The 144,179-nt window shown below is 30.9% G+C and overlaps 11 protein-coding genes across 18 annotated transcripts; 8 read left to right on the forward strand and 3 right to left on the reverse strand.

Annotated features, from left to right (window-relative positions):
* The first annotated feature begins 12,406 nt into the window (after positions 1 to 12,406).
* Positions 12,407 to 19,298, forward strand: LOC129914666 (farnesol dehydrogenase). Its single transcript, XM_055993995.1, has 6 exons — positions 12,407 to 12,720; positions 12,790 to 12,955; positions 16,323 to 16,449; positions 18,571 to 18,706; positions 18,955 to 19,092; positions 19,176 to 19,298. Exons 1-6 carry the CDS (start codon positions 12,583 to 12,585, stop codon positions 19,227 to 19,229), a joined length of 759 nt encoding a protein of 252 aa, XP_055849970.1. The 5' UTR covers positions 12,407 to 12,582; the 3' UTR covers positions 19,230 to 19,298.
* A 12,357-nt stretch (positions 19,299 to 31,655) lies between these two features.
* Positions 31,656 to 39,107, forward strand: LOC129915443 (GTP-binding protein SAR1). 2 transcript variants are annotated; one of them, XM_055994984.1, is made up of 6 exons: positions 31,656 to 31,890; positions 32,447 to 32,525; positions 32,884 to 33,003; positions 33,071 to 33,136; positions 37,880 to 38,115; positions 38,179 to 39,107. In XM_055994984.1, the coding sequence occupies exons 2-6, from the start codon at positions 32,483 to 32,485 to the stop codon at positions 38,293 to 38,295; spliced, it is 582 nt and encodes a 193-aa protein (XP_055850959.1). In that variant the 5' UTR covers positions 31,656 to 31,890; positions 32,447 to 32,482; the 3' UTR covers positions 38,296 to 39,107. The 2 variants fall into 2 exon arrangements, with proteins under 2 accessions (XP_055850959.1, XP_055850960.1); XM_055994985.1 differs by lacking the exon at positions 31,656 to 31,890 and adding an exon at positions 32,216 to 32,304.
* Positions 39,108 to 41,552: 2,445 nt separating this feature from the next.
* LOC129915878 (conserved oligomeric Golgi complex subunit 2) lies at positions 41,553 to 43,969 on the forward strand. Its single transcript, XM_055995574.1, has 3 exons — positions 41,553 to 41,757; positions 41,819 to 43,536; positions 43,597 to 43,969. The coding sequence occupies exons 1-3, from the start codon at positions 41,677 to 41,679 to the stop codon at positions 43,874 to 43,876; spliced, it is 2,079 nt and encodes a 692-aa protein (XP_055851549.1). The 5' UTR covers positions 41,553 to 41,676; the 3' UTR covers positions 43,877 to 43,969.
* A 3,003-nt stretch (positions 43,970 to 46,972) lies between these two features.
* LOC129914175 (segmentation protein cap'n'collar-like) lies at positions 46,973 to 55,521 on the forward strand. Of its 6 annotated transcripts, none has more exons than XM_055993289.1 (2): positions 46,973 to 47,102; positions 53,143 to 55,521. In XM_055993289.1, exon 2 carries the CDS (start codon positions 53,192 to 53,194, stop codon positions 55,391 to 55,393), a length of 2,202 nt encoding a protein of 733 aa, XP_055849264.1. In that variant the 5' UTR covers positions 46,973 to 47,102; positions 53,143 to 53,191; the 3' UTR covers positions 55,394 to 55,521. The 6 variants fall into 6 exon arrangements, with proteins under 6 accessions (XP_055849264.1, XP_055849259.1, XP_055849263.1 ...); XM_055993284.1 differs by having other exon boundaries at positions 46,975 to 47,102; positions 52,259 to 55,521; XM_055993288.1 differs by having other exon boundaries at positions 47,023 to 47,102; positions 53,062 to 55,521.
* A 2,404-nt stretch (positions 55,522 to 57,925) lies between these two features.
* LOC129914383 (translin-associated protein X) lies at positions 57,926 to 59,028 on the reverse strand. Its single transcript, XM_055993597.1, has 3 exons — positions 58,795 to 59,028; positions 58,276 to 58,737; positions 57,926 to 58,219 (listed from the first exon to the last, which is right to left on the reverse strand). The coding sequence occupies exons 1-3, from the start codon at positions 59,019 to 59,021 to the stop codon at positions 58,036 to 58,038; spliced, it is 873 nt and encodes a 290-aa protein (XP_055849572.1). The 5' UTR covers positions 59,022 to 59,028; the 3' UTR covers positions 57,926 to 58,035.
* Positions 59,029 to 60,340: 1,312 nt separating this feature from the next.
* Positions 60,341 to 62,803, forward strand: LOC129916102 (3-hydroxyisobutyryl-CoA hydrolase, mitochondrial-like). 2 transcript variants are annotated; one of them, XM_055995886.1, is made up of 4 exons: positions 60,341 to 60,510; positions 60,656 to 61,507; positions 62,187 to 62,455; positions 62,751 to 62,803. In XM_055995886.1, exons 1-4 carry the CDS (start codon positions 60,508 to 60,510, stop codon positions 62,800 to 62,802), a joined length of 1,176 nt encoding a protein of 391 aa, XP_055851861.1. In that variant the 5' UTR covers positions 60,341 to 60,507; the 3' UTR covers position 62,803. The 2 variants fall into 2 exon arrangements, with proteins under 2 accessions (XP_055851861.1, XP_055851863.1); XM_055995888.1 differs by having other exon boundaries at positions 62,187 to 62,803.
* Positions 62,804 to 65,537: 2,734 nt separating this feature from the next.
* Positions 65,538 to 67,029, forward strand: LOC129914968 (3-hydroxyisobutyryl-CoA hydrolase, mitochondrial-like). The gene is made up of 3 exons (XM_055994421.1): positions 65,538 to 65,754; positions 65,830 to 66,685; positions 66,757 to 67,029. The coding sequence occupies exons 2-3, from the start codon at positions 65,837 to 65,839 to the stop codon at positions 67,027 to 67,029; spliced, it is 1,122 nt and encodes a 373-aa protein (XP_055850396.1). The 5' UTR covers positions 65,538 to 65,754; positions 65,830 to 65,836.
* A 2,653-nt stretch (positions 67,030 to 69,682) lies between these two features.
* Positions 69,683 to 77,043, forward strand: LOC129914969 (3-hydroxyisobutyryl-CoA hydrolase, mitochondrial-like). The gene is made up of 4 exons (XM_055994422.1): positions 69,683 to 69,751; positions 69,809 to 70,682; positions 70,745 to 70,832; positions 76,799 to 77,043. The coding sequence occupies exons 2-4, from the start codon at positions 69,834 to 69,836 to the stop codon at positions 77,041 to 77,043; spliced, it is 1,182 nt and encodes a 393-aa protein (XP_055850397.1). The 5' UTR covers positions 69,683 to 69,751; positions 69,809 to 69,833.
* A 5,071-nt stretch (positions 77,044 to 82,114) lies between these two features.
* Positions 82,115 to 83,635, reverse strand: LOC129914970 (aprataxin and PNK-like factor). Its single transcript, XM_055994423.1, has 3 exons — positions 82,788 to 83,635; positions 82,562 to 82,725; positions 82,115 to 82,323 (listed from the first exon to the last, which is right to left on the reverse strand). Exons 1-3 carry the CDS (start codon positions 83,633 to 83,635, stop codon positions 82,136 to 82,138), a joined length of 1,200 nt encoding a protein of 399 aa, XP_055850398.1. The 3' UTR covers positions 82,115 to 82,135.
* A 22,309-nt stretch (positions 83,636 to 105,944) lies between these two features.
* Positions 105,945 to 107,984, forward strand: LOC129914794 (uncharacterized). Its single transcript, XM_055994188.1, has 2 exons — positions 105,945 to 106,498; positions 106,565 to 107,984. Exons 1-2 carry the CDS (start codon positions 106,313 to 106,315, stop codon positions 106,694 to 106,696), a joined length of 318 nt encoding a protein of 105 aa, XP_055850163.1. The 5' UTR covers positions 105,945 to 106,312; the 3' UTR covers positions 106,697 to 107,984.
* A 7,993-nt stretch (positions 107,985 to 115,977) lies between these two features.
* On the reverse strand, positions 115,978 to 117,252 carry LOC129914971 (uncharacterized). The gene has a single exon (XM_055994424.1). It carries the CDS (start codon positions 116,821 to 116,823, stop codon positions 115,978 to 115,980), a length of 846 nt encoding a protein of 281 aa, XP_055850399.1. The 5' UTR covers positions 116,824 to 117,252.
* Positions 117,253 to 144,179: the final 26,927 nt, after the last annotated feature.

The raw sequence follows: 144,179 nt of genomic DNA on the forward strand, positions 1-144,179 counted from the left end.
AACTTTTGTAAAACACCATAGCTTAAGATGTTTGGTTCTAGTTATTAATGGAATTATTTTTATAGAATTATAATTATATTATTTTTATTACTAGTTGAAAATTTGGTAAAATGTTTATGACGCGTTTGGTCCATGAATGGGTTTGAAGTTATTGTTATCACAGTTCAATGAAAAAGATATACAATGTATAGGTAATTATGTCGTGCAATATGGATAGGATGGGATATGAAAGGGTATGCATTTATTTTTTATTTTATTACTGTCACGCGTTTATTTTTGAATGAGTTTTGTGGTTTCTCAATCAGGTAGTTCGATAGATTATTTTTTATTAGGGGTTGAAATATTAAAATATTATTTTATTTATTAGGTATATCATAAACAAATATATTTTGTGGTTTCTGAAAACAGGTAGTTTTAAGTGTGTGGTGGACCTAATACCGAAAATATATTAGTTTTAATATCCAGAAGTTTTTTCGCGCCCCCAACTTCCAACGCCTATATCTCGGAATTTTGGAAAAAATGAAAAAAAAAAAAATTTGATGCCAAGGTAGCGGGGACTCTAACCTATATTTGGGTACAATTCCCATCACTGTAGGTCCACGCGTTCTCAAACCAGGAGAACTTAAAGGTAAAAAAAAAGTTAAGCCCGATTCTGAACAAAAAGACATGATGTGGCGGTTTAACACGGAAGCAGATTTTTTAAAAATCTGACAATGTGCAAAGCGTAGGCCCATGACACAAGCTATCGTTTGGCATCACTCCCAAAAATGTCTCTCAAGCCGTTTAGCTTCCAGGAGCGTTCAAAGATTCGGGGATTTTTCGAAAAAAAATTTTACCCCAACTTTCAAACGCGATTTTCTCGGAATTTTGAAAAAAATCCAAAAACCGGATTATACCACTATCGGGTAGCTGAGAATATAAACTTTCATATGACACAACTCCCATGTCTCTAGGTCAAAGCGTTCAGCTCCCAGAAGCTTTTTCGCGACCCCAACTTCCAACGCCTATATCTCGGAATTTTTTTTATGATAAAAAAAGAAATATTTTACTAAAAAAATAGAAATAGTTTTACTATTAAAAAAAAAAACAAGAAAAAGATCACGAAAAATTATCTGTTTTATTTATAAAAATATCCATGTGTTAAAATAATTCCATTAATAACTAGAACCAAACATCTTAAGCAATGGTGTTTTATAAAAGTTTAAAATATATTCATATTTCATTATACTTTCCAAATAAAAATCAATGTAACCTCTCACCCATCAGAGCTCAGCTCACTTTATCTTAGCTCACCCAACAGCTCAGCTCACTTTCAGCTCACTTTTAGCTCACTTTCAGCTCACTTTTAACTCACTTTCAGCTCACTTTCCTGTGCTTTTAATTTAAAGAGAATTTGGTGTGCAAAGTTATATTTCCAAAATAAATAGTAAAATATTTTGTTTTATTATTTTACAATTGAAATTTTTGTCGTAAAAAAAAATAATAACAAACAAAATTTTGTAGTAGGTACCATCTAATAAGCTAGATGACAGTTAATCCTTGTGAAAGTTCTTAACAGAGGAGTAAATTTTCATCCGTCGCCGCTAAATAAGTGTAAAGGCTTGGCCACACCGAAGGATGCGGTAGCGGTATGGGTAATTGTATGAAAAAAATTCCAAACATCACCGTTCAGATGTGGAATTTTTTTCAAACAATTACCCGTACCGGTACCGAAAGTACCCTTCGGTGTGGCGGTACGGGTAGAGGTAACGGTACTTGTATGAAAAAAATTCCAAACTGACATATCAACGTTCAGATGTGGAATTTTTTTCATACAAATATCGTTACCGCTACCCGTACCTACACCGCATACCCTCCGGTGTGGCCAAGCCTTAAAGGCTTGACCACATCGGAAGGTATTTGGTAGCGGTACGGGTAGCGGTAAAGATATTTTTGTATTTAACAAATTCTACATCTGAACGTTGATGTGTCAGTTTGGATTGGAATTTTTTTCATACAAGTATCCGTACCGTCATGCCGACTTTTCACGAGTCGATTTTAGCTGCACGATATGTCGGTCGAATAGGATTTTTCTATGAGGAATGTCACTTTATTCGTCTGCGACTTACGTTCACACGAGTCGGAAAGCTTCGTCGCACGGCAAAAGTCAACTCGTGAAAAGTCCCCATTACCCGTACCGCTACCGCGTACCTTCTGGTGTGACCAAGCCTTAATTTCAAAAAGATTATTTGAATCACCCTATGTTACTACCTTGCCGACAATTTTTTGTTTTGATTTCATGTGATTAGAAGCACCGTTAATCCCTTTGACATTTCTTGTCAAAAAAGAAATTTTTACTCCAACGCCGCAAAAGAAGTTATAACTTCAAAAAAGAGTGTGTGTACACATGTACACTCGACTGAAGTTATACTTCTCATTCAGTATACATATATAAATGAATTTCATTTGATATTTTTAATTTCTATTATTAAATTAATTAATCCACACTTCGTTTTTTACATTTTTATCAAGTGAACAATAAATTAATTCTTTCATCCTCCTTGCGTCCATGTAGTTTTCAATTTATTCTGTGAAATTTACTCATGTTGTGCGGTTCAGAACGTACGGTTTATGGTTAACGAAAGTAAATGAATTGCGCATAAAATGTGCGATATGGTAATTTTATGAGAATTGTGTGTGCTTCAGCACAAGTAGTAACAATATGGAACTTGCAGGGTTGCTACAAAGCTCAAAAGTTAGCTGAGCTCAGCTCACAGCTCAGCTCAAATTTTGAGCTAGCTCACTTTTGAGCTATGTACCATAGCTCAGCTCATTTGAGCTGAGCTGAAAGTGAGCTGAGCTGATGGTTGAGCTGAGCTGTTGGGTGAGCTAAGGTAAAGTGAGCTGAGCTGAGCTGTGATGGGTGAGAGGATACATTGATTTTTATTTGGAAAGTATAATGAAATATGAAGATATTTTAAACTTTTATATAACACCATAGCTTAAGATGTTTGGTTCTAGTTATTAATGGAATTATTTTAACACATAGATATTTTTATAAATAAGACAGATAATTTTTCGTGATCTTTTCTCTTGGTGTTTTTGATAGTAAATATATTTCTATTTTTTTTAGTAAAATATTTCTTTTTTTATCATAAAAAAAAAATTCCGGTACAATCCGGTTTTTCGACTTTTTTCAAAATTCCGAGAAAATCGCGTTTGAAAGTTGGGGTAAATTTTTTTTTCGAAAAATCCCCGACTCTTTAAACGCTCCTGGAAGCTAAACCACTTTAGAGCAATTTTTGGGAGTGATGCTAAATGATAGCTTGTGTCATGGGCCTACGCTTTGCACATTATCAGATTTTTAAAAAATCGCCTTCCATGTTAAACCACCACATCATGCCTTTTTTTTCAGAATCGCGCCTATTTTTTTTTACTTTTAAGTTCTCCCGGTTTGAGAACGCGTGGACCTACAGGAATGGGAGTTGTACCCAAATGTAGGTTAGAGTCCCCGCTATCTTTTGGCATCAAAAATTTTATTTATTCATTTTCTTCAAAATTCCGCGATATAGGCGTTGGAACGCTTTGATCTAGAGACAGGGGAGTGGTGCCATATGAAAGCTTATATTCTCAGCTAGCCGATAGTGGTATAATCCGGTTTTTCGTTTTTTTTTCAAAATTCCGAGAAAATCGCGTTTGAAAGTTGGGGTAAAATTTTTTTTTCGAAAAATCCCCGAATCTTTGAACGCTCCTGGAAGCTAAACCGCTTGAGATCGCCTTCCATGTTAAACCGCCACATCATGCCTATTTTTTCAGAATCGTGCCTATTTTTTTTTTTTACTATTAAGTTCTCCCGGTTTGAGAGCGCGTGGACCTACAGGGATGGGAATTGCACCCAAATGTAGGTTAAAGTCCCCGCTACCTTTTGGCATCAAAAAATTTTATTTTCATTTTCTTCAAAATTCCGCGATATAGGCGTTGGAACGCTTTGATCTAGAGACAGGGGAGTGGTGCCATATGAAAGCTTATATTCTTAGCTAGCTGATAGTGGTATAATCCGGTTTTTCGATTTTTTTCAAAATTCCGAGAAAATCGCGTTTGAAAGTTGGGGTAAAATTTTTTTTCGAAAAATCCCCGAATCTTTGAATGCTCCTGGAAGCTAAACCGCTTGAGAGCAATTTTTGGGAGTGATACCCAATGATAGCTTGTGTCATGGGCCTACGCTTTGCACATTCTCAGATTTTTAAAAAATCATCTTCCATGTTAAACCGCCACATCATACCTATTTGTTCAGAATCGGGCTTAACTTTTTTTTTACCTTTAAGTTCACCCGGTTTGAGAACGCGTGTACCTACAGGGATGGGAGTTGTACCCAAATGTAGGTTAGAGTCCTCGCTACCTTTTGGCATCAAAAATTTTTTTTTCATTTTTTTCAAAATTCCGAGATATAGGCGTTGGAAGTTGGGGCGCTCACTTTCAGCTCAGCTCACTTTCAGCTCAGCTCAAATGAGCTAAGCTATGGTACCTAGCTAAAATTTGAGCTGAGCTGTGAGCTGAGCTGAAATGTGAGCTTTTTGCAACCCTGGCAACTTGCCACATGGAAATTACCACATGCAACTTGCCACACGCAACTTGCCACATGCAACTTGCCACACGCAACTTGCCACATACAACTTGCCACATGCAACTTGCCACATACGACTTGCCACATGCAACTTGCCACATGAAACATGTAACTTGCAACGTGTTGTGTGTTTTATGTTTGCCGTACTGCGGCGTACTGCATTTTTAAATACTAAAGTACTGCCTACTCTAAAGGTGAAACGACAGCCCTGCTACCCAGGGTGATCGCGTCATAATCCCTTTGACATTCTTGTCAAAAAGTAAATTTTCATACCCACCCTCCCATAAGAAGTATAACTTCAAAAAAATTATGCAATTTAAAAGCCAAGTATTTCTTATTAAGAATAAAACCATATTTAAATTTTATTTTTATTTAATATAAAAATAATTTATTGGAAACAATCATTTTCATCAAAAAAAGCAAAAAAAACATGAATTTTTATCTTCTCTTAGCTCAAAATATATATATATCAATCAGGTCTATGAGACATCTACAAAAAAAGGTAGAATTTTTTGAACTCGATCAAATTTCATTAAAAAAGCAAAAAACATTTATTTTTATGTTCCCACGCTATGGAATCAATTTTTTTTTTTTTTAAATCTATACAAAAATTTACCATGTGAAAGCTTAATATTTCACCTTTCAAATGACGTATCAATCTTATTTCAAAGATGCCTACAAGAGAAGTTAGAATTTTTTAAAGTCAACCATGTCAAATTTCCAGACTGAGATTACGGTACTTCCCACAGTGGTTCAACAGATCTCCACTGGTGTTTTGAGGTTTTTCGCAAGTTTCTTGATCTAACATTGTGTAGCTTGTTGTTAGTCTACCGTTATGTTTGATATACCAAATGAAAGGATGCTCTGTCTGCTCTTGGTCAAAAGTTATGACCTGTTAAATTCTAAAATTGTATTTTACCGTTATTTAGGAAAACGATTAAAACTTTGCACACATATAGTCGTAGTCATGGTCTATCATTACTCCATATAATTTATTCCTGTATCTATTAAAGAAAAAAAGATAAAGATAAAAAACGATGAAAATCGGTTAAAAACGGTCAAAAAACGTGTTTGTTTTAAAACTTGTTTCTTCCGTTTTTCAGTCAAAACTCACTAAACGATTCCAAGTTGCACATGTATGCATAAGATTAAAACCTGCATGTCCCAAAAGTTTGAGATTTTTTTAACGCTCCAAAAAAATTACCCAAAAATACCCCTAAAAAACAAGGTGTTTTTCAAAAATACATATTTCGAAACGCAGAGTGTTGGAAAAAAATCCGTATCAGACACCTAATTTTTTTCCCTCATCTTTCACCTGGCATCTTTAGAATTGTCAAAAAAAATTCCTTTACCCAAAATCATCATTTTTTCATAGCCCCAACAAGTGTACAGCGTTCAAACAAAACGTTATAGCTTAGTTTCAAATTTTTTTCTTAAATGCAGTTATTCTTAAATTAATTTTATCTATCTATAGCAAAAAAAATCAATTCTCTACGACTTCGCGTTTAGATTTTAGCCCAAATTTCATCTTTCCGTTTTACCCCTGTTTACCCTATTAAATGACAGAATTTAAGCTTAAGGTTATTATCTTTCAAATAAGCTATAGAAGATTTTTGTATCTCTAATAGTTTATTTTTAATTCTGAATTTAAATTTTTTGCCGCACTGCGAAAGTGCGAGAGTGTAACGTTAGAAAATGGCGTCACTTTTTTGTGGTGGCTGCCATGGTTCATCGATTTATAAGACGTTATCACGTCAAAAACTATGCAATAAAAGTATTTTTCAAAGTAGGTCAATTTGAAAGTCAAATTTTATTTGCATTTTGGATTATTGGTCATGTCGATATCTCTAAATGAAATTATTCCATTTCATATTGGTGTTGATTTTCTATTCCAGTCGAAATAATTTTTCATGAAATGTTCTCAAAAATTAGTCAAAATCTCTTGGAATCAATCGTCAATTACTAAAAATCAGTTTAATATTTTTAATTCACAAAATCTTCTCCAAAATTTCTTTTCTGCTCATCACCAAAACCTTAAACGCATCGGGTTTATTACATTTATTAATTTTATAGATAAAGCTACTCCACTTATGTATGTCTTGTGAAAGAAGATATAAGTCTTAAAAGTCTCTGGTTGATGACCGCGTCATCGTTTTCAGCTCATATTATCATGCCGTCATCGGTGTAGTCGTTTTCATCGTCGTCATTCACAGCATCACCACCATGCTTGCCCTCTTTGGATAATATTATATCTGCTAGCTAGCTTGAGGGGATTGGAATTTCTTAATTGAAATTTCCACATGAAGAATTTTGATTTTGTTTTTGAATCTTCATTGTTTTATAGGAAGGTACTTAGCTTTTAGTAAAGGACATTATATACTAGGTGCTGAAGCTTTATTATACGAAAATGAGATAGGACAGAGCATGATGTTTCGGAAGTATCTTTTATTCAAGATGATTTAAAAAATAAAAAAAAAAAGAAGAGAGCATACATACTCATATATGTAAGTGGTAAAGACCTATACCAACACGATTTGTGATGTTTGTGATAAGACCTTTAGGGTATCTTCTTAAGAAAGGTTCTTTGCCTTGAACAATTTACATAATATGTTGTATAGGTATAAAATCAAAGATGCACAAATATATGTATAGATCGAAGCTTTGAGATATTTGATCTGTATAATGAAGGTAACTCATAGATGAAAAGAAAAGTCTACCACACACTTAATAAATAAGAATCCCTAATCTCAACAAAATTTATATCATGTGAATTGGTGATTCTCATTAATCTGACTTTTTTCCATGTTGTTATATTTGTCAGAATTTATTTTTTTACGAACGACTAATATATTTACTATACGATTAGTGAATGGTCAACAAAACATTGCAGCTTATGAAAATCATTCACCAATTTTACACCTTAAATCTTAATGTACACTGTGGCGTATGAGTAATATTTTTTTCTATTTAAAAACTTAATTGGTTAGCTATTTAAAAACTTAATTAGTTAGCCAAAAAATTCTTATCGTAAGTCAAACAATGAACTCAGCTGTGTAGTTGCATATGAAAGATGATTTTTAGGACTTTCATAGGCCTTTTTATCAACAACATAAAACAAATAGATATACAATGATAAAACTTAATTTCAAAGCAGTAACTAGCATTACTCTGATGTTAAATTTTAAACATTGTAACTTTAGCTTGATAGTGATCGTGATGTTGGATGATTGCAATATCGATTGACTCATTAATAAGTAAACGGCACATTTGAACATTTTTAATATAATTAGTTGCCAGTAACAATAAACAAAAACTATAGCAACGAGATAAAGTAGATTTCATAACTATTTACAGTTTTAAAATCAACATAATGTTAAAGTTTGATGATCCTTATCGATCTACATAAATGTTCTGGAATCAAGTTCAAGTCTCACTTTTATTTATTTTGGTTATTTTCCATTGAAAATATGGTTCAGATTAAATGTTTTTGATTACACTTTTTACACTATTTTTCTTCTATTTCAATACAATGAGACATACGTCATCCTTGATATAAATATTTGCTCGACATATAATTTATATTAATTCTTATCGAACCAAACATAAAGGCCTCTACATTAGGTAAATGAATGTTTGTAATTTTTTGTTACACTCTAATCTTTTTAATGCTTCTTCGGGAATGCCCCATAATGCCGTTATCATGTAAACATAAAAACATGCCTACTTTTTAGATCGTGATTTTAAAGTAGCTGGGTTAATGTTGCCAGAGCAGGCTTCTTGAACATTTCACTCGCTCCTTAAAATGTTGATTTCCGATTAATCGGAATTTGGCTCTTTAAATTTTGAACTTGGTGAACAAAATAAAAAGCAAAAAATTGTACTTGAAGTCTGATATGCAAAAGTTATCTGAAAATTTAAAAAAAATCAAAAAATCTCATGCAAAAAAAAATTGTATTCTTATGTTGAATCTGATTTTTTGGCCACTTCCTCCAAAAAACTTCCTTCCAAGAAATGATCCTGAACTTTGCAGACAATTAGTCTGCTGAGGTTTGGACAGCCGCCGAAGTCGCAAAACTCGTCAGATTTTAACAAATTAAACCCCAATCGCTTCGTTAAATGTTAATCAAGGGGCGATATTTTTTAGTTTTTTTATTTGTCTTTTCAAAAAAGTTATGGCCAAAAAACGCAAAAAAACATCAAAAAAATTATTTTTCAAAATTTTGGAATTTCGTCACCACTGTAATAATGGACTGATTTTCAGAGAATGAATAAGTGTAAAGAAAAATGAATAAATAACGCTTTACACGTACACACACACACACGAAAGCGCACAAAGAAATTAAAATAGAAAATTAAAAAGGCGTCCTCCCATTTAGAAAATATTTAATCTTTTAATCATATATTTCTTGTTATGTTAAAGATTAATTAAATTAAAAAGGAGTCCTCCCATTTAGAAAATATTTAATCTTTTAATCATATATTTCTTGTTATGTTCAATAAAAATTTAAAAAAAATGTGTAGTAGAGATTTTTCTACGACCAATCGATTACCGTATTTTTTTCAGAAATCGGTCTATAAATAGGCTTTTTAAGTTTTTTGGCAATAACTTTTTTGTTAAGACAATTAAAAAAAAAACTAAAAAATATCACCCCTAGATTTTGATTAATCGAAGCAATTGCCATTTATTTTATGAAAATCAGTCCATTATTACAGTGGTGACGAAAGTCCAAAATTTTAAAAAATAATTTTTCTGAGGTTTTTTGCGTTTTTTGGCCATAACATTTTTGTTAAGACAAATAAAAAAAAAACTAAAAAATATCGCTTCTAGATTTTTATAAAACAAAGCGATTGCCATTTATTTTATGAAACTCAGTCCATTATTACAGTGGTGACGAAAGTCCAAAATTTTAAAAAATAATTTTTCTGAGGTTTTTTGCGTTTTTTGGCCATAACTTTTTTGTTAAGACAGATAAAAAAAACTAAAAATTATCGCAACTAGATTTTTATAAAACAAAGCGATTGCCATTTTTTTTTATGAAAATCAGTCCATTATTACAGTGGTGACGAAAGTCCAAAATTTTTAAAAATATTTTTTTTGATGTTTTTTGCGTTTTTTGGCTATAACTTTTTTGTTAAGACAAATAAAAAAAAAAACTAAAAAATATCGCCCCTAGATTTTGATTTAACGAAGCGATTGGCGTTTAATTTGTTAAAATCAGACTAGTTTTGCGACTTTGGTTGCTGTCCAAATCTCAGCAGACAAATTGTCTGCAAAGTTCAGGATCATTCCAAAAAAGCCCGATTCAACATAAACTTTACTACATTGAGGGAAAAAACAACTTAAAATCAACGAAAACCACGTTGATTCAACTATTTTTCGGAATGTTGCGTTGAAGACGAAAATTTTAAAATCAAAGTAGAACATCGTTAGTTTAAATTGGTTTGCCGTTATAAAACATCTTTAAATCAAAGTTGTTTCAACTTTGAAAAAAAACATCAATTTGTTAAAAAAAAAAAAACAGCAAAAATTGGCCGCCGCTGGGAATTAAACCTACAACTCTTGGGTCTCTAGACGAGTGCTTTACCAACGTGCAATCTCACTGTTGAAAATAAGTGTGATAAAATGCAACAAAAGCAGAAGTCCGACAAAAATAAAAAAAATTCTTATGTTGTTTCAATTTTAATTTAAAGATGTTTCATGTTAGTTTTTTCAACATTAAATCAGCGTTGAACATATTAAATTTTACGTTGCGTTTTTTCCCTCAGTGTAGTTCAAATAATTGGTCAAAATATCATTAATTCAAAAATTGTATGCGTTTTTTTTTTGTCTATTTTTTAAATCGGCTCCAAGATATTTCCTCTAAAATATTCTGGCAACATTGGCTGGGTTTTAGTTTTGGACTTTTGGTTTTATATACTCTTATGATATAATATTTGTTGAGCAGTCGTAAAACGGCAATAGAAACTATGTAGTTTTTGACTCTTGCCTGTAGAGGACTCCTAACTCAGTTTATGTGACGTCATATAGCGCATAACTAGCAAACAAGAAAGAGGGTTTGGACGATAGTTCGAAATGGTAACGGAGTTACGAATAACAGAGTTACGCGCGACAGAGTTACGAAAAACTAGAGTTACGAATTCTAAAGTTATGTTAAGCTATGACATGTGATTTTTGGGTTGGCAACAATTGCAACAACAGTTCACCACACCAAAATAACGTCTGTAAAAAAAGGGGTGATTTGGTTATTATTTTAATATAAATAATAACAAAGTGGGTGTTACAAAATACGCTTTGAATAATTATATTAATTAATAGAAAAAAAATACGTATTTGCAATATTAGTTGGACAAATAAGAAGTTAAATTCAATTATGTCCCCCAAACTTACATAAGTATACTCGTGTTTTTTTTTTTTCTATTTCAACGTTTTTGCGATCTTCTCACAAAAACAAAATCATATATGTATATCTATACCTATCCAATCAAAATTTTACCCATTTTCGCTTTACTCATTTAGTTCTGACCAACGAGAAAAATGTTAATCTCTTGTTTGTACTTCCATAATTCCATGTCGTTCCTCGCAATTGTTGCCAACCCAAAAATCACATGTCATAGCTTAACATAACTTTAGAATTCGTAACTCTAGTTTTTCGTAACTTAGGTTTCGCGTAACTTTGACGCTCGTAACTCTGTCGCCCGTAACTCTGGTATTCGTAACTTCGTCGGTTTCCCATATACAACGATCAAGCACAAAGCACTCCTTTTAACTGTAGTCAAAAAAATTTAACATTTTCACCTAAGTGTAATAAAAACTTGTAACCAGTTTCTTTAATTGTACTTTGCTTCATTCTACCTTTCGGCTTTGTTGCAATAATTTAATAAAATAATTGAATGAAATCAAATAACTTTGTTTTCTTATCATGTTCCCATTAAGAATGATGCACATCAATTTAAATGCACTCCAAGTACAATAGCCTCAAATTGTAGTTTTTTTTTTTTTTTTGCAAGCAATTGGTTGCATCGTCGGTCGTCAGTCTAATCTGCATAAATAAATTGATTTAAATTCAAATAATTCTTCTCTTGCATAATTATTACTTCAATTGTGGTTGATTTCAGATCAACGAAGCTTAGCAGATCGTGACAAATAAATAATAAATCGAATCGATCGCACTGCCCTATATACTTTGGTACGTATCTTCCTTCATAGATAAGTTCAGAACTGAATCATTTTATCAGTACTGTTGTGTATAAAGAAATGAAGGGTGACCATCAATGTTTTTTTTTTGTTTGTTTTTATTTAAATTAAAATAAACTTTTTATAGTTGATGAAAATTTCAAACTGCTCAAAAAGCCAATTTCTAACAAACGATTTCAAATCAGTTTCAAACAAGTTGCAGGCAATTATAATTTAATTCTACTGTGATCAGTTCATAGTTTTTTTAAATTTTGTTTCCTATTTGGGAAAAAACTATAAGGGCCAGTTTGTTCCATAGAAAACTCCTTGATTAAAAGATAATCGACTGTGAACAAACCAGCCCTAAATCTAATTTAAATAGTACCTAAGTTTTTTATTCATTCAAAAATGATGGATTTAATGTGGCACATTTTCGACAAGTGAGAAAAATCAGATTGAAAATATGGTCACCCTAATTAAAGTCGATGTGGTTTCGGTTGTTATGTGGTTTATTTCCATCTCAAATTTTCTAAAGGAAATTTAATCGGGGTACAAACTCATCAGCTAACTACATAGTTTGTATATAAAATTTCAATATAGTCAACTGGGGCATTCTTATTCGGTTTATGAAGAGAGGCAAACAAATATTGTTCTTATTATAACGTGCAATCAGAGTGACAACGAAATACTCTAAGCGAAAGTATAAAAAGAAGATTATAATTAAGAATCTAATTTTAGTTGTATTTTAGACGTTTTAGTGACTAATTGTATTATAAAAATTTATTAAATAATCTCAATCCTAATTATGGCTGCTGAATTTTGGCGAAATCGTGTTGCCGTAGTTACTGGTGCTAGTACCGGAATTGGTGCTGAAGTTTGTGTTACTTTAGCTAATAATTACATGGTTGTTGTTGGTTTAGCCAGACGTACACAATTAATTGAAGTGAGAAAAATTAAATTTAAGATAAAAATGGTGTTCAAAGTGTGATTGTGAAAATTTATTGTGTTTTAGGATCTAAACACAAGAGTTACTGGGCTTGGAAAAATCTTTGCCATAGAATGTGATCTAACGGATACATCGAGCATAGTAAATGCATTCGAACAAATAAAAGCTAAATTTCATACTGTTCATTTGTTGGTTAATGGAGCTGGACGTACTGTGGCTAACTTTTTATTGGGTGAGTTTTTGTGCCATGATGGTTTTCTTTAGTTAAATTTTATGTTGAAGGGAAATGTTAGTATATAGCAAAAATGTATTCTTCAGTTCAAAACAAAACTTCGCCTTTTTTTGTTCATGTAGGTAAGTCATATGACGAAATATTAAATACAAAATTTAATTTTTGTATGTTCCTTCATAACAATGTATAAAAGTACATTTAAGATATTTTTTTTTTTTTTCGAATAATCAATTCTTCAAAAATAGGTATGCTTAATAATTTTAATCTCGTTTTGAGATGTTGATTAATAATTGCCAAAAAAATGCAGTACAACCTTTTATAACTTGTTTACTATAATAATACCTACCTATAAAAATTAATTTGTACTTGCGTTTAAATTTAGGATTCGTAAGCAAATCAAAATCGAGTAACAAAGGATTCATAAAAATCAAAATCGACTATAGCAATACATCACAATACAATAACATAGAATGCAAAAAAGTCGGTTCGCAAATCTGTCTGTCAGTCCGTCTGTCCTTCTGTCTGTTAGTGCATATCTATTTTGCTGCAGTTCAGCCTGAATAACAGAAACGATTATCTTCAAACGAGTTACAGTTATGAGTTTTGTGAGATTCTCGGGAGCGGGTCATAATTCTGCTTGTCAAAATTCTGTACGACAAAATTCTGTGGGGTCAAAATACTGTAAGACCATAATTCTGTACGTCATTATACTGTAAATACAAAATTCTGTACGTCAAAATACTGTATGAACAAAATACTGACTTGCAAAATTCTGTTTTGTAAAATTCTGTACGGCAAAATACTGTATTTTCAATACAGTATATTTAAAGAAATTTCCTTTGATAAAAAAAAAACACTAAATACTAGCTTTTATAATTATTGACAGTAAAGTTGTAATTTTATACAAACATAATTATTAAAGTAAAAAAGTAAATCAATTCTAGGAACACAAATCAAAGTTTTCTTAAACATAAAAAATAAATTTTACAAAAAAAAATGTCAAAATCAATATAAATTTAATTATTTTTTCAATCCGTTTAAGGTATGCAACGTGGTTTAATTCAGATTGTTTTTTTAAATAAGTGTAGTTTTGTTTTCTCTCTCTTTTTTTCTGTAGCTCCTAATAAAGTACCTAGATTAATCAGCATTAAAAGCTTGCCTCTTTATTAAGTTGATCTCTTAGAAATTCATAGTAAACCCTCTTTTAAATACATCTGTATTTCAAAATTCTGTAAAAATGCTGTAAAAAATATCGTTTGTGCTCGCGCACTTTTTTACATTATCAAAACTATATTTTTTACAGCATTTTTACAGAATTTTGATATACAGAATTTTGATGTGCAGAACTTTGAAATACAGTATTTTGACCAACCAGAATTTTGCTATACAGAATTTTGACTTTCAGAATTTTGTTCGTACAGCATTTTGCACATACAGAATTTTGACATACAGTATTTTGGCATACAGTATTTTGAATACAGAATTTTGCAACATACAGAATTTCGACCACAACCCGAGATTCTCTCAAAGTGAAATTGAAAATTGATTTTTAGGATTAAAATTACTGGTATCTAACTGCTAATAACCAAAATGAAAATTCTTTGTTTTCTTAAAAAAATAGCTTTATCGCTTTTGATAAAAAATTTTGTGTAAACTGTGACAGTTAACGTAGTAGCATTAGCATAGCTTTTGAACTAAAAAGGAAGTATTTTTTAACCTTTCAATGGTATTTGCCATAAAGCCGAATTCTTTGTTTTCTGACTTTCTAGTAAATAACGAAACCGATATCATAGAACATTTTTTGTGAATGCAAACGTTTAAACGGCCTTAATGTTAAAGCTAAAAAATATTTTTTGAAATAAATAAATTCAATAAGATTTTTTTGAAAAATCAATATTTTTCAACAAATCAATTTTTGACGACACTTTAATTCATCGTGGCCTCAACAAACTTTCTAGGCCGTAGCATTGTTGTAAATGTTTGTTTTAAAAGGTTTTTAATGGCATACCAATTTTTTTTTATTTGTAAAAAACTATTTAATAAAAGTGTTCATTTAATTCTTTTCTTTAAAAAATTAAAAATTTCTTTATTATGTGAAAAATTAAATGGCACACTAAGTTTAGAGGTGAAACCATTTAAAAAGATGTTTTTGTTATTTTAAAATCAAATTTTATAGTTTTGTTTGTTTTTATCAAATTTCGAATAAAAATAAATTCAAAATTTTCTTTCATTAATTCTTGCATAAAAAGATGCAATATTCAAAGTAACTTTTACCATAAGAGCAAGTACGTGCGACTCCGTTATGCTTATATTTTTTGTATTGCGGTTATGAATTTCTTTTTCTAAAAATCCATCTAAATAGAAATCGAGCCCGAACTTATTAGGCAGTTAGCTTACTACCTACTGAACGAATAGCAAATACCTACGCACAGATGTTTTGACTATAACGAAACCCTCTTTTTGGTATGCGTAGATATGCTCCGCATTGGTATGCTGGCTTTGATTAAAATCACGAAACCAATACTTCCTATATAAGGTGTAGAACAATAAATTAAAACCTTGGAAGGGCTATTTTCGAAGAAATATATTGAATAATTTTTGTCAAGATGTTTTGAAAGTGTTATTATAGTACATGGCAGCAAAATTCGTGAAAATAAAATGCAAGATTCGGTCAAACGAACTTGCACTTTGAGTGCTTTAAAACTTTTCATAAATGTTTTACTAAATAGAAACTTTAAAAATAAATAAAAAAAAAACATTAGGAAAAAATAACTAATCAAATGAATTTGAGCTTCAAAAAAAGTAAATAACTCGATTTGTTTTAAAATGCATTTAAAGAAAAAAAATTTCAAAATTTTTAGAAATGTTGTGTTTTAGATACATTCTTATAAATAATATTTTAAAATGTAATATGAAAGGTGGTATGCAAAAAAATTAAATAGTAGGTATCTCGTTTTTCAAAAGTTCTTTTTACAAAAAAAAAAATGTTCCAATTTTTTGAAATATTAAAACTTAGGTTTCAAAAATTTCCTTAAAATTAGATTTGTCATTTGGGAGAAAGTCAGAAATTAAAAAAAAAAAAAAAAAAACGATTCAACGGTTTTGCAAAAAAAATGATTTACGAAAAAAATTTCATCAAAAGATAGGTTGCCTATTTCAAGACCAACAATCTTACAAATCAAATCATAAACTTGTCCTGCAGACAATATTACTTAATTTCTTGCAATTGAGAAACTGTCAATGTTATGCAAAATATTTTAATCGTTTTAAATTCCTCTCAGATGTTTTTAATTTCGCCATTTCTAGAAATGAATTATTTAAATTTTTGACGATAAATTAAATAATTTTTATTTTCTTTTTCTTATAGAAAGTTCAGCGGGAGAGGTCAGAGATGTGTTTGACTTGAATGTGGTAGCAGCATGTACATGTATAATGCAATCAGTGGAACTTATGAAAATCCATGGACTACGATCACATATAATTATCATCAATAGGTACATAGATAACATTAATAAAAAACAAGATTCTTTTTTCTTCCTCATTTTAGTATTATCTTGAATTTGAACTGTGAAATTTCTTATCATTTAAAAGATTAAAAGTGTCTGGCTGGGTATATTTTATGTTGTTAAATACATATCACTGCTTGTTTAATTTTATGACGCATATGGCAAGTTTAGGATTAGTAGAAATAAAATAAAATGCGATATTTGCTCTTATGATAAAAGTTGAAGCTTTTTACGCAAAAAAGATAAAAGAATATTACTACTTGCAAGAATTTTTCTCAAAAACAACCCTCAATACCTCATATTTCTCCAATTATATCACTGGTTAACAAAATTAAACTTTTTTTTTGTTGCCGGATCAAAAAAATACTTTTCTGAAGGTTTTCAGTGTGCTGAACTCGAATCCGTAGTCAGAAAAAATTAATCAGCTCCCGTTTTTGAAATATTACCGTTAAAAAATGCAGTACTTCGGGCCTTATTCTTTTATAGAAGGTAAATTGTTTGAGCATATTTAGTAACGGTTTTTATGAGAACTATTTTCCACCTTTTTAAATCTGTTTAAATCTAGATTTAAGATTTAAAAAGTTCATGAAAGAAGGAAAATAGTTTTTATAGAAACCGTTACTAAATATCTTCTAACAATTTTCCTTAAATTAAAAAATAAGGTCCGAAGTAGTCAAAAAAAACGTTTTTTTGCATTTTCTAACGGTAATATTTCAAAAACGGGAGCTAATCAATTTTTTCTGACTTCGGATTCAGCAAACCGAAAACCTTCAGAAAAGTATATTTTTGTTTTGGCAACAGAACCCTTGTTAACCAGTGTATTTAATTCGATCCTCCGTGCCACAAAGCCCATTTTAAATACAATCTCAAATATCCATCTCCATTCAGGAATTTAAAATTAAATGTAACCTGTAATTATTCTTAAATCTATATTCGAATTACATCTCACAGATGCGGCGATTCCAATGTCGAATTACGAGTAAATTTCATTCACATTGTCCTGCCAAAAAAAAAAAAAAAAACGATTATTTATCTTTCGCATTCCGAAATAATTGCAAGTGTTTAATTTTTAATGCTGCGCACTGTGAAAAAAAAAATATATAAATTTATATTATGTCCTGGCAATTAATAATTATAATTAAATTGCCCACACAAAACAAATGTACCTATACAAAATACACATATACAAATTATACGAATGTATATAAGAGAATATAAAAGTGCATCGATAAATAAACGTGCGCGCATACACATTATGCAAATGCAACACACTTTAAGGGTTGGGGATGAGATGTCCCACAATAACAACTTAGCACACTGATGTGAGCTATAAAACAAAAATTAATAAACCATGAAATACGCAGTCTACGCATATATTTATAAAAACATACACAAACAAATACAAATATAAAAAAAAAAACGAATCCTTGCACTTTCATCATTGCATTGCATTACAATCACAGATCCTTTAGACCGGCTATTGTAAATTTTGCTTTATTTTTGTTGTTATTTGTATGTTGTATTTTTTTTTTATTTTTATTTGTAGCTGCCTCCGCATTTAACAAGTTTTTAATTGCATATCTGACCGTAATGAACTTGCATCCTTAAATATTTGCAACAAATTGCATACAAACTCGCCCCAAAACCAGAAAAAAAAAACATACAACTCTGTCGAAAGTTTGTTTGCAATACCTACCTACTCTTTTTTTTGTTGAAAAATTACTCTGAAGTAGAAGAGTAACCTTATTAAACGCACTTTTTCGATATATATATCAGTACTTACATATAAAAAGATTTATACCGAAATTAAATAAACATGAATGAAGCCACAATTTAAAATGCTATCTATATATTGAGTTGAAAGAATTGAAATTAAAACTTAATTAATTAAAACCAAAAAAAAAAATATATAAAACCGAACCTAGAACTCACATGTTTGTTGGTTAATCAGACTGAAAATACTTACGTTTTTTTTTTTTAAATATTTATGGCTTTTTATTCAATTCAAATTATTCGTATTTAATTTTAAGTATATTATTGTTTTATTAAAGAGTTCAAACTCAATTAATTTTATCTGTGTTTTTATTTATTTTTAATTTGTTTATTTAGCATTCTTGGTCATAAAGTTATGGAACTACCAAAACCAGCATATAATGTATATCCAGCTACGAAACATGCACTTACAGCACTTTGTCAAACTGTGAGGCAAGAAATTCGTTACAATAAGTTAAATGTCAAACTTACGGTAAGTAATTTAAAGATTTGTTTTATTATAACTAATTTCGAAATCTTATTTAACACTTGTATTGTAAGAAAAGCACATATTTTGAATTCTTGAAAAAAAAAAATGAAATAAGCCGACTTGTACTTGTTCATACAATTTTAAATCTTTTGGGAGCTCTGGAACTCTTCTTAATTTTTGTACTTTGAAAATCGCTTCCTAATTTCGACTTTATTTAAGTTTTAATTTATTTTTTCACCTCTTATTTTCAGAGCATCAGTCCTGGAATGGTTGAAACTGACTTCCTTAAAGTATACAATCCAGCATCGTATGCTCCATATCCGAAATTGCAACCAAAAGATGTTGCCGATGCAGTTGTTTATGCTTTGCACACACCGCCCAATGTACAGGTAATGTTCTTTTTTATATACCTACATTTATATTTTCCACGTAAAAAAATATATTTAATATTTTATTAATTTTTTTTTTACAGATTGAGGAAATTATACTTCAAGCAATACCTGAATACAAAAAGGAAGAAAAATAATTTTTGAGAGTTGGTGAACTCATGATTACATACGATTTAATTAAAAAAAAAAAAATGATATTCAAAGAAGCTTTAATAAAATGTACCTATTATAAAAGTTGTATTTCGTTTTTTCTTAATTATACACTCGAATTGTGTATGAAAGCACTGAGACAGTTTAGTGATTTTCCAGCTAATGAATTTCTGCATCCATTTTTACTCCGTGAAGACGATTTTCAATTAAATTAGCAAAATATGTACCTACTTTGAACCTGTTATTTACTTCACCCAACTTATTTATACATCGTTTTATAAGGGAAGTTCTCTCTGCCCCACTGTTTGCTACATGCTTCATATACCTTATTATTGATTTAAAATAGAAAATTTAGTAATTGCCACCATTTTGAAAAAAAAAAAAACAATCTTTTTGAAGTCAGCACACTTGAGTGTGCAACATTTCATTTTATCGTCAGGGTTGCAAATAAAAATCTTAAAAGAAAAAAAAAATATTTTGCATTTAAAAAAATCTAATTGCATTATAAAAGATTTTGCATATTAAAGATTTTCTGCGTTAGGAAGAAAAAATGCGAAATGTGTGCATTAAATATTTTTTTAATAATATTTAATTTCTTACAATTTTGACTATTTGATCATAGATAAGCTATTTCAACTATGAAGCTAGTATAAGGCCTAAAGGTCAAAATTATAAGAAATTCGAAATTAAAAAAAAAAGAACATTTAATTTATAACAAAATTTTTGACGTGATAACGTCTGATAAATCGATGAACCATGGCAGCCACCACGAAAAAGTGACGCCATTTTCTCCCGTTCCACTTGAAATTTTTCGCAGTGCGGCAAAAATTTCAATTCAAAATTAAAAATAAACTATTAGAGATACAATAATGTTCTATAGCTTATTTGAAAGATATCAACCTAAAGTTGAATACAAATGAAGGAATTTTTCAAATTCCGTCATTAAATAGGGTAAATAGGGGAAAACAAAATTGCAAAAAAGTGACTTTTTTTTCTAAACGCAACGTTGTAGAAAGTTGAATATTTTTTAATCGATAGATAAATTAATTGTAAAGCTGACAAAAGTATTGAAAAAATTCTGAAAAAAATTCAAAACCAAGTTATAAATGGTTTCTTAAAACTAATACATGAGGTAGAGCTATGACAAAATAGTGATTATAGGTAGGGAAATTTTTTTGACAATTTGAAAAAAGACATTTGAAAGATAATAAAATAAATGTTAATTGCACTGGTCGGCAACGAAAATGGAGCTTGAACCAAACCATACTTTTCTATAGGACTTTTGTGTGCTGATTCCGAATCTGAAGTCAAATTTTCACTGGCACGTCAAGTTTTCGAAATATTTAAATATTAACCCTTTCGAACCCAAGCTATGAAAATCAATATTAAAAATTGTTTTTTCGGTATTAACGGGTCAAAAACATCACAACTAAGAAATATGAATAGCAAAAAGTTATTTTCCAAAATAATAAATAGCAAAACTAATGCGATTTTCTCATGTTACATGTAAGTAACATGCACTGCCTATGACCACCAAAAAAAGTCGGAGAACTGAGAAAATAACTTTTTATGAAACTATAATGTATGCTACTTCTTCTAAGCAAAAAAACAAAACACTTTCTGCATTAACATTTTTTATATCTTTTTTTCAAAATTATGACCATAAATAAAAAAAATTTTTTTTGCAAAAAAAAAAAATGTGAATTTCAGTCCCTTTCTTGATAAAAAAAAATTAAATATATGATATTTGATTAACTTTTTGTAATAATCCAGTAACTAGGCATTATTATCTTTCAATTAAGCAATCGTAACCTAAAAAATTGTTAAATTTAATATTTTTTACGAATTTTTAAAAAAATGTTACATGAGAGTAACGCTGGGTCCGAAAGGGTTAACAGGTCAAAAACGCGTTTTTGTGGTAATTTTGGCGTTGAATTTCAACACCGTTAAATTTTTTTTCGCAAAACCACATATGCAATATTCAAAAGCCATATTTTATCGTCTTAAATACCTTTATTTTTATTTTCAAAATTATTTTTTTCTAAAAGATATTTGGTATAGAAAGGTATGATATCTCAATATCTTGGTGGTTAAGTTAACTCATGGTTTTTGAAGCAGATTTCAAGTAAATTTCAGTTTTCGACTCCTGATTCGGTTGAACAAATAGCAAAATATTACGGAAAAATAATATTTTTGGATCAAATGTCAAAAAAACATTTCATTTAAAATTAGTTTTTGGGACTTTATAGCTTAAATTGTGATGAGCAGAGCTCAAAAACTAGACGTGATGGAAAAAATCTGTAAACTGTTTTGAATTCAGCACACTCAAGGTTATTAAAATCACCTTACAGAGTTCTTGCTCCCGACTTTTTTTGTTTTTTTTTTGCCGACCAGTGTTGTCTAATACAGATATATTTTTAAGTCTCTGCGTTTCGAAATATTAATTTTTGAAAAACATCTACTTTTTTTTTGGTGAGTTTTTATTTTTTTTTAATTTTTCGTAGGTATTTTAAAATGATTTTTGACCGAATAACGGGAAAAACAAGTTTTTTAGTCCGTTTTTAACCGTTTTTTTTATCTTTTTTACTTCAACAGATAAATAAATGAAATTTATAACGTAGATATATAATAAGCAGGACTATATTTGTGCAAAATTTCAATTAATTTTGTAGTCACAATTTTGAGATAACGGTAAAATAAAGTCTCATTTTTCACCACCTTTTTTTCTTTTTTTTTTCTAGAACAGATACAACTTTATTGAGCATGCTGATAATATTACCTTTCATTTGATATATCACACATAACGGGTACATTTACTACAAGCTACACAATGTTAAATTAAAAAACTTCAGAAATACCTCAAAACACCTGTGAAGATCTGTTGCCCATGACCAGCCACCAGTGTGGGAAGTACCGTATTCTCAGTTTGAAATTTCGAAATGGTTGGCTTTAAAAACTCTAACTTTTTGTAGGCATAAAGGTAGCTTTTTTTGATGAAAACTGATTGGGTTCAAAAAATTCTAGCTCTTTTTGTAGACGTCGCACAGACATGGGCGAAATAAATATTTTGAACTGAAATAAAAGGATTTCAGATGGTATAAAATTTTGTATCGGTTGTTATATAAAAAAAAACGGATTTTTGGATGATGGAAGTGATTTTTTCACTTTTTTCATAAGAAATGATTGTTTTAAATAAATAATTCTAATACTTTTTGGGCATTGTAAAAACATAAAAATGGTTTTATTCTTTAGAAGAAATATTTAGCTTTTTAATAGTATAATTTTTTTTGTAGGTTTTTCAAATAAAAAATTAATATAATGAGGAAAAAAGGTATTTTTTTAGCTTTTTCTTTTAAATTATAATATATAGTAACTTTTAATTTTTTTTTTTGCAAGAAAGTTGACAAATAAATAATTTTTAAATCATGTTTTTTTTTTAAACAAAAGCACACAACCTGTTTTCTTATGACGTTATCACTTCCAATGTAAAATATTTTCATTCAATATAAATTATTGGAATAATTTTTTTTATGCAAATATTTTCATTTACAGTTGTATTTTTTTAATGCGTTTTTTTCATTTGATTATTCAGCTGACTACCCACTATGAAAAATGGGAAATCCAATGCTCGCCTTCAGCAGCAATCTTCAAAACGGTCCCAATAAATACGCAAAATTCTACTTCTAAATGTTATAGTTACAGAAGCCGAAATAATTATTACACATACGCCACAGTGACCCGTAAGAGTAGTTAAAAGTTATTTAAACAACATTTTTTTACAACATATAAATTATTAACATAATATAGATAGCTTGATACTATTTAAATTTTTATAAAAGAGTTGCGAATCTTTTTAACGAATTTATATGGAATAAGATTATTCCTAAGGCAGAATTTCCAAAGAACTTTTACCACAAAATCTTCACAAATGGAATGTTCTTTATTATAAAGTCAAAACCATTCGAATTTTTTCTTTAAATATTAAATGTTTTTATTAAAACTTTGAACTTAAAAAAATACCAAAAGTAATGAATTTATATGCGTTTCAAAGTTCCTCAAAAAAAAATCTCTTTATGAAAGCTTTTTCACAACTCTTAAAAAACTTTCTCCAAGAAAAAAAATATAAAATGCAAAAATGCAATCCTCTTTACTTATGCAAACGTCGAAGAATAACTTTTCGTCATGCATTGTGATGAATTTGAAATAATAAATCTGCAATTTAAAAATATTATATTCACTATATACTTTCTTTAGGTGCCTTTGGGAACTACCATCACCACATTGCTATTGCTTATGCTACTGGCCAACCGCGACGACAACTACTTTCAAGACGTTTGGGGACGTCAAAGAAAATAGCTTTTGGTTATAAAAAACTAATTAAGAATAACAGCAAAGTAACTTGGCCTTAGCCAAGTTAAAGTATAACCAACCGAATATTCTTGGGAAAAACTTTATCCGAGTAGACAAAAATTTGTTTGAAAAAAACGGTTAAAGGTTCCAAAAGGAGTCGAATGGATTCGTTTGAATTTTTCTGACAATTTATGTGCAACCATTGTTTAAAGTCGAACTCGACTTATATAAAAAGTTGTATCTGTTTAAAAAACGGCTTTAGTTCATGTTAACAAGATTTGTTGAACCTGCTCTGGTTCTTTTTGAGTAACTTTAGATAAAAGGCAATTTTTTAAACCATTTTTATTCTTAAAACCCTTACAGCCCATTTATTCAGGACTTATAAGACCACAATGTCACATAGGAATCAAAAATGCTATTTGCAGAATTGCTGATGGTCACCATCAAAACCCTGTTGACTGCTACTCTTCCATTTAAAAACTTCAATCCTAAGCTGCATTCTAATGATTTTGAATTTTTATTCAACTAAAAGCGTTTCTTTTAAGTTTGGAAATAACAATAACTTTTATACACTGCTAAAATAGAAAAATAAACTTATATATCCAAGAAACAATTTCCTCCTCTTCCTGAAAATTAAGAGAGAAAGAAAGAGAAAACGAAAGACACTACTGTCACAAATGCAAAAATAACTTTTTCGTAGGCAAAAATTACTATGCATCAATTAAAAAGTTTTCGAATTCGCGCATTTCTGCTGGAGGGTTTCACCAGATAACACACAGATGGATATAAACTATCACTATGTTGGAAGAAAATTTCTTTTCTCATACACATTTTATCTGAAGCTGGAGCTCTCCGAATTCCATTTATTATTAATTACTTATCCTTTTGGCTCTTTTACTTTCAAAAAAATATATATTATTATTCCACGTCGCGTTTTAAAGGATCTTTGAATGGGAGGGGACTCGAAAAAGAAAATAAATACGAGAACGAAACTTTTCTTATTTAAAGAACCAAAAATGTTAGGATTCTAGTTTTGGTTTTGCATTTTTGAAAAGGTACCTCTTTTATACAAATTGACTTAAATATAGTACTTCGCTATAGGAGCAGTATTATAGCAGAGCAGCGGGATGGATGTCTGCGGTATCGTATCTTTGCATTGGCACCACGAATGTTGTATTGATAGTTGTATAAGTTCATTTACAGGGGTTGAATTCAAATTCATTGAAAGTTTGTTGAGTGCATTCAGCAAAAACTAAAGGATTCGAGTGTTATAAAGTATGTATTTTGTGGATTTTTGCTGAAGGGGTTCAATTTCATAATGTTCATTCAAATCTTACTATACAAAATACTCATAGGAAGGGAACAGATGGAATCATATAGATAAGTGAACTTGTACTTTTTTTAATTAGATAGACCCTCTTTTAGTTTGAATTTAAATTCTGCATACTTTTTCTCTAAGAAGCTTTGAAAGGGAGACATTTAGAGATCAATAACTTTAATCACTCAAATGCTTCAGTATGCATTCCAGCACTTCCGTATATCCGTGTGAAAGGAGTGCAATTTGATGACACCAGCAGGCATCAACTTATACAATAGAAACCCTATATAATCTTGAGGAAAATGCTTTGTTCTAAAAACTTCTTTTGAAAATCATAAACAACTGCATTGACAACTGAAAACAAAATCGGAAAAATCGTGGCAATCCCGAAGAAAGCCGCTAATTTATAAATGCAACGCAAAAGCCCACATCCACATGTACAGAAATTTAAATAGAAAAAAATGTTCCATATACGCCACAGTGACCGCCTTAGATAATAATAGTTTTTAAAAATTATTTTAGCGATTTAAATTCTGGAGCACAAAGTTATTTCAGCTGTTATCCTTAGTCATGTGTGATTGTTTCTTATGCATATGATTCTCAACAGCTAATCTCCGCCTTGTTTCCCAACAAACAATATCCCTTCTATAAAGCTTTACAGGAGTTACATTACCACCTATAAAGCTTTATAGAAGTAAATTTGTTAGTCGGGTTGTAGTCATCACATTTAGTTCTTTTTACTTGCTCTATAGGACAAGTATTGGTTTCGTGTAGAAAAAAAAAGTCGATGTTTTAATCAAAACCAACATTACGATGATGGAGAAGCTCAAAAAAATGGTTTTCGTCATGCCGTCCGTGGGTCTGTGCGTCTGTGCATCTGTGCGTCTGTGCGTCCATCTGTACATCGAGCTAGGGCCTAAACCGATTAATGGATTTACTTGAAACTTGGTACAGATGATTTTTATAATACCCTAGGTCCGTTTTTTTTTTAGTTTTTCAATATCTATTTTTTAACGCATACCTCCCATATACCGTTTTCGAGGTATTGCAATTTTCTCGAAAACGGGTCTAACCATTTTCATTAAATTTGGTGTACGTTATACTCTTATTGATTCTAACAAAACTGCGTTTTTAGTTTTTCTCAAAAAATTCGGAGAACGGAAATATGGCATTGCCGTTTTTCAAAAATTGAGATATTTAAGATATAGATACTTTGAACTACAACAGCAAGTACGTGTGACCCAGTCGTGCATTTTATTTTAATCAGTTTCCTAAAAAATTGACTTAATTTGGACAAAATTTGTTTGTACACCAACAATAACGTGCTATACCCTTTGGTAATTCTTGTTCTTATATCGAATTTTTTTAATAAAACTGTTTAATGGACTAGTTTTTGAACAATTATTTTAAAAAAAAATTAATACATACATCAATATTCAAAAGTCAAAATAATCACTCAATCATTTTTTTTTGTTTTTTTTTTTATTATTTTTTTAATTTACTTTCAAACAAATAAACGCATTGTTATACTTACTTAAAATATTTTACCAACCATCTATCCCATTAATTTGTTGAATATTACCGTTTTTGAATGTTATTTTATAATAGGTGTGTTTTTTTGTTTATCTATATAGATTTTGTGCAAAAAAACGACATCGAGATTTTTGAAATCAAAACAATTTACGTGTTAAAAACAACAAAAACTTTATCTGTATAGATTTTTGAAAAATCCAGATAATTATCCAGATTTTACTTTCTCTCGATAAAAACAGTAGTGCCAAGGTACTTTATTTGTTGTGTTCATACAAAAATATCTGAAAATATTAACAAAAAAAAAAGCGGAGAAAACGAGGTTTGAAAAAAACTCTCATAGAAAAAAATAATCAAAAATTTGTTTGACATGGTTGCATTGAAATGTTAATATCTCGAGATATACGCAATGCACTTTTCAGATAAAAGTCTTAAATGGATCCTGATAAGATTGTTGAACAGATATGTATATAAAATTACCAAAGTTTTTTCGAAAAATTAGAAATAAAAATAAAAAAGTTTTCACATTTGATTTTTATGCGGTAGCGGTACGGGTAGCGGTGAGGGTACTTGTATGAAAAAAATTCCAAACTGACACATCAACGTTCAGGTGTGGAATTTTTTTAGTACAAATATCGTTACCGCTATACCGTATACCCTCCGGTGTGGCCAAGCCTTAAAAATTCGAAAAAAAATTCAATATGGCTACCTTCAAACGCTTATAACACAAGAACGACGCAACTAATGTTAATGGTCATGGTCTTAAAATGTAGCTAAGAATATACAGATAATTTTTGGTTTTTTGTGAAAAAACAATTTTTTTGAATCCAACATGGATGCCATGGCCATATGAAAATTTTTGTTTGCATCCAACATGGATGTAATGGCCTTCCCACTTCGGAGTTAAAATAAAAAAAAAACAAAAGCAACATTTTTGACAGACAGCTGCCAAAGTATATGTCGATGTCGTTTTTTTGCACAAAATCTATATAGATAAACAAAAAAACACACCTAATATTTCGTTTGAAGGAAAAATAATAATTTATGTCGTTTTCGATTGGCTCTCCGGAAGCGTCCGGAATCATTCAGAAGCCTTCTGAAACTGTTTTATTCGCACGAAAATGACAGAAAAAACTCTGCTCAGAAGAGAAATTCTCTTCTCGATTCAAAATCAGAAATCCAGTCAAGAAGCACTAATACATCAATATTCAAAAGTCAAAATAATCACTCAATCAGTTTATTTTGTTTTGCTTTCTGAAATTGTTTTTTTTAATTTACTTTCAAACAAATAAAAGCATTATTATATTTAATTAAAATATTTTACCACCCATTTATCCTATTAATTTGTTGAATATTACCGTTTTTGAATATTAATTTATATTATTTCGTTTGAAGGAAAAAAAATTATTTAATGTTTGACGTTTGAAAGTTCACAATTTTATTTGATTTATTAACAAATACAGATATAAAATTTCAGAATTGAGTGACAGCGATTCAAACTGTTTTATTGGATTTCAGAATGAGTGAATCCTTGAGTGAAACCAATCGAAAACGACATTAATGTTTGACTTTTGAAAGTTCACAATTTTATTTGATTTATTAACAAATACAGATATAAAATTTCAGAATTGAGTGACAGCGATTCAAACTGTTTTATTGGATTTCAGAATGAGTGAATCCTTGAGTGAAACCAATCGAAAACGACATAAGTATCTACCTAATAAATAAATTTAAAAAAAAAATTAGTTTCAATTTAAAAAAAAATGTTCGACATTTTTATTTTGAAAATTAATAATCCAAAACAAGTCCATGAAACTAGAACAAATTTTTGGCTTTGGAAAATGGTGCATAGGTATACAAATTATTTTTTTTTTAACCAAAAAAAAGCTTTCTGGCAAAAAATTCGATTGAAAATTTTCACTTTTATACTTTTTCTCTTTTTAAGCCAATATGCGTGTTTTTTTTTTTTTGGCACAGCTATCTGTATCTGCAGTGGGAGCTTCCATGTATTACAAATACAACACCCAGCTGCGGATAGAACAAAAACTTAAATCTGGCTGCGGATAAGAAATTAGCATTTTTCGAGTATCGATACTCGATCGGAGAAAATTTCGGATAATCGGAAAACTCAAGGAGTCTCGAAGGCTATGTTCGCAGAGTGCAACGCACTTTAAAACACAAAATTATTTCTACATTTCATTTATATACATATTTACCGTTGATTAAAACTTGACCTACTCTACTCTTTAAATGCTTTTTAGGGCCAATTTTTCAATAGTCAGTTAAACAGTCAGTTAGTACTTATTCCTAAGGATAGAGAAAAAATCAATTTTTCAACAGGCAGATATAGCTTATTCCTAAGAATAATTCTATCTGCTTCTTTCAGAGACGAATAAAATTATTCTAAGGAATAATTTCAATAAAAATATTGTGTCAGTTGTCAAAGCTGTTTTGAAAGAATTTTGAAAAAAATACAGTGGAAAACAAGAAAACAAAAACAATCATGAATAAAAATGACGTTTAATTTTAAATATTTTTGAATTTGACAATTTTTTTTTGTTATTCTGCAAAATAAATTATTCTTGATTGAAAAATTCAATGTTTTTATCTGATTGTTTATGAGCCTAATTACTTTATTCGTCGAACAGTTAACTGACTGTTTATTAGAAGATTGAAAAATTGGCTCTTAGTGAAAAAAAATCAAGGAACGACGAGTCGCACATAGTTGCTATACGGTGTTTAATATTTTTCTTCTGCAATGTCGTTTTCTATTTGCGAGATTTAAGGTATAACTAAAACGGCCACTATTTACAAAAAGTGGGAAATTTACATAAGTACATTTTTTTTTTCTTTCTAGCGCCATTTATATTTGAAAAAAACTACAAAAATTGTTTTTGACATCAAGAAATAAGTTGCGGTGCAAAAACTTTCACAAAATGAGTTTAAAAATGTTCAAATTTGTGAATCTGACAGCTAAAAGAAGTGGTGAAGTGAGTAAAAAGTGGAAAAATTTCAGATTTTATGATCTATTTGAGACTTGAGATTTAAAAATATGGATTCAAGATTCAAAGATCTGAATCTCGATTTTTATCAAGATTCACACATAGGTACAAGCACTCGCACTTTCAAACACACTTCTCTGTTTGACATTTGCTACTTCTTTCTTGATGTCAAAAACAATTTTTGTAGTTTTTTTTTATAAATGGCGTTAGAAAAAACAAAAATTTGTGTACTTTTGTAAATTTCCCACTTTTTGTCAAAAGTGGACGTTGTAGTTAAGTTAAGGTTATTTATACAAATTTTGACCCCTCTATTGTCAAAATTAAAACAAAAGTCTTCCACATTTCACATACGAATTTCAATTTCGATGTTTTGACTCTGCATAAACGGGCTACCTATAAAAACTTCAATTTCATGACGACTGACCAAATTTACGAACAAACCCCAATATGTCAAAAACTTATTCGAAAGCAAAACCAAAATACAATATAAAAGATTTTTTTTCTTTTGGAAATAAGCTCAAAAAATGAAATTAAAAAGATAGTTTTGTGATGCGAGAAAATTTTTTTTGGTGATTTGACAGTTTAAAAATATCTAACATAACATAGTTCCTAAATGATTTGTAAAAAAAAACCCAACAAATCCTTACAATGACACTTCAACAATATTTTTGTCATAACAACCATAATTTCATAATTTACTAGGTACATATATTTAATAAAAGAACGACATCGGGATTTTTGAAATCCATATGCAAACATATGGCACCACTGTACATATACTTTGGCAGCTGTCTGTCAAAAATGTTGCTTTTGTTTTTTTTTTTATTTTAACTCCGAAGTGGGAAGGCCATTACATCCATGTTGGATGCAAACAAAAATTTTCATATGGCCATGTTGGATTCAAAAATTTTTTTTTTTCACAAAAAACCAAAAATTATCTGTATATTCTTAGCTACATTTTAAGACCATGACCATTAACATTAGTTTGGTCGGTCTTGTGTTATAAGCGTTTGAAGGTAGCCATATTGAATTTTTTTTTCGATTTTTTTAAAATCAAATGTGAAAACTTTTTTATTTTTATTTCTAATTTTTCGAAAAAACTTTGGTAATTTAATATATATATTTGTTCAACAATATTATCAGGATCCATTTAAGACTTTTATCTGAAAAGTGCATTGCGTATATCTCGAGATATTAACATTTCAATGCAACCATGTCAAACAAATGTTTGTTTATTTTTTTTTATGAGAGTTTTTTTCAAACCTCGTTTTCTCCGCTATTTTTTTTTTGTTAATATTTTCAGATATTTCTGTATGAACACAACAATTAAAATACCTTGGCACTACTGTTTTTATCGAGAGAAAGTAAAATCTGGATAATTATCTGGATTTTTCAAAAATCTATACAGATAAAGTTTTTGTTGTTTTCAACACGTAAATTGTTTTGATTTCAAAAATCTCTATGTCGTTTTTTTGCACAAAATCTATATAAAGTATGTTCAACGAGGATTTTTCTAGATCAGAACAGGACAGGGCAGCACAGTTTCGTGAGAAACGTCAGAACAAGTTAGAACAGTCATTTAATCATCAGTTGTCAAAATAAAAAAAAAAAAAACAAAATGTAAATTATATGAATTTTTCGTTCATCGTTTATTTTTTCTTTTTTTTTTGTAATTTTACTGCGAAAAATATAATTAAAAATTGTTTTTTAGTTATAAAAAACCACGAGCACCCGAGAAATATTCGCACAATTAAATCAAAACAAAAAAATAAAATGACAGCTTTGATTTTGACACTCACGAATCTGTTCTTACCTGATCTGACTCAAAAGCAAGAACAGAAAATCCTGTTCTAAACTGTTCTAGATTTGTCAATGAACAGCAAACTAGAACAGTTCAGCACAGAAAAAAAGTCAATGAACAGCAAAAAGCTGTACTTTTTTGCCTAGAACAGTCCAGCACAGCGTCAGTGAACAGACTTATAGATAAACAAAAAAACACACCTAATAACGAAAATAAATAAATTTCAAAAATAACGAATTTCTCCCACCGGATACTACTCTCTCATTCACCCATCAAATCACAGATGTCACTACTAAAAACTAACCGAACCAACCGGAAGAATGACGTAGCCCTCTGCCACAACTTAACGACACAAATCTCTCACTCACAACAGATGACGTTTTCTCTGTCATATATCTTTCGTTTTTTCGTCCAAAAATCCAGCGGAGAATCAAAAAGTGCAAAAAAGAACTCCACACCAATAATTTCTCAGTTTTTTTTTAATCATTATTTTTCAAGTGTTAATAAAATATTATAAAATAAAAAAAAACATAATTTATTTATAATATTCCACACACAATATAAATAAATTATTGAAAAAGAATTACAACGTCCAGTTTTGTTTGTTAATTTTTATTAATTTGGTCATCAAAACCAACAAGAAATAGGTAAATATCCACGCTTGTCTCGTAAGAAGAAAAAATGAAAAAGTGAAAATCCAAAAAAATAAAAAGAGACTCATTTCATTGAGGAGATTGAAACAAAAAAATCCCAAAAGCAGAGTGACACAAAACAACCACACGACGAATAAAAGAAAGAAAATTATAAAAAAAGTCGTCCAAAGTGCAATTTTATATTTATTTTATTTGATGGATAACAAAAGATTATAAAAATTGCTTTGTTTTAATTTTTGGAAAATTTTCCCAAATCCTTTGTTTTGTTATGTTTTTTTTTTTTTTTTTCTCTCCAACATTCGACGAATGTCACTACGTTCATTCGTCGTCGTCGTTGTCAGTCCAATTGGCGACGTTAAGGTGCCTCCCTCAGTCCCTCATTTCATAGTCAAGCAAACTAGCTAAAAGGTGACTGGGTTGCTAACTCGGTTCACACAGCAGAGAGCATGACAAGTGGCTGTTAACGCGTTTTCATTTTCTTACTTACTTCCTACTTTAAACTCACACACAAACTATTTCTCTAATTTTTTGATTTTTTGTTTAATTTTAGATAAATATTGAATAAAAAAAAAATAATTAAAAAAACATGTTCATCTGGGATTGGTTCACTGGTGTTCTTGGATACTTGGGTAAGTTAAATAATCAACAAAGAAAAATACAAAAAATATATTTATTAATAACCTCGTTTTGGACCCAGGACAAGTATTTATATGTTATTCTACTTATTAGTTGCACTCTCCACTTTCCCTTCTTCCCTCTCCCCTTTCCTTTCTCTACTTCCTCCAACTATATACAATACAAATTCTGAAACAAAATTTTGATGAACTTGATCGTTTGCCAACAAAGCAAAACGCAAACATTCTCTCGTCGTAGATTTTTTGGGCCGTTTTTTCTTCTCTTTATGTTGTCTTGTCTTGTCTTGGTCGTCTTCAAGTTCATTGTCATTTTAAAATAATAATTAATAAAATATTATTATCCAAAAAATAGGTCTATGGAAAAAGTCAGGAAAACTTTTATTCCTTGGATTGGACAATGCAGGAAAAACAACGCTGTTGCATATGTTGAAAGATGACAAATTAGCACAGCATGTTCCAACATTGCATCCTAGTAAGCAACATTATCATATTTTTCGAGAAATTGTTTAATAATTTTCTTTATTTTTTATAAAAAAAAGCTTCTGAAGAATTGTCCATTGGTAATATGCGATTCACAACATTCGACTTGGGAGGTCACACTCAAGGTAATTTAATTTTTGTTTTTTTTTTTTGTTTTAAATAATTTGAGCATTTTTTTGTTGATTGAATATGGAATTGTGGGTATTTACAAATTGTATGCGTGTGTGTGAGTGTGTGTATGAATATATATGGGTTTTTGGGTCGTGTTTTTTTTTAGTAGAAGGTCATCGTAATGATACTATTACTATCCAAAGCCATGGTCTTCTGTAGACACGGTCTCTTTTTTGTCTTTTTTTTAATTGAATAATCTATCAGATAGAAGTGAATGATATGAGATTCAAATGTTGACAGGTTTAAGTCCAACAATGTTATCTATGAACGTGCAAATAGCAGCTGATAACTTTTTTTAAAGGGTGAACAATTATTAGACAATGACTTAGTATTTTTTTTTTTTAGTTAATAATTGTATTTATTAAAAATGATTAAAATTTGTTTTTTTGCTTGCCCTTTTAGCTTTGTATAATGTAATGTGCGTGTGTGTATTTGTGGGTTGAATTGTTCGCTTAATTGATTATGTTAATAAAATAACACGTGTTGAATAACGTAATAATGAATAATTGCAAAACAATGAAGCTTTGTTGTTATAAACGATTGATAAAGTTTTAAATTTCAATTATGGATTTTATTTTTTATGTTCGCATGAAGACCTAGTAGGTGCATTATTTTCTTTGTTTTGTCTGTTAACTTTGTTTTTTTTTTCTATTCTCAATCAGTTATGCGGGCAATATAGAGATAAACTTGATAATATTCTATCTATACAAAGAAATATCTACGTGATTGCAATTTATATTTTGTAAGTAGAGTGGGCATTGTGATTTGAAAGATTTGAAGTATAAATTAGATAAGATTTCAGTTCCACTGAATTAATTTGATTTATTTTTATATTACGTTTATGAAACTTATTATTGTATGTTTATAGTTTTTTTTTTTTTAAGCATATTTACTTTATGATGAAAATTTAACTACATATTGAGTTGTAGGTTCTTAAAACGTCATTGATTTGCAGGTAGCGGAATTCATTATCGGGGTATTGAATTGAATTGAAATGTAAAATTAATTGCAATAGCCTTAAACTTGGTCATGGTTTACCTAATTCTTGATCAGAGTCTGTTTTTTTTTTTATTTATTAAAATAATACCACGCCATCATAAAAGAACTTCATTTCATGAGACAACAAACTTATCATTCTCAGATTATACATAGGTATCATTAAGGAAATAGGTGTAGGTTATTTATTATACAATTTTATACAGTCACAATTTTAAAATCAAGAGATCCTTTCATCTAGAAACATACAAATCTTGAATAAAATATTTTCAAGGAAAAATTTTCATTTAAAAAATATTTAATTTCAGAAGATTTTATACCTATTAATAGTTTTGTTGACCTCTGTAGCCCGCGAGATCGTACTATCATGTCAATTAATTAAAAAAAGAGTGAATGAATTCATTGGGACAAACATAAATAATGTACGGTGCATGACATCAATTAATTTTTCTGATCGGTTGATTGATTTTATTTATTACTTAGAAGGGGGTGAGTGGACACACTCGACTGACTTAATAGTGAGGGGGATAGCTTATACCAGTGTTTCCCTACATATCGGACCAACTGAGGGCAAATTGAAATCATGCTACATTACACCTCTATTCAAAAAAATCTGTATTTCTTGAGTTTCCACATTGATTCCAAAATTTATTTTTGATTTTCTAATATCCATAAACAATATCAATTTTTTGACCGATTTAGAAATAAATAAATTGATAAGATCTCTCATTCTTTGTATCAACTGTTGCTATTCTGATTCTGTCAATAGTTGTGCCCTTAATTATGAAAGTGGGCTAAGTCACTTCTAAAAATGGCATCAAATCTAGCCTAAAAATAATTATTATTGAAGGGGTAGTTTATTTGAAAGCGAAATTACTGTATAAATAAACTTCTTTATTGCTCCTCTCTTCCTCGGCGAATTTTTGCCTATTAATCTGTCGTCGTCCAAAGAAATCTCCCTCATAGATTGGATGGCTGCCCTTTGTTTAAATCAAATTAATGGAGTTCCAAACAATAACAATAAAATACTGGACCTTGTATACTCTTCCGAGTCCTTAAACACGGACGCTGCTGTTACACATAGTGATGTAAAACTTGTCATCGAAGATCGTCATCATCCTGCTTTATCGATATTTTTGAACTTGAATGTTTGTAACTTCTCGAATGTTAGTATGTGATGTCTTTGATATTAATGTCCTTTTCAACCACATGCTGTTGCTACTAAAAGTCTATATTTAGGCTTTTTACAAAATTAAAAAAGTAGCGAACTCGATCAGTAATAACCAAATTGGCGAATGACCAAATTTCTTCTTGGGTCATTTTGACCCAAGACCCTGTACAAAGTTTGAAACATTTCAGAACAAGATTTTTTATAGTTACTTTTCAGCTAGAACAGAAGGTATGCGGTAGCTGTACGCCGCATTTACTTATATGAAAAAATTCCATACCTGAATATTGATGTTCCAGTTTGGAATTTTCTCATACAACTACCTGAAGGGTACATGCGGTAGCGGTACGGGTAATTGTATGAAAAAAATTCCAAACGAACATCAAAATTCAGCTGTGGAAATTTGTTCATACAATTACCCTTACCGCTACCGCATATATCCTCCGGTTTGGTCTAGCCTTTATGCGTTCAATCATTGACATCAATCAATAAAAGTGTTATAACAGCATCAAATCTAGCCTAAAAATAATTATTATTGAAGGGGTAGTTTATTTGAAAGCGAAATTACTGTATAAATAAACTTCTTTATTGCTCCTCTCTTCCTCGGCGAATTTTTGCCTATTAATCTGTCGTCGTCCAAAGAAATCTCCCTCATAGATTGGATGGCTGCCCTTTGTTTAAATCAAATTAATGGAGTTCCAAACAATAACAATAAAATACTGGACCTTGTATACTCTTCCGAGTCCTTAAACACGGACGCTGCTGTTACACATAGTGATGTAAAACTTGTCATCGAAGATCGTCATCATCCTGCTTTATCGATATTTTTGAACTTGAATGTTTGTAACTTCTCGAATGTTAGTATGTGATGTCTTTGATATTAATGTCCTTTTCAACCACATGCTGTTGCTACTAAAAGTCTATATTTAGGCTTTTTACAAAATTAAAAAAGTAGCGAACTCGATCAGTAATAACCAAATTGGCGAATGACCAAATTTCTTCTTGGGTCATTTTGACCCAAGACCCTGTACAAAGTTTGAAACATTTCAGAACAAGATTTTTTATAGTTACTTTTCAGCTAGAACAGAAGGTATGCGGTAGCTGTACGCCGCATTTACTTATATGAAAAAATTCCATACCTGAATATTGATGTTCCAGTTTGGAATTTTCTCATACAACTACCTGAAGGGTACATGCGGTAGCGGTACGGGTAATTGTATGAAAAAAATTCCAAACGAACATCAAAATTCAGCTGTGGAAATTTGTTCATACAATTACCCTTACCGCTACCGCATATATCCTCCGGTTTGGTCTAGCCTTTATGCGTTCAATCATTGACATCAATCAATAAAAGTGTTATAACATATGCGTCACGTTTATTGTTTTTTTATTGACTGAAATGAAAATTTTTAATTATTTGACATTAATCTGATTAAGGATTCCATTAAATAAAGATAATGGTACCAGCCGTCAAAGATTAATCAATTGTTTTGATTTTCTTTATTAACATTTTGTATTTATTTACATATTGTCTGTGAATAATCATTATTATAAATAAGGTTGGGGAACACTGGCCAATTCTTTGTAGTGTGCGGAATTTAATAAGTTTTCATACAGATTAAACTATAATTCTGCCGAAAATTTTAATACTCTGCAATTCGATAGTGATGTACATAAAAGTCGTGTTTAATTGGTAACTCAGTTCGTTGGTTAGTAATATTTTACACGGTAAACAACAAAAGATTTCTATTGATGAACAAAAGTATTTGTTTGTTGTGGCTTACATGTTTACATTTTTTGTTAAACTTAAAAGTTTTTAGCCCTTTAACAACAAACAATTACTTAAATTAAATTAAAGCAGTCGCTTGCTGTTGTGTTAGGTGTAAAATGTTTACTGAGTTGAGTACACAGTAACCAATACCACTCTGCCAATTGCCTTCGAAGATGTAAGAAGTTTTTCACCCTCTGGTCCAGAAGTTTAGAACTTGTTCAGAACTATATAGTGTGCGAAATAAATATAAAAACAGTCATTCTAGAATTTTCAAAATGACGTGGAGGCTAATCACGAAAACCTAGGTAATTAAATTATATCATAAATGAAAAAAAAAAACACCCCTTCAAGATACAAATTGATTTGTCATATCTTGTAATAAAAACAGTGCAAAAATTTGGGAAATAAGTTACAAATAAGAGACTGATTTTTTTTTAACCTTGCAACAGCAAGGTTTTTGTAATTCACGGTATAGGGAAATATTGAAATGGTATTTATTACAGCTAATGTAACAGATTGGAACCAAAATTGAGTGTTTTAAAAGCTGTGTTTTTGGTGATTGCGTGCTTGAATTTGTAAAAGGAACTTATTTGTTTAATGCTATGTTTCCACCTAACCTAAATACAAGATTTAGCTTAGTAGATTTAGAATCGAAGAACTTTGCTAAATCTTGGATTTAAGGTAGGTAGAAACATAGTATAAATGAGAAAATCTATCAATAAATTGGTTTGAAAACAACAATTTTTTTTAATTTCTTTTTAGCACGTCGCGTGTGGAAAGATTACTTCCCAGCAGTAGATGCTATCGTTTTCTTAATCGATGCCTGGGATCGTACACGTTTCCAAGAAAGTAAAAATGAATTGGATTCCCTGCTAACAGATGAGGCTCTCTCAAACTGCCCCATTTTGATTCTCGGCAACAAAATCGACAAGCCCGGTGCTGCCAGTGAAGATGAATTGAGAAATGATTTTGGTCTCTACAGGCTTACCACAGGAAAGGTAATTTATTTAAACATTTTTTTAATCTATTTTTTCTCATAAATATATTTATTCTTATTTTAGGGTAAGGTAGCTCGATCAGAACTACCCGGTCGTCCATTAGAATTATTTATGTGCTCAGTGTTAAAAAGACAAGGCTATGGCGAAGGATTCCGTTGGTTAGCGCAGTATATCGATTAATCGCCATATAGGAAACAAACAAAAAATTATATATAAAATTGTAAATTTAAAACAAACAAAAAAAAATCTTGTATTAAAACGAAAAGAAGAAGGCAAAGAGCAAAGAAAAGAAAAGCCTCGTTTTTTGCATTGTAAAAATAAGGGGTCTCAATACGTAAAACTAAAACAATCGAGTGATATCGTTTTGACAAATAGATAACCCTATCACAGTTAGGGACAATTATCAGCAAAACTATATCGTTCGATTGTTTTTTTATTTTTATGTAATGAAGCCCAATTTACAATTTACCTTAAGAAGTGATTTGTAATCCAATATAATATTAAAATTTTAGGCGCGTTCTTGAATAGCCCATTTAAAAGTTGCGTTTTGGCAAATCCTTTGAGTGTTCAAGCAATATTTTACTTGCACATTTCAAGACTGTTAAAAACGTAACTCGTAAGTGATATTCAGGAAAAAAACAACAAGAAAAAAATAACAGGAAACTCTTTTTAAAATTTATTATTTATTTTATCCAATTGCTCTATCTCTTACACACAATTTTCAATAAAAACTTAGAATTGATCCGTTAATGTTAAATTTCGGTACATAAAACAGAAAGTCATTTACTGTGATTTATCGAAAATAAATTTTTTTTTATAAATAATCATTATTATGTAATAACATTTTTTGTTTTGCAATAATTATTATGTTATAAAAAAAAAAAATAGATTTGTATTTTAAGTTTAAACTGGAAGTAGATTGCGCATGGTTGCATAAAATTTAAAGACATCAACAATATATTCACACAAAGTAATTAAACAAAAAACAAAACCCATAGGAAAGTGGTGGTTTTTAATAAATGGGCTTGTATTTTATTAAGTATAAGAACATTATAAACAATTTCAAAATAGAAGGTAAAAAAAAGTTAAGAGGTATAAAAATAACTACACATGAAAAAAACAAATTACGAAAACAAAAAAATAAAACTTATTTTTGTTTCTTTTCTAAAAAAAACATGTTTTTTTTCTCAAAAAGTTAAAAATGACTGAATATTCTTTTCATGTATACATGTGGGATAATTTCCCAAACCGAAAGGAAATGACCAAGGAAGGATCTAGTTTCAGTTAAATGGTGAACATAAAATCCATTCGTAAAATAGATTTCCTATCACGTATCACGAACAAAATAATTAAGAACAATTTTACACAAGTTGGCGGAATCCGAGATTGTTTATTTTTTTTTTTTTTTTTTTTCAGAAATCGTAGAAAATCTACGATTCGAATGGATTTCGTGATCAGGGCGAATGTCTGTGGCTTTTATGCTCTTAAGCAGCTGAAGCGAAACGAACAAAAATTAAGTCTCCAAAGTCAACTGCGAACATGTTAACTAAAAAATACAATCGATTTTATGTCAAAGTCAAAAAAATATCAAAAAAAAAGTTTAAAAAAAAAATTAGATTTCGTTGTGCTATTTTTGTATGGAAAATTTCTTTTCGCTTCAACTGCGCACCAGGCTTTATCTAGGAAAGGGTTAAAAAAAAAAACCATAAAGATTTTTTGGATCTTAAGTAAACAAATGCATTTAATATCTTTGCCACCGGGTACAAAGGTGTTAAGTCATATCATAAATGATAGTTTGATAGTATGAAAATCGATGCATTTTTATAGAAAAGAGTTGCTCTAAATTTATGTTTTTGATACCAAATAAAAGAGCTTGTACATATTTCATCAAAACCCGAAAAGTGCAATTTTGTGACTTAACCACTTTGTACCCGGGGGCAAAGATATTTTAAAGGCGTTTGGATGAAGTATAAGGTGTAAATTATCTCGAAGATTTCTTAATGACCAGCAGCATCTTTTGAAAATGAGTGCTTTTGGCGTCAATGAGTCTCTTCTTCGCTAAATTAGAAACTACCTTTTGAACCGTTCACTACAAGTCGTTTTGAATGGATTCAAGTCTGAAACCCACAAAATAAATATTGGATTGTCCCAGAGCTCCGTTCTGTCTTCGAATCTCTTTTAACCATTTTGGTGATGATAGTACCCTCAGCTTTTCATATTCAGCCCTATTTTCACGTTCGGACATCTCCTTGTATTCGACAGCTTTTCTCTCACTCACGAACAAGAAACTCTAGCTTAGTGGAAAATGTAAATTCCCTTCGGGTGAAACTCATGATAGCTTTTTAAATTCCGGACGAACAAAAATATTCCGGGAAGAAAACATTCCACGTGAAACTCACAATAGGGCTTATTATAAAGCCGCTGAGAAATGTTTAAGTTTCCTCAGAAGATCAAGAAATTGATCTGGCAGTATAATTAATAAAGGCATATATTTGTTCAAAGCTCGAGTACCTATCTATAATTGGCACATCTGATGGGCAGGTGCTCTAACAACTTCCTTAAGTTTCTTGGGTAGGATACAAAATTGATCTATAAAAATGATAGCTGATAGGTCTATAACACATTCAAGCATAAAGGAAAAGGAAGATATGCGGTAGCGACGGGTAGTTGTATGAAAAAAAATCTATATCCCTCGTCTCTATTTACGTTACATAGGCGATTTAAAATAAGATAAGGAGATGCGGTGTTTACTGATTTGGTATTTTTGGTTTTTTTCTAAAATTTGGCGGGGTAACTAGGTGACCCTGAGATTAAAACCTTCTCATTCCCAAGTGATACACGAAACATTATGCTGACTTCTCACGAGTCGATTTTTGCCGTGCGGCAAAGCTTTTCGACTGCTCTGAAGGAGGTCACAAAACTATCCAAAGTTTGACTATTGCTAAAAAGAAGTTTTTGGAAAATAAATCCTCACAAAATCGAGTTATGATCACCTTGTGTGTTGTGAGGTTATTGTGACTTTGTGAGCCGACCGCATATTGTGCGGCTAAAATCGACTTTATTGCCGACTTTTCACGATTCGATTTTAGCCGCACGATATGTCGCACTGCTTTGGCTAGACCACACCGGAGGGTATATGCGGTAGCGGTACGGGTACCAGTATGAAAAAATTCCAAACTGACACTTCAACCTTCAGATGTGGAATTTTTTTAATACAAATATCGTTACCGCTACCCGTACCGCTACCGCATACCCTCCGGTGTGGCCAGCCTTAAGTCGACTAGGATATAGGATTTTTCTATTGGGATTGTCACTTTAGTCACCTGATGAGATTTGAGATGTAGCCAAGTAGGGCAATTGTGTTTTTACCTTAAAACCAAACATTTTCTGAACTATCCCTTTAATTTGACAAGACGTCAAATGAAAAAAAAAAATGACAACCTGACATCGACACTGTGGCAAAATTTTTATGTTTTGTTGTGATTTTTAATTTTCTCAAACGAAAATTTTCATATTTTCTTTGCTAATTTTGGATTGAATTGCAAATTAAATTCATCCAATATGCAATCAAACGATGATATGGATTCTTTAGTCGCAGCAGCATCAACAGAATTATGTTTCGATAAAAATGAATTCATGAAAGTAGGTAAAACTTAATTAAAAATAAAAAACATCCCCAATAAACTATTCCCATTTCCTTTAGACAAACTTCTCTGTTGATGAATTCCTCCATCGAAATCGCAATGCACCTAGCCTCGAACTCCTCCGTGACAATCTTGGAGTTTACTTAAAAGTCCTACGATCTTCTATGATTGATTTAATCAACGAAGACTATGCTGACTTTGTTAGCTTATCGGCAAATCTTGTCGGCTTAGATCAATCAATTGGAGCTATTCGCAAGCCTTTAGAAGTCTTTCGTGAAGAAATTCTAAGTATTAAAGACTTGATTAATGAAAACGAAAAAGAAGTAAGTGGTTATTTGAAACAAAAGAATGATTTGCGTATTCTTAAAAGAAATCTTCAAAGTTTGAAGAAAGTCTTTGAAACTATGTCAAAGTTAGAAGAGTTGCTAACGAATAAGTTGAATACTGATAACATCAAACCCGTTGATTTAGAAAGAGCTGCTTTAGAGCTTATTCAATTGAAATTCAACAAAAAGTTCTGTGAAGAATATTTGACCAATGAACAACTTGAAAAGATTGTAACTTTGAATGAGGAAATCTTAAAGAAATTGAGACTTCTTTTCAATTCAACTCTCAAGACATCGACTAGCACATCGAGTGAAAGTCTTGAAAGATGTCTTCGAATTTATATAACTCTCGATGCTTGTTCTGAAGCCGAATTGGTATTTAAAGAAGACATTGTAGGTCCTTATATGAGCAATACAATCTCTGAACAGCATCTGCAGAATTCCCCTCAAGGCTTAGCCGGGATTTACAATAAAGTTCTTAACTTTATCTCGTTGCACATGACTGACTTACTTAGAATAACACAATATTCTGATAAAATGAAAGGTTTTAATTTCTTAGTCAATAGCTTTTGGAGTGATGTTGAACAACGCCTCGAAGCGCATATGTCTTCGATCTTTGCTCCTGGCAATTCGGAAGTTTTCTATGTAAAATATAAATGTACTAGAGATTTCATTCAGAAAATTGAAGAAATTCTCCAAAGCGACGAGTCGATTCAATTGTTTCGACAACATTCGCAAACTAAAAGTTTCCATTCTCGATGGAATTTGCCGGTTTATTTTCAAATTTGTTTCCAAGAAATTGCTGGTCAATTTGAGGCTGTTTTAGATCCAATTCTTGATGATAGTAAGGTCTCAGATGGGGGTGAATTTCATTTGATTCCTTTTAATTCGGCTTTAAAAGCCATTGATAGATGCTGGTCAGATGGTGTATATCTCTATGAGGTATTTCCAAAATTCTTTAAACTTACTATTCAAATTATTTTGAGGTTGTCGCATTGGATTAATGATGCTATAACTGCACTTAAAAGGAAAGATTTGTTTTTGAAGATATCAAAGACAAATATGATGGTATTTTTGTATGCAGATACGACCAAATTCATTGAAAAGCTGCCTTATGTTCTTGGTTTGCTTTCATCGAATATCACAGAGAATAATGATGTTCTTAGTGATTCCATGGATGATGTTAAAGAGACTCTGCAAGTACATTTAGCTGAGATAGAGAAAGCCCTGATTGATATTTTGACTGTTGAGAGTATAGAAAGTATCCAACAAGTCAATGATTTGCCACGTTTGTATAGAAAAACCAACAGAGATGTTCCCACTCGTAATTCTGGGTATGTGGAACAGATGTTGAAGCCGGTGAAGGTTTTTCAAGATGGATTAGGTGATAAACTTGATGAATATATTGTTCAAAGAATTCTGGAGCAAGTTTTTATTCGAATTACCAAAGAGTAAGTAAAATCTTTGATTCTATATATCTTTTCTTAATTTGAATTATTGTTTGTTCTTAGGTACTACCAATCAGTAACAGAAGTACTAACATCAGTTCAAAAGACTGAAGAGTCTTTGAGACGTTTAAAGAATCTTAAAGAAAAAACAGCAAATCAACAACCGTCAGCAGGTGGTGCAATGTCTGATGATGATAAGATACGATTACAATTGCGGGTAGATGTTGGTGCATGGACAAAGGAATTGGCCAATTTGAATTTTATGCCAACACAAATTGATAAATTGTTGGATTTAAATAATATGGTTGAGGAAACGATAAAATTGAGAGATGCTCAGAGTTAGTCCTTAAAAATGTATAAGCAAATAAATATTATTGTGATTGTTTTCATGTTTATCAATTAATTAAATAAAATTCTTAAAAAGTGAAAATGTTAACCTAAGGTATTTTAAATGCTAGAGTTAAGCAGTGTTTGGAAAAGAGATTAAAGATTAATTCTATGTATTTGTGAGGCGATCAGAGTGCCAGCTGAAAACTATTAAATCAAAGTTACACCATAGCTTCACAGAATCAGTAATACAGTATATCAATGATGAACGTATTTATTATTTATATTCGAAAACAGAGAATATTTTATCCACATTCCAACTCAATTACTGTATGAATAACCATATATGAGTTATGATTTCACGAAAACATATAATGTGAAAAAGAAGGTTTCGCCATCTGTTACTTGAAGCAACAGTTTAACTGTTGAATCGATTTCGATGTTATTAAAAAGTTCAAAGAAACAGTTTTTTTCTTATAAAAATTCTAAATATTGCATATCGATTTTTGTTTGCTTCGATTTTTTTAATTTTTATGTAAAGATGACCAATGTTTTTTGTAAGTTTCATGTTCTGGAGAAAATAATTATTAATTTTCCGAGACCTATTCGAATATTCATATATGTATACATGAGGTGATGAGAAACAAAACTCGTTATATCCATAATCATTAATTTTGAGAAAAACGGAAAAAACATTTCTAGTTTTATATGGGGCTAGTAGTAAAGCCCGATATTTAACTTGAATTTTGAAAGGGATTTGAAAAATTTTTCTACAAAACTAGTTTGCAAAACTCTTCAATGATATACATACTCTATGAATGTGCATCAAAATCTCATTTTTGAAAAAAAAAATGGATATAGCGAGTACGATCTTTTGCTTTTAGATTTCAAGATTCTTAAATTTGAAAAACTTTTCATATATCTACAAATTTGGTGAATGCAATTATATGAAAAAAATATAAAATTCGTTCTTCAAATGAGAAAAACACATTAAATGAAATTGAGGTTTGAGCTTCAATAAAGTATGCAATTTGATTTATTTTATTTTATTTGATTACATTTTATTTTAATTCTTAACTAATAAAGAAAAAAGAACTAGGCAATATTTAAGTAAATACTGACCACCACCTAAAACCAAAATTTTAAAATAATTTCAAATTTCAAGTTTTTTTAAAATACTAAAATGTATTTTTTGAAAATTGTCTAGGTTGTATGGCAGTACCGTTAGTAATGATTTTCGAAATAGTTTATTCAAAAACAATTCTTGAATTTTTTTTTAAGAAAAATCGTTCGATCAATTTTTTAGAAAATTATATTTTTCTAAAATTGGTAAGTTTATGTCCAGATACCTAGCTATATTTTTGGTCAATTCCAAAAACCGTATGTACAATCCTAAAAAAAAACTACATCCTACATACAATGTTTGAAGAGAATACTCTCAAAAATATGTCGCTCCTTTTTTTAAATATTCTTTATAATGCCGACTTTTCACGAGTATCGTGCGTCTAAAATCGACTGGTGAGAAGTCGGCAAACTAAAAAGTATCTCGTGAACATGTTAATAAAAGATCATTGACCAAATGTTTTGCGTTGGGGCTCATTCGATTCAATATAGGCATAACTTCAATGGGAACTTTTTGCAAGAAGTGAAAAATTTCAAAATCATTTTGTGACATTTTTTCCGAACACAAAATTTAAAACAATGATTTTTGGGTTTTAAAAACAATTTTTGTAGTTATTTTCTAAAACAAATTGGCACTAAAATGGGAAAAAAATTTTTTACTTCTGTAAATTTCCCAATTTTTGCAAAGTTAAGCCTTAACTACAATAACCGAAAAAGTGGGAAATTTAGAAAAAATTTGTATTTCTTTCTAGCGCTATTTGTTTTTTGGAAAAACTCTCAAAAAATGAGTTTGAAAATTTTCACTTTTTGACTTTTTGCGAAAAAAGGTATAACTACACTTTATGCTTTAAGACATAACTACAACGGCAACTTTTTGCAAAAAGTGGGAAATTTACGAAAGTAAAAATTATGTTTTTCTTCCTAGTGCCATGTGATTTTGAAAAAAAAAACTACAAAAATTGTTTTTGAACCAAATAATAAGCTTTCTGCATTATTAATAATTCCTATCTTCTGCATTATTGCTTTTCATTTGGGGGTCGGAAAAACTATCACAAAATAAAAGTTTGAAAATTTTCTCTTTTGGACTTTTTGCAATAAGTATTGATCGTTGCATAATTTAGCTTTACGGCCATATTATTCACTAGTTTAATAAATACATCTGGATGTAAAGTACCATTGAAATGTCAAAAATAAATCCAAATCCATAATATTCATTATCACACAGAGAAAAAATAGTAATTTTTAACTATTTTTTAACTATTTTCATAGTTAAAATCGGGATAACTATTTTGGATTTGGATTTATTTTTATGTGACAATTTTACATCCAGATCAGGGTTCGAACTTCGGTCACGAAATTTTGGAGCAAATTCGAAAAAAAAGTGGAGCAAATGCAAAATTTCCGAAGTAGATTTGAAACAAAAAAAATCTTTACCTTTTAGGAACTTTTTTTTTAATAAAAAAAGAAATAAGTCTTAAATTAAAGTCAATTCAATTCATAAAAAAGAAATATTTTGTGATAAATTCCCCTTGGACCAATTTATATTGTTTTATAAGCCTCATTAATGCAAGTGGTGGTTCAAAAATGTGTTTGCAATTCTAAATTAAATACAATTTCGATTTAAAACATAACAATCTGGTTAGAAAAGTTAGTTCAGGAAACAATTTTTCTGTGTGGAAAAAGTGGAGTAAATCCTGAAAAATCGGAGCGTTGGAGTAGATTATTTTTTTCCCTCAAAAGTGCAGCAAATTTACTCCGATCGGAGCAAGGTTTTAACCCTGATCCAGATTTTTTTTTAAACTAGTGAATAAAATGGCCGTTACAGAAACATCTACTCTGCAAAACTACAGAAGAAAAATTGTTGGCCTGCGAATATTTCAATTTTCAAACTATCCGGAATTCCACACGTTAAATTCATTAAAAAAAAGCAAACTCATCTGGCAATGCTTAAAAATTATCTGTCTCACACTGGTCTAGACCAATTAAAATTCGACGTTTTGTTTGTAGTGTGTAGTGTCAAAAAAAAACAAAACTACTGTTAAAAAATTCTAATATATCTAATCTTATCTTATCCTTTTTTAAAAGTCTATAAAATATAAATTGTGGTCGCTTTAAATTTGGTATTTAAAACAATTTAAATTTACATAAATTATTATAATATTCTAACATATACACATTCTCTATTTCCAAAAGTTCTTGCCTATAAATAACGATATAAATGCAAAAAGTAGGAAAGAATACATTAACTTAACATTACAACGATTCAGTAGAATATTTAATTCCATGGAATTAGAAAACACATTTTAACAGATAAGATGTGAATCAAATCAAGAATCAACAAGGTATTTCGTTTGCGTTTTTTTGATTATATTATGGCGATGGTTATGGTGAATGACGAATCCACCAATGCGCTGAATTTTGTGTTGGCTGTTTTTTGTATTATTTTTTATTCTGCGCATTACGTCACGTGCATATTCAGAATTTCTTTTTGACATTTGCCTCTAGCCTGCCAAGTCCAGTCAGTAATATATTTTTTCATTGTTTTGAACTTTTTTCCACATCGTATTTTTTAATTAACTTTTTTTTCGATAAATTTTCTTCCATATTTTTTGCTGTTGAAAATGTAAGAATTTTGTTATCTTTTTTTTGGTTGATTTTAAGTTAATAGTTTTGATATGGTTTTTTTGTTGTTGTTGTTTTTCTCTGATTTTGCCGCTTGATTGTAATTAACCCGAGTTTGTTTGTGTGTTGTGAGACACTGCAATAATTAATTTTCCTTTCCTTTATTTCACAATGCAGTTTCGAGATTTCTGCAAGTGTTGTCATTTTTTTAGTTCCAAAATAGTTTCCAACATTAAATAATAGATTAGCAATTTATTTATCTCTTTTATTTTTTATCAAAATCAATTATGATTATATTACCCACCTCTAAAAAAATAAAGAGATTAATATGATTCAGAATCACTAATTTATTGTTATGGTGTGTGTTTACTTGTAAAATTGATTGCTAAGACAATAAGAAGAAGAAACAAAGAAACTTCGAGTTGAAAATATTGAAAATTTTAGAGGCCAATACTTTATATGGCAACAAACTTGTGTTGCATCGACTTGCCTTTAAAAACTAATTTAAATATAAATTATGTTTTAAAGTAGTCGATGTTGAGGGTCATTGACCGAGAACTTAAACATGTTTTTTATGTTCTTTTATTTTCTTCCAAAGAACGCAATATGTTAATGTTAGGTTCAGTTTTGTTTTGTATACCTATTTCAAATTCCCAGATGATTCATCTTTTGGAATATTGGATACTTATACTTGGCAATGATGATCATTGTTCTTATTAACTAATTAAAACTATTCTTATTCTTATGGTTTATCTTTGGACTTTCGAATTTTATTTAGTTCCTTGGTGGACATGGTCATGTGAAACTTATCTTATCATAGAATCTTGGGCCCCATTCTATAATAATTATTAATTATATCTATTTCACGTTCTATACCTATTCACATTCGACAAAAAATTGTCTATTATTTATGTTCACGTGGAAAAAAAAAAATTGCGTTGTTGTGCATACGTTATCTGTTAAATAATTAAGAAACCAACTATATTTTCAAGTCGCATATTTTGATGTGTATACAATTTTCTAAAGAATCGATCCCTTATCTTCTCATTCACGAAGGGGTTCAAAAGGGTTCATTATCAAGCTATACCGCCTTAACTTGTTTACTGGGATAAAGGTATTGCTTCGTGTAAAGAACCGTCATCTTGGCCAAAAGCAGAAGGATAGAGCGAGTTCATAAATGCAAGCATGCTGCAATTCTGTAGCCAAGTACTGTCTGCTGTTATATATATCCAAGACAAATTTTTTAACTGTTTGTCTTTGTTTCTAAGAACAAGTACAAAATTAGTCAAAATTCACTTGTTATTATCAATTCTTTTTTGCAGCACTGCTGCAGTTCTGCATTTTTGAACACGGTTATATTCTCATCCTTTCCTACAAATTAATTACAAAGGAATGATTGAGAGTATACAGTATCTTCCCATATTATTAGACACAAGGGACAAAAATATGTACATCTTTTTGTCTGGCAAGGATCCCATCCTGCATAAATATTGAAGCTTCGAGCCGCGAGCGTATTCCGAATTCGTAGAATCAAAACATTCGCAAGCTCCTTTTTGTATTGGCCTTGCGTTATTGTGTTTACACAATATAAATGGAACCTAATCTTCTCCCTGATATTGCTGAATAGCCCATAAAGATCAGGAGATGTTTGTTCGTCGCAATAACGTACTGTGAACATCTCCGCCCGTCTGTTCTTCTATGAAAGAAAAATTTGCCACAAATCTAAGAAAGTAATATGCTGACCAGACGATCAGAGATTCTATATTTATGCAACATGGGGTTCTTGCCAGAAAGGTAAGAATGTCACGTTATTCCTCGATGAACAAATTTCAAAATTTACCGGTCTGGTAATTTTCCAGGCATGAATTCCAAAGAAAAAGTCTTTTAGACCTTATCCCCTTTCGTACGTTATTTTTCATCAAAATGAATGAATTTTTGTACCTTTTTTATGTTAATCCGTATCTGCATGATAAGTTTAAGTTAATGAGACAACAAAAACATTTAAGATACTTTAACAAAAACTTTAAAAAATGAACAGTATGAACCAAAAAGATATTTTTTTTCCCTTGGGCTTGGGCCTAATAATATGGCAAAGTACTGTAAGTCAAAAGGTTGTTGCTTGTTCTTGAGCTCTTAGCACCAAATAAATATTTATTTAATTTGTTATGTTATATAAAAATCGCTTTGCATCAAAATGTCTAATTCGAACTTCTTGGAATTTGTTTGAAATTTTAAAATTTCATATTCGAGTTCATAAAACTTTCCGGAGTGACAGTGGACATGAATATATACAGTCTTTTAATGGTTCTTCAAAGGGTTAAAAGCCATGTGTTTTTTGGACTTGAAAAATTCCAAGCAATCTAATTTGAATCACATCGACTGTTTTACCAATTTATTTTTTGTAGAATGGTTTAGTGTGGTTATGGCCACGAAAAACTGCGATCACAGATCGTACAATATACAACAGTCGTCCGCGTAACGACCTGCCACGCTAACGTCCACTGTACTTGGTGCATTGAATTTCACTATGCCCTATTACGCATACAAGCTGCTTGAGAGGAAGACGAAATGATTCGTTGATTGTCGTTATGCTAGAGAAAACGCCAGCCTCCTTACCACAAGGAGCCATCTGTAAAAATGGTGGCATCAGTTCGTTTTTCCTTTGGTCTCGGAAATAGAAACATGCTTTGAATTTTTCTTAAAGTGCAGGTGCTTGCTACTTGGTAATCTCTTTTTTCGACAGGGTGAATATGTACTTCAAAAACGTCTGAGCAAATCGTATTGAATGGGTTCTATTTAACCTACCCAAGGACTCCGTATTTTCTCTCCATCTATTTTTCAAATTTTTAATGAACTCCTTTCGGAATCTGTTTGTACACTTAGAAATTCGGGGAACGCGTACTAATTTACGCAAGTTAACAGGCATTGGGAATTTTCACTGAAAAAAAACTGAATTTTCTTAAAACAAAAACCCTTTGAATTTCTTGAAAGCTCTCAATCTCAATAACATTAGGAGAAAAATATGACATATTTCAGGATTGGGTGTAAAGTAAGACAATTCCTCGTTACCTTGCCTGTAGTTAAATCACAACCAAATGAATTTTAAGAAACACTGAGTTGATTAACTTATTTACAATATTAAAACTAAAGAAGATACAATCATTTATTTTTTGGCAGAAAATTGGACATTTAGAAAAATTATTAAAATCTCTCATCACGTCCGCCTTGCTATAAACCCATGAGAGGCTTCCAGTGACATAAACAATTTCCCTTTTTGCTATTATATCGTTATGTAAGAATTTGGAACCATGTATTTTTAAGGAGAATTTATGTATATCAAAAAAACTAATTTTCCTAAACTTATCCTGTAGGGATTCGACTATATAATAGGTGTAGGTTCTTGTTTACTAAATTATTCTATTTCTTACATCTTATGCGAGTGTTATCTTTCTTCAAAAGAACTATTGAACTTAAATTGGTAAAGGATGAATTCTTTACTGAATTGTATATAATATTTGCCATAATGAAAAACACTGGTCTGTAAAATATTTAATTTTTTTCTGCTTCATATTATTTTGCAAAGTTATTTTTATATTTCTCAACAAATACACAAATTTTGAAGAGGAGCCAAAACCTCCTTTTTTCGGTTTTGTTAAAAAAATTAACTGAAAACCAGTTAATTATGATAAGAATATTTCATGAATTTCAACCAGTAAAACTAAGTGGTATTTTTACGTCAAGCATAAATTAGTGAAGTTCAGGAGATTTAATCTGACATTATATTCGAAAACCGAGAAAAGTGATTGCTTTTAATCAAAGCAAATAATTTTATCTTCATTATTGACATTAGTTTTTGGATTTTTTAAAAATACATTTTAGAAAACTCTGTTCTGTTTAGATCAATTCGAACAGTAATTTTTCATTCGAGGCAGTCATTTTTATAATACTTCACTTTTTATTATAAAAGCTACGAATATCCAAAAAATTCGAGTAAAAATAGATTCTCAACAAAATGTCATTTTTTTGTTTTGAAAGTCTATACATTTTACAGGTGTCCCACCCGTGACGATAGAATTCCCATTTGCAAAATTAAAAAAAAAATAATATTAATAATTAAAAAACTGAAAACAATCGGTTATAACTTGCCTATAATGCTATCTGTGTTTTATTATAGTCACTGTTAAAGGCAGATTTAGAAAATTAAAATTACGAAGGGGATTATTCCCGATAGAAAATATGCTTATAGGTGTGGGGTCGGCATTGGGGTTGGCGTTGGTTGGGTCTTGAAGTTTTTTTCTGAGCTATAAAAGTTTATATTGAAAATCTTAAACACATAATCATTTTATTTTTTATTAACAAATTTGTATATTATTGGTCTTATTTAAAAAAAAGAATGATATGATTTTTAACTGCTTCTCTTTTTTTGCGAATTTGTCTGTTTTCTGATTCTTTATTATTTGAATTATTCCAAATTTTGTTTGAATTTTTAAATTTGATTTTTTGATTGATTTCTGCGCTTAATTCACTTGATAAACTTTGCGTTGCACACTGCTCAAACGATTGTCTGATTTTGTTCCTTAAAATTTTGATTTTGATCTCTCCTTAATCTACTAACTTAAAAAAAAATTATTATTGATTCCTGGTTCGTTTGCAGAGTTACAGCGTAAGCCGTGAACCCCCCAAAATCGCAAGTCCGAAGTGACTCTTGGCGTAATTTTTAACAAACCAACAAACTTGGTAAACAAAAAACCACACCACACAAAAAATGTTACTAAGAAAATATCAAATCAACAATACATTGAGATTCTATGCAACATTAAGTGCATTACAATTACTTTGTTTTAATAAAAATCCAGACGATGGCGACGGTTGGAACTCTGAACGCAACAGAACTAACTTACTTCAGGAATCTGAAAATGTTTTCGTTGACTTGTTCCCAGAGCAATCAATATTCAATCAAGATGATATGAATTTAAGAAAAATTTTAGAAGAATCAACCTTTCAATCATGGCAAAGTCATATCGCCCGAAAATCTTTAGTTGAAGATTTAATTCGATTCGATCGTAGTAATGACGAGAATGATCGCAAAATAACATTATATCCGCTCGATATTCAAAATAAAACTGAAGAAGCATCGAATAATTCACAAAATAGCAGCAACAGTGTTAGTTTGAGTTTGAGCTCATATGATAGCGATAGGAGACCATTTAGTTTGTTGTTTCAATTGCCAAATGATACCCGAAATTTTGATAGTATGGCCGTATATGATGGATTCAGTAGTTCAGCAGATGAACGAAAACCTTCAACTAGTTTCAATGATTTTCCCACACAGGATGTGTTTTTGGATAATAGTTTTTATGATTTACATTTGAATACAATTTCTTCTTCTTCATCGTCATCATTACCATCATCCTCTTTACCCTCATCATCATTATCTTCATCATCGCATCGTAAAAGCAAGAAAAATCCATTGAAAAAAGACGCAGTTTTGCCTAATATAAATCGAATCAGAAGACAGGACATTGATTTCTTCAACAGATTTACCAGAGAAGAAAACGAAACAACAGCAGGAGCAGCAGCAAGAACAATGAGAGAACACGAAACCTTAGCGATGATGACTAATGCGATTTATAAACAAGATGTTGACCTGGGCTATACATTCTCCAATTACAATCCATCTTTTACTATGTCTTCGATGTCGAAGCCAATTGATGAAGCTGAAAAAGTTGAAGTCATTCAAAACTTGAATGACACTAAAATCCCAGATAACAACGAACATGGCATCGATATTGGCTATTTGTTGTCTTTATCATCAAATGTAACTGGTGGCAGTAACGAGAATTCCAATGTTACTTCGCATCAAAAACTTTTGAAAATCGACGAAGATAGAAAATTGGCAGAGATCTTGTATGAACAAGACATAGATCTTGGTTATATTTTGTCACCAACTGGCTCTAAAGAGTCATCTTCTTCGAAAGCAAGTGACAAACCAGCAGAAAAGATAAGCAGCGATAAAGAAGATTCAAATGATGTTAGCGATTTGTGGGCTGGAATTCCATTTAAAATTGATAACGAAACTGGAGAATATATTCGTCTTCCTTTTGAGGATATATTTAAGGATTTCATTCCGATCGATGAGAATGATCAAAAAGATGATTTGCCAAAGGTCAAGGAACCTCAAAGTCCACTTGATCTTGATGCTACTATTCAGGATATTGCAAATCTATTAACACCACCTAATGATTTCTATCCTGTACCACAGGCAGAGGCTACACCTTATGTGCATGATAATTCGTATCCACAAAGGCATAATACGAATATGTGTTATGAAAATCAAGAAAATCAAGTTTATGGATACAACAACAACCATCAAAGAGTTGACAACTTTTATCAAAATAATTTGCTACCATCAGGAGTACAGAATCCAAACACTTTATATGCTCCAAATGGTGGCACCCACGAAGACATCCATACTGATGCATACTTGGATTCGATTTTAAATTCAGAATGCTTTAAAATGATGGATGCAAACAATAATCAAAGCTCGACGGCTCAGCAGCATGGTAATCCGATGGATTGTTCTGGTTCAAACGGAGCTAAAAGCTCAGACAAGCCTCCAAATGCATCGAGTTCTTCTGGTGGTGGCGGTGGAAATGCAGTGAATTTCTTAGATTTATCTTGCGGCAGTGCTGGAAGTTCGTTGGGTTCATTAGGTTCTGAGAGCCTCCCATCGTCATCAGATGGCGAATGGGGTGAGGGAAGTGATCCAGGCAATGATTATCGTAGATCAAATTTCTATGGACCCTATGATTATAGCTCCAACAATAGTAGTAATTTCACTATTCGACAAATGCCTGTTGCACAAAAGAAGTACCACATGTTTGGTAAGAGATATCTACAAGAAGAGATTTCAAACAATACTTTAACTGATTCCAGAGCTCGGACTTTACAAACTGAAAGCCCAATAAGTGACCTTGATGAGAAAGAAAATTCAACTTATGATGATTTTGAAGAGGAAATGAAAGTTCATGCCAACCTCAAAAACATAAGCAAACTTATTAAGACGGAACGTGATAAGTTCCAAAGATCCGATCAAAATTTGGTCCGTCATAATCACACTTATGCCTTATCACATAGTCCTGATTCGAATCAATCTAACGACCGAGATGGCTCTGAATATGATGATGGTCCATCTGAGCAGGGACACTTGACCAGAGATGAAAAGCGTGCACGCAATTTGAATGTTCCCATTCCAGTTTACGATATCATTAATCTACCAATGGATGAATTTAATGAACGAGTGTCAAAGTATGAGCTAAATGAAAATCAACTCTCTTTAATTCGCGATATCAGACGTCGTGGAAAGAATAAGGTTGCTGCACAAAATTGTCGCAAACGTAAGCTTGATACAATTCTATCGCTTGAGAGTGAAGTCGAAGAAGTGCGACGTCGCAAGGAGAAGCTGCATAACGAGAAAGAATATGTTGCAATGGAAAAGAAGAGGATTGCCAGTAAATTTGCAACTCTACACAAGCACATCTTTCATTATTTAAAAGATGACGAAGGTATGCCTTGTTCGCCATCAAAATTCAGTTTGCAACAATCAGCAGATGGTTCAATGTATCTTCTGCCAAGAGATAATTCCAAGCAGGATCCAAATTGTTATAGTATGTCATTGCTGATGAGTGAGGCGAGTACTAGTAGTGTTTGCAGAGAGCGCAGTCGAATGAAGGAGTCGTCTTTTGGACGAACGGGTGCCGATGAATCACATTCAATAACTGAACTGTAGATGAAGAAAGGAGTGGAAAATTCGAAAGATGAATTACTAATTTGTTGCTTTAAATTTAAAATTTAATTTTTAAGTTTTTTTTTGTTTATGTTTTGTTTTTTTTTTTTTTATTTTTTTTTTTTTATTTTTTAATTTACAAAAAAAAAGTGCTATTATGGATTTTGTTAATAATTTTGAATTCAATTCAATCTGTTTAAATTAAAACACAAAAAAAAAAACGGTATTGGGTCAGTAAATAAATTATATTTTATTTAAATGTTTGTTTTGGTATTATTTGTATGTTGATTTTGTTTTTTAAAGTTGTATGAAGTATGATGAAAAAAAGTAGGTATAAGTATTTTGTTAAGGATTAAAACGACTCGTTAATAAGAAGATTTTTTGTTTCAATATCAATACAATATTTCCGTTAAATATTCGGTGAAATATGAACAATATGGACTTAGTTTGAAAAGTATTGAAATCAAAGTAACACCGAAGGTTTTATCAAAGAACCAATATTAAGACCAAAACTCAAGCTCTTCAAAACATTGAAGCCAACGTAGTCTCTCATACAGAGATATTTCAATATTTTTTGCATTACGTTCCTTGAGAGGAAGGCAAGCGGAGAAGAAAATACAACTGCTAGCTTTATGAGCTCTATAAAAATGTGTTCTTAATACTGGCTCAGAACGGGGACAGTCGTTACATAGCACCAAGCCATTTTCAAGTTAAAGTTTTTTCATTAGGGTAAGTATATGATTATGAAAGTGGACTTTTTGCATTGTTTAAAGGAAAACTTACTTAATAATTTTCTCAAAACGATTTAATTGTATTTCTTTTTTGAAATCACTGAAGGAGCAATAAAAAAGTTTATTTACTGCGATTCCGCTTAAATAATAAATCTCTTTTACGAAATTAAATTTAAATTAAATTGCTTAAATCAAGGGGCACAGTAGTAGTGTGTGTAGCTGGTAAATTTGCTTATCTACTCTTATTTAATATAGAGTTATCATATTTTGTATTTTTTACAAAGTAATGTAAAGTGTTAAATAATTCTGGAAAGATAGTCTTTTACCATATTGACTATGTGTATGCCTATTGAAGTTGAAGCACCAGTTCTTTTCAGGACAAATCTTATCAAAGCACCTAGGCAGTTTTGATCTGTCTAGTATGTATATTTAGAGGAGTTATTAAGTATAGGCTTCAAACATCTCATCACTTTTTTCTAAAGCTATCACATCATAGGTAATGGTAGATCTTATTATAATAATGTACATTCATTAGGGTCTATTACACTCTTGCTTTCCAAAATGTTGAATATCAAAGTTATTCAAAATTATATGAATGAAAAAAAAATTCTAATGTTTTAAATCTCTATAGTTATTTTTATCCGTGCCAACCAAATTTAAAATGTTTTCATACAAAATGGGTGATATGCAAACAAAATAGTAAATGCTTTTGCTTGAAAATTGTAAAGTATAAACTTTTTTCATCCAAATTTTGTATTTATACTAATTAATTTCCTATTTCAAGTAAATACCATTATAAATTAAATACTATTTATATAAATACTATTTATATATTTATACTTTCTATGCAATAAAAGTCAATGTAATCGCTAAATATTTGGTATTGTGTATCTCTTTCGACAAAGATATTTGCTATTGTGAACTATGAACTCGAATTGAGTCGATAGCAAAATTGTAAACGAAAAATATCGAACGATAAAACGAAAAATTTCGTTCGCAAAAATCATTTTCGATGATCGATTTTCGACCAAAGTCGTCTATCGATAATAGAGATTCACAATACCAAAAGGCATTTTCGATGATAGATTATCGTTAAAAGTCGTCTATCGATAGACAAACGACACTCGCAAATAAGGGCCAATATTATTTATGCATATGGGCCAATATCGATAAATTACAGGTAGTTTCAAAACTGCCAACTGTTCAATATTTTTAGGATATTTTTCTTTTAGTTTTTACGTTTATTTTGCCAAGAGTGTGTTCAAGGCTTGGGGAATATATTTTTTTTTTTAATTCATTGAGAAACTTTGAGTGTTAATTTAAAATCCAAATCCAGGAGCGCCCATTTGTGTTAAATTAGAAATTTAACTTCGCATTTCCCTCCGCTTTTTGCTTTACTGAAGCCTCAATTTTGACGTCCGCAGCGAGTCGTTTTTACCTCGTTTTAATACAAACGACTTACGTAATAGGGGTGAGAATATCCAACTTAGGATACGTGATTGACAGCCAGAATTATGGCTATTAAAGAAGAACTTTTACGACCTCAGTTTTTAAGTTTGAACTTGAAATAAATAAAAAAATATTTCGAAGCACCTTTTAGGCACATTTGGCTCTAATATGTGTTATGATATGATGTAATTTTACAAATAACCATTTTGATATCATTCAAGACGTTAGAACAAGTAAAATTAAAACAAATCGAGTTCTATTTTTTTTCTTGAACCGAATTTTATGAGAAAGAACTTTGTCAAGAAATCGGTTTATAAATAGACGAAACAGGAATTAGAAAAAGTTAATACAAAAATATTGAGACTTAAGTTTTTTTTTTATTCAAGTTCAAAAAGTTAAAAAAAAAGCAAATAAGTTTGATTTTAAGGATAAATTACATAAGTATAAATCATTATTTCTTTTTATTTAAAAGAACCCTTCATCAAAATCATCTGCTGGTTTATCATCTGCCATAGTTCCACGACGAGCTGCTTCTCCCCCACGAACCTTAACGTTATAGCAAACATGTTCGGCCTTAATAACACTCTGATGTAATGTATACAATTTCCTTCCAAATTCACGATTTCTAACTGAATGAAGTCCTAAAAATCTAATTACACAAAAAGCTGTTAAAATTGATTGTCTTCTACAAAAAAAACTACTTACCCTTTATAGAAATTCTGTAAAACCTTACAAGAATCCTGACAAGTGTTTGTATCACCACTTCCCAAAGAATTAATACAACGACGCATCAATTCTCCAGTCAAATCACCCAATCCAAGAATGTATTCAGTTGGATCGACAAGGCACTCTACAGTCTTTTCAACCTTTTCAATACATTCGTCAACTTCCTTGGGTTCAATAGACTCGTCACTTTCTTTGGGTTCCAGAGTAAAAGTGAATTTCATTCTTCCTTGCAAAACAATCCAATCGGATAGCTCCGATTCATTGAGATATTCATAATAAGTGTAGGCTTCAATGAATTCTTGCAAGCCAGCACAGTAAGCACGCATATATTGATAGGGATCACGATTTTCCAATTCCTTGGCTACTTCAAAGAATTTATTAGAAATAAGATTGTCTAATCGTGTTTTTGCTTCGAGGAGAATCTTTTCTTTGTTGTTTTTGCTAAAGGAAATTTATTGAAATAAGATAGTCATTTGGGAAAAGAAATATTTGTCTTACTTTGGATCAATTGTATGCAATAAGAAAATAATTCGCTTGGATTCGATTGTGGTATCACGACTCAGCTTGACGATACGTTCATAGCGATCATGTTTATCATCCAATTCAAGTGCATATTGTTTAAATGCAATTATAACTGGGTTTGATTCGTCGACTGGGACTGCGTCCTTATTATGAGGTTTGGAATTTTTATTCCGAGAACGATTGTGGTTTGGTTTAAAAGACATTTTTTAAATTCGTATTTGATGATGAATGAAAATAAAAATATTTATTTATTTCTTTCTTGATGATTTTCTACCGGTATTTGTGTTTTTACAGCTTTTCTTATTCTGACGTTTATAAAAAACAAATTGACTGAATGAAGCCATTGGCTGTGTTCCAGCAATTTTTTCTATTTCTAGATTGAACGATTATTTTGGTGCCGATATTTCATATCAACTTCATTTGTGATAGGTTCTTTACTTGTTTTGTACAACTAGTGGTTCAGCCTTGGTTTAAAAGTTTAATTCTATGTTTTCGGTGGTTTAGCTGTATTTTAACTTTGGGTTAACCATGTGATAAGTACTTGAAAATACATAAAACTTGAAGAAGAGCTAAAAGTCGTTTATATCACCGATTTTTAATGCCAGAGTTGTACAAACGTTGACCGCAGCCTTGCTTCAGCGGTTTAACCCGCCGATTTTGTCGGATAAGCTGCAGATTAACTTCGGTTCAAGCATGGATGTGGCTGTTTTTACATATCGCTGGCTGAGAACTATAATGTTCTATGTTTTATGGAAACCCCTGTAGACATAGAACATTACAGTTCGCAGCCAGCGATATATGAATCTTGAACCAGTGATAAATTTACAGCCCTATTCTGGCAAACCTCACAAGCTATGAGGACCTCATAAGGTTTTTGTGAGGTTTTAACGTTACAGAAACTTTCGAATTTGTGATCTGCTCTGAAGGAGGTCACAACTCAAAAGTTAGATTTTTGCTAGTAAGAAGTTTGTGAGAAATAAATCGTCCTTAAATCGAGTTATGATGCTGCCCCCCTGCAATCCCCCTTTTTGGGCTCACTATAGGATTTGAGATGGGGGCAAATTTAGGTATGTAAAACGAACTTAAAAAAAAAATTATTCTTCGCGGTCGTCATTTGCATTAAAAAATTAACTTTGAAAAATTAATTAAAAATATAAATACACGTTTCCTAACATTAAAATTGCAAATTAAATTATTCGCGTATTAAAATTCGTGCGCCCCAAAGGAAAGTTGAGCCAAAATATATTTGTTAAAAATATTTTTTGGTTATTTTTAAGAAGAACAGACACCACTTCCTCACAACACCAACGACGCGACTGCATTTTCAATCTGTTTCAAGCATAAAGTTTTCAAATATATATCAAATGTGAACAGACCCTTAACGACATGACAAATGTCAAACATTTGACACCCATTTTTTTATTTGCCTTTTCTGTCACCTGTCTCTCAACGCACCTTCCACCCACCGCGACCAGTGACCTTACTACTTGTTAAAGCCTCAAGAAAACAAACACCACAAAGAACACAAAAGACTTTAAAAAAAGAGTTTAATTCAAATAATAGACAATAAATACAACTTGTTAAATTTTTGCGCAAGCAAAAACATCACGGTTTTTTTCAGTTTATTTTATATTTTTTTATTTTACTATTAATTTGCGTATTCAATAACCACCACGTTGTTATTTAATTATGGTAATTTTATTTCAAAAAGCAAAGATAATATAATTTTTTTTTATTCTATGTTTAAATGCGTCACATCGTCATATCTCTGATAACAAAGTGTAAACATCGGATTTAAAAAAAAATCTAATTTTAATCTATTTTTATACATTTTCAGTTTTACAATCTTTTAACTCGCACGTTACTTCCAGCGGCCTTGGGCAATAACACCCGATTAAATGCACTACGTGCTCTATCATCGTCACCTTCAATTGACACTGTCTTAGCCACAGAAAGTTCTTCCAAAGGTTTGATTATATTAAACCGCCCAAAAGCATTAAATGCCATTAATTTAGAAATGGTCAGAAAAATCTACAAACATTTGAAAAAATGCGAAAAGTCAAAGTTGTTGGTTATCATTAAGGGCACCGGCGATAAGAGCTTCTGTGCTGGCGGCGATGTACGCGCTATTGTCGAAGCCGGGCCCACAGAAGAATCAAAGAGTTTCTTTAGGGAAGAATACACTTTGAATCATTTAATTGGCAATTATAAGATTCCTTATATTGCTTTTATGGATGGAATTACAATGGGCGGGGGTGTCGGGCTTTCAGTTCATGGAAGATACCGTGTCGCCACAGAACGAACTTTGTTTGCCATGCCTGAGACAGCAATTGGTCTGTTTCCCGATGTGGGAGGATCGCATTTCCTTCCCCGGTTGAATGGCAAACTTGGTTTGTATCTGGGTTTGACTGGTTTCCGATTGAAGGGGGAAGATGTGACTAATGCAGGAATTGCAACACATTATTGCCCGAGCGATAAACTTAAACATTTGGAATCGGCACTGCTAAATTGCAATGATCCAGATGATATCCCAGATATTATGAATAGCTTAACAACTAAGCCCGAAAAGAAGTTTATCCTAGGTCCGCATTTGAAAACAATCAACAAGTGTTTTGCTGCACCTTCGGTAGAGGATATCTTTAAGAATCTTTCGGAAGAAGGCAGTGAATGGTCTTTAAATACTCTTGATGTAAGAAATATTAAGGGCCACTTGCTGAAACGAATCTTAAACAATTTAAGTAGAACATAAACTCTTAGTTTCCAATTTTAAGATTTGTGTTTTCGGCTGTTTTGGACGCATTAATTTATTATTGAAAAATAATCATTATATTTCCCAGCGTTTAGTCTTCTTCAGGGGCACTTTTTATTAAACAGAAAATAAAAAAATATACTAATAAAAAGTTCCCCTGAAGAAGACTAAAATCTTAGTCGAAACTTTGGGAAATAAAATGATTATCTTGAAGGTTTTATAATTATATATTATAATAATGATTATCTTTCATTAATAAATTATTGCGAACAAAACAGCCGAAAAGAGAAATCTTAAAATTCGAAATATACAATCATAATTTGTCAAAACAAACTCAAAATAACATAAACTCTTAGGCCCAATTTATTCACTCTCCATTATATTTAAAGTCCCCGTTTAAAATAAAAAAAAATGTCAAATCACATACAAGTTTTAAAATTCCCCATTTTTAATAGAGACTTTAAATTTAATGGAGTGTCAATAAATTGGACCTTAGTCTCTACTTTTTCCTCTGCGTAAACTGTGACATACGATTTTATGCAGAACTTAAATCCTTAAGTTTCGTTCTAGCAAACGGCTCTAAAAGCTTTAGTCTCGTTTTAATTTTATGAATTTACAGATTTTGAAGAAAATGTCGCCATTAGCTTTGAAAGTTACCCACCGCCAATTGGAACACGGTTCCAATTTATCTCTAACACAGTGCCTCATTATGGAATACCGTATGGTAGTTCGCCATTTGGAAGATAGCGATTTCAAAGAAGGAGTTCGTGCCTTGCTTATTGACAAAGATCAAAAAGCTAAATGGAATCCAAGTACTATTGAAGCTGTTACTTCGGAGCGGGTGGCAAAGTTCTTTGCCAAATTACCAGACACTGAAGAATTGAAATTGTAAATTTTGTTGGTTTTATATGTTTGGTTTGCGTTTTTGATGATATAAGATGAGAGATGAGCGTTGTTTTGTGCCTTTTGAACATTTTGATTAACCCCCTGGTTTTTGCTAGCCTGAATATTATTTAAGATCAAATTTGTTTTAGTTTTAGCATTTTTGTTTGTTTTTTTTTTTATAATTTTGGTATGTATACTTGCATTCCCCTTTGGATTTTGTTTTTGAGTGCAATTCCCCTCAGATGTAATTTTTTTAGAATTGGAAAAATCATTTCAATTTTCTTATATATTTTTGCAGAACAGAACTTAATTGGGTGTTGAAGAATGGCGACAAGTACCTCCAACGATAATTTAAATATTGCTTTTGTTTAGCTCTTTTTTTTATTTCTCTCGAACAGCTTAAGGGCATTTAATGTACTTTAATTTTTGAACAAAATATAAAAAAATATTTCTTTTAGATTTAATTTAAGCTTTATAATAATATTTCCATTGGATAGCAATGATTTTTTTTTTGTTTTGAAATTGCCTAAATTTTGTTATGAATATACACACGAAAAAAATTTATAAAATAATCAAAATATTTTTATACGAGAAAGTAAAGTTAATAATATGTTATACAATAATTGTTAAATTTTGTTTTTATTTAAATTAAAAAAAATGAAGTTAAGTCTACGATAATAAAATCTGGGGCTACGGAAAAACTGCTACTCATCACGAATTATAAATTTTCAGCTTTTAAGTGTAAGTGAATAATTATAAAATATACCACGCAGTTTGTGCACTAAATACTTTTCATAACGAGTATTATGAACAGTATTCAGATCTAGTTGGATCTTACGAATTCGTGACTTGTCGACATGAGATTTTACTAGGCTAGAAATAAAAAAATATTTGGATTAAAAAAAAATTATTTTTTTTTGAAAATCAAGTCGGAAATTTTGGTTTGTAATAACTACAAAATGAAATACCAACTTCATTTAAAAAAAATCTTTTTTTCAAAAAAAAATATTTATAAGTATGTAAATCCAAAAATCTACTTATTAATCTGACTTAATCCCCAATCGCTAAAGTAAAACATGTGCTTCTATTCATGTGATGCGCAGTGTAAATTTACTTAACATAAGAGTTTCAAAAATTTAAGAAACTTGAACTCTTTTATCAAGTTTGTGCGACCCAATCTTTTATGTTTATTTAGTTACTACAAAAATGTCTATTCAATGGATTAAGAAGAAATTGCCATGGAATCGTGAAAGAGTCGATTGTATTGTTTTTTTTTAGATCAATCAAGATAAGAACCGAAATTCTGGTCGACGATTATTATCCAGTGGGGATATTGTGTCTTGCGATCAGCGAAATTACATACTTACAAGGTAAGTATCATTTTAAAAGTAAATGGAGTCTTTTATATTTATTTCCTATAAAATATAATGTTGCGTTTATATTGTTTTATTTATTTTTTTTATTGGAGTAACTAAAGCAAATTATGTCGAATTCAGTTCAAAAAGTTCCACTTTTTTGGGTTTACAGTAGTCAGGTAAAAAGTGAAGTTTTTCATAACTAATTAAAAGTTGCTACTAGTGTAAATTGTTTTTTTTTTTTTTTTTTTTTATGGTGTAAGAAACAAGTCTAATTACTGCAATTTTCAAATGAAGTTTAACCGTTAAATTATAATTAGTTTTATGCAAGTTTTAATTGATTTTTTTTTTGCAGTGACTTAACCAACATTCCTAATTAAGGGATATAACAATCAAACACGACATTTCGATGATAATGAATGTAAAATAAAAAGTTTAGTGCAGTTCTGTCTGTCTTATGGATAAAACTTCAAACGGTGTACCTACGATTTTTTAGAAATTCTCCAGAGTAGTTTTCGGAAATAATATTGTAATGCCCGAAAAAAAGTCAAAGTGCTGTCTTAACCTGATGAAAACTGATATTTTCAAAAATTTTTATTAAAGTTAAAAACGGTATTTACTTGCGATATTTTACCAAATTCCTAAAAAAATTGAACATGAAAAACATCGCTTTAGAAAAAATCAAAAACTAAATTTTAAAATAAAATTTTAGGCAATAAAAATAAAATATTTTATTTTGAAAAATCAATTTTTAGAAAACAGGTTAGTAAAATTTTTTCAAGAGTTTTTAGATATGTATACATACACATAAACATATAGGAAATTATTATTATACCGACACATAAAAACCAAAAAGTGGCGTGTACAACGAACTAGACCCATCAACCTCACCCAATCAGTCGGTCTCATCACGAATTCTTTTCGTATCGCAAATTTTCTTCGATTCCCGAAAAAAACAATCACAAAATCCGATCGTACTGACTGTATGAAATTACGAACGGATTGCGTGATAGTTTTTTTTGGGAATCGTAGCAAATTTTCGATACGAATGGAATTCGTGATAAGGACGAGTACTTCATCAAGCACCCCAAAGTATGCAATGCAAAGAGCAAATCAAAGACGATCACGTTTTCGATTATCGTTTTGATAATTACAGAATGACGCCACGGAAACAAAAAAAAAAAAACAATACAATTTTTGTATATTTGATCAGACCCATCTAGGGACTCGAATATCTATGGTATTGAAATATACGATACGCCAAATCCGAGTTCCGTTTGTTCCGTAAAGGTGTAGGTTTTGGTGCAGAAAAATACCAAAAAATTTATTATATTTTTATATGCAGATTGCACGTTACTCGAAACCTGACCTGGTGGGTCCTCGGTTTGGATTCAGCGCATCGAAATGCATAGATGTACACGCCACTTTTTTGTCTAAATATCGAGCCCTTCTCACCAAATTATCGTAAGTGACATGGCACTTACGATATTTTAGATTACAGAAAAAATCTTAATTAGGTATCTTTTGCTCATAGGCTTTTGGAGATAATTTTCTTGTTAATGTTTTCTTGGACAATTTTTGATTAGATTAACACAAAAAAGTTACATATATCTTATTCTTTCTTAGTTTTGGAAAAATACAATTATATGGTAAAAGATTAGATTTAGTCAATTTTTATTAATATAAATTTTAATTGGTTTACAAATCTGTATTTAAAAAAATTAATAGAACATGACTGTGCCGTCTGGCTGATTTAATGAATTAAAAGTGTAGATAATTTTTTTTTGTCCATACTGTATGGGTGCTGTATCACGTTGTGAAACAGCTGGTAGGCCAAAAGACAGGAAAAACAAATTTAGTTTTTGAAGTGTAAACAAAACTACAATCAATATTGATACCAATATTATTATTTTTTTTTAATTTCATAATCATTCTTCAGGACAAATGGTAACAGTTCAAATAATTTAAAAAATACCACAAAAATCCAAGACTAAAATTAAAACCAAATTACTATTTTATCAGCTGTGCAATGCTATTCAAAAGAATCCGGAATGTTTTCCCAGCTGCCATTCGCAATCAAAGCATATTGACTTGTTTCCGGACTACTTCAACTTTCTCTACAGATGATTCCGTATTAGTAAATGAGAATCAGTATAATGCAACAATTGTACTAAATCGACCTAAAATCCTAAATGCTTTGAATTTGGAAATGATTAGAAAAATCACTGAACCTTTAAAGAGATTTGAAAATACCAAATCATTTGTAATCATTAAAGGAGCTGGAGAAAGAAGTTTTTGTGTTGGTGGCGATGTGCCTGATCTTATTAAAAATGATGTTGAAAAATCTAGAACTGTTTTTAGAGAAGTATACACTTTACTATCGTTCATATCAAAAAGTAAGATACCCAATATTGCTATAATTGATGGAATGACAATGGGAGGAGGTCTTGGCGTTGCTGTACATGGAAAGTATCGTGTCGCAACCGAACGTACAATGATGGCAATGCCTGAAGCTGCTATTGGTCTATTCCCAGATGTTGGTAGTTCGTATTTTCTCAATCGGTTAAATGGTAAACTTGGACTATATCTGGGAATGACCGGTACTAGGCTGTTAGCCGAAGATGTTGCTAGAGTCGGATTGGCTACACATTATTGTGAAAGTAGTCAGATAGATAATGTGGAGGCTGAGTTGGTGAAAGCTACTAATGTAAATGAAGTAGATAAAATCTTAAATAGTTTTTCATTTAAAGTACCCCACGAAGCTGGTATACATTTGTTAATGAATAAAGTCAATATGTGCTTTAATGCGACGACAGTGGAAGAGATTTTCAAAAATCTAGAGAAAGATGGTAGTGAATGGGCTGTTAAAACTCTCAGTGTAAGTTTGAAATTTCCCAAATGTATATCTTGGTGTTTATTTATTTATTTTTATTTAAATTTATATTTTAGACTCTTAAAGGAAAAAGTCCACTTTCTTTAAAAATGACTCTCAAACAATTTCAACTGGGAGCGAATAAGCCATTAGATGATTGTTTAAGAATGGAATATCGTTTGGCATTCCGGCGTTTGAATGACTTTGATTTTCGCGAAGGAGTTCGCGCTCTTCTAATAGATAAGGACAATAAACCTCAGTGGAATCCACCAACTCTTGATGCTGTTGCTGATGATCAGGTGCTTAAATATTTCGACAAATTGGCGGAGAGCGATGAGTTAAAGATTTGAATCTAAATTTTTTATACATTTTGTTTCATGGATATTAGTTAAAATTAATACGCTAGTCAAAAATACTGGTATAGATAAATATGTAATATTTAATAACATAACATCGAAGTTAACACTATTAGATTAAAGTTAAGAATTTATGTAATATTATATGCATTCATTTTATATATTTTAAAATTAAGCTGAAAATTACAGAGTTACGTGTTTGCAAATAGAAATATAAAAAGTGAAAAATAAGATAAGAGGCTTATTAAATAATAAAAAAAAAAAAAATTGACTATAAGAAGGGTACTTTTAATGCTGAATCCAATGATTAGAAATCAATATTATTAAAGGGTCGGTTAAAGCGATCAATCATTAAGAAGAATTTTAAACAAAACGAATGAAACTGATTCTTTTCGTTTAATGCACAAAGTAATTAGGTTAGTTTTATTTTTAAACTGGAGCAAATTATAATGAATGCATGAACTTGATATTATATATAAAAAAATCTTTAAAATGTTTTGTTAAAAGAATTGAATAAATGTACAACTACATAAAAAGTGCCTAAATTGATTCCATCTCCAAACAAACAGAATATCATTTGATTTCTTTTGCGAAAACAGATTTTTAGAAAAAGAAGACAAAATCTAAAAACATAATAAACGTTTTTCTTTATAAAAATAAATTTTGTATCAACCTTTTAGTTTTTATGAAAATTGATTTACCAAAATTTCGAGAAAAAAAAATTATTTTTTTTTTTTTTTAATTTGGTACACTATTTAAAGGTAAAGAGATATAGCGTTTTCGTTTGGGAATTCTTAGAAGCGTCCGGGACTGTCCGATCCGGAATGCCAAACGATCAGAGTTAGATACTTTTTTTTTATTCTGAAGTTTGGGTTTCTTTGTATTTGTGAAACATCAAATGCGAACGTCTGATGAAAGTTTTGTTTTGTTTATTTTTTTTTTATTATCATTAAGTTATCTATTTTTGTTTTCTTTCTTCACATTATTTTAATATAGTTTAAAGTTTGTGCATAGTTAAAAATCTTGAAATTGAGAAATGAAGAACAAAGAATGACATTTCATTACTTTGACGTCTTAACATGTGTGCGTGATTCTGGTTTTGATTCTGCCTCAAAATTCGGAATCGATTTTCTCTTCTTTTCAGAATTAGAACTGTCATTGAGTGCCAAACGATCAGTTTCAGAATCGTTCGGGAGAATTCCGGACAGTCCCGGACGACCAAACGAAAACGCTAATAGTTGTGCCCATGATTATGAAAGTTGACTAAGTCACTTTTTGCATTGTTTTAATAATTTTCTTATAACGATTTAATTATATTTCTTTTATGAAATCACTAGAGGAGCAATAAAGAAGATTATTAACTGCAATTTCGCTTTCAAAAAATATTTACCCCTTAAATAATAATTATTTTTAGGCTAGGTTTGATGGCATTTTTAGGAGTGACTTAGTCTACTTTCATAATTAAGGGCACAGTTGAAAATAATAATAAAAAAAAACGGTTCTATGGGAAGTCCTTTTAATGACTTTTTTTATATTTTCCAAAATTGATATATAGCAGTAACCGTTATTTCGTAACGTAATTCTTAGAACGGTCCGGGACTTTCCGATCCGGACAAACGAACAAATTTCGATTCTTCTTATGATTTTGAAGTTTGGGTTTCTTTGTATTTGTGAAATGCAAATAATGCGAACGACAGAGAAAAGTTTTGTTTTGTTTATTTTTTGTTTATTTCATAAAAAGATATGCTTTATTTTTGTTTTCTTCACTTTAATTTAAAGTTTGGCATAGTAAAAAATCTCAATTTTCAGAAATGAACAGGGGTGAGATTTTGTATGGCGAAAACGAACAAACGTTTTCGTGTGTGCGAAAGGTTTGATTCATACAACTTGAAAAACGAAAGAATTTGTTCTGTATCTGTCACAAATTTTCTTTCATTTTTCAAAAACGAACGATCGTTTTCGTTTCGTTTTTTATAGAATGTACCCCCTGGAGGCACTCAGCCATTTTCTTCAATGTTCATATATGCAAAATCCGTTAAATTTTTCTCTATTTGCTCCGAAATTTCAATATTGGTCTCGTTTTCAACCTTTGCTACCAAAAAAATAGTTTTTTCTGTAATGTCACGAGATGAACAGCTTCTTAAAAATTCAGAAAGCTTATTTCTTGAAAGAAAAATGAAATTTTTAATTACAATCATGTGACAAAAATGGAAAAATCTAATTAAAAAAAAAAAACAAAATCACCGTCCCCAACACCTTTTGAAGCCAATATTATAAAAAGTCGCAAAAAGCCGCAATGTTTTAGGATTGTTTCCCATAAAGTAAACATTTAACTATTTTTCAACTTAACTTTTTTAATATCAAAGAAAAAAAATTTGTTTGTTTTTACTGCTCAAACACATTATCTTAAAAAACTTGAAAATTTACTTTAGACTTAAAATATTGCATTATCTTTGTCATTATCTTTTTTTAACATACCACTAGCAACAGAATCCATGTTAAATTAGTTTAAAAATCGCCAAAAAAAATTAAATAAAAAACAAAGCAAACTACTTCTTATATTCTAAGCTTATGTTATTTGTAAACAACTTGGCATTAAAAAAAAACAACAAATCGTAAATTATTTTTTTGTAGTTTTGGCCATGAATTTAGGAAAATTTCCCTGTTTGCGCCGTGATCCAGTTTGTTATCTATGTAAATATTCTTATCTGTAGAAGTAAGTTAGACATAAGACATAGCTGTAATGTAGTTTAAATTTACTTCAATAAAATAGTTCGTTTTTCAATTTTAACTGTACAATGCTATTCCATGGAATCCGGAATGTTATCCCAGCTGCAATTCGCAATCAAAGTGTATTGACTTGCTTCCGGACAACGTCATCTTTCTTTACAGATGATTCGGTGTTAATAAATGAGGGTCAGTATAATGCAACAATTATAATAAATCGACCTAAAATCCTAAATGCTTTGAACTTGGAAATGATCAGGAAAATCACTGAAACTTTAAGGAGATTTGAAAACACCAAATCTTTTGTAATCATTAAAGGGGCTGGAGAAAGAAGTTTTTGTGTTGGTGGCGATGTGCCTGATCTAATTAAAAATGATGTTGAAAGATCTAGAGCTTCGTTTAGAGACTCATACGCTTTGCTATCTTTCATATCAAAGAGTAAAATTCCGAATATAGCTTTAATTAATGGAATGACAATGGGAGGAGGTCTCGGAGTGGCTGTACATGGAAAGTATCGTGTCGCAACAGAACGAACAATGATGGCCATGCCTGAAGCTGCTATTGGTCTATTCCCAGACGCTGGTAGTTCGTATTTTCTTAATCGGCTAAATGGTAAACTAGGACTATATCTGGGAATGACCGGTACTAGATTGCTAGCGGAAGATGTTGCTAGAGTTGGATTGGCAACACATTATTGTGAAAGTACTCAGATAACTAATTTGGAGGCTGAATTAGTGAAAGCTACTAATGTAAATGAAGTAGATAAAATTTTGAATAGCTTTTCATTGAAAGTACCCAAAGAAGCTGGAATACATTCGTTAATGAACAAAATCAATATGTGCTTTAACGGGACGACAGTGGAAGAGATTTTTAAAAACCTGGAGAAAGATGGTAGTGAATGGGCTCTTAAAACTCTCAGTGTAAGTTGTAAATTCCCAAATGTTTACTAGGTGTTTATTTATTTTCTTTATTTATATTTTAGACTCTTAAAAGTAAAAGTCCACTTTCTTTAAAAATGACTCTCAAACAATTCCAACTGGGAGCGGATAAGCCGTTAGATGAGTGTTTGAGTATTGAATTGAATTGAATTTTATTGAGTCTTCAAAGTTAGGTTACATTTTATATCTTATTCTAACAATAGCTTAGATTGTACTGAAGTGGCTATAAAGTATTGCCTTCTTTTTCGAGTATTTTTTTTGTAAAGCCTCGTGGCAGTCTATATTTATATAAAGCTAAATATATGGTTGGTCTGCTCTTGCTCATAAGCATTAAATTGAATTTGTTTGTGACGGGAGTCACGTATACAAATATACAATAAACTTAACCTATCTTAAAACTACATACATACGAATACTGGCCAGTGCAGTGATATGCTTAATATCTAACATATTGCTTTAGATTTCTTTTTTTTTTTTTTTTTTCGTTTCTTTTTCTTTTTAAATTTTTTTTCTTTTGAGTTTATGAAGCGAGAGCGTCATATATACATTAAAAATACAAGTAAAATCACAGTATACGAGAGTGTATGAGCAACATTTTAATATTGAGATATACATTTAAGGTGACTGAGTGAAAGATTCGATTAATGGTGTAGAGAGGAAGATACATTTTGGTATACATTGATGTTGTTTCTCTATCTTTACGAGCGATAGCTCTTCTTAAGTTATAGAATAAAATAGATACATTTAGTAGGAGATACAAAATGAAATAGTCAGTAAAGAAGTATGAATGTGCTCAACACTAATACAAAATAGATCACAGAATTTTAATTACATAAATACTAGGATGAGAACAATAACATTGTAGCAAACAATAAAACATTCAATTTAGATGAAATTAAATCAATTAACTGGCGAATATGTTTTAAAGTATTTTCGGTTTACTAGGGAATAACTTAACCTAAGGGTGTAAGTACTGCCCTCCCATTTATGGAAATGTAAAGTATTTTGATGTGAATGTTTTTTTTTTTTTTTTTTTTTTTTATTTTTTTTCCTTTTGCTGTTTGGTTTTGATTTGTTTTTTTTTTGCTTTGTATTGTTTTTTATTTTTTGTTTTGTTTTTTGTTTTGTTTTTTTTTTTTTTTTTTTTTTTTTTTAACGATTTGATAACATTTGTTTTAAAATTCTAAAATTTCGTACGAAATCATGTGGTGGCAGTTATAGTAGGGTGTTAAAAAAGTCAATTTCTAATTTGGATTAGCCACGATTTTGATTTGGCATGGCAGTTAAGTAAAATTGTGGAGGGGAGATCTCGGTGGGATCAAAATCCGTTGAGAAGATACCGAGTGGCGATAGATAGTTCACGCTGTCCCAAGAGAACCCAGTCTGAGACGAAATGATGTGTTCCACCAGATCATTATCCGAAATCTCGAGTCTAGAAATGGTCTTCTTCATTTGAAGGAGAGCATATCTTAGAAACGGAATGGTGTTAGTTTCATTATGTAGGTGTACGTTGGAAAATCTCTTCGTTTGATTTTCATAATTTATACCCGCGCAGAGCCTCAGAATCTTTCTCTCCAGCAGCTCCAACTCCGACGCTGCCGTAGGCGAGATGGAGAACCAGATGGGAAACGCGTAAGTCATGATTGGCCTGATCAAGGTTTTATAGAAGAGCAACTTGGATTTTTTATTCAAATCTTTATGTTTTAGGTATGGCATAAGCATATTGGAAGCTTTTCTGGATTTTCCTAGGATGATCCGAGCATGAGTATTGAATTTGAAAAGTTTGTTAAAGTTGACACCGAGATACTTTAAGCTGTTTTTGGGTTGAATGGTATTTCCATCAAGTCTGATGGAGATATTTTTACTTTCTCGGACAACCCCTTCTGGCCCCTTGCCACTAGCGTTTCTGAAACAGATAAATTCAGTTTTTGGGATATTTAGTTTAATACCCCAGGTATTGTAATAATCGTTAATTGTTTTAAGATGCTTTTCAAGTTGGCGAGAGGCAATAATGGGATACTCATGACTGGAATACGCAATGGTGTCATCCGCGTATAGAAGACCCGTTGAAACTTGATTATTATCTGATATGTAATGGGGGAAATCATGCAAGAAGATGTTAAAGAGATGGGGCCCAAGGATGGAGCCTTGCGGCACACCACTGTTGCACTCACAGATTTGGGATTTAGTGCCTTGGATTTGCACAAAGAAGCGCCTGTTTGTGAGAAAACTTTCCAGAATGTTGATTATGTGACGGGGGATATTGAGAGCCACAATTTTGGAGAGGAGACCGTCCCTCCACACGCTGTCGAAGGCTTTTTCGACGTCGAGAGAACAAGCCACAGTACAGCACTTGTTTCTAAGGTTCAGTACCACATCGTTATGTAATTTGAGAAGCGCGTGAAGGGTCGAGTGTCCTCTGCGGAAGCCAAATTGGTAATCTGAGATTGGGTCAACAGGATTTTCTGAGGGAGATTGCATTTTATTCAGAATAATACGTTCTAGGATCTTCCCTACGTTGGAGAGGAGGGAAATCGGCCTAAAGTTGTTAATATCGACATTGTTTTGTTTTTTGCTAATGGGAAGGATTCTTGCCTCCTTCCATTTGTCAGGAAAGTATCCATTATTGATACAGTTATTGAATAAAACTGTAAGAAAGTTGATGGCTAAGTTGGATAGTTTTTTTAAGGCAAAGTTGGTGATGTCATCTGGACCAGAGGATTTTTTAGGTCTGAATTGCGAAATGATATTTTTCACGCTGTCCGGGTTGGTGAAAATTTCAGAGGCTAGTGGATTTAAGGCCGAGTTGTCGGCGTCAAAAATGAAAATGTGCTCAGGTTTGGAATTTCTAACCCTCGCAGCTGATAGTATAGCAGATTCAGTGACTCTGGAGTTGAAATCGGGTACTCTTTCGCGATAAACATTCTTAAAATGGTTCTCGAAGGCTGAGACAATGTCTGCTTCATTAGTGAACAAGTTATTGTTCACTGAAACTTTGTTGCACGAGAATTTTTTCTTGTTACCAACTAGCTTGAAAATTTCTTTAAAGGCTTGAGGGCCTGGGACGATGTTGGCGAGTCTATCACCGAGCTGTTTATTAAGCCATATGTTAACTTTGTCTTTTATAATGATATTGAGAAGAGCAATTTGAGATGAGAGTTCTCTATACTGAGTATTAACTCTGTTAAATGATTGATGGTATATAATTTTGAGGCGTTTTTGCCATTGATGTTTGATCTTGTACAAATTCTCAATGTCATTCGGAAGATTTCGGTATTTTTTGAAGGAAAAAACATTTCTGGACGAATTGCTCTCAATACAAGCCTCGAGCGAGGTGGTGAAGCTAGAGATGTAACTATCAATATCAGAGTTGGATAGACAGGAGTGGTGAGGGAGGAAGATATCCTGGAGGGAATCATCCAGCTCCTCTTTGAAGGTGTCCCAGTTAGTGCCTTTGAAAGACCTGTTATAATGAGGCTCTTTAATACAAATGTTGGCTTCGTTAAGGCTGATTGAAAGCAAAAGCGGACAGTGATCTGAAAAGGTCGACAGAGTTTTGATCGTGAAGTTAGAATCGATGAAGTTAAGTAGGTGGCTTGAAATTAGAAAATGATCCAGAAATGATGAGCTTCGAGGAAAGGTCGGTGTGTCAGAGGTGATATGAGTTAACGAAGGAAGATGTGATTGTGACCAATTAATTAGGGTATTTCCGTTGGAGTTTTGCCAAGAGTCCCCCCACATGGGGCTTTTGGCGTTTAAGTCTCCGCCGATGATTGCGCCTTCGAAAGTGGATGCTAGCGATTCTATTTTAATAAGTTCGGCTGTCAAGAGTGAAGGTGGACTATTGGTGGGAAAGTATACGGAGCCCAAGAGATACTTTTTGAAGGTGTTGTTGACTTTAAATTTAATAGAGATGAAAACGGCCGGTATGAGCGTAGATTGGAAGTTAATTGTTTCATAAATGATGTCTTTTTTGATGAGAAGGGCGACCCCCTGAAGCTCATCATTTCTGAGAACATTATAATTGTCGATGAAAACTTTATGCCTATTGTTTAAGTGGGTTTCCTGGATAAACGCCACTGAACAGTTGCTGGCTAAGAGAATTTTCAATAATTCTATTCTCCTAGCTTGATTTATTAGGGACGAAATGTTAAAAGTTATGAGGTGTAAAAACATTATTTCGAACTAATAAGGAGCTGGTTTACCAGCTCAAGGTAAGCTAAACGTTTGCTGACTATTGAGTCGAAATTCCCAAGATTAGACATAAAGTGCTCGATTTTCGCAATGAGTTTGCTCATTTCAATACCAAAGAGGTCTTTGGAAAGGTTCATAAAATCGCTTATCAGACCAGCTCCCGATGAGTTGTGATTAGCTTTCGGTGGTTTGGAGCCGCTAGAGAGGTTGAAACCAGGAATCTGCGCATCCTGAAGGTGACTGGCGAAAGAGACACCAGGGGCAACAAGGTTGCCATTGGCAATTGCTTTTGTAAAGGCTTTGGCATTATTGATTTTTTCGTTAGCTGTCCTAAGTTTTAATTTTCTAAGGCTTTCGTATTGTTTGTAAGCCGAGCAGCCCTTGAAATTGGCTGGATGATTTTCTTTACAGTTAATGCATACTGCCTTGCTCCCCTCCTGTTTGGAGACGGTGCAGCAACCTGGCTCGTGGTTGTTTGTGCATTTCACACAGTTGTATTTATTGGCGCAATTTTTAGCCAAATGCCCGAATTGCTGACACCGTCTGCACTGAAGGGAGCCCTTGTTGCCCCTGGGCCTCTCCCAATACACTCGCGTGTTGAAAAGATAGCGAATTTTAATCAATTCGTCGGGGCTAGTACCGGGTTTTAATCGAACGAGAAAAAGATTGTAACGCGTTTTGGCCGCCTTAGACCTTAAGGTTTCAAAAATAGAAACGTTTTCTACGTTGGGGATTTTAACTTTTAACTCGGCCAAAATTTCCGATTCAACAAAGTCAGAGGTGAGACCTCTAAGGACAATGTTTGAAGTACGATCTTCCTTCAGAGTGAAGGAGTGCGCCTCAACATTTTCGGTTTTTCTCAACAGTTCCATCAATTCCCGATGAACTCCGTTGTTATCTACATAAAGTCTACTAGAACTACCACGGTTAATGATTTTGTATGAAAAATGAACCGAATTTTCTCTAAAATCGTCTACTAATTTTTTAACATTAACATTTCGCATAAAAATAGGAGGGCAGTACTTACCCCTCGAGCTCAGAGGCTCGCCTTCGGTATTTCTACTGTTGCCATCCGCTGCTGCTGCTGCTGAGGTTGATGTTGCTGACGTTGTTGCGGTTGAAGATGGTCCCTCGCTGCTGTCCATTTGTCTTATGAGATTTTGAGGCTCTTGAGCGTCAATTTCAATATCCTCGTCGTTGAAGGTTGACTGGTTGGCTTGGAGTGCCAAGTTGGGGCACATGGTGGCACTCTTCGAAGGGTGAATTTTTATCCCACAGTTCAAAATGGAGAACTTGTTTTCACTCTGCTCAGCACCCTGAACAGTGTTGCGTTGCGAATTGTTCTTAGCAGAGAACAAAAGTTTGTTACGAGGGGTGAGCCACGAGTATTCATGTTGCTGTGAATCGGGCGAGTCCGTGGTGCGTGGACGCTTCGGAGGTACAATTCCCGAGTTGGAGTTTCTCAGTGCGAGCAACTGTAATGCTGCAGCAACTTTTTTCCTTCCAGGCTTTTTGCCTTTCAGTTTGTCATCGACTTGCCTCATAGGGCAGCTGGTGTCAAATTGGTTTTACTTCGTAAAACTGGTGTCAAAATGTTTTTACTTCGTAAAATTTACTTCGTAAAAAGTTACTAAAGTACGTCTTGTACTAATTTGATTTTGGTTGGATGTAAAACCAGTAAAATGGCGGGATACAGCCAGAGCACGCTTCTTTTTAATTCCAAAATGGCGGGTGATTTTGGTTCTTTTTGATTTTTATTTAATTTTAAGTGAAATTTCAGTAAAACTTTGCAAATTAATTACTTTAAAACTTTTTAGTTAATTAATTCAGTTAAATTTAATAACTTTCGTTTGTAATTTTTAGTTTTAATAAAAAAATTTTAATTATTTTAATTTTCTTTGCAGAGAGGAAGAACCATCACGTGTCGCCGCCAAAAATCGAATCCTTTCTCCATGAGTGTTTGAGAATGGAATATCGTTTGGCATTCCGGCGTTTGAATGACTTTGATTTTCGTGAAGGAGTTCGGGCTCTTCTAATAGATAAGGACAATAAACCTCAGTGGAATCCACCAAGTCTTGATGCTGTTGTTGACGATCAGGTGCTAAAATATTTCGACAAATTGGCCGAGAGAGATGAGTTAAAGATATAAATATAAATTTTGTATACATTTTGTTTCATGGATATTAGTTAAAATTAATGAGCTAGTCAAAAGTAACTGGTATAGATAAATATGTAATATTTAATAACATAACATCGAAGTCAAACCTATTAGATTTAAGTTAAGAATTTATGTAATATTATAAGCATTTATTTTTTATATTTTAAAATTAAGCTGAAAATTACAGAGTTACGTGTTTGCAAATAGAAATATGAAAAGTGAAAAATTGATAAGAGGCTAATTAAATAAAAAAATGTTGACTATAAAAAGGGCATTTTAAAAGCTGAATCCAATGACTAGAAATCAATATTATTAAGGGGTCGGTCAGGGGCGTATACAGGTTTACTTCTTGGGGGGGGTCATGCCAAAATTTTTGGCACAACAATTTTGATAGGTGGAAAATGTGATAGTTGAATCTAACAAAAACGGAATGTGATTCGTTTGCTTCCATTGAATAATTTGCCTAAAAGCAACTATGTATATATTTTTTTCGCTAGCCTAAAGTAATTTTAAAAGTTACAATAAAAAATAAAATCTTTTTTATGTAATAAACAATGGTAACTTTTGAATTAAAAGTCTTCTTAACCTCAGGCAAACGAATCGCATTTGAAAATAATTTGGTTTTTAATTTTGTTTTAAAATTGAATGAAAAAATATAGTTTGATACACCAAATCGAGCTAAGAAAAAACTTAAAAGAAAATAAAGTTTCTTCTTTGTTTTATATACTGATGAAAATGACACTCGGTTTCGTGTTTACACGGTGCTATTACACCTTAAAGATAATTTTTGAATAATTTACCTCAGTACAGACAAAATTAAAAATTAATTGTCTAATTTTTGTTTTAAATAATTTTTTGTTGTATTGTTTTCGTATTAGAAGTGACACAAAAATGTAAAATTTTCGGGGTGGTCGTGAATTTTTTCTCGTTATAACTTAAACAGTTTTGGGCGTGCAAAAAAAAAACATAATATAAATGTAAATTTAGATTTGTACAAAAATTATGATAAGATTTTTTCGGTTAGATGAACCTTAATCGAGAAAAAAATGTAATATTGACGACTATCTCCGAAAATTTTACCTACATTTTTTCGTTGAAAACTTTTTATGCGGAAACATTACAAAAAAAAAAGTTTTTTAATTAAAAAAAATAGAGAATGAGTTTTTCTACAAAACAAGACAAAACAATCTTTTCTACAACAAACGGAAGCCGAGAAAATCACAAAAAGGCATTTTTCAAAATGGCGGCCAAAAATTTTTTTGTAAAAATGTACTTATTTATGAAATATCAATGCTTTCCGAATATTCTCAGATGAATCAATTATGTAGTTATAGTAAAAACTGAGATTTTTGCCAAAAATTGAACAAACCTCAAAAAACTTCAGTTCTGCAAGATTTCAGCCTGTCCCTATTTTTTCCATTTGCTTCATTGTAAAATGTCTCTATTCACTGGACTAAAATTATAGTTTGCCTTAAAACGCGATTGAAGATTGAGTAATGTATGAAAATCAATGAGTTCTTGAGGATTAATCCCTTTATTTTTATAATGAAAGTTGCTCTAATGATGATTTTTTTTTTACATACCCAATTCAATTTTTTTTAAAGCTCTATATATGTATTCTTTTTCGGATTTTAAATCTACACAAAACTCTACAGCAGAACTCAACTTAGTGTCTGTCAATTTGTAATATTATCGAACTAATGAAAATAATCCTAATCCAGCATAGCATTCGCTAAAAATATGATCGCATCCCCAAAAAATGGTAAAATAGGTTGTTTGAATACCAAAATTTTTTTTCACTTTTCATTTTCGTTCATGTTCTAAAACTTCAATATTTTGAAAACGGTCTTTCTTAAAGGAATTGAGTATAACATAACAATTTCTTGTTTAAGTTTTGAGTTCTTGGGGGGGGTCATGACCCCGTGACCCCCCCCTTGTATACGCCGTTGGGGTCGGTTAAAGCGATCAATCATTAAGAAGAATTTTAAACAAAACAAATGAAACTGATTCGTTTCGTTTAATTAATTATGTTTATTTTATTTTTAAACTGGAAAAAATTATTGAATTAAAAAATAATAAAATGAACTGGGTCGCATAAACTTGCTATTATATTATAAAAAAAATCTTAAAAATGTTTTGTTAAAAGTATTGAATAAATGTACAGCTTCATTAACAATTTAAAAAAAAAGGTTCTATGGGAAGTCCTTTTAATGACTTTTTTTTTAAAGGTAGATAAATGTGTGGATCAGAATCAAAACCCATTTTATCCACTTTTTTTTATTTCGAGTAAATCGAGAAAAACTTGTATCTCGTAAACGAAACATTTTTTAGTACTTTTTTAAATGCAGGATTGATTCAATTAGGATTCCCTACAGTTCAAGTCCAGAAATCGTGATCTGAGGGTTTTAGTTTTAGAGTTATATCCAAAACAAATATGTATAGAATGGATTTTGAAAATCACCTCTGAATTTCAGGCCAAAATAAGAAAATATGGCATTCAAAAAAACTCAATTAAAAACGAGAAAACTTTATTTCCTTTTTTTTAACTACGCCTACTTTCTTGAACAAATAAATTCAAACCTAAATGACGAATTTTTTTTTTTCAAAAATCCGTATAAATTTTTGTATATTCCCATCTAAATTCATCCCATGGATAAAATGGTTTTTGAATTTCAAATTTATTTTAGAAATAATATTTTGAATGGATATAATGGATTTTGATGCGAATAAAATTGTTTGGATATAATGGGTTTTGAAACAAAAAATCAAGTGGATAAAATGGGTTTTGAAATTAACCTCTAACTTTGTGGTCTGATTTCTACTCCAAAAAATGTAGTTAGAGACTCAAACTTGGGCGCAACGTATGTATTTGAATAATAGAAACAAAACCTCATACCTAAGTCATTTTTTTTTAAAAGTGGATATAATGGGTTTTGATTCTGATCCACACAAATATGAAATTGAAGTAGATAAATATATTTTCCAAAATTGATTATGACAGTTACCGTTATTTTTACTCACCTATGGCAAAGTCAAAAGGAGGAATATGTATTTGACCGGTATGTCATCAATCATCATGTACAGTACCTTGCCATATTGTTACGCCAAAGAGAATAGTTGTTGTTGATCAGTTTTTGAAGTTTTTTTTTGAAGTAGCTTACATTTTGTTGATCTTATTTACTAAAACTTATCATGTAGATATGGATTGATTTAAAAAAAAAAAAAAAAAAATAAAAAACAATACATTTTGATACATTTGGAAAGAACATACAAATTGGGAAACCACCTTATTTTAGAAATTATGAAAGTTTACCTTTTGTTGCAATAAGCGCCTTCATTCTTCATGCCACACTTTTTAAATATGATTAAATTATAGTTTTAAGCTTATCATTCTGCCACCTATTAAGCCTTTAAGTTATAAGGTTTTCTTCTAAAACTTTTCTATTTAGAAGCGCAAAAAGACATTTTCCAAGGAAATTATGCTCATTTCAAGACTTCAATTTTTAATTGAGGAATAACATGACACTTTTTGATTTAGAGAAAGATTTTCCGCAACTTATCATTTTCAATGCCATATTTTGGATTCTGTCCAAATAGTTTAAGTGGACTTTAGCAGCAGCGGCCCAGATATGGGAATTAAATTCGAGCTTTGGACGATTTTGTTTACATTTCGGAGGACACATAATCAGTTTCATCTATCCAAGTACCACTAACGGAAAGTGGACAGGGGATGGGGGTTTTCGTTTTAACGAGCATTTGTGTTAGAAGGAAAAATTCTACGCGGTTTCAGATCAGAATTTAATGAGCTTATCATATTTTGCTGTTGAAGTTCCACATCCGACAGACATGGGTTTGAATCCTAAAAGGAATATGAAAACCTGAGGGTACTTTTATCAGTGAAACAATTAAGTCGATTAGAAGTTTTAGAAAGCAGATTATTATTAAAAATGAGTAAGAGGGTTGGATATAAAGCTTTGAGTTTATATTATGGATTTAAGACTTTAATCCATCCAATGGTTAAATAATTTATCATCCAATGAAGAAGAGATCATCAACACCGAATGAAAGCACTTTCGATAATAGAGTTCGGTGCCAAACTATATCAAATGCTTTTGAAATATCAAGCACAATAATCTTACTTTCTCCAACACGATGTTAAAATTTTCTCACAAATCGTTGAGATAAACCATTAAGAGCGGAATTCAGAGTCGTCACTCAAGTAAAATTTTTTCTCAAGCACAAGTCTGAGATGAGTTTTCTGAGTGTTTGCTCAAGCATTTACTTCAAAATTTCCTCAGTTGGAATTCATAATCTAAAAATAAAGAAACCTTTAGGTTTTCCTAACGTAACGAGTAGCTGAAGTGGGCCAAACGCAAGAGCAAATTTTCACTTGAGTAAAATTTTTAGTTGAGGGACGACTCTGAATTCCGCTCTAAATCTCTATTGCTACGAAAGCCCTACTGCCAGTCATTAAGATGATTCCGTTCTTCAAGATATTTCTTTAGCTGGAAATTAAGGGTCATTTCCATAACCTTGGAGAGAAGGGATGTAATCGGAAGATATTTGGAGTGTGTGAAAGATTCGCCTTATTTAGGGACATGCTGGACAAGTGCCGTTTTTCATACTCTCGGAACGGAACGATACTAGTACACAGATGAAAAAGCTTACGCAGTGTTTTTGATAGTTTGGAAGAACAACTCTTTAGAACGATGAAAGGGATACTATCCGTATTGAGAATAATTACTGTTATAGATTTGTTCACTACCATTATTTTGGAAATATGTATGACTTTTTTAGTTTTTTATATCCAGGAATTATTTCAACGTTATTATTGGAGCTTGGTTTATATTAAGTTACCTTAAAAAGCGATTCTTTCGCTTAAGTTAGAATTTTTGATATCATCAATCACACTTTTCCAATTCCAATTCGCCATCATTCCTCCATTTGTTTCTATCTGTTTTTCTCTATGTGCCTTAAAATCTATGTTTATCCTAAATATAAATCTGATTTTAACATGAAATATATTATATTTGATCGCAATAAAAAAACAATAATCAATAGGAATAAGTATTTCTTGTTCGCTTCAGTAAAAGTCCTCACTCTCCTCCTCATCATCATCATCAATTTCATCTCCAATATCAAATTCTTCTGATGAATCAATAAATACTTCCTCATCATCCTCATCCGAATCGGGATCAACTTTTGGCTGTTGATTCTTTTTTCTATCTCTTAAACGCATTTGATGGAGTTTCCAATTTTGTTTAAAATCAGCTAAAAAGATTAATCAGAAGAACAACTTTGTATTGGAATTCAACAAACATTAGAGATGAAATCGATTTGAAAAGCTTATCAGGCAAATAAAAGACAAGTGATTTTTTTGTTATAAATGAAATGGATTTATTATGTGACAAAAATGGAAGATAAGGTACAAGGAAAACATAATAATATTAATTCTTATTCAAATCGAATTCACCTCTCACAGATTCAAATTATATAAAATATAACTAACTTGAAGCTGGATGAGTATACTGTTGGAAATGCACTGGATTGCGACGGTAGCACAAGTCCCCATAAGGACATGGAGGTGTGCCATCCGGAGGAGTTGGAAAATCAGGTCGTCGATAGTCTGAATCGCCTGGATGTGCTTCTTCAACTCTATGCATTTGATTTCGGCTGTAAAGATATGGATTTCATGAATTAGATTATACAGACAAAAAAATGGCTGGGGAACTTACCGATAACATCTTATTCCAAATTTACAAGATACCCTCGTTGTACTCGATGTGGCTTCTTCTTTTTCAACTTTAACTGCTGGTTTAATGTCTTTTGGTGATGTGGCAGTAACTTGTCCAACGGCTTCATTGTCATCATCTTTTGGTTCTGTTTTTATTGTGACTTTGGAAGGCGAAGAGCATTGATTTGAGGAGGAGGCGATTCCTGCGTCGCCATCGACTTCGGAATCATCTTTCTTCTTATCTTCGTTTGCTCCTGCTTGGGCATTTGTGGAACTTGAGGTGGAAGCAACATCTGCGTCGCTGTTAGCCTCAGTTTTAGCGGATTTTGAGGTAGAAGCAACACTTGCCTCTTCGTCAATTTGGGCTTCTACATTTTCATTATTGTTTGGTTCATCATCATTGTGAATTGATGATGATTCAATTTCCATTTGTTCATTAGGATTGGAATCATTTTCTCTTGCTCCACTACTATCAACTGTGGAACTTTCGTTTGTTTCATTTATATTTTGATTTGATGACTCACATGACTCTTTTTCCAAATTGGATTTCGAAGTTGATGACGATGACGTACTTTCTGGTGTTTCAATAGTTGACTCTGGTTTTTTCTTTTTATTTTCAGAATTACCTTGTGCACTTAGCATCCATGAAGGTAGGCATCTTCTTTTTGTTGGAGCAGAAGCATTTGATGGAGTTGCTTCGGCTTCATTGTTGTTGTTTAGTTCGGAAACATTTCTAACACGAATATTCGTGCGAACGCCGCCGCTATTGCTGGGCAATGGTGCTGTGCTAGTGTTGTCCTCTGTGGCCAATAGTTCTTCAGATGATTGAGAATCTTCAATTGGAGTCATATTTTAAGTTTTCAAATGTCAATAAAATTTATAGTGAATTAAATAGATAATTTTAAAGAAATATAAACTTGTATTTTTTTGTATGTAGTGTTTTTTTCATTTGTTGTGAAATTTCAGTTACGGCGGAATTAATTTTCAATGTTGACAGTTTGATGGCAGTGCTGCCAAAAAGTTCATATTTTTTGAAGTGTTTTTATTTAAGCACTAAACACAATGAATTTATGTTTTTCACAAGGCAATTTTTAATTGCCACACGACTAAAATAGCGCTGTTACTTTGGGTGGTGGCAAAGTACTACAAGTAGTTTTCTAGCGGTTTTCAATGGAACGCACTTTTAAAGAACTCAATGCAAATCGTTTCTACTCGGGAAGTAGAGCATGAGTAGATGATAGTACTAACCAAAACATCTACTATTAGTAGACTACCACCTCCAATGGAACAAGCCTTATATGATGTTCAGAAATCGCCGGCAAGTCGAAGCAATTTTTTTTTCCTTTTAAGCCTGGTACGCTGTTCGCGCTAAATTTTAGCCGAGATAAAATTCCCATACAAGTTATCGATAATTTGTATGGGATCCATTTTAGCTCGGCTAAAATTTTTCGATAATTTGTATGGGTGCTAAAATTTAGCTCGAGCTGCGTACCAGGCTTTAATGGCAATCTTGTGAAGAAATTATTAAAAGGGTATTTATGAAACCATGGAAAAACTTTACCAAAATCTGGTAAACTTTCCCGAACAATTGAGTGTGGAAAAGTTTACCATCTGAATCTGGTAAATGTGGAAAACTTTTGATGTTAAATGATGAAAAAATAGTTTTAAATACTTCTTTTTCAGTTTCTAGCTCCAAATAAATCGCCGTCAATCGCATTTACCGCATTATGATTTAAGGGGCGTTCATGAAACGTGTTTGGTAAACTTTTCCATTTTGAGATGTGGTAAAGTTTTCCAGGTTGCATGCACGGAGACAACATAACGCCAGGGATAACTTTACTTCTAGTATATTTAATCAGAATAAAGTTGAATATACCAGAAATAAAGTTAAATATACCAGAAGCATAGTCATCCCTGCCTTATTTTTTCTCTGTGTGAATACCCCTGAAGTACGTTTTTTTGAAAACTAAGCAAAGTAGCTTTTTTCACGAAAAAAAGCCAATCTGATTTTGAAACTCTCTCTTGTGTGTTTATTCCAGTTTTAAATTATGGGTACCTATTCATATAAAATAGAGTAAACTTTACCACATCACGAAATGGAAAAGTTGGTTTTTCTATTTTTTTTCTATTAATTCTGTGGCTTAAGTGAGTTAAGACAATCACAACAAAAACATTACTGTTAAAAAAAGAGCCAAGTTCTCCTATGTTGAAATTATGCTGGCACAAAAAGTACTGAGATGTAAAAGTGTACCAAGTTCTAAAGTTTGGGTTCAAATTCGTATCAATAACATTTTGATTGTTCTCTTGACAATTTTTCTTAATTATCGATTTTTAAAGTTATTTCAAAAATTGCCAAGTAAACAATCAAAATTTTATTGATACGAATTTGAACCCAAACTTTAGAACTTGGTACACTTTTACATCTCAGTACTTTTTGTGCCAGCATAATTTCAACATAGGAGAACTTGGCTCTTTTTTTAACAGTAATGTTTTTGTTGTGATTTCACTACTTTTTGCAAGGTATGGCTGTAGAATATAAAATCTCTATATTTGATGAAAATTCAGTGAAAATGGGTGGTTGCCACGCCCCCTGCCTGAAATTCTCAAACTTTAAATTTTTTCCTTTGTGTAAACTACCAGCTCCACCATTCTACCAAATTTCAAGATTCTACGACAATCAGAAGTGCTCTATAATAATTTATGAAAATTCAGCGGAAATGGGCGGTTGCCACGCCCCCTGGCTGAAATTCTCAAATTTTAAATTTTTTCCTTTGTATAAACTACCAGCTCTACCATTCTACCAAATTTCAAGATTCTACGACATTCAGAAGTGCTCTATAATAATTTATGAAAATTCAGCGGAAATGGGCGGTTGCCACGCCCCCTGGCTGAAATTCTCAAGTTTTAAATTTTTTCCTTTGTATTAACTACCAGCTCTACTATTCTACCAAATTTCAAGATTCTACGATAATCAGAAGTGCTCTATAATATATGATGAAAATTCAGCGGAAATGGGCGGATGCCACGCCCCCTGAATTGAAAATCTCAAATTTTCGATTTTTTCCTTTGTATACACCACAAGTCCTATCACCGTGTAAAATTTCAAGTTTCTACGATATCGGGAAGTTCTCCATAATTTTGATGATCTGTCAGTGAGTCAGTGAGTCAGTTACGGTTTTTGCGATTTTTGAAGCCCTATATCTCAGAAACTACTCATCGTAGGAGGCTGAAATTTTGTGAGGAGTTTGGTTTTTACGAGCTCAACAAATGTAGTGAGTTTGAAATTTCTAGCATCTTTGGTGTGGAAGTTAGAGGGGGGTCGAAAATGGCCTGAGTTGTTTCCTGTAAATAAGGGTGTAGTGCCAAAGTTGCTAGAGAACTTGGCTGGGCACTACCGTGCCCCCTGGATAACCAATAACCGCTTTAGTGAGTTAAGACAAAAATTTTTCAGTGGTCTTTATGATGCTTATACAATTCAAAAGTCTACATATTTTTAATTTTTCAACTATAAAAAAACGATAGGTTAAAACCATCTACATCCAGTTAAGAAAAGTTGTTTTTGAGGTAAATTAAAAAATGCGACTTAAGCGATTACACTGGTCAACAAGGTTTTTGCCAAAAAAACCAAAATATACTTTTCTAGTAGTTGGGTGCTGAATCCGAATCTGAAGACAGAAAAGTTTGATTGGCCTTCGTTTTTGATATATTACCGTTAGAAAATGTCAAAAAACGTAATTTTGGCTGTTGTCGAGGTTATGTTTTTATGTGGAGTAATTCATTATAAATAAATTTGTAACGTTGCCTATAAGAGCTAGTTTTATTCTTTCAAAAAATGTTTAAATCTTTCTGATATCTCTTTTATTGCCCGAGATATTTAAAATTTAAGTAGCGGTCTTTGAATCAGAAACAACACTGGCCAACCAAATTAAACTTTTTAAATAAATAAATTCATACAATTTTATTTAGAAAAATGTCATCAATAAAAATGAAATTGACTTTATTTGATCCAATCTGTAACTAAATTATATATCTTCCATAGAGAAGTTCAATTTACTTTAAAAATCAGTATTTTCAGCCTTATAGTAAGGTTGAATATGTATCTAACTTTCTAGTAATTTCTATTAGAAATTCATACAAAAAAAGGCTTTACTGTAAAGTTAATCATAAGCTATAAATTCACTAGAAAAGTAAGGTAAATTCCATTTTATTGGGGAGTCATCCCTATTTAAACTTTACATTAAAGTTAAATACACCAGAAATAAGGTGGTTCATACCTTATTTTTTCTCCGTGCACATAAAAGCAGAATCTCGAAAACAGCCAAAATGACGTTTTTTTAGCATTTTATAACGGTAATATTTAAAAAACGGGGCCAATCAAATTTTTCTGACTTCAGATTCAGATTCAGCACCCCAAAAACTACTAGAAAAGTATATTTTGGTTCTTGTGGCAAAAAAAAAGTTAAATTTTGTTGACCAGTGTTATTGGTTGTGGCCACAGAATTGGAACCTCCTCAGTAATTTTAACTTAATTTATCGCGTTTATTCCGTTTATTCCTCTGCCAAAAACTTTTTTTGTCGTCGACGTTCAGGTGTGAAATTTTAGTTACACCAAACAAAAAGCACTGTCGTTGGCGGTTTTTCACACAAAAAGCTGTCAGCAGCGTTCTTTGTCGGCCGTCATCATTGGTTTGGGATAGCTTTAAATGAAGAGTGACTTTCAAAAATGGAGTTTTCACCTGGTTTCCGACCCCGGTTTGAAGGGGTAATTCATTGTTCACTTTACTTATATTAAAAAACATATTTTTGTATTTTAGAATCCTATAGTTGTATCGTGAGTAAAAACATCATTAATAGTTTGATGAACCATAAGTTTCCTACCTTACTCCATGTTCCTCCTCTCCAATAGGTACTAAAACAAACACATTATTTTTGTAAAAAAGGTACCGATTAGGTAGTTCCCTTGATTTGTTTTTTTTTTTTTTTTTCAAACCAAATAGGTAATTCAAATAAATTCCTTCAAGCTGACACTTATTTTATATCTATTAACCTCAAGTCCTCAAGTTCTAGGTATGTAGCTAAGTGAATCTTAATGTAAAGGAAAAATACAATATTGACACTCCGTATAAATTTCCATCTAATGGCGACAGACATAAAATTATGGAACAATGTCAACCGTTCATCAAAATCATCACGCTATAAAGGATAAGTATACCGTACCTGCATACCTTTAACATATAAATGTAAATACATATACGAGTTAAAAGAAACAAGGGATGACTTTTTGACTGACTCACAGCATGACATCCAAATATTTTGAGCTCTTGAGTAGGTTTCTCCATTAGGATGTCAAAAATTAGCTCATACATATGTTACGCGTTGATCCTTTGATGCGAGTTTAAGTAAAATGTTGACACATTTTAATATTTTTTCTTTCTTATTTTTGTTGTTGTCAAGATAAAAGGAATAAAAGGTTAAAAAAAGACAAGGTTGATTTTCTAATGCAAATTAAACGTGGTAATATCATATAAGTTATGATAAATACGCGAGTAGGATGCCTCGAAAAATGTCATGGCTCAAAATTAAAATTGAATACGACAGCAAATTTCAATTAAAAAAAAAAAAGATGATCCGAAGGCTACTCCCACTAGCAATTTTATTTCAGTAAAGGAGCTACAGCTGCAGTACCCTACTAGGCTTTATACAAGCAAAATTGCTAACTAAGACTTTTCATTCCTTCATTTTAAATTACTAAATAGTTTTTTTGAAGGAGCAAGTGGCAAGAGCCACAACAAGGGAAATTGTAAATTGTAAATTGTAAATTGTAAATTGTAAATTGTAAATTGTAAATTGTAAATTGTAAATTGTAAATTGTAAATTGTAAATTGTAAATTGTAAATTGTAAATTGTAAATTGTAAATTGTAAATTGTAAATTGTAAATTGTAAATTGTAAATTGTAAATTGTAAATTGTAAATTGTAAATTGTAAATTGTAAATTGTAAATTGTAAATTGTAAATTGTAAATTGTAAATTGTAAATTGTAAATTGTAAATTGTAAATTGTAAATTGTAAATTGTAAATTGTAAATTGTAAATTGTAAATTGTAAATTGTAAATTGTAAATTGTAAATTGTAAATTGTAAATTGTAAATTGTAAATTGTAAATTGTAAATTGTAAATCGTAAATTGTAAATCGTAAATTGTAAATTGTAAATTGTAAATTGTAAATTGTAAATTGTAAATTGTAAATTGTAAATTGTAAATTGTAAATTGTAAATTGTAAATTGTAAATTGTAAATTGTAAATTGTAAATTGTAAATTGTAAATTGTAAATTGTAAATTGTAAATTGTAAATTGTAAAATGTAAATTTTAAATTGTAAACTGTAAATTGTTAAGTTAAATATCTTAGCAGGACAATTTTAAATTGTAAACTGTAAATTGTTAAGTTAAATATCTTAGCAGGACAATTTTAAATTGTTGTCACATTTATCTACCAAGTAGTAAACTCTACAGTAGTATTATGTATGTCATTATAAATATTTTGCAAACTTAAATATGAAAACGCATTTACTTATGTATGCAAAACAATTCCAAAAAGGACAAAGCAAATTCCTTGAAAACATACATAAATCTTTTACCCTAACTCAACACCTACGTGATAATAGCCTCTTCTCACATGCATTTATTAAAAGTAAATAGTTTTGAGCATTTTAATAAAATTAAATTAAAGTTTTTCCAACTTTTAACACATGTCAAGAATGTTATGTAGAAGGTTGATACGTTTATAGTGATTTTCGTTTTGTTTTCTTGTTTTTTTTTTTTTTTGGGATAAAAATTCAGACATTTTATTTAGAAAATTGCTATAAAGAACCTTCACATCTGTCTCACATGTTGTACATCACTTTGTGAAAGATTTACGATCCACGCTGAGAAGGAAAAAATATATATAAAAAAAAGATACATATCCACCCAGCAGTGTACGTTTTCATTAGAGATATAAAAAAAAAATACAGCTTATTCATATAATCGAGGAAGAATAATTCTGACATACTTTTTTTTATTGTATTCGAATGAAATATAAAAACATATGTATGCTCGTTTATTTGTTTATTTGTTTACTTGTTTTTATTTTTTTTTTTTATTTTTAAGTTAAACGATGCCTAAATACAAAACTAAAACAAAAACATAGTGTTGGCAAATAAATTTAATAGTTCAACTTCTCTCTCCAATTGTACTCTATTCTAACACCACCATAGCATAAATGTGTTTCCATTTAAAGTTTTGAATTTGATGCGAAAGAATTTACCATCCACCGAAAACCCACACACAAACTGAATGTTACGTATACGCCATAGTGCACAAATTTCGCTAGAGAAACTTTTGCATGTGCTGCCTGCTCTATGTGTGGCATTAAATTGTTGCAATATGAAGCACATCCCCAGTTGCATCGCAGAATATTTTGAAAACAACGAAAATAAAAAAAAAAGAGAAGAGAAAACAAAAAAATACCACCCAAAAAGGAAGCTTTTCGTTTTTGCATATCTATTACCGTGGCTTGAAAGGTATCACATAAAACCAAAACCAATTAAGGTGCACAGTGCGGGTGGTGTGCTTAACTTGACTCGCGTATCTATGCAACTATATAGATACAGGTAATGTATATATTTTTGGCATTTTGCCTAATTTTGTTGGCTTACCGCACTAAAAGTGAATTCCAAATGTTCGTTTAAAGTTTGAAGAATCGAAATTTGCGTTCTTCTGGCTTCTGCCGCATATCGCATATATGCAACTTCTGTCTAAGATTATCTTAAAAATCAATTTATATTCAGTAGAGATAAGCGATATCTTTATTCAACATTTTGTAGTATAGTTTTATTCCCATGGCTTAAATGGTGGATGCATTTTTCATGTCCTGATGCGATGGTGGAAAACCACAAACACACAATGAAAATTTCAAGAGATACTTCAGACTAAAAGGTTTTTGAGAAGATTTCAGGTGAATTTCATTTTGGTATTTCTAAATCTATTTGTTCTCATGTGTGTGTGGAAAAAAAAAGTTGGTGAGTTTATCAAAGAGGTTAGTGTTCTTGGAATGCTTTTGAAATTTTAATGTTTTCGAGAATTGGAAAGTAAACGGTATGGAGATTTTTTTTTCAAAACGGGACGAATGGGTTGAAAGTTCTTTTTTTATATAAAAACTTTAATAATAAGTTTATATAAAAAATTTGAACCTGCAATTACACACAAAAAATTGTAACGATTTTGTAAAGTCATGATTCAGCTTAAACCTTTTTAAAGTAATGTAAATACTTGGAATTTCACATTATTTTCAAAATAAAATAAAATTTGTTACAAATTGTTGGTTTAATTAACAAAAGGAAATTATTTCTTTTTATTTGATATTTTCATATTTTTATTGCTACCCTCTTCATTGCTTTGACGGGTTCCTGATGTGAGCTGGAAGGCATTGGTTTTTATTTATATATTTTCCAAACACTGCGCATATAATGACAATGAAACAAAGCGTTAGCCCATATCAATTGAAGTAAATTGTGTTATTTCGCTTTATTGTTCCTATTCAGCAGAAATGAAATTGTAGAAATATAAATTTCCATTTTGCCATGGTTTATTTTTTTTTGTTCTTTTAATTTTTTTTTTCTTTTTGTTAAAAACGACAAATAAAATTTAATGCTCAAGCTTCTAGCCAGAACCCCCTCGAGTTGTTATATATTTTTATTTGTTTTAATTCTTTTTTATTTTTCATAAATGCATTTTATTGATGTTTTTTGTGCAATTTTATTTTTTAATTAAGTTCTTATTGTTTTTTTTGTTAATTTTTTAAAAATATTTTCATTTCAATGGAAAAGTTATATTATTATTTTTATTTGAAAAAATAAAAATCTTTTGTGAAAAATTATTTAATTGCTAAATTTGACGAACACCTCTAATTTTGTTTTGCTTTGTGAATATACAAACAACAAAAATCCAATTAAATTAGATTCATCAGGTATTGTTTTTTTTTTTTACAAAAAATTAAAAATGAAGTTTTTCACTAAAAGCGAGTATCGTTGAATTTTTAAATGGAGATTTTGTTGTTTTCTCATTCAAAATATGTAAAAAGTTTTAATTTTGCCTTTTATCATTGATAATAATATAAGGGTTGAATAGAAACGTAACTATAGTGTTTTGGTTCCGCGTTTAAACCAATTGGTATGCATACTTATTGATAATAAAAGATTCTCTTAAAAAAAGGGAGTTATTTTAAATTAATGTGAAAATATCTAATTTGAACAAAAATATTTGCTAGTTATTGTGTATTTTTTTTTGCCAGATGCTTTTCTTAGTTGAATGCGACAACAAGCGGTGTTTAAAAAATGCGAAGAGTTTTTGATTATGAAATGAAAGGTCTTAAAGTTATGTTTAAATTTATGTTTAAAAACATTAAATCTCCCCCAAATAAAAAAATTTAAGACTTATTTTTCTAACAGTTATAAACCGTATTTTTACATACCTACTTCTTAAGAAAAAAAATATTGACAAGATGTTCTCATAAATTTTACAAATTTGATCCTTTACCTTAATGATCAGTTTTATGTTTATCAAAATATCTACTATTTAATTTACCCTTCAAGAGTTAAAAAAGGAAACGTAAAATTTATTTATTTATTATGGGTTGGGGTCAAAATTCTGCCGGGGTCAAAATTCTTTTGTCAAAATTCTGCTTTCAAAATTCTGCTTTACAAAATTCTGCTTTCAAAATTCTGCTTTTCAAAATTCTGTTATTCAAAATTCTGTTTTTCAAAATTCTGCTTTTCATAATTCTGTTTTTCAAAATTTTGCAAAAAATTAAAAAAGGGTTTGGAAAATGTTCAAAAGCGCGCGCTTTTTAACATTTTCCAAACCCTTTTTTAATTTTTTGCAAAATTCTGTAAAATCATCTTCTTGAAAAATTATCTGTTTATTTGATTACTTACCTACATAATTTGCATTCTTTGAATGTATATTAATTTTTGTTTTATAAACGAATAAATTTGAAAATATTAAGAAAAGGTTTTGAATGCTAAACATTTCCGAAAACAATTAAAAATTTTTTAATTTGTCAAATAAAGATGAATACTCAAAAATTTGAATAAGAAAAGGAATATCTTGTATCAAACAACATCGGTTCCAATAAGTTATAGATTTTATTTGAAAGAAAGTCAGTCTATGCATTTTAAAAAATATTTGCGACACTTAAACAAAAAAATTTAGGAAAGTGCCAATGTTGAATTACATTAATGAGGTGTCAGCGCATATGCTATAAAAAAAAAAACAGAATTGGCAGAATTTTTTTGTTCAAGTATAATGCTGGCAGAATTTTGAAAAGCAGAATTTTAAAAAGCAGAATTTTGAAAAGCAGAATAGAAAAAAAGCAGAATTTTGAAAAACAGAATATTCTTTAAAAAAGCAGAATTTTGAAAAGCAGAATTTTGAAGCCAGAATTTTGACCCGATCCCATTTATTATTTGTAATGAAAACAAAAGCAATTCAAGTAAATTCATTCAATTAAGGGGGGAAATCCCTCTGAAATTTTTTATTTCAGAATTATTTTTTTCTGTCTAATAAATTCCTTTATCAACCGAAGAAACTATTTTCAGTGGTCTTAGCCTTAAATGAAGCCTCAAAAGTCCCTAGATAGTCCCGAATCCCATGCGCTCCGAACCTACCACAGTACGAAAACGCAAACTTTAAACGCATTTTTCTCGAAACGCGTTTTTTTCCGCGCCGTGCAACGTAACTCAAAAACTTGACTTGAAATAAAAGGCAAATTACTCTAGACCGAGAGCCCACAGCAAATTTTGGGAGTGGAGGTATAACCAAAATGTGAGTATGCAGTTTTATAGCCTTATGCCTTCTAATAACGTATTCGAAAGTCTGGCAGCTTTAAATTACGGCTTTATATGGTTTTCGGGGGGTTAAACAACTCGAGTTTTCCAATTAATGTGGCAAGGCTAAGAAAGCAAAAATTCACATTCTCAATATGGGGATTGATGCTCTTTCATTTCCTCTAAGCCTTATTACCTCAATCTCGGTAATACGACAAATAGAAATTAAGATACAAGCTTCTTTAACTAACCATATAAACTCTCTTCTTGGAGAGTTTTGAGTTCAAAATAACAAACAAAAAATTAAATAGATAAGTTTCCAAAACAAAGCCGCTTAAAAAGCTTATATCTTCACTGAGAAAAAAAGTGGGCTTTAAATTCAAAAGTGCGAGCTTTTAAATTAAAAGTTTGAAAATTAAAAGTGTTTACTGGCGAAAAAAAAAAAATACGGGAATTAAAAGCAAAAATCGGCATTTTTATTGTTTTCAATTTAAAATTAAAAGGAAATGCTTTTAATTTTTTTTTTAACATAAAAGTTTTGAATTATAAAACGTTCATATTAAAAGTTAAAGTGAAATTGTTTTAATAAAACTTTCAATTTTAAAGTGTTTATTCATAAATTCGAATTTAAAATTTAAAATGTAAATTTAAAATTGTTTGCTTTTAAATTAAACATGTTTGCGCTCATTTCAAATTGACAAATTGAAAATAATAAATTTTAAAGTGTTTGCTTTAAATTTGTAATGTGTTCAACATAAAAACATCAAAATGTTTTTAATGTTTTCAATTTCAAATTAAAACGAAATGCTTTTAATTTTTTTTCAAACATGAACATACTGAATTGTAAAACGTTCATATTAAAATTAAAAAAAAAATCATTTTAATAAAACTTTTAATTTAAAAATGTTTATTCACAATATTATGAATTAAACATAATCATTTTAAATTGAAAATTGTCTACTTTGAAATTCGAAGTGTTTGCACATATTTTAAATTTTCAAATTGAAAATAATAAATTTTAAAGTGTTTCCTTTAAATTTGTAAATTGTTACTTTTATGAATGAATTAGAAAATATTTCGAATTTAAAAATTTTTTCGTCTATAATTCTTAAACAATAGGAGCCATCAAAAAGTAGTTTAAAAGGAAATTCTAGATTTTAGGTCCGTCTCCTAGAACACATTTACATTTTTTTATTTTAGCTCTTACTTCAGTAAAAATAATGTTTTTAGTTTTGTTCAAAAATAAAAGAATGCAATTTTTCGCATAACTTTCAAAAAGTATGTTTTTTTAATACTTTCACACTATCCTGAAAATTTGTATATGGTTTCTATAAAATACCTTAAGAAACATTTCTTCGTATCGTTTCGAATATAATGTATTACTTTTGACTTTTCAACATTCATTCTTAAGGCTGAGTATACCAGGAACAAATCGAGTCAACGTTTTCATATCGATGGATAACTTTCACATTTCTAAAGATATATACATAATTAAATGAAATAAATTGTATTGTTTGGTTAACAAACAAGGTTAAAAAAATTCATAATCATAATTTCCAAATTTGTACACTTCTTGTAGTTTCGAGAGTAGGTACAATACATGTATATTATTAAATTTTCGTTTTTTTAGAACGACCTGAAAAATTTTAGTTTTATTCTCAGTCAGACAAAAATATTTCCTTTTTTTCATTAGGTACTATTTTCGAATGAGATTGAATCAAAAAACGGAGTAAAGCTGTTTTGAAGAACTAAAAGTTTATTTTTTATAGAAAAAAATTAATTTTTCTTTATCAGACAATGTTTAAATCGTGTAACTTCAACAATTAAATAATAAAAAAAATTTGGATTGAACTCTGTAAACAAAGTAGTTCGATTCCTTTGTTTATAAAGAATACTTCTGTATTTTTTAAGGTTAGTTTATTGCCTATTATTTATAATTAAAAACACCATTTGTTTTTTTGAATGGATTGTTTCGCTTTTGCTGCGTAATAGATATTACAAAATATGAGCAAAACCTATGTTTTCTCTTCGGATTTGCCGTATGTGAGAAGAATATGTCTAAAAATTTGTTTTTTTTTAAAGCAAATGAGGGGTCCATAAATCTTAAATTTGCTGTCGCAATAGCTGTAATCGTTTAAGAATTTCTGGCAAAAAATAGTCATTTTCGATATTAAAATGTTAAAAACTCAAATATTTTCTAAAACTTTATCTAAAGTGCTAACTTTAAAATTTTAAGTGTTTGTGCTAAATTTTAAAATGTTTAATACAAAATTATCAATTTCATAGAAGTTCTTAATACAAACACTTTGAAAAGAAAAATGTTCATTTTAATTTTAAAGTGAACGTTTAATACCTACATTCAAACACACACAAAAAAGTCAAGAAAAATACCCCGTTATGAAAAACACCAACCCGTTATGCTCAACTCAAAATTTCATTCATTTTAAAGTGTACACTTTTAAAATCAAAGTGTCTGTCTTCAATTTTAAAATGTTTAACTGAAAATAATTAATTTAAAAGTGTTCACTTTTGATTTTTAAAGCGTTCAATACTAATAAAAAAGTGTTTAAATACTAACGCTTTAAAAAGTAAAATGTGCATTTCGATTCGAGAGTGAACGTTTTGATTTCAAAGAGAAACACTTTACATTTCTCCATTTCAACAAGAGAACAAATTCCTCGATCCTCGCTTTCGTTTCAGTAATCAATTCAGTTTCAAAGCGTGCAGTCGGTGGTCTCGTCTCGAGTTTTTTGTGCTATTCTAAAAAAGAAAAACTTTTTGGTGCGGTGTGAAAAAAACACTATTGTTCGTGAGGTAAAAAAAAACACTTTGTGCGTTGTAGAAAAAAAAAACACCATTGTTCGTGAAGTAAAAAAAACACTTTGTGCGTTGTTACCTACCATTAATTGGGGTCTCGTCTCCGGTTTTTTGTGGTAGATAGATATTCTAAAAAAAAATTATTTTGGTGCGGTATTGTGTTGGTCGTTTACCTACCATTAATTGGGGTGAGTTTTTTTAACATTATTGTAGAATTTTATATATTTTTACTTTTATAACGTTTTTAAGTAAACATACAAAGTGCATTTAATTTCGATGTACATATCTTGATATACAAATGTACATACAAAAAAGTCAAACATTTTGAAAGAAACATAATTATTTTAATAATTTAAGAGTGAACGTGTTGATCTATAAGAGAAACACTTTGAATATCTCACTTGATACATTTTCGTGAATAAAAAAAAATATTGAATCTGAAATTCAAAATGTTTGTGTTTCATTTTGAAAGTAAATTTTTTGTCGTTTTCCTTTTGTGAATTGAGAGCATACTCTAGATTTACCATATTTACCATTAACGTGACTGAATGATATATTTTTTTTTACTATAATTTTAGATCGATATTGATTTTAAGTTTATGCATCCAGGCAGAGAACTTCTATTAAAAAGCAAATGGGATGATTTTAAAATATTACCAAAACAATATTAGAAATCCAAATTCAAAAAAATTACTGGTGCAGGGAAAAGAAACAAACAAAATTGGTAAGTTTTGAGAAGCAAAAAAAAAACAATCTTTTCGCCTAAAATATTTGAAATTATTACTTTTGAAATTTTTGAGTTTCCTTTCCACTCGTCTACCCACACCGCCCCTCCCCCCCCCATAATCTCTATACATGTTTTTCAAAACCTTTTATTTGTTTGTTTTTTTTTTAGATTGCGAAGACTACGTGTTTGCGGTCTTATTAAACTCTATCCTTCTTCCATCTGCCCGCTTTAAGAGTTTGGATGGAAGCAGTAAACGGAAAGCAACAATCCAAGATGACAAGGAGAGCTTTGTGCTCATAATACCAACCATCAGTAACTATAAAATCAAAGTAGACGAGCTTACAACAATATACTACCAAAGTAAGTTAAATCCAGTCATTCATTGTAGCTGAAAACCTGAAAGCATTTTATGTTTTTTTTTTGACAAAACGCTATACAAACTTTATAGCTTTATAGAGGGCCTCGATATATGCTTTAAGATCTTTCAAGTTTTTAACTAAGAACTGTGAACTGACTTGGAATTTTACCCAACAGTTTTTTTATGAAATTTAAATTTAAAAAGTCCAAATCTATCTTTACTTCATCCTTCACTTATTTAATTCCTTATTTGCACTTATTTTTTACTATCGTGAACTTAAAAATAAAAAGAGTTTTGCATTAAAGAAACATCAGTAACTCTAAAATAAAACTCCTCCCATGAATTTATATAAGATAAATAATGGTAAAACTTATTCTAGGCTTAAGACCTTGTAAAAACTTAATGTAAACTTTATAAAAAAACTTATACGATTACATGGAACTGTAAAATATTTCTTTTGATAAATGTAAGCAAGGCTCAAAGCTTTGTTAAAACTTAAAGTGAAGTTAATTTTAAAAAAATTATATTTGTTTGTTACATGCTAAAAAATTGCAATAAAAAATATTAATATGAAACTAAAATTATATCTTCTTTTTTCAATTCGGATTAAATTTACCTTTCAGTTATGAAGAAAAAGAGATTAAAACACTGGATGGGTTCAAATGTAAGTATGTGCTTCAGGAAACTAAGATTCCTTATATAATATTTTATTTTAAAGTATAAAATACTTATGCTTTAAAATATATAGATAATTTTTCTATATGGATTTTGCAAGTTTAAATGAATGCTTTAAAGACCTTTAAATTTCAAAGTGAACGTTTTTGAATTGATATTAAAAGTGTACCATTTAATTTTTAAAGCAAACCATTTTAAATTCAATTTGAAAATGAACGCTTTAAAGATGCTTTTAATTTTAAAGTGAACGCTTTTGAATGGATCTTAAAAGTGTACCATTTAATTTTTAAAGCAAACGATTTTTAATTTAATTTAAAAATGAACGCTATAGAACACTTTAAATTTTAAAGTGAACGCTTTTGAAAGGGTTTTAAAAGTGTACCATTTGATTTTTAAAGTGAGCCATTTTAAATTTAATTTAAAAGTGAATGCTTTAAAAACACTTAACATTTTATATTAAACACTTTCAAATCAAATTTAAAAGTGTCATTTTGATATTGAAAGTGTTCCCTTTAAACTTAAAAGTGTTTTTAATTTAAAAGTGAGCAACTTTAAATTTTAACGATTTCACTTTGAAATTTAAAATGTTTCACACGGACGTGAAAAAATTTAAAGTGTCACTTTTAATTTTAAAGTAAATCGTTACAGTGCTCTTTTGTTAATAAACACTTTTCATTTTAAAGTTTTTTGTATGGGAGCTTAAAGTGTTTTTCCCTCAGTGTTGAGTTCTATTAATCGCATCGTCAATATTGATGTCTTCAGGTTTAGGGAAAATGACAGAGCATCAGTTGCTCTATTAAAGAATACGAAATAATGTGAATTTAGCCTATGAATTGGAAAACTCACATTTTCCAACCCCTAATCAATACAAAGCCGCGATTGAAAGCTGCCAGACTTTTGAATTCGTTATAAGAACGCATAAGGCTATAAAACTGCATACTGACATTTTGGTTATACCTCCACTCCCAAAATTTGCTGTGGGCTCTTAGACTACTCGTTAAATAATTGGCCATTGCATGAACCTAAAAGTTTAATAAAATAATTATAATAATTTTTTTTTAAATTATTTCCTTATACAAAAAACATTGTGTTTTTTCGTTTTTTTTGGTCTCTAATTTTTATTTTAGATTTGTTTTTACTAAATTTAGGTTCATGCAATGCGTATAAATATATTTTATTGGAAAAAAAATTTATTTTTTGATCATAAATAGTTTTCTGGACCAGGGCATTGCACGGCGCAAACGTGAGGCGTCAACTTCAAAGAGCTGTAGAGCCGCCATTTTGTTTTTTGCAGAGTTAAATTTTTCTGATAATATGACTTTGTTGAATTAAAAATGAAATTCTAAACAAATAGACATCAAGCCCACTTAGAATTATATATCGCTCATTTACTTGATTACTGTCATAACTCAAAAATCACGAGTTTTGAGTTATTAATGCAGAAGTTATTGGAATAAAGTAGATTTATCCAGAAAAAAGTCATTTTTTAACTTTAAAAATTGACGGCGAAGGATCACTTGTTTTGTTTTAGAAACTAAGTTTTTACATATACAAAAATAGATTGATACTCAATTTAAAACTCTTTTTCTGAAAAACAAGTTTTTTTGAGTTACAGCGTTCAGGTAAATGAGCGAATAGAATTGATCAAACTGTAGTTCATCATCATAACATTTTTTTTTGTTTAAGAATACTTTGCTCTTATACACGGTGTCTTGGGATGAGATAAGATGATTTTGAGGGACTATTCTTGGGTATATTCTAAGAAAAAAATTGTTCTACAGTAGCTCTCTATCTGCAAAGTTGATACCCTTTAGCGATGATTTAAGAAAACGCTTACTTTGGCATGCCTTTACTCATTTAAATGTTAATTACTCCGTTAATACTTATGATAAAAACTTTATTAATATCTTGATTTTTTGAAGAAATGCTAATCTTTGTATTTTGTATTTAAAAAATGTTAATATCTTTTTTAATTGCTCAGATATTAATTTTTAAATGATCTGAATGTATTAGAATTAGTATTTCAAAATCAACGACTTTTGTTTATTAAAAAAAGTGTCAATATTTGTTAATACAAAATACGAAGCATTACACTTTTCTTTCCGCATTTAAAAGTCACATGGTTCTCAAGTTAAATATGATTTACATACATGCATTTAATAAACTTTTGAGAAAAGACAAACTTTTTTTATCCTGAAATATTTTTGAATTGTATATTCACCTTCTTCAAATTGTTAGGTAGAAGTTTCTTCATGTAAGACTTTCAAAACATTAAATACATAACTTTTTTTCTACGTTGTGGTTGCTGCTGATGATGGTTCATTTACATATTCATAGGAACAATAAGAGTCCTTCTTATTGATGTAAAGGAGAGAACAGAGGAATAATTATTGAAATTATAAATGTTTTAATTGTGTAGACAAATTAATCTTTCCGTTATTAAATTAATGAGTTTTTGAGCTTTGATGTGAATAAGTATAAAATATTCGTTAGTTCTCCATACATTTCACAACTTTTCCAACATTTCCAATTTTGGCGTTTATAGTCGGAAATTCAATAGTGACTTTAAAAACACTCGCTAATATTTTTATAGCACATCTTTTGTAATAGTTCCCCTTGTCACGAAGGAAATCTAATGTTTAAAGAATAAGATATTGTACCTCAATTTTAAGCATAAATAAGAAGTGCAAACTATTTGACGTTATAATTTTTTTTTCGCAATTAAAGTGAAGAATTCCTTTAATGAGTCCGCAATGACTAAAAGCACAATGGTAATCAGTTAAATATACAAAGTTAAATACACAATGAAATTGGCTGGAAGAATCCTGACGCTGTCGTTGATGCTGGAGGGAAGAACTATGAGAAGGAGAAAAAGTAATCAATCCTTCTTTTGGCAAATACCGTATGCTCTCAATTAAGTCATTGCTACGTGATTCTCTTGTGACCATATAGATGGTGCATTAAAAAAATACGAAGAAAGAAGAAAGGAAAAAAAAAAAAATAAAAAAGGATTCTCCGATCCTTAAATTTAAGTTTTGAATACCTCCTCTATTCTTTGTTTTCGGTTACCAATTTAAGATGAATCTTAAATTTAAATTTTTAAGTTCAAATTTTAAGTTCAATCTTGTTTGGAAATGCAAGTAAATTTAAGACTTGAGCAATATTTTCAAAAACTAAATTCCATCAAAATCAAAACATTCATTCATATTGAACAAATTTTCAACCTACCTTCCTTAACCTCCTGGAAGGAAATTCCAAAGCTTTAACTTGGCTCCTACAGCACAAACATAAAATGCAATTCTAAAGGCATTTTTGTGCCAAAGGATAGGACTCTTTCTCTGAGGTTATTGTGCACTTTGGGAGCAGCAATCTATGGGTATTTGTGATAAACAAGCACTAAAATACCTTCGAGTGTGTGTGTGTTTTTATAAAAAGAAATCTAACCCATACTATGATAGGGTTTTTTTTGGAATTTAAAGTGAAATGTTTTGAATATTCATTATGATGACGTGGTTACCCTATGTACTTAGGGTTTTTAGAGCATTAAATCTGAAAATGGCCCAAAGGATATCCTAACTGCGAATATTTGCGTTGGAGAATTTCATATTTTATGAAACACACACTAATGCTATGCAGGCATTTTATACCTTCTTCCTTTTTCTCATTCTCTATATAAAGTTGTTTGGCAAATATGTCTGGAGAGGTATTATAATAGGTATGTGTGTAGAGAGAAAGGTTTAGTTTCCGGTGTGTAGCTCCTTTATGATGTTACTGAATTTGAAGCTTAAAATATTTGTGGCGTTTTGTGTATCATCATCGTGTGTGATGGGAGTGGGTGGGTTTTGTGCTATAAGCTGTATGTTGCAATGTGCGAAACTTTTGTTAAATAGTTAATCATTGATATTGCTCTTAATTATTGCATGTTTATCTATACTGTTTATCCTCAAAAATTATGTGAATTTATTTGGTTTTATAATTATATCGCTGTGGGAAAGATTAAAATAATTTAGTTTTGGATAATTGTAGGTATTAACTTTCATTACTAACGAAGCTTTGAAAACCATTATAGTCGACAACACTAAAAACATTTTTTTAACAGTTGATAACGATTATTCATTAATTGAAATAATCGTTTTCAATTTTCGATTGGCTTCTTTTACTACTGATATAATGTGATTCTGAAACTCAGGTTGTAGTTTCTATTTACATACATATAAAAGAGCTTTATAACACGGAGAAAAAGACCACCCAAAATTAAGCGAATTTCTGCATAGTTTTTTTTTGTCAAGATGACTTCCGTCTTAATTTAAGAAGAAGATTTTCACTTAAATTAAATGGATTTCCACTTATTTTAAGATGGAAGTCATCTTGGCAAAAAACCATGAAGAAATGCTCTTAATTTTAGTTGGTCTTTTTCTCTGTGGTAGACTTCCAATTTCCAAACTATACTAGTTTTGAGTTTAAGTGCCATAAAATTCAGCCTTAAAGAAGTTAGAAGAAAAACTATTCAAGAAATCACATTCTTGCGGGAGTTTGTCTCTAGGCCTGCATTTGTACCAGGGTTTTGAAAATATTTATTAAAAAAAGACATGTTGAAAGAAAATATTTACTGCAAATAAAAAAATTGCATATGTGAACTTTTGATCATATGATTGAACTTTAAAAATTGCATTAAAAAAAAATATTGATTCCCAATCAAAAAAATTTGCATTCAAAACAAAATTTTTATTGCAATTAAAAATAAATGCTAATGCTAGTAGAAAAATTTAATGCAAAATATGTCCATTAAAATTATTTTTACTTTCTCTATAGGACAAGTATTGGTTTCGTGTCAAAAAAAAAATTCGAGGTTTTAATCAAAACTAACATTACGATGATGGAGGAGTCCAAAAAAGTGGGTTTCGTCATGACGTCCGTCGGTCTGTGCGTCCGTGCGTCCATCTGTACAAGTAGCTACAGCCTAAACGGGTAGACGGATTTTCTTGAAATTTGGTATGGATGTTTTTTTCGTAATTTCCAAGGTTGTTTTTTTGTTTTTTAATATCTCGCTTAGAAAGTATACCTCCCATACAAAATTTTCGAGTTATTGCAATTTTCTCAAAAATGGCTCTAATGATTTTGATTAAATTTTGCATACGTAATATTCAAAGTAATTGCAGTAAACTGCATTTTTAGTTTTTCTCAAAAAAGTCAAGTCAAATAAAAAAAAAAATTATTTAACTAACATTTGGCCTCCATGCCCTACATCAACCAAATTTCTTAAAAATGTATATAGAGGCAGCTCTTATAATCTACAAGTAAGCTAACATAAAAGTGCTTTGAATTGCAAGAGCAAGTACTTGCGGCCCCAGTCGTGCATTTTATTTTATATTCGTCCAATAGCTATTTCAACTTTAATATCGAATTTAATGTGAGTTCAAATATTCAAAATTGTAAGAAATTCGACGAAAATTAAAAAAAAATATTTAATGCACAATTTTGCATTGTTTTTTTTTTTTTCAATGCAGAATATTTTTGATTTGCAATAGCATTTTATTTTTAATGCAAAATAGATTTAATTAACAATAATATTTCTTTTAATGCAAATCTTTTTCAATTGCAATAAATACTTTTTCTTAATGCAATTTTGTTTTTTATTTGCAATGAATATATTTTTTTTTAATTTGTAATGCAAGGAAAATGCATTAAAAAAAAAGATTTTTTACAACTAATCTGTACATCTTTGAAATTCTCCATGTTTTGGAAATTAAATATGCTATCGTGGATCTAATAAGAAGCGATGTTACGGGAAAATATCCGCGGTTTTTGCGATGCAAACCATGATTTTATAGGGGCAACACAATAATTTTTTTACCTAAGCTATCCTTCGTTTTTCGCGGTAAACCTGTATTTTTCCACAGCATTACCTGATTTAACTGTGATTTTAGCAAAAAGAGACATTATTTCACCGGAGCGACATAATTCATGATTTTTCTCAAAAATTTTGTAATCAGCAAGTGACTACTGATTTTAACGCACCACATATATTTTACTGGGGAACGTAAATCCACAAAAAATAGGGTAACTCGTGATTTAATCTAAGCCACTCTGGATTTAACTAGGGAAAACATGAGCAGCAACCCCCGATTGTTGGATGTCCAGTGATCGTGATTTACCGACACAGGTAACTCTTGATTTTATTTAGACTACCATTGATTTTATAGAAATGACTTTGCCTGTGATTTTTCCAAAAACAAGTTTGACAATTTAAACGTAAATTGTTTCGACAGGATTACGACAAATGCATTGAAAATTACTTTTGATCAGCAAATTTAACCAAAAATAACTTTTTATACAAATGTTTACTAATAAGGCCTTAAGAAAATTTTAAAAATCGTTTTGGTGCCCAAAAAGTGTTTAAGTAGTATAAATATCGGACTTGAGGAATAAAATGCTCCTCCCTAGTGTAAAAAATGTGCTCCGAGCATCAAAATTGCTCCTAAAGGAGGACAGCTATGACACTGGCTCGTTGGTGTAGTATCATGGGCAGTATGCATTGAGTGTCATGTGTGTGCTTGTGTGTGGAAAAAAAAGGTGGATGAAATTTGTGGGGATTGAAAATGTGATAGGAAATTTCGAATTGATAATGAATGAAAATGTAAGGAAAATGTAAGGAAAAAAAAAAAGTGTTGGTAGAAAACTATTGTTGGGACTGTAAGAATATACTTTTTGGGCATGGGAATAGGGATGGGAAAATTTCATGCATGTTAATAACAACAACTATACAGTAGTATAAATATCGGACTTGAGGAATAGAGCATTTGGGTAAAATGTATTTTGTTGTTGTAAATTGTGAATTTTGGTGTGAATTTAGTTTTCGTGACTGTGAATTGCGGTTAGTGATGTACCTACAAAATTTTTTTATGTTTTTAGCTTGAATATTGACGTGGAGGATGCGGTGTATGTACACTGTACAGTAGGATGCTAGAAAAAAGGGATTCTTGTATGGTTTGTAGGTAGATTTCATTAGAGTATGGGTATATGAGTTTTGTATGGTAATGAGATCATATTACATCAGTGGGAGTTCATTGACTTTAAGATGCATTGGTTGTTTGAAGGTTGATAGTAATTTATGAAAAACAATTTAAGAAATAATAGAAAGGAAACAAATATTTTATGTCGTTTATAATAATTGTGATTTATTAATCCATGAATTGTTAGTCGGTGGGAAGCCGAGCCATTTAACATATACATTGTCTCCATTACTTTTAAGTACTTTTTCCACGAGATAAATATGAGGGTATTTAGTCTTTTGTAATTCTTTTTCGTAAAAACATCCACTAATAGGTTGACCATTAAAATCTTCAAGGAGATATGTTGGCGGGTTGGTTAGGTTTACTTTTCTTATCATAAAAATTTCCGTTGTCCAATTTGGTGTGTAGCCTTTCTCGAAAACGTGTTTGAACTTGCTTATTCTAACATTGTCGCCAACTCTATATTTACCCTGTGGAGCGATTTTAATTCTATTATAAGCTGTAGATAAGAGTTTTTTAGAGTTTTCCTGATTCACATCGATTGGGCGCATTTTTATAGTTCTATGCATAGAGTGATTGTATTCTTTCAACAAATCATTAATAATGCACGTCCATTTGTAATTACCATTAAAACTAAATTCCTTCCACATTTTTTTTTTTTTTTTTTTTTTTTTTTTTTTTTTTTTTTTTTTTTTTATGTATATAGGATCCATAGCTCATAAATTTAGTATTTTATGATTTTCTAACGAATCTCTGACATCGAACGAATAATAATACAAATTTTGATAAGGAACTGAATTTTAATAAAACTTTAAAGGAGGATTTATTAGGTTTTACTTTTCTTATATTGAAATTTCCATTGTCCAATTACATAGGTGTGTAGCCTTTTGTTCGAACTTAAATTTAAGTTTCTTATTGCTTCAAAATGATAGCCTTCAATTTTACATCACTGAATCTTTTCTTAAACATGATCGTTCATGCTTATTCAAAGTAAAGTTAGATGCAAATACATATGCCTACATATTGTTAAATGCAGCCAGAAATTTCTGTATAAATAGCTGTTTCAGTTTAGGATGTATCTCATACCGTCGACGATGAATCTCAGAGAAGAACTTTTACAAGTTGAAGAGGAAGTTTTGTTCAAGCCTTGTAAAAAGGTTATTGAATTAAAACAAAATGAAAAATATCGTATTGGTAAACTGAAACGTTGTGTTACGAAATTTGGAGAACGAATTGTTGCTGATTTGGGCGAATTTCAGGTAATTTTCCATTTTTATTTCTTAAAACGTTTAAAAACGTAAATACTAAAGACTTTTTTCTTTCAGACTTTCTTCCCAATGCGATACAACAAATTGTCAGACGCTGCAATAACCGAAATCAATCGAGGTTCATTCAACTTTACCTATTTATGTCCGTTAGGACGAACTGCTAGTATTAAAATTGAAGAAGAACTGTAAATTATTAAATAAACCTTACATGTTCTGAGCATACATATTTTGTTTTTAATTGCCTCTTTTCATTTCATTTGCGTAAAAGTGTTTACTTTATGAGGGGAAGAGTTTGACAGGTTTCAACATGTTTACCTCTGGTTAATCAGCGAAAATAAATTAAACTGAATTCATACAAAATCAATAGTATTTAAATATACTTTTAAGGTTTTTATATTGGGCATGTAACAAGTTATTAAGGCGAGAAAAGCATATTACAGTTTCAAAATCTGTTTGCTAGCTAGAAAACCATAAAATACAAACTTAATAGCATTTTTTCTTAAAAAATCATAGATACTAAATTTATTGGGTCAAAGGATGGTCAGTAAATTTAAAAAGAATAAATTATAAACTATCTTCACGTATACCATCATCATGTAAACTTACTTTTTAAGTTATGAGGCCACTAGAAAATCAGAAATATAAATATTTTACCAAAAGTAATATGTGTCAATTTTTAAAGCATGATGAACATCAGAAAATCCTAGATGAATAAATTATGATGTATACTTATCTACAGTACATAGTCAGAGATTCATTAGAAAATAATAAAATACTAAATTTATGAGGTGTAGATTACTTACTAAAGGGAGTCTGATTATCTACTAACTCGGTTTTGATATTCAAGATGTTTGAGCTATATACAAACCTAGCTGATATATTCAAAATATTCTTATTCTTAAAGAATACCTCGCCCCGGTACGACCAAGTGTTCAATTTTGTTTACTTTTTAAAAAAAAACCCAAAAATCAATTCAATCATGAAGTCGTTTTTATGTGAAGTTTGCGGAAAATCGTTTTCCAAAAATTTTAATTTGAAAAGACATATGAAAATTCATACGTCTTTAAGGGAATCGGTTAACGGTGAAAATAAAAACTTTTGCTACGTGTGTGAAAAAAGTGTTAAAAAGGGGCAGTGGATTGATCATGCTAAAACCAATACTCATTCGGAATTGGTTAAGCAATTATTTGAGAAAATGGATGGCTCGAAAGAAGCTGCCCCTGCAAAAAGATTATGTGTGGTGTGTGATAAAAATGTGATCCCATGTCAATGGAATAACCATTTGAAGAGCAAGGCACATTTAAAAATGCAACAAGAACTTTTATTTGAAGACAGTTCTTTGGATCATGAAATCTTCCAAAACGGTGATTGCTCGACTCAAGCTGGACCAGCGAAAACGCGTTGCGAAATCTGCGAAAAAGATGTTATATTTTGTCAGTGGGATAATCACTTAAAAAGTATTGAACACATCAGTTTGATAGAGACCATGTTTTCGAACGCAGAAGAAACTCAGAAGTCTGCAATAAAATATTGTGATGTGTGTGAGCTGAACATCAATGCAAGAGATTGGACAAACCATGTACGGCGAAATGTCCATAAGCGACTTGTTGCAGAACTCCTTTCTGATGACTTCCTGGTGCTGAAAAGTTGTTTCAATGGGAGAGTAGAAACTCTCATTTATAAAAACAAGAGTGAAGAAAACCTAAGTCCCCCTGAGTTTCTCAATGAAGCAGAGTCAGCAATTCTAGGAAAATTGAAAGATCACCTGGAAAAGTTGCAAAGTGTTAAGTTCAACTTAGAATTGTTTGCTGAGTATATTAAATTTACGTCGGAGGATGAAATGGAGCTAAGTCTTAAAAGTTTCAACACAAAAATGGAAATTGCACTTGAAGGCAGTGATATAATTTCTTCATATAGGAATATGATAGATGAAATTGACACGAAAATGCAAGAATTTCAAGAAAAAGACAGTGGATGGGCCTTGCTGCGGATATGTCACGTGGAAATAAACATAAATCAATACACACCAATCAAAGGTTCAAGACATATACCGTTGCCTAGTTTTCTTTCTAGAAAAAGAGCCTGTATAAACGTTCACAACACTGATGAGTATTGTTTCAAATGGGCCATCATCTCAGCACTTTTTAGCAAAGGAAAGAACAATACCCATAAACCTGAAACATACAAGATACGAGATATCAGTTCACGAACGATTTATAAAAATAACATCAGAATTGATTTCGCTGATCTGCAATTTCCTTTAAGACTTAGCGATATTTCTAAGTTTGAAACACTAAACCCTACTTTAAGCATCAATGTGTTTGGATTTGACGATGAGAAGAAGATAGTAGTAGGACCCTATTACATTACACCACAGGAGAAGAGAAATCACATCAATCTAATTCTCTTGCAAAACGAGGGAATTTCGCACTTTGTCTGGATTAAAAGCATATCAAGGTAAGCTTTATTGCAATTATAGATCTGATTATTACCTATTATTAAAACATATACATTTTTCTAATTTCTTTAAAATTTTTTATTTTTAGACTTGTTTCAACGCAGGCGAAAAACTACAGAGGAAAATCTTGGTTTTGCAACACGTGCTTGCTAAGATTTATATCTGAAGAAAAACTGATGACGCACAAGGACAACTGCTGTAAAATGGTGACAAAAATGCCCAACGACGATAAAAAGACTGTATCGTTTGAACATTTTGAGCGGAAGATGGACGTGCCTTTCACAATATATGCAGATTTCGAATGCATCCTCGAGGAAGTAGGATCCCCAGGTAATGCTAGTAGTAGTAGTAGTATTAGTAGTAGTTTAAATATTCAAAAACATATCCCATGCGCAGGTGCTTACTTTATAAAATCTTGTGATAGTTCTCTCAATAGATTTAAAATGTTTAAAGGCAGCAATTGTGTAAAAGATTTTGTTAGTTCTCTGATAAAAGATTGCTATGAATTACATAAAAGAAATTCTAAACCCATGCTACTTTTATCAGAAATTGATTTAGAATATCAAAGAAATTGTCCATTATGTCATATCTGCAACAAAGAGTTAGGAACAGATCGAGTTGCAGATCATTGTCATTATACAGGCAAATATAATGGCCCAGCGCATAATAAATGTAATTTGATTTACCAAAAACCTAAATTTTTCCCAATATTGTTCCATAATTTCACCGGGTATGATTCGCATTTACTTATCAAAGAACTTGCTTCATACAACGGAAATATTTCTTGCATTCCTCTTAATAAGGAGCGCTATATTTCTGTTTCAAAGACATTACATACGTTTGATAACAGAACTATAGAACTGAGATTTTTGGATTCTCTACGTTTTATGCCTTCTAGCATTGATTCCCTTACAAAAGACTTAACACCAAGTGATTTTAAATTAATAAGATCTAATTTTCCAATTGAAGAAGAGTTTAAGCTTCTGACAAGGAAAGGTGTATTTCCCTATGATCATGTAAAAACATGGGAGAGTTTAGAGGAAAAAACCCTTCCTCCTCAAGAGTGTTTTAAAAATAAATTGACTGGTGAAGCTTGCTCCGATAGCGAATACAATCATGCTAAAAAAGTATGGACAGTTTTTAAATGTCAGACTCTTTCAGATTATATGGAGTTATATTTAAAAACTGACGTTCTTCTACTAGCTGACATATTTGAAAATTTTAAAATTATTTGTAAAAGTATTTACGAACTTGATCCCTGTCATTATTACACAGCACCAGGGTTATCTTGGGATGCAATGCTTAGAAAAACCCATATAAAGCTGGATCTTATTCAAGACATTGAAATATATAATTTCATAAAGAAGGGTATTAGAGGAGGCATCTCTCAATGTTCACATCGCCACTCAGTTGCCAACAATAAATATATGCAAAACTATGATGAAACAAAAGATTCACAGTATTTGATGTATGTTGATGCCAACAATTTATATGGGTGGGCAATGTCTTGTCCTCTACCTTATTCATCTATTAAATGGGTTAATAATATTCAAAACATTGATTTAATGAATATTTCAGATGACTCGGAAGTCGGGTATATATATGAAGTAGACTTAGAATACCCAGATTCCTTGCATGAATGTCATAATGATTTACCATTTTGTGTGCAAAACAAAAAAGTAAATCAATCAAAGTTTTCGAAATTAATAGCAGATTTAACTCCAAAACAAAATTATGTTATACATTATAAAAATCTACAACAATGTACACTGAACCAAATCCTTACGTAAATACAACGAAAAAATTCGTTGAGCCAACGAAAATTTAATTAATTTTCAGCCGGTGAAAAATTTAATTGGCTCAACGAAATGGCTTTCATACGTTAATGAAGAACTTCATCAATTAACGAAAACTTTCGTATTTTAATGAAATTTTTCATAAAAAATTTTGATCGAGAATTAATGAATTTTTACATCACTTTACGAAATTTTTTCATCAATTAACGTAAAATTTAATTAAAACTTTCGTAAACTAACGAAGTTTTTCGTAAATTTTATGAATATTTTAATTAAATTACGAAAAAATATTCGTTAGCTAACGAAACTTTTCGTTGTATTAATTATTTTTTTAGTAGATTATTTTTACATTCTTTTCGTAGAATTACGAATTTTTTCGTTAACCTACGAATTTTTTCATTCATTTTTATTTTTATAAATATTTAATTGGACCTGTTAAATCATTGATTCAATAGTCCAAACCAAAAATTGGCGTTTCGACCCGGTGGAGCTCACTTAAGTCAACTGATGAGTCCGACTTATCGTGAGACACCTTGTCAATACGCAAATATTTTTTATATTCAGCTCAGCTTACATAGATTTTTAAACAAAAACCTAATGTGAACTATATAAAGCAAGATTCAATTTTTAATCATTAAAACAGAAATGCACCCAAGTCTACGTTTTTTTTTTGTAAGGCAACGATTTTTTTCGTTAACTGATGTATTTTTTCATAAGCCAATGTAATATTTCATTAGTATATGAAGAATTTTCATAAGCTTATGAAGATTTTCGTTAGTTAATGTTGCATTTCATAGGTTAATGAATTTTTTCGTTACTTAATTAAAACTTTAATAAAGTAAGGAAAAAATTCTTATTTTTATTCTTTAAAATGAGTATGAAATTTTTCGTTAATTGATGAATCTTTTCATTGAATTGGATTTTTTTTGCACTAAAAAGGGAGAAAAAGTGTATGAAACGTTTTCATTAATTGATGAAGGTTTTCATATTATGAAAAATTACATATTTTCGTTGAGCCAACGAAGGTTTCGTTGGGCCAACGAAAATGTAGTGTATGAAACGATTTTCGTAATTTTACGAAATTTATTATTTTCAGTGTATTAAAAATGGGTTAAAACTCATTCGTATACATAGAGTTTTACAGTTTAAACAATCTAGGTGGCTTCAAAAATATATTGATTTGAATAATCAACATCGCACCTTAGCTACGAGCGATTTTGAGAAAAATTTCTTTAAGTTAATGAACAATAGTGTTTTTGGGAAAACTATGGAAAACGTAGATAAAAGAAAAGATGTTAAGATTGTAACCTCTTGGGGGAGTCACAAAAAACGTCTAGGAGCTAGAGCTTTAATAGCAAAACCGAATTTCCATAGTTTAACTAAATTCACTGATGAAATGACGGCAATTCAAATGAAAAGAGTTAATACTTATTACGATAAGCCGTTGTACTTGGGATTTTGTGTGTTAGAGTTTTCTAAATGGAAAATGTATGACTTCCATTATAGCTATATGCAACCCAAATATGGTAATTGTTTAAAATTAAACTATATGGATACAGATTCATTTATATATACAATAAAAACTCACGATTTTTATAATGATATTCAACATGATATTGATTCATATTTCGATACTTCTGCATACTCAGTTGATAATCCCTATAATATTCCAATAAAAAATAAAAAAGTCTTGGGTATGATGAAAGATGAAAATTCTGGGAAGATAATGAAGGAATTTATTGGGTTAAGATCGAAAATGTATTCTTATTCTGTTGAAGAAACGGAAGTAAAAAAAGCTAAAGGCGTCAAGAAAATAGCATTGAATGATATAAATTTAGCCAGCTATAAGGATTGTTTGTATAACAAACGAATTTTTCATGGTGAAATGTTTGTTTTTCGATCTTTTGCTCACCAAATCTATACACAACAGCTAAATAAGATTGTTTTAAGTCATCTTGATGATAAGAGATATATAAGGGAAGATGGAGTAAGCACCTACGCATGGGGTCATTATCAAATGAATACACATTAAAAACAAAAAAGAAATATTGTTAATTTTAAGTAAATTATTTTTATTTATTAACCTATTTATATAAGAAAAAACAAAACAAAAAAATGTTAAGCTTAAGGAATTTTTAAAATAAAGAACATTAAAAAAAAAAAAAAAAAAAAAAAAAAAAAAAAATTGTTGCTTTTTATTTCACATTACATTTTTAGGAAAACTTTAGATTCTGGCTGCATACAAAATTATTAATTAAAAATACATTTTGGAGTGCACAACACTTGTTATGTGATAAACATCTTCTCTCGTTTGTAAAAAGAAGTTTCAAGTCTTCAAAACTAGGACAATTGTAATCTTCGATATTTATAACGTCTACGTTTTCATTTAACATCTCTTTTATCAATTGAAATTTTTCGTTGCCCTTAACACAAACGACACGATTTATAATTTTTTCTTTAAGAAATTTCTTTACTTCATTATATTTTGTGAAGCCGCCATTCCAATACAATCCATGATGGTTTTGATATAGCCATTTTGCTTGTCTTTGCAATGATGTTGGTAAGTGCTTAAAATCAAAAGGGGGCGTCGTTATAAAGTGATGATGATTGCCGTCATGAAGAATAGCTATTTCCTTAACAATTAACTTGTTATGAGGTCCTCTAAACCCTTGAATATCAATTATGAATACCATTGTTGATTTTGATGTGTTCTTGTTTAAAAGTTGTATTGAACTAAATCAGCTAAATATTACGGGATACTATTTGACTAAGAGGATTGTAATTTATAATTCGATCATGCAGCATCAAACAATATGCTGAAGTATTAGGAGGTAATACTTTGGTTGTTTTAATTTCTAAACGAATGTCAACAGGGCCAGTTTTAATTATTTCACTCTGATGTCTGCAATCAATCACAAAAATAGGAGCTTGCAACTTAAAGAGCTCTCTTGTTAGCAGTGGTTCAGATACTAAGCTGTTATAATATTTTCTTTTAAACTCACTGTACATTTGGTAAGGAATGCTTAAGTTGTTTTTCTCAAATGATATATTTTGATCTTCATAAGGGTAAACGTCAGAATTTAAATATGCCTTTACGTTGGTAACGTTACAATGATCAAAATAGGTAGGATTCTCTTTCAGTTGATTTCTCTTGTTAGTTTGTAACGCAACAATAATGTATCTAGGTTTTTCAACTTGTGAAGTGGTCTTAACATTCCAGATATGATGGTCACTTGTAGGTAGGGCAGGATATTCATATAAATCCCAATTACGAAATGCAATTTTCATAGTGTCATTATCATTTATAGACTTGAATAGGTTCAATTTCAAAGAATCAGTAAGGTGAACATGCGGAACTTTCCATTGAACTTTGAGTAACGTTATCCTCGCTTGTTCATCTGCATCAGCTATTAGTGAATTTTCATCAGTACGAGAACGGGTTAGAATTAAGTCATGTCGAGCATTAGGTATTATTTTTTTGAAATCCTCTGCAAAACCCAAAAGTTTGTTTAGCGGCAAACAAAAATTAAAATATAATCCATCTAAGTTTAATGAAGAATTTGGACACCAACCTGCATTATACAACATAACACTTTCATTTTGATTCAAAGAAATATAATTTTTTATAGAAGTTGTGATTCCAACATTACGATTACTATCTATTTCAATACCATTCAGTTCATATCGGATCTCATCAAATAGAAATGCTATACAATTGTTTACAAGTTGTGTCTTTTTGACTTCCGATCCATCATTTTTCGATACAGTCCCCTCAACATAAATGTAACTTTCCGAAGGTAATATATTGAGATTTTGATGTTGCACGCAGATGTGGATGATGTCATTTTTGCCGAAGTTGTTTAAATACGGGGAATAGGAATGATATTCGTATTTTGAAATACTATCATCAAATGTTGGTTCTTGAAAAATATTCAGCATATCTTACTTTGTTGAATTGAATTTATTATTTTCTTTTCTTCAATGTGAATCCTAATGATACTAAGAATGATTTGTTTTCTTTTGATAGTGATTGTACTTTCTCTTTAGGAGTTATCGAAGTATTGATTATAGATCTCGGTAAACCTGGTCTTTTATAGAAATTACTGGAATCTGGGGCAGTATTATAAACTATCATTTTTGATGATTAAGGTGTAATCGAATGGTTACTAATTCACCTCGGAAATTAATAAGGTTTCCTTCTTGATCTAATAAATTTATTGTAATTGAACTTATCTTCTTCACGTTCACTGGTAAATAAATAACATTTTTAGGCACCTCAATTATTTTATACCCCGGACTGACTTTGATTGAAAATTGATGAAGTATATGCGCAGGTTGACTATTTATGAATGTCCCATCAATTAAGTTGCATTCAATTCTCACTGTATTGACACGATTGATATCAACGTATAGATCTGATTCATGCATTTGTTTTGCCAACAGTTTTCTTTTACTGAACCCTAAAAGTGAGCCAATCGAATAAGAATGTGAAAAATCTATATCTTCATTGCAGTATATTTCACATTTCAAAGTGTTGTTATTTGCTCTGATTTTTACAATAGTTGTTTTATTTTTCTCTTTAAGACCTTCTTGAATATAATTATTTATATCTTCAATTTCGTAAGAGCCAATTGGAAGAACTATTACATCAGTACCAATATGAAATAAATTATTCATTACATCTACGTTAGGTATAGAGTTGTATGTCTGGAAATCCACTAATCCACACACATAATTTGAGTCTAATATTATCGGGGGGAAATACTCTGTTGTCAGAGAAGACTTGTTTCCGCTCAACGTAAGTGTTATCGACATTATCGGTGTAATAGAAATGAAACAAATAATGTATTGTAAAGCTTATTTATTTTGATTTAACAGAAACTCTAAGCATAAGTGACCGCAATTAAAAGTATTAAAACTCTGTAAACATTTATGATTGTAGTAAATATTACATTCATGCAAGTATCTTACTAATTCCTGGGGAGGTCTTAGATTACCGAAGCTATCAAAATATTTTACATTATTTTTGTTTTTGTTATATGCTACCCAATGTGTACCACTTCCGTTATTATTATCTAAATTTATGATTCCATTTTCTATTCTAAATGGTTTATTCGGCAATGTATCCCTCATAAAAACACCTCTGAAATTCGGAATATAAGTTTTACCAAAATTAAGTATATCTACGTTAGTAAGTGGACGGTTGGGTAGCATTTTTAATAGTTTTTTGATTCTAGTGAACTTAAAAATAACCCCAAACCAGTTTTATATGGCTTAAGATAAAGACCCTTTCCTTGCTTAAGTTTTATAGTTTCCATAACTTTATTGTGACGTTTATTTTCCTCCAATTGTTTTCTTCCAATCTTTGAATCGTTTATAGCTTTCGCCATTCCTGCAACGCCACCAGTTAGAGAACCTACAGCAGATAATCCTGCTAAGATAGGAAGCAATGGTAAAAATCCTCTAACTTTTGGAATCGGTATTACTCTAGGTAATGTTATATTCCTCCGTTTGTTCTTAATAACTTGTCTAGCTGCAGTTAAAGCAGTCGATGCTAATTTATTTATGTTTTCAGTTTTCGAATTTTTGATTGCCACTTTAGCTTCTTTGACTGCATTTTTGAAGAAATTAATTTTCTTTTTCCTGGGGCATTGACGACGGTCTTTCTTTGTCTTAGTTTTTGATGATATACCCATTCCAAGAGTAGATTTAGCCTTCATCATGTTAGTAACTAAAAGACTATTTAGTTTCTCTGATAATGTTGAATCCTTAGCTTTGAACCTCTGCCAGGATTTCTCAGATAAAATTTTATCGGCTGAATGTCTGTAATTTAAATTATTACTTTTACTATATGCTATATCGTGTTCACGACAAGCTTCATCTAATTGATTGATCCCCCGATCTCCTCTAGCAAGACGCTTTTCAAGTTTGGTTCCGGGTCCACAAAAATTATAAGATGGGAGATGTAATTCAAATGGAAGTTTGTTTATTAATGAGTTAATCAATCCGTTTCCCTGAACTGAGTTAGTAGAACTAAAAGTTGATGTTCTAAAATCAATCATTATATAACTAATGCTTAAGACGTGGGGAGTGATTATGAAACAATGATCATAAAACACGAAGACTTATATGAAAAGCTTCATTCAATAAAATGAAGTTCGTAAGGCAGCAAGAATCCATTAGCATTCAAAATTTTGACGGAAATATAAAACAAAAAAAGAAGCATGGAAAATTATTTCCTAATAGTATTCGAGGAATAATTGTAGGTCCATCTAATTGTGGAAAAACTAATGTTATGCTAAGCATTCTTTTAGATGTCAATGGTTTAAAGTTTGAAAATATATACCTTTATTCAAAATCATTGCATCAACCAAAATATGCATATCTAAAAAAGGTTATAAAATCAATAAAAGAAATGCAGTATTATGAATTTTCAAATAATTGTGAAGTTATGTTGCCTTCTAAGGCTAAACCCAATTCAGTTTTCATATTTGACGATGTAGCTTGTGAGAAACAAAATACCATAAGAGACTACTTTTGTATGGGTCGACATAGCGGTGTAGATAGCTTCTACTTATGCCAATCATATACACACATTCCAAAACATTTGATTCGAGATAACGCTAACTATATAATTCTTTTCAAGCAAGATGATCTTAATTTGAAACATATTTTTAATGATCATATTAATTCAGATATGACGTTCAAACAGTTTAAAGAGTTGTGTTCAGAATGCTGGAAAGAATTGTATGGGTTTTTAGTTATTGATAAAGATAGTTGCGTTAAAAATGGACGGTATAAAAAATCTTTTAAAGAAACAGTTATTTTATAAATTGATACAGTCATGAAACTGCTTTTCATATTAATACACCTATCTTAATATTACCTGTATTATACTGCCTTGTATTGAACAGCCCCTGTATTGAACAGCCCTGTATTATACTGCCTTGTATTGAACAGCCCCTGTATTGAACAGCCCTGTATTGAACAGCCCTGTATTGAACAGCCCTGTATTGAATAGCCCTGTATTGAACAGACCTGTATTGAACCGCCCTGTATTGGACTACCTATTCTTCAGATCCTATTAGAAGTAATCTAACACTCTAAATAGCTATGGATATGAATATAAAAACACTGAAAAATCTTATAAAAACAAAGGAGGCTTTGAAGAAAAAGTATATGCTTCTCAAAACTGGAAAATACATAAAGGACTTAGAAACTGAAAACACGTATAAACCAATTGTTGAACCCTTACGTAAAATCGTTAAAAATTTTGAAAATAGTGAAACCAAGAATCGCGAGTTAAAAGAAATAAAATCATCCGCTGTTAAGCGTCGTCTTCAATTTAAAAGTCCCCCAACAGAAGAAGCTGAAGCAATTGAATATGAAAATAATTCTTCAGAAGGAGATTTGAATTTACCTTTATCGAATTCGATGACAGTTGATGAAGACACATCATTTAAAACACCTTCAAATAGCTTTAATGAAAGTACTCCGATCAACAGATCGTTGATTTCAAATTCACTTCATGATAAAATCTATGGTCCGTACTTTGATGCTGAATCGAATTCAAACAAATTGGGAAGATCAAACTTTAAAATAAACGATGAAAACAATATTATAATTGATGAAGAAATTTTCTATGGAACTGAGGGTCTTCTTGAACTAGTATTGAGCAAAAATCCCCGAAAGAGTATTTATAATACTGAAGATTTAAAGCAGTATCAAAAAATATTACAAAAACATGCGCTCATTTGAGAAATCATGATATAAATTCACAGGTTAAAGGTAATAGAGGACAAAAATATAAAAAAATTATTAAACCTTTGATTCAGAGTATAACAAAAAGTAAACAAACAAAAGTTGGAAATGCATACATGGATATGGATAGTTCTCCTACAATGATCTATTCAGCTAATCCTATTGATTATGTATATTGGGATAACCCAAATGAGCTTGTAGATAGGTTGAGACTTTTAATCGCATCTGAAACTTCGGGGCATAACAATCATAAAAATGAAATAAATTCAATCGTGGAAGAGTTGCGAGAACAAAATATAATTTATTAGCAAAATGAGTGTTGACAAGTTCGGAAGAAGCTCCAGCAAATTTCAAAGAACAATCGTTGGTCCTCAAGGTCCTCCTGGTGATGGATTTAAGCAAACTGAGAATGGTGATTTTGATATTGAAGGAAAATGTCTGCATAATATCGGAAGTCCAACAATGCCTCATCAAGCAGCAAACAAAGCATACATAGATGATGAAATAAAAAATAAGGAACAAATATTAAAAGAGTACATTGATCTACATATTTTCAATACAATCCGTCTGTTGAATGATCTTCGAGAGTATTTTCTACTTGAGATAGGAAAAATTAAAGGGAATCAAGAAGCGGAATCAAATTATTATTCATATAAGACAGAATAACTAACAAATTATACATTCAGTTTTTATTTGTAAACCAAAGCGATACCATAATCATGTCTAATATCAATATATCATTAATTTTAGATGAAATTTTGACTTTTTTAAGGCTTCATAAACAATATTTGCTTGAAGAACATCATGAAGAGTTTCTGAGAAATATTTCATTTTTTAGTAATTATAAAAATGTTGATCGAGTAAAATCTAAGTTTGGGTGTCACTTTACAAACTGTTCGTGGTCTTCAAATACATGTAAGGTGGGACCAGATACTTGTGGATGTTGTTTGATTGAAACCCGTTTAATAAGATTAAGAAAACTAATGTTACTGTACCATAGATTAAAATAAATGTTATTAAGCCCACATATAAGTGCGCATATAAAACCATAAAAATTGAGTATTCTTTCATTCTTTTGAAAAATGAGTAAACGACAAGTTGTTGAAGAGCTTCATAGGTCAGCAAGAAAGAATTTCAACCGACGAAGAGTTATTATCAAGGGGTTTGATGACCTTTGGCAAGCTGATTTGGTTGAAATGATACCCTATCACAAAGAAAATAATGGCTACAAATATTTAATTACGGTCATTGACACTTTCTCGAAGTATGCATGGGCAATTGCTTTAAAAAATAAGACAGCTTCATCTGTTGCAGAAGCAATGAAGTTAATTTTCAATAAATCATCGCGACAGCCTAAAAACCTACAAACGGATGATGGAAAGGAATTTTTTAATAAGATATTTCATGATTTAATGAAATTACATAAAATTAATCATTATTCTACGTTTAGCTCCCTTAAGGCATCAATTGTTGAACGCTTTAATCGCACAATCAAGGAAAAAATGTGGAAGGAATTTAGTTTTAATGGTAATTACAAATGGACGTGCATTATTAATGATTTGTTGAAAGAATACAATCACTCTATGCATAGAACTATAAAAATGCGCCCAATCGATGTGAATCAGGAAAACTCTAAAAAACTCTTATCTACAGCTTATAATAGAATTAAAATCGCTCCACAGGGTAAATATAGAGTTGGCGACAATGTTAGAATAAGCAAGTTCAAACACGTTTTCGAGAAAGGCTACACACCAAATTGGACAACGGAAATTTTTATGATAAGAAAAGTAAACCTAACCAACCCGCCAACATATCTCCTTGAAGATTTTAATGGTCAACCTATTAGTGGATGTTTTTACGAAAAAGAATTACAAAAGACTAAATACCCTCATATTTATCTCGTGGAAAAAGTACTTAAAAGTAATGGAGACAATGTATATGTTAAATGGCTCGGCTTCCCACCGACTAACAATTCATGGATTAATAAATCACAATTATTATAAACGACATAAAATATTTGTTTCCTTTCTATTATTTCTTAAATTGTTTTTCATAAATTACTATCAACCTTCAAACAACCAATGCATCTTAAAGTCAATGAACTCCCACTGATGTAATATGATCTCATTACCATACAAAACTCATATACCCATACTCTAATGAAATCTACCTACAAACCATACAAGAATCCCTTTTTTCTAGCATCCTACTGTACAGTGTACATACACCGCATCCTCCACGTCAATATTCAAGCTAAAAACATAAAAAAATTTTGTAGGTACATCACTAACCGCAATTCACAGTCACGAAAACTAAATTCACACCAAAATTCACAATTTACAACAACAAAATACATTTTACCCAAATGCTCTATTCCTCAAGTCCGATATTTATACTACTGTATAGTTGTTGTAATTAACATGCATGAAATTTTCCCATCCCTATTCCCATGCCCAAAAAGTATATTCTTACAGTCCCAACAATAGTTTTCTACCAACACTTTTTTTTTTTCCTTACATTTTCCTTACATTTTCATTCATTATCAATTCGAAATTTCCTATCACATTTTCAATCCCCACAAATTTCATCCACCTTTTTTTTCCACACACAAGCACACACATGACACTCAATGCATACTGCCCATGATACTACACCAACGAGCCAGTGTCATAGCTGTCCTCCTTTAGGAGCAATTTTGATGCTCGGAGCACATTTTTTACACTAGGGAGGAGCATTTTATTCCTCAAGTCCGATATTTATACTACTTGTTTAATTTAAAACCCTTTGTTTTCCGGTGGTTACAATAAGAAACCACCTTTTAAACTTTATTTTTTTACTTTTTATCCCAATTAAATATATCAGCAAATACCTAGCTCAGAAGTTTACTAATATAATAATATTTACTAGTGCAATGGATATATTATTTTCTGGTGCGATATTCAAGAAATATTTAAAGTTTTTTCAACGTTTTTTTAAATTTTTTTGAGAAAAAAATTGCTCCGGGCAACAAAAGGTTAATGTAGAAAGTTTGCTATGCTTTATTAGACCCAATAGATGCCACTTCTTCGTGGCAAGGTCCATCAAATACAACTTTGCTTTTTCAAAAACTCTTTCCCCCCAAATAGAAAAATTACACTTAATTAAAATCAATTAAAACACATAAGGAACAACTTTCAAAAATCCACTATCCCAAACAATCCCACACAAAAAGTTTGTCTCCCCCATCAGAAACAAGTGCTTGTTAAATGTACCTACATACATCGCATGTCTAAGTACAACTTTGGATTAATTTCCTCTGGAAATACATACTACATATTATCTGGCAAACAACAAAAATAAAACAATTACACCATCATGTCATAGAAACACCTGAAACAAAAGTTACAACACCTTTCTTGACATAAATCGCATCGCAGCCAAATTCATGCTGAGCCAAGCCAAAGATATACACTCTTAAGGATTTATCCCGCACAGAACTTTAACTTACAGATAAAATGGAAACAACAAAATTAAAGCTGAAAAAAAGTAAGAACACACAAAACTTTTCACCATCAATGTGTCGGGAAAACCAAAAATATAAGACACATTCCTTGTGGGTGAATTGAGTTTCAACTCTCAACTCAACTACCTTCCTAGACCTACCCAACAAAAAAAAAAAAAAACTCTCTTAAATACCTATAAATCTCGTCTCGTATACCAAGTAGACGAGAACACAGATATGTATGTATATGTACTTTGACATCCTACGCTTCTCATGTCTTCGGCATTTCATTGTAAATCTTCAAAGAGGGTTCCGAAGGATAACAACCGAATTTTCAAAACAAATTGAAACGTCGAACGGCAATCGAAGAGGGATTCAACACCAAAAACTTGCTGCTAGTTGCTAGCAATGTTTCCATCAAGTGAGAAGTGGGTTGTGTGTGAGAGTTGTTAGTTTCTGATATCAGGATACCCGATGTTACCTCTTAAACACCCTATCTCCCGTCTCTGTCGTCCAACATATCTCAATTTGGCAAGTTTCATTCGTTTACATTCGATTTGTAGGTCAAAGCTCAAGGCAATAAGGTTAAATGGATTGGAATTTATAAAAGTTCCAAACAGCAAAGGCAAAACCCAATTTCACAAAGATAAATTGTTCAACATGTACCTATAGTTGGGTTTGGGTCGACAGAAATCAGTAGAAACAAGAAAATGAGATAGAGAGAGAGAGAGAGGGATAAATGAGGGAAGACAAAAAGGCACTTACAAATTAGTGAGGGAGTTCTGATTGATTGACAGAACATTGACGTTTGTTTTGCTGCTAATTATAACTGAAATTCCAAATAAAGTTTATTGTTCTTTAATGGATGTTGGAAAAAAAAGTTTCAAATTCACGGCCGTTTAAGGGTCACGTCAATAAAATTGGGTTTTCTCTTTAATATTCAAGAATATTGGAGAGAAAACCAAAAAAAAAAATGTTCATAAATGTTAAAAATAACTAGATTAAGATTAGTATTTTTGTGCAACGTGGATAATTATGGACCACCAGCTCTTAAACAATATAGTTGAAATGAAAATGTATCAGAACATTCATGGATGTTACCAAGTCAAAGCTACCAAGGAGTAATGGGCCTTATAGATCGCAGAGTATTTACAAAAAGTAATATCAGTTGTAGATAGAGCATTACTATAGAACAATTTTTTACTTGCTCTATAGGGCAAGTATTGGTTTCGTGTAGAAAAAAAATTTGAGGTTTTAATCAAAACCAACATTACGATGATGGAGAAGATCAAAAAAGTGGTTTTCGTCATGCCGTCCGTCGCGTCGGTCTGTGCGTCTGTGCGTCCATCTGTACATCGAGCTAGGGCCTAAACGGATGGATGGATTTGCTTGAAACTTGGTACAGATGCTTTTTAGGTTATTCCCTAGGACCGTTTTTTTTTTTATTTTTTTAATATCTCCTTTTTAACGCATATCTCCCATATAACGTTTTCGAGGTATTGCAACTTTCTCGAAAACGGCTCTAACGATTTTGATTAAATTTGGTATACGTAATAGACTTATTGATTCTAACAAACTTGCGTTTTTAGTTTTTCTCAAAAAATGCGGAGAACGGAAATATGGCGTTGCCGTTTTTCAAAAATTGACATGTTTTTTAAGTTCATATATTTCATCAAAGCATAAGTCAATTTTATTCAAAATTTACAGACATCATAGGTTGAAGTGTAAAATGTAAAAAAAAAAAGTTTTTCAAAAAATATTTTAAAAATTGAATTTTTTTAACTTTCGATTTTTTTTTTGTTTTTATTTTTTTTTTCTCCACAAAATCGATATTTAAGATAAAGATACTTTGAACTACAAGAGCAAGTACGTGCGACCCAGTCGTGCATTTTATTTTTCTTAGAATATACCTACCCAAGAATCACCCCTTAAATTTAAAAATTTTAAAAGTGGAGAAAAAGACATACAAAATGTCAAATAAAATTTAGCTCGATCTACGTACTAGGCTTTATGTTATATTTTTAATTTAATTTAATAAGTTATTAAGTTTCAGTAAAAACTTGAAAAAAAACGTAAAATTTTCTTGTTAAAAGTACAAAAACAATTCTTAGAATGGTTTCCAACTCCAAACCAAGCATACAATTTTTAGTGACAAGAAATTTTCAAAATTATTGGTACGGATTCTTAAAGGTTTTTTATGTATAAAAATTTTATACATAAATAAAAAAATTGGTATGCCATTTAATATTTAATATTAAAAACAAAATTTCATTTATAGTCCCGTCAAATTAGACTAAAGTAAGAGGATGAGGTTACATTAATTCCCAGCAAGCCGAAAATTAGTAGGATTGTTGGAAAAAAATTTACTTTTGGTCATAGGTCACAAAAACTGGTTTTTCACGATTTTCAGCAAAAGGATAAGTCTTATCAAAAAAATTTTAATGCAAAAATTGTAGAACAGATTATTATCTATAAAAAGTGTCACGACACTTTTTTTATTAAGACCCACCGTTTCTTAGGTATAGCGATGCAAAAAGTTGAAGTTAAGTTGTAATCGTCATAATTAGGCCTATTCTGAAAAAAACTCCCAACTGAAAAGTTGCTGAAATTTTATTATTTTTTTAGCTTGAATTTCGTTTAAATGGTTAAGAATATGGGGAAAGCAAAAAAAAAAAAAAAAATGAAAATTTGCACCATTTTTCCGATTGGGGCCCTTCTCTCGAAACCATTTCCCTGGGAATTTTTGTTTAGAATAGGTCTGAATATATACAGGGTGTCCGATAGAGAATGAACAACCCTAAAACGGGTTGATAGCTATACTTATGACTGTTCTAAATGCAGATAGAAAAAAGTTCTATCGCAACAAGTTCATAAAATATTGGCTTTTTTTCGTTCAGTGTATTTTAAATTTTATCATCTTATGTTTTCGTTCACTACAACCACGAATGAATGAATTTTATTTATTACTCTTTTTTTCTATTATTTTCTACAATAATTGGATTAGTACATAAATACTTCAAAAATTTCATAACTATTGCACATTTTATGAAAAATTTTAAACACCTGTGGTATAAAATAAACGTTGGAACGTTGTATGATATTGCTTTTTTGACGGGGTTCTCAGGATCTCTCCTTTGAACATGGCAATACCAACTGAGTCGGTCGTGTTCAATTTTTTCGAGATGGTGTTTTTAACATGAAGGCTTCCTCGGATCCTGCTGTCATACGAAGCATCTTCATCTCAGCTGCCGTTAACTTACTCTCATACTTTTTGTACATTGTCCAACATTGTGAACCGTATGTAAGTGCTGGACGCACAACTGCGGTGTAGAGTCTTTGAAGAACACCTAACCCTTTAAAACAAAACTACACCTTTAAAACTTATTAAAAAAGTATCTAAGCCATATTATTCTTCCATTTGTTTCACAAAACCAAATGATTAGCAAGTTCCTAAAAAGATTTGACTATCATCATTTTTATAAGTACAACAAAACACATAAGACATCATCATTTCCTAAACATTAGGTAAGTGACAAAAAGGAGATGCTTTTGTAGTCAGTTTTCCGGTCTTTTTATTGAGACTGCTTTTTTCCTCCCAAAGACAAAAAAAAACTCTCTAAACCAGCAATAGACATTCTGTAAAAATCATCTCAAAAGATATTATTTTTTTTTCAACATTTCCACCACAAAAATAAGTAGATACTGAGAAAATGGATAAAAAGGTTATCCGGTTTCATCAGAGAGCTAAGGGAGATGTTTGGTATAGAGTTTTGCGTATGGGGGGTTTGTGTATTGTGTGTTTTGTGCATCTGAATGAACAAAAAAAATGTCTTAACCTGGTTTCTTTCTTAAACATACCAACGTATTACAGTTTACAAAACAAAGTAAAGCAAAAAAAAAAATGGAAGACGAAGAAAAATAATAAATGCTAGACACGTCTCCGTGTTTTGGCTTACCCCACCATTTCCGTGTTTTTTTGTTTTCCCCCACAAAGCAGAAGCAGACACGCAACGGGACTTGGGACCTACAAAATACATACTACATACCTTTTGTAAGAAAATCGTGCGTGCAATGAAACCTCAAGAGCTTCAATTAATAATGAAGGGCAAAACATTTTTCCGCAAGTTTCCTTCCTTTGATTGGGATTTTAGGGGGGAACGAAGAATGAGGTACAAAAGAATGTGTGAAATGTTGTTTTTTGTTTCTCCTATTTCCGTTTTTTTTTTCTTCGCACGATATTTTTTAATGAGAACCAACAAAGAGGTATTTAAGAGAAAGCACAAAGTGCAATTGCTTGTAAGTGGTATGGTTAAACAAGAAGAGGCACTCTCTTTTCTCATGAGTTATTATTTTTATCTCTAGACTAGAAGTGCCACAGGGCTACGCAAAGTTCCTTAATCTTATTGTTTATATTGGAACAGGATTAATAGTGGAGTAACTAAAGCAAATTATTAGGGAACCCGGCCGAACAGCTCCGATTTTAATGATATTTTTTTTCAAATCGGTAATTAAAAATATTTTAAAGTCCTTAGGTTAAAAATTGCCGATGTTGTCGTATTGTTTTTTAAAATTAAAATTTTTTTGAACAAAACCATTTTTTTTGCTTAAATTTCATAAAATAAATGATACCAAAAGATTCTCTAGGTAATTTAAGAAAAAAAATATATGGGATTTAAAGACAATCTACCATCGTTTTAGGCCATAAATGCAATTTTCTCACAAACTGTATTTAGAAAACAACGGCAACACGTACAATATTTGCATACACGGTTTAAAAAATCTAGAATCTCATTTCTATTTCTGTAAAATTTAAATCCACTAAATTTTATCAAGAGTTTTTAAAAGAATGGTCATAACTCAGAATTTTGGAAAAAAAAAACGTTATTAAAAATTTTTAAATGACTTTTTTCCAAACTTTTTCGTAGTAAAATATGAATTGAGTTTAAAAAATGTTTGGCCATAAATATTATCAGATGAATTTCGAAGAGGAAAAGGTAACAAAAATAAGTTAATTTTTTTTCACAACTTCCGTTGAAAAAAGTTCTTCGAAAATGAAATACCTTTTAATTTTTTCATAAACTGTAATACATATTGACACTTCCATTTATAATTTCAAATCATAATTAATGTGGCCAAAAAATTTGAAAAATAAATGCATTTTATATTACGAAAAAGTTTTAAAAAGGACATGTTAAATTTTTTTCAAAAATCTGAGTTTAATTACCATTTTTGCAAAAACACTTTCTTCAATTTACTTAATTTTAATTTTACAAATATGAATAAGCTTTTAGCTTTTGTGTTTGAAGTCAATTTGTGAGAAAATTGCATTTATCGCCTTAACGATGAAAGATTGTCCTTCACTTTCATATATAGTTGTTTTCCTTAAATTGTCAATCTTTTGGCATTAGTAAATCTATGAAATTTAAGCAAAATTTTTGAAAACAAATTTTTGTTCACAAAAATCTTCAATTAAATTTAAAAAATCAAAACGGCAACAGCGGCAATTTTTAATCTATAGACTATTTTTAATTACTAACGTTCGAAAAAAAGATCATCAAAATCAGAGCTGTTCGGCCGGGTTCTGAAAATAAATTTGGAGGAAAATTTCAGCATGGGCGGCATTTTGTTTAGACTCGTCTTCACTCTCCCACAAACAGAAACGGAAATCTTTTCAAAAAGGCTGAAAATTATGGCAAATAAATCATGTAAATCATGGAATTTGGTGGAAAAGCATAGAAAGCAGTCCTATTAGTCAAAATTCTCTTGTATAGACATTATAAGAATATGAAAAAAAAATCTTGACCAGATCTAGGATGGAGTAAATGGGACAAGGATACTTTTGAGGGCTCTAATGTTAATAATATAAAACTTTTTTATAATCCTTAACAAAATCTTCGTGAATTTTTGGGGACAGGAACATAGCTCCAAAAGACACAAGTTCATAAGGGACTTTGGTGGCTTATGTCCCATTTTAAATTAAGACTCTTAATTTCCCATTAGTGGGTCAAAAGTTTCACACACAATTCCTGTGGATTTGAGAAATAAATAAATGAATTTTAGGGCCATAAACTTATGGCCAACAACTAACTAATAGCTAAGGCCTAAGGAAGGTCAAAATTAACTGCTGCTGAGATCTACTCTTTTTTATTGCTTCGCTGTCTCTCTCTCTTAAACATTAATACGAACAAAGTAGACAAACATACGCATTTATAACCTCAAAGAAATTTCCACTTTCGTTCATAAGTTTTTACTTTTCTTGTAACAGGTTATATTGCAGTCTTATGTCCCAGGTTTCACACAAAAATATGGTGGATCATAAGTCCACAATAAAATTATGGAGGCTATTTTGGACTTAAATGCTAGATATAAAGTAGTTGGTACAGGAAAACATCAAACATTTCTGACACCACATGAATAATTTTGCATAAATATGCCTTGATTGAATGTAAACGTACTCGTAATTGTTTCTTTTCCTATTAATGAAAATATAAAAGTTGAATGAAATTTATGATAATTAACCTGATATCCACAATGCATCATTAATGAAACACACATACAGACGACATATTTGCCTACAATAAGTGTCAATCAAACGTTTGACGTTTATTGCTTTCAAAATTAATTAAATTCAACACCAATAAAAATCAATACCTATCATCACCGATAAAAAATCACCTTTTTTTTAGTGTAAGCCCTCCCACTCAATTAATTAAACTCATATATATGTATGTATGAATTATTCGATTATTGTAATTTAAAACTAAAGGACCTAAAAAACTTTGACATCATTACAATCTCTGCCACTAAAAAATCTCTTCTTCAAAATTCAAATCTACTAACCCTATAGTGCTAAAAGTCGTCTCCAATAGATATTCTATACATTATACCTAAAAGACCATGAAAAGGTCATCGCTTAAAGATATACGCTTAGTAATAATAACAAACTAAAACCTATTGTTCGGAAATTTAATGAGAATCATTCTACCAAAGTCTGTGTGTGGGAATTAATAGCCTTGTCCTCTTTTATCCTTTGAACATAAACTAAATTTATATTGTAATTAGATTGAGACTTTAATGCCATTAGTCGCTCCAAGGAGGCAATCAATAGAAATAATCGTGTGTATGATGTATCGCTTAAGGTTTAACGATATATTGGTTCTACTAGAATAGGCGTTTACATAGTATAGATGTAAGGTATATGTCATAGCTAAGGTTACACAAAACTTAATGATCATTATTATTAATAGAGAAGAATTTTTCAAAGGAAACTTGTTGATTTGATTTATGATTTTACCAAACGATGATAAGGATCTTTTGAATCAAATGGAAAATTACAGGTCCTTTAAGCCTACAATACTCACATAATATTCCGGATGATGAATAGAAGAAAGCTAATAAATTAATTTTGTGTCTGTGTAGTGTAACTAAACAAACACTATTCAATAATAATATATCTCGTTGTTTTTTAATGATATATATTTATTTAATGGCAGGTATCTAGATAATTAGATTGATATTAAGTATAGGTTTGTAAGGAACAATTATTGCGTTCAAAACACTTTGATTTTTGGTGCTTTTCAGATTGAATGTCTAGTTGTTTGCTTTTCTTAGCGATTTTTTTTGTTTAGCTTAAGAAATGTAAATGTTCCACTTGAAACAACTTTTGGATTATTATTTTTGGAAAAAGGATAGAGTATTTGTGATAATTTTTGAAAATGTAAGTTCTCACACATTATGGTAAAACACACTTTAAACACCCTGAAGTTCTTATACATTATGAAGACTTTTTAATGAGGACTTTTTACTCCATGAGGACACACTTTTCACTCCGTGAAGTTCTCATTCATTATAAAGACTTTTTAAAGAGGACTTTTTACTCCATGAAGACACACTTTTTACTAACTGAAGTTCTCATTCATTATGAAGACTTTTTAATGAGGACTTTTTACTCCAAAAAGACACACTTTTCACTCCCTGAAGTTTTCATATATTATGAAGACTTTTTAATGAGGAATTTTTACTCCAAAAATACACACTTTTCACTCCCTGAAGTTCTCATTCATTATGCAGACTTTTTAATGAGGACTTTTTACTCCAAAAAGACACACTTTTCACTCCCTGAAGTTCTCATTCATTATGAAGACTTTTTAATGAGGACTTTTTACTCCATGAAGACACTCTTTTCACTTCCTGAAGTTCTCATTCATTATGAAGACTTTTTAATGAGGAATTTTTACTCCATGAAGACACACTTTTCACTCCCTGAAGTTCTCATTCATTATGAAGACTTTTTAATGAGGACTTTTTACTCTAAAAACACACACTTTTCACTCCCTGAAGTTCTCATTCATTATGCAGACTTTTTAATGAGGACTTTTTACTCCAAAAAGACACACTTTTCACTTCCTGAAGTTCTCATTCATTATGAAGACTTTTTAATGAGGACTTTTTACTCCATGAAGACACACTTTTCACTCCCTGAAGTTCTCATTCATTATGAAGACTTTTTAATGAGGAATTTTTACTCCATGAAGACACACTTTTCACTCCCTGAAGTTCTCATTCATTATGAAGACTTTTTAATGAGGACTTTTTACTCCAAAAATACACACTTTTCACTCCCTGAAGGTCTCATACATTATGCAGACTTTTTAATGAGGACTTTTTACTCCATGAAGACACACTTTTCACTTCCTGAAGTTCTCATTCATTATAAAGACTTTTTAATAACGACTTTTTACTCCAAAAAGACACACTTTTCACTCCCTGAAGTTCTCATTTATTATGAAGACTTTTTAATGAGGAATTTTTACTCCAAAAATACACACTTTTGACTCCCTGAAGTTGTCATTCATAATGCAGACTTTTTAATGAGGACTTTTTACTCCAAAAAGACACACTTTTCACTTCCTGAAGTTCTCATTCATTATGAAAACTTTTTAATGAGGAATTTTTACTCCATGAAGACACACTTTTCACTCCCTGAAGTTCTCATTCATTATGAAGACTTTTTAATGAGGACTTTTTACTCCAAAAAGACACACTTTTCACTTCCTGAAGTTCTCATTCATTATAAAAACTTTTTAATGAGGAATTTTTACTCCATGAAGACACACTTTTCACTCCCTGAAGTTCTCATTCATTATGAAGACTTTTTAATGAGGACTTTTTACTCCATGAAGACACACTTTTCACTTCCTGAAGTTCTCAATTATTATGAAGACTTTTTAATGAGGACTTTTTATTCCAAAAAGACACACTTTTCACTTCCTGAAGTTCTCATTCATTATGAAAACTTTTTAATGAGGAATTTTTACTCCATGAAGACACACTTTTCACTCCCTGAAGTTCTCATTCATTATGCAGACTTTTTAATGAGGACTTTTTACTCCAAAAAGACACACTTTTCACTTCCTGAAGTTCTCATTCATTATGAAAACTTTTTAATGAGGAATTTTTACTCCATGAAGACACACTTTTCACTCCCTGAAGTTCTCATTCATTATGAAGACTTTTTAATGAGGACTTTTTACTCCATGAAGACACACTTTTCACTCCCTGAAGTTCTCATTCATTATGAAAACTTTTTAATGAGGACTTTTTACTCCATGAAGACACACTTCTCTTTCCCTGAAGCTCTCATTCATTATGAAGACTTTTTAATGAGGACTTTTTACTCCATGAAGACACTCTTTTCACTTCCTGAAGTTCTCATTCATTATGAAGACTTTTTAATGAGGAATTTTTACTCCATGAAGACACACTTTTCACTTCCTGAAGTTCTCATTCATTATGAAGACTTTTTAATGAGGAATTTTTACTCCATGAAGACACACTTTTCAATCCTTGAAGTTCTCATTCATTATGAAGGCTTTTTAATGAGGACTTTTTACTCCATGAAGACACAATTTTCACTCCCTGAAGTTCTCATTCATTATGAAGACTTTTTAATGAGGACTTTTTTTTCCATGAAGACACACTTTTCACTTCCTGAAGTTCTCATTCATTATGAAGACTTTTTAATGAGGAATTTTTACTCCATGAAGACACACTTTTCACTCCCTGAAGTTCTCATTTATTATAAAGAATTTTTAATGAGGACTTTTTTTTCCATGAAGACACACTTTTCACTCTCTGAAGTTCTCATTCATTATGAAGACTTTTTAATGAGGACTTTTTACTCCAAAAAGACACACTTTTCACTCCCTGAAGTTCTCATTTATCATGAGGACTTTTTAATGAGGACTTTTTACTCCATGAAGACACACTTTTCACTTCCTGAAGTTCTCATTCATTATGAAGACTTTTTAATGAGGAATTTTTACTCCATGAAGACACACTTTTCACTTCCTGAAGTTCTCATTCATTATGAAGACTTTTTAATGAGGAATTTTTACTCCATGAAGACACACTTTTCAATCCTTGAAGTTCTCATTCATTATGAAAACTTTTTAATGAGGAATTTTTACTCCATGAAGACACACTTTTCACTCCCTGAAGTTCTCATTCATTATGAAGACTTTTTAATGAGGACTTTTTTTTCCATGAAGACACACTTTTCACTTCCTGAAGTTCTCATTCATTATGAAGACTTTTTAATGAGGAATTTTTACTCCATGAAGACACACTTTTCACTCCCTGAAGTTCTCATTTATCATGAGGACTTTTTAATGAGGAATTTTTACTCCATGAAGACACACTTTTCACTCCCTGAAGTTCTCATTCATTATGAAGACTTTTTAATGAGGACTTTTTACTCCAAAAAGACACACTTTTCACTCCCTGAAGTTCTCATTTATCATGAGGACTTTTTAATGAGGAATTTTTACTCCATGAAGACACACTTTTCACTCCCTGAAGTTCTCATTTATCATGAGGACTTTTTAATGAGGAATTTTTACTCCATGAAGACACACTTTTCACTTCCTGTAGTTCTCATTCATTATGAAGACTTTTTAATGAAGGCTTTTTACTCCATGAAGACACACTTTTCACTCCCTGAAAATCTCATACATTATGCAGATTTTTTAATGAGGACTTTTTACTCCATGAAGACATACTTTTCACTTCCTGAAGTTCTCATTCATTATGAAGACTTTTTAATGAGGAATTTTTACTCCATGAAGACACACTTTTCACTCCCTGAAAATCTCATACATTATGCAGACTTTTTAATGAGGACTTTTTACTCCATGAAGACACACTTTTCACTTCCTGAAGCTCTCATTCATTATGAAGACTTTTTAATGAGGACTTTTTACTCCAAAATGACAAACTTTTCACTCCCTGAAGTTCTCATTCATTATGAAGACTTTTTAATGAGGAATTTTTACTCCATGAAGACACACTTTTCACTCCCTGAAGTTCTCATTCATTATGAAGACTTTTTAATGAGGACTTTTTTTTCCATGAAGACACACTTTTCACTTCCTGAAGTTCTCATTCATTATGAAGACTTTTTAATGAGGAATTTTTACTCCATGAAGACACACTTTTCACTCCCTGAAGTTCTCATTTATCATGAGGACTTTTTAATGAGGAATTTTTACTCCATGAAGACACACTTTTCACTCCCTGAAGTTCTCATTCATTATGAAGACTTTTTAATGAGGACTTTTTACTCCAAAAAGACACACTTTTCACTCCCTGAAGTTCTCATTTATCATGAGGACTTTTTAATGAGGAATTTTTACTCCACACTTTTCACTCCCTGAAGTTCTCATTTATCATGAGGACTTTTTAATGAGGAATTTTTACTCCATGAAGACACACTTTTCACTTCCTGTAGTTCTCATTCATTATGAAGACTTTTTAATGAAGGCTTTTTACTCCATGAAGACACACTTTTCACTCCCTGAAAATCTCATACATTATGCAGATTTTTTAATGAGGACTTTTTACTCCATGAAGACATACTTTTCACTTCCTGAAGTTCTCATTCATTATGAAGACTTTTTAATGAGGACTTTTTACTCCATGAAGACACACTTTTCACTCCCTGAAAATCTCATACATTATGCAGACCTTTTAATGAGGACTTTTTACTCCATGAAGACACACTTTTCACTTCCTGAAGCTCTCATTCATTATGAAGACTTTTTAATGAGGACTTTTTACTCCAAAATGACAAACTTTTCACTCCCTGAAGTTCTCATTCATTATGAAGACTTTTTAATGAGGAATTTTTACTCCATGAAGACACACTTTTCACTTCCTGTAGTTCTCATTCATTATGAAGACTTTTTAATGAAGGCTTTTTACTCCATGAAGACACACTTTTCACTCCCTGAAAATCTCATACATTATGCAGATTTTTTAATGAGGACTTTTTACTCCATGAAGACATACTTTTCACTTCCTGAAGTTCTCATTCATTATGAAGACTTTTTAATGAGGACTTTTTACTCCATGAAGACACACTTTTCACTCCCTGAAAATCTCATACATTATGCAGACCTTTTAATGAGGACTTTTTACTCCATGAAGACACACTTTTCACTTCCTGAAGCTCTCATTCATTATGAAGACTTTTTAATGAGGACTTTTTACTCCAAAATGACAAACTTTTCACTCCCTGAAGTTCTCATTCATTATGAAGACTTTTTAATGAGGAATTTTTACTCCATGAAGACACACTTTTCACTTCCTGTAGTTCTCATTCATTATGAAGACTTTTTAATGAAGGCTTTTTACTCCATGAAGACACACTTTTCACTCCCTGAAAATCTCATACATTATGCAGATTTTTTAATGAGGACTTTTTACTCCATGAAGACACACTTTTCACTTCCTGAAGCTCTCATTCATTATGAAGACTTTTTAATGAGGACTTTTTACTCCAAAATGACAAACTTTTCACTCCATGAAGTTCTCATTCATTATGAAAACTTTTTAATGAGGAATTTTTACTCCATGAAGACACACTTTTCACTCCCTGAAGTTCTCATTCATTATGAAGACTTTTTAATGCGGACTTTTTACTCCATGAAGACACACTTTTCACTCCCTGAAAATCTCATACATTATGCAGACTTTTTAATGAGGACTTTTTACTCCATGAAGACACACTTTTCACTTCCTGAAGTTCTCATTCATTATGAAGACTTTTTAATGAGGACTTTTTACTCCAAAATGACAAACTTTTCACTCCCTGAAGTTCTCATTCATTATGAAGACTTTTTAATGAGGACTTTTTACTCCATGAAGACACACTTTTCACTCCCTGAAAATCTCATACATTATGAAGACTTTTTAATGAGGACTTTTTACTCCAAAATGACACACTTTTCACTCTCTGAAGTTCTCATTCATTATAAAGACTTTTTAATGAGGAATTTTTACTCCATGAAGACACACTTTTCACTTCCTGAAGTTCTCATTCATTATGAAGACTTTTTAATGAGGAATTTGTACTCCATGAAGACACACTTTTCACTTCCTGTAGTTCTCATTCATTATGAAGACTTTTTAATGAAGGCTTTTTACTCCATGAAGACACACTTTTCACTCCCTGAAAATCTCATACATTATGCAGACTTTTTAATGAGGACTTTTTACTCCATGAAGACATACTTTTCACTTCCTGAAGTTCTCATTCATTATGAAGACTTTTTAATGAGGACTTTTTACTCCATGAAGACACACTTTTCACTCCCTGAAAATCTCATACATTATGCAGACTTTTTAATGAGGACTTTTTACTCCATGAAGACACACTTTTCACTTCCTGAAGTTCTCATTCATTATGAAGACTTTTTAATGAGGACTTTTTACTCCAAAATGACAAACTTTTCACTCCCTGAAGTTCTCATTCATTATGAAGACTTTTTAATGAGGACTTTTTACTCCAAAATGACAAACTTTTCACTCCCTGAAGTTCTCATTCATTATGAAGACTTTTTAATGAGGAATTTTTACTCCATGAAGACACACTTTTCAGTCCCTGAAGTTCTCATTCATTATGAAGACTTTTTAATGAGGAACTTTTACTCCAAAAATACACACTTTTCACTCCCTGAAGTTCTCATTCCTTATGAAAACTTTTTAATGAGGAATTTTTACTCCATGAAGACACAATTTTCACTCCATGAAGTTCTCATTCATTATGAAGACTTTTTAATGAGGAATTTTGACTCCAAAAATACACACTTTTCACTTCCTGAAGTTCTCATTCATTATGAAGACTTTTTAATGAGGAATTTTTACTCCATGAAGACACACTTTTCACTCCCTGAAGTTCTCATTAATTCTGAAGACTTTTTAATGAGGAATTTTTACTCCATGAAGACACAATTTTCACTCCCTGAAGTTGTCATTCATTATGAAGACTTTTTAATGAGGAATTTTTACTCCAAAAACACACACTTTTCACTCCCTGAAGTTCTCATTCATTATGAAGACTTTTTAATGAGGAATTTTTACTCCAAAAAGACACACTTTTCACTTCCTGAAGTTCTCATTCATTATGAAAACTTTTTAATGAGGAATTTTTACTCCATGAAGACACACTTTTCACTCCCTGAAGTTCTCATTCATTATGAAGACTTTTTAATGAGGACTTTTTACTCCAAAAAGACACACTTTTCACTTCCTGAAGTTCTCATTCATTATGAAAACTTTTTAATGAGGAATTTTTACTCCATGAAGACACACTTTTCACTCCCTGAAGTTCTCATTCATTATGAAGACTTTTTAATGAGGACTTTTTACTCCATGAAGACACACTTTTCACTTCCTGAAGTTCTCATTCATTATGAAGACTTTTTAATGAGGACTTTTTACTCCAAAAAGACAAACTTTTCACTTCCTGAAGTTCTCATTCATTATGAAAACTTTTTAATGAGGAATTTTTACTCCATGAAGACACACTTTTCACTCCCTGAAGTTCTCATTCATTATGAAGACTTTTTAATGAGGACTTTTTATTCCAAAAAGACACACTTTTCACTTCCTGAAGTTCTCATTCATTATGAAAACTTTTTAATGAGGAATTTTTACTCCATGAAGACACACTTTTCACTCCCTGAAGTTCTCATTCATTATGAAGACTTTTTAATGAGGACTTTTTATTCCAAAAAGACACACTTTTCACTTCCTGAAGTTCTCATTCATTATGAAAACTTTTTAATGAGGAATTTTTACTCCATGAAGACACACTTTTCACTCCCTGAAGTTCTCATTAATTCTGAAGACTTTTTAATGAGGAATTTTTACTCCATGAAGACACAATTTTCACTCCCTGAAGTTGTCATTCATTATGAAGACTTTTTAATGAGGAATTTTTACTCCACACTTTTCACTCCCTGAAGTTCTCATTCATTATGAAGACTTTTTAATGAGGAATTTTTACTCCAAAAAGACACACTTTTCACTTCCTGAAGTTCTCATTCATTATGAAAACTTTTTAATGAGGAATTTTTACTCCATGAAGACACACTTTTCACTCCCTGAAGTTCTCATTCATTATGAAGACTTTTTAATGAGGACTTTTTACTCCAAAAAGACACACTTTTCACTTCCTGAAGTTCTCATTCATTATGAAAACTTTTTAATGAGGAATTTTTACTCCATGAAGACACACTTTTCACTCCCTGAAGTTCTCATTCATTATGAAGACTTTTTAATGAGGACTTTTTACTCCATGAAGACACACTTTTCACTTCCTGAAGTTCTCATTCATTATGAAGACTTTTTAATGAGGACTTTTTACTCCAAAAAGACAAACTTTTCACATCCTGAAGTTCTCATTCATTATGAAAACTTTTTAATGAGGAATTTTTACTCCATGAAGACACACTTTTCACTCCCTGAAGTTCTCATTCATTATGAAGACTTTTTAATGAGGACTTTTTACTCCATGAAGACACACTTTCACTCCCTGAAGTTCTCATTCATTATGAAAACTTTTTAATGAGGACTTTTTACTCCATGAAGACACACTTCTATTTCCCTGAAGCTCTCATTCATTATGAAGACTTTTTAATGAGGACTTTTTACTCCATGAAGACACACTTTTCACTTCCTGAAGTTCTCATTCATTATGAAGACTTTTTAATGAGGACTTTTTACTCCATGAAGACACTCTTTTCACTTCCTGAAGTTCTCATTCATTATGAAGACTTTTTAATGAGGACTTTTTACTCCATGAAGACACACTTTTCACTCCCTGAAAATCTCATACATTATGCAGACTTTTTAATGAGGACTTTTTACTCCATGAAGACACACTTTTCACTTCCTGAAGTTCTCATTCATTATGAAGACTTTTTAATGAGGACTTTTTACTCCAAAATGACAAACTTTTCACTCCCTGAAGTTCTCATTCATTATGAAGACTTTTAAATGAGGAATTTTTACTCCATGAAGACACACTTTTCACTCCCTGAAGTTCTCATTCATTATGAAGACTTTTTAATGAGGAACTTTTACTCCAAAAATACACACTTTTCACTCCCTGAAGTTCTCATTCCTTATGAAAACTTTTTAATGAGGAATTTTTGCTCCATGAAGACACAATTTTCACTCCATGAAGTTCTCATTCATTATGAAGACTTTTTAAAGAGGAATTTTGACTCCAAAAATACACACTTTTCACTCCCTGAAGTTCTCATTCATTATAAAGACTTTTTAATGAGGAATTTTTACTCCATGAAGACACACGTTTCACTCCCTGAAGTTCTCATTAATTATGAAGACTTTTTAATGAGGAATTTTTACTCCATGAAGACACAATTTTCACTCCATGAAGTTCTCATTCATTATGAAGACTTTTTATGAGGAATTTTTACTCCATGTATACACACTTTTCACTCCCTGAAGTTGTCATTCATTATGAAGACTTTTTAATGAGGAATTTTTACTCCAAAAACACACACTTTTCACTCCCTGAAGTTCTCATTTATTATGAAGACTTTTTAATGAGGAATTTTTACTCCATGTATACACACTTTTCACTTCCTGAAGTTGTCATTCATTATGAAGACTTTTAAATGAGGAATTTTTACTCCAAAAACACACACTTTTCACTCCCTGAAGTTGTCATTCATTATGAAGACTTTTCAATGAGGAATGTTTACTCCATGAAGACACACTTTTTACGCCCTGAAGTTCTCATTCATTATGAAGACTTTTTATGAGGAATTTTTACTCCATGTATACACACTTTTCACCCCCTGAAGTTGTCATTCATTATGAAGACTTTTTAATGAGGACTTTTTGTTCCAAAAACACACACTTTTCACTCCCTGAAGTTCTCATTCATTATGAAGACTTTTCAATGAGGAATGTTTACTCCATGTATACACACTTTTCACCCCCTGAAGTTGTCATTCATTATGAAGACTTTTTAATGAGGACTTTTTACTCCAAAAACACACACTTTTCACTCCCTGAAGTTCTCATTCATTATGAAGACTTTTTAATGAGGAATTTTTACTCCATGAAGACACACTTTTCACTCCCTGAAGTTCTCATTCATTATGAAGACTTTTTAATGAGGACTTTTTACTCCATGAAGACACACTTTTCACTCCCTGAAAATCTCATACATTATGCAGACTTTTTAATGAGGACTTTTTACTCCATGAAGACACACTTTTCACTCCCTGAAAATCTCATACATTATGAAGACTTTTTAATGAGGACTTTTTACTCCAAAATGACACACTTTTCACTCTCTGAAGTTCTCATTCATTATAAAGACTTTTTAATGAGGAATTTTTACTCCAAAAAGACACACTTTTCACTCCCTGAAGTTCGCATTCATTATGAAGACTTTTTAATGAGGAATTTGTACTCCATGAAGACACACTTTTCACTTCCTGTAGTTCTCATTCATTATGAAGACTTTTTAATGAAGGCTTTTTACTCCATGAAGACACACTTTTCACTCCCTGAAAATCTCATACATTATGCAGACTTTTTAATGAGGACTTTTTACTCCATGAAGACATACTTTTCACTTCCTGAAGTTCTCATTCATTATGAAGACTTTTTAATGAGGACTTTTTACTCCATGAAGACACACTTTTCACTCCCTGAAAATCTCATACATTATGCAGACTTTTTAATGAGGACTTTTTACTCCATGAAGACACACTTTTCACTTCCTGAAGTTCTCATTCATTATGAAGACTTTTTAATGAGGACTTTTTACTCCAAAATGACAAACTTTTCACTCCCTGAAGTTCTCATTCATTATGAAGACTTTTTAATGAGGAATTTTTACTCCATGAAGACACACTTTTCACTCCCTGAAGTTCTCATTCATTATGAAGACTTTTTAATGAGGAACTTTTACTCCAAAAATACACACTTTTCACTCCCTGAAGTTCTCATTCCTTATGAAAACTTTTTAATGAGGAATTTTTACTCCATGAAGACACAATTTTCACTCCATGAAGTTCTCATTCATTATGAAGACTTTTTAATGAGGAATTTTGACTCCAAAAATACACACTTTTCACTTCCTGAAGTTCTCATTCATTATGAAGACTTTTTAATGAGGAATTTTTACTCCATGAAGACACACTTTTCACTCCCTGAAGTTCTCATTAATTATGAAGACTTTTTAATGAGGAATTTTTACTCCATGAAGACACAATTTTCACTCCCTGAAGTTGTCATTCATTATGAAGACTTTTTAATGAGGAATTATTACTCCAAAAACACACACTTTTCACTCCCTGAAGTTCTCATTCATTATGAAGACTTTTTAATGAGGAATTTTTACTCCATGAAGACACACTTTTCACTCCCTGAAGTTCTCATTCATTATGAAGACTTTTTAATGAGGACTTTTTACTCCAAAAAGACACACTTTTCACTTCCTAAAGTTCTCATTCATTATGAAAACTTTTTAATGAGGAATTTTTACTCCATGAAGACACACTTTTCACTCCCTGAAGTTCTCATTCATTATGAAGACTTTTTAATGAGGACTTTTTACTCCATGAAGACACACTTTTCACTTCCTGAAGTTCTCATTCATTATGAAGACTTTTTAATGAGGACTTTTTACTCCAAAAAGACACACTTTTCACTTCCTGAAGTTCTCATTCATTATGAAAACTTTTTAATGAGGAATTTTTACTCCATGAAGACACACTTTTCACTCCCTGAAGTTCTCATTCATTATGAAGACTTTTTAATGAGGACTTTTTATTCCAAAAAGACACACTTTTCACTTCCTGAAGTTCTCATTCATTATGAAAACTTTTTAATGAGGAATTTTTACTCCATGAAGACACACTTTTCACTCCCTGAAGTTTTCATTCATTATGCAGACTTTTTAATAAGGAATTTTTACTCCAAAAAGACACACTTTTCACTACCTGAAGTTCTCATTCATTATGAAAACTTTTTAATGAGGAATTTTTACTCCATGAAGACACACTTTTCACTCCCTGAAGTTCTCATTCATTATGAAGACTTTTTAATGAGGACTTTTTACTCCATGAAGACACACTTTTCACTTCCTGAAGTTCTCATTCATTATGAAGACTTTTTAATGAGGACTTTTTACTCCAAAAAGACACACTTTTCACTTCCTGAAGTTCTCATTCATTATGAAAACTTTTTAATGAGGAATTTTTACTCCATGAAGACACACTTTTCACTCCCTGAAGTTCTCATTCATTATGAAGACTTTTTAATGAGGACTTTTTATTCCAAAAAGACACACTTTTCACTTCCTGAAGTTCTCATTCATTATGAAGACTTTTTAATGAGGAATTTTTACTCCATGAAGACACACTTTTCACTCCCTGAAGTTCTCATTCATTATGAAGACTTTTTAATGAGGAATTTTTACTCCATGAAGACACACTTTTCACTCCCTGAAGTTCTCATTCATTATGAAGACTTTTTAATGAGGACTTTTTACTCCATGAAGACACACTTTTCACTCCCTGAAAATCTCATACATTATGCAGACTTTTTAATGAGGACTTTTTACTCCATGAAGACACACTTTTCACTCCCTGAAAATCTCATACATTATGAAGACTTTTTAATGAGGACTTTTTACTCCAAAATGACACACTTTTCACTCTCTGAAGTTCTCATTCATTATAAAGACTTTTTAATGAGGAATTTTTACTCCAAAAAGACACACTTTTCACTCCCTGAAGTTCGCATTCATTATGAAGACTTTTTAATGAGGAATTTGTACTCCATGAAGACACACTTTTCACTTCCTGTAGTTCTCATTCATTATGAAGACTTTTTAATGAAGGCTTTTTACTCCATGAAGACACACTTTTCACTCCCTGAAAATCTCATACATTATGCAGACTTTTTAATGAGGACTTTTTACTCCATGAAGACATACTTTTCACTTCCTGAAGTTCTCATTCATTATGAAGACTTTTTAATGAGGACTTTTTACTCCATGAAGACACACTTTTCACTCCCTGAAAATCTCATACATTATGCAGACTTTTTAATGAGGACTTTTTACTCCATGAAGACACACTTTTCACTTCCTGAAGTTCTCATTCATTATGAAGACTTTTTAATGAGGACTTTTTACTCCAAAATGACAAACTTTTCACTCCCTGAAGTTCTCATTCATTATGAAGACTTTTTAATGAGGAATTTTTACTCCATGAAGACACACTTTTCACTCCCTGAAGTTCTCATTCATTATGAAGACTTTTTAATGAGGAACTTTTACTCCAAAAATACACACTTTTCACTCCCTGAAGTTCTCATTCCTTATGAAAACTTTTTAATGAGGAATTTTTACTCCATGAAGACACAATTTTCACTCCATGAAGTTCTCATTCATTATGAAGACTTTTTAATGAGGAATTTTGACTCCAAAAATACACACTTTTCACTTCCTGAAGTTCTCATTCATTATGAAGACTTTTTAATGAGGAATTTTTACTCCATGAAGACACACTTTTCACTCCCTGAAGTTCTCATTAATTATGAAGACTTTTTAATGAGGAATTTTTACTCCATGAAGACACAATTTTCACTCCCTGAAGTTGTCATTCATTATGAAGACTTTTTAATGAGGAATTATTACTCCAAAAACACACACTTTTCACTCCCTGAAGTTCTCATTCATTATGAAGACTTTTTAATGAGGAATTTTTACTCCAAAAAGACACACTTTTCACTTCCTGAAGTTCTCATTCATTATGAAAACTTTTTAATGAGGAATTTTTACTCCATGAAGACACACTTTTCACTCCCTGAAGTTCTCATTCATTATGAAGACTTTTTAATGAGGACTTTTTACTCCAAAAAGACACACTTTTCACTTCCTGAAGTTCTCATTCATTATGAAAACTTTTTAATGAGGAATTTTTACTCCATGAAGACACACTTTTCACTCCCTGAAGTTCTCATTCATTATGAAGACTTTTTAATGAGGACTTTTTACTCCATGAAGACACACTTTTCACTTCCTGAAGTTCTCATTCATTATGAAGACTTTTTAATGAGGACTTTTTACTCCAAAAAGACACACTTTTCACTTCCTGAAGTTCTCATTCATTATGAAAACTTTTTAATGAGGAATTTTTACTCCATGAAGACACACTTTTCACTCCCTGAAGTTCTCATTCATTATGAAGACTTTTTAATGAGGACTTTTTATTCCAAAAAGACACACTTTTCACTTCCTGAAGTTCTCATTCATTATGAAAACTTTTTAATGAGGAATTTTTACTCCATGAAGACACACTTTTCACTCCCTGAAGTTTTCATTCATTATGCAGACTTTTTAATGAGGAATTTTTACTCCAAAAAGACACACTTTTCACTACCTGAAGTTCTCATTCATTATGAAAACTTTTTAATGAGGAATTTTTACTCCATGAAGACACACTTTTCACTCCCTGAAGTTCTCATTCATTATGAAGACTTTTTAATGAGGACTTTTTACTCCATGAAGACACACTTTTCACTTCCTGAAGTTCTCATTCATTATGAAGACTTTTTAATGAGGACTTTTTACTCCAAAAAGACACACTTTTCACTTCCTGAAGTTCTCATTCATTATGAAAACTTTTTAATGAGGAATTTTTACTCCATGAAGACACACTTTTCACTCCCTGAAGTTCTCATTCATTATGAAGACTTTTTAATGAGGACTTTTTATTCCAAAAAGACACACTTTTCACTTCCTGAAGTTCTCATTCATTATGAAAACTTTTTAATGAG

Source organism: Episyrphus balteatus, chromosome 3 (genome assembly GCF_945859705.1).
Source record: "Episyrphus balteatus chromosome 3, idEpiBalt1.1, whole genome shotgun sequence".
NCBI lineage: Eukaryota > Metazoa > Arthropoda > Insecta > Diptera > Syrphidae > Episyrphus > Episyrphus balteatus.

Coding starts and splice junctions, on each gene's coding strand:
- LOC129914968 (XM_055994421.1), top strand. CDS start 65,837: ATGCTATTCAAAAGAATCCGGAATGTTTTCCCAGCTGCCATTCGCAAT. Junction 66,686..66,756: donor GGGCTGTTAAAACTCTCAGT/GTAAGTTTGAAA, acceptor TTTATATTTTAG/ACTCTTAAAGGAAAAAGTCC.
- LOC129915443 (XM_055994984.1), top strand. CDS start 32,483: ATGTTCATCTGGGATTGGTTCACTGGTGTTCTTGGATACTTGG. Junction 33,137..37,879: donor CTTGGGAGGTCACACTCAAG/GTAATTTAATTT, acceptor ATTTCTTTTTAG/CACGTCGCGTGTGGAAAGAT. Junction 38,116..38,178: donor ACAGGCTTACCACAGGAAAG/GTAATTTATTTA, acceptor TTCTTATTTTAG/GGTAAGGTAGCTCGATCAGA.
- LOC129914383 (XM_055993597.1), bottom strand. CDS start 59,021: ATGTCTTTTAAACCAAACCACAATCGTTCTCGGAATAAAAATTCCAAA. Junction 58,738..58,794: donor TTGCATACAATTGATCCAAA/GTAAGACAAATA, acceptor AATTTCCTTTAG/CAAAAACAACAAAGAAAAGA. Junction 58,220..58,275: donor TTACAGAATTTCTATAAAGG/GTAAGTAGTTTT, acceptor TTGTGTAATTAG/ATTTTTAGGACTTCATTCAG.
- LOC129914969 (XM_055994422.1), top strand. CDS start 69,834: ATGCTATTCCATGGAATCCGGAATGTTATCCCAGCTGCAATTCGCAAT. Junction 70,683..70,744: donor GGGCTCTTAAAACTCTCAGT/GTAAGTTGTAAA, acceptor TTTATATTTTAG/ACTCTTAAAAGTAAAAGTCC. Junction 70,833..76,798: donor GCCGTTAGATGAGTGTTTGA/GTATTGAATTGA, acceptor TTTTCTTTGCAG/AGAGGAAGAACCATCACGTG.
- LOC129914794 (XM_055994188.1), top strand. CDS start 106,313: ATGTATCTCATACCGTCGACGATGAATCTCAGAGAAGAACTTTTACAA. Junction 106,499..106,564: donor CTGATTTGGGCGAATTTCAG/GTAATTTTCCAT, acceptor TTTTTCTTTCAG/ACTTTCTTCCCAATGCGATA.
- LOC129914666 (XM_055993995.1), top strand. CDS start 12,583: ATGGCTGCTGAATTTTGGCGAAATCGTGTTGCCGTAGTTACTGGTGCT. Junction 12,721..12,789: donor GACGTACACAATTAATTGAA/GTGAGAAAAATT, acceptor ATTGTGTTTTAG/GATCTAAACACAAGAGTTAC. Junction 12,956..16,322: donor TGTGGCTAACTTTTTATTGG/GTGAGTTTTTGT, acceptor TTTTTCTTATAG/AAAGTTCAGCGGGAGAGGTC.
- LOC129914970 (XM_055994423.1), bottom strand. CDS start 83,635: ATGACTCCAATTGAAGATTCTCAATCATCTGAAGAACTATTGGCCACA. Junction 82,726..82,787: donor TTTGGAATAAGATGTTATCG/GTAAGTTCCCCA, acceptor ATATCTTTACAG/CCGAAATCAAATGCATAGAG. Junction 82,324..82,561: donor GTATACTCATCCAGCTTCAA/GTTAGTTATATT, acceptor TAATCTTTTTAG/CTGATTTTAAACAAAATTGG.
- LOC129914971 (XM_055994424.1), bottom strand. CDS start 116,823: ATGATTGATTTTAGAACATCAACTTTTAGTTCTACTAACTCAGTTCAG.
- LOC129914175 (XM_055993284.1), top strand. CDS start 52,370: ATGTTACTAAGAAAATATCAAATCAACAATACATTGAGATTCTATGCA.
- LOC129916102 (XM_055995886.1), top strand. Junction 61,508..62,186: donor GGTCTTTAAATACTCTTGAT/GTAAGAAATATT, acceptor ATGAATTTACAG/ATTTTGAAGAAAATGTCGCC. Junction 62,456..62,750: donor GACACTGAAGAATTGAAATT/GTAAATTTTGTT, acceptor ATATTTTTGCAG/AACAGAACTTAATTGGGTGT.
- LOC129915878 (XM_055995574.1), top strand. CDS start 41,677: ATGCAATCAAACGATGATATGGATTCTTTAGTCGCAGCAGCATCAACA. Junction 41,758..41,818: donor ATAAAAATGAATTCATGAAA/GTAGGTAAAACT, acceptor CATTTCCTTTAG/ACAAACTTCTCTGTTGATGA. Junction 43,537..43,596: donor TTTATTCGAATTACCAAAGA/GTAAGTAAAATC, acceptor GTTTGTTCTTAG/GTACTACCAATCAGTAACAG.